Source organism: Ambystoma mexicanum, chromosome 13, assembly GCF_040938575.1.
Source record: "Ambystoma mexicanum isolate Mex_15411 chromosome 13, UKY_AmexF1_1, whole genome shotgun sequence".
In the NCBI taxonomy this organism is placed as follows: Eukaryota; Metazoa; Chordata; class Amphibia; order Caudata; family Ambystomatidae; genus Ambystoma; species Ambystoma mexicanum.
Window position 1 is genome coordinate 653,135,987 of NC_090938.1, and position 144,179 is coordinate 653,280,165.

The 144,179-nt window shown below is 48.2% G+C and overlaps 1 protein-coding gene across 1 annotated transcript; it reads right to left on the reverse strand.

The window, feature by feature from the left end:
* Positions 1-23,524: 23,524 nt before the first annotated feature.
* Positions 23,525-94,633, reverse strand: PNPO (pyridoxamine 5'-phosphate oxidase). The gene is made up of 7 exons (XM_069634638.1): positions 94,362-94,633; positions 59,135-59,259; positions 42,643-42,742; positions 40,859-40,912; positions 27,886-28,014; positions 27,208-27,278; positions 23,525-26,391 (listed from the first exon to the last, which is right to left on the reverse strand). The coding sequence occupies exons 1-7, from the start codon at positions 94,527-94,529 to the stop codon at positions 26,235-26,237; spliced, it is 804 nt and encodes a 267-aa protein (XP_069490739.1). The 5' UTR covers positions 94,530-94,633; the 3' UTR covers positions 23,525-26,234.
* Positions 94,634-144,179: the final 49,546 nt, after the last annotated feature.

A 144,179-nucleotide genomic window follows, 5' to 3' on the forward strand; every position in this document is an offset into this window, starting at 1 on the left:
CACCTTATTTGCACTTACCTTTGGCAGCTTCAAAAAGGTATACTACAAATGGGAGGAATCCTGCAAGCAGCATTTAAAACCTCCTCTTGACCGGCTCTGAGCCATACTGATCCCAGCCAGGAAGCTCTTCCTTTTTGCTTTCATGCATTTTATGAATTGTTTAGATTCAATATTAAAGGCGGGACGTTTTTGCTTTCTTCCTTTTTACCTCAGTTATTTTCAGCAAAAGTTGTTTTTACCTCTCGATTTTCAGGATTGTTCATTTTTAGTTTTTTTTTATTTATTTTTTACAGTGTACTCCATAGAAGACTTTTCGACCTTTAATGAATAAACTGAGAACGTTCCAACAGGAGTCCCAAATGCGACACAAACAATTAGGCTCAAGAGGTAGGTCACACGGAGTGCGATACCGTCACACCTCCCCTGTGCTGCTGTGGGTTTTCCAGTAGCTTCCGAACCCTGTGGCCAGTCCAGGTTTTACAATCCTCCCCAGTAAAGTGTTGTCATCTCCTTAACCAACTAACTTCTCAGTTGGGTTGAGGCAGGAGTTTCCACCTCTGCTTCCCGTCACCCTGTGAGCACGCTTGGCTAGGTTTCTTATCGATCTCTCCTGGCTCTGAATTCTCAGTAAGCACAGGTTTCCCAGTGAGCACTCCTGGTTCTGGTCCTCAGTGAGCAAGTGTTCATTTAGTTTCCTTGTTGGGCTTTAGTCCCCAAAGTCCAGACTATGGCTCCCGACTTGCCTTCATCTCCTCTCACGTACTGCCTCTCTAATGGTCTTTAGACTTTGGCCCCACTAATCTTTGGATTCAGGTTGAGAATTCTTTCCAGTTCTCTAGCACATGTACTATGGCTGCAACCCAACTCAGGCCCCAATGGTTTTACCACTTGTAACCGCACCCAATTTAGTCTTTGGCCTCGCTTTGCCACTCCTGGTCGTCTACTTGGCACCTCTGTCCCCTATCACCTCTTCTCTAACCCTCTTCTGGTTCCAACCTCTACCTGCCTTGGCATGTCCTGCTCAGTCCTCCCTCCACGTCTCTCTATCTCCCTCCTCCTGACACTACTTCAACCTCTCTCACAAGTCTGCTTCTCCTTATGTCTCTCTACCTCCTCCAACACAAACTCTTTTTTTCGCTCTACCTCCTCCATTACCACCCCCTCGACCACTCCCTTGTTCTCCTTACTCTACAGGGGATATACCAGGTCACACTACCCCTCACCTAGAGAGGGTATGGTGATACTCTACAGTCTCTCCAGGGCTGAAGTCCTTCGAGCGTCTCACAGCTTTCTTGGAACTTCCTCTGTTCTAGTTCTGCAAGGCACGTCTGCACTCCAGATTCTCCTCACCTGGTCTCAGGAAACAGAACCTCTTTTACACTGGCCGGACAAGGTGTCTGCTCTCTGAATGGGGGTCAGGTGGTTTCAGTGCAATGATTTGATTGGAAGTGAGGCTATGTAGTTAATTTTGAATCCATGTCAGCCTGCCCAGAAAGGTGGTTTGGCTAGTAGGAGGACTACATTTTCAGCAGTTAAAAGGGATTAAGCCTGGGTAATTTAAAGTCCCTGGGACCCTTTTTCCTCCCTTTTCATGGAGTTTCGAGCTGGTATTTCCAGTGAGGTGCTACAAGAAAAAGGTTTTGTTTGTGTAAGCCCTGCTGCTGAGTTTGGAGGGGGAGGTTTTCTACTATGTCGTTCTAGCTTAAATCCTGTATCCTTGAGGTGGCGGAGGTAAAGAGGTGGAAGGGATGGTCCGAATTTGGAGTCTTGGAATAGGCGATGGGCCCGGAGTGATCCTCCATTTACCGCCTCTGGGGCTGGCGTTGAGGAGCAGGTGGCTTCCCCACCCCCAGGGTTTCCTAAACCCCAGTTTAAAGTCTCTGATCCATGCCTTGGATGCTCCTTTCTTAGGGTACACATTTGAACGAATATCACCCTCCAGCCACAAGTCACCCTGCTGGACTAATCGTACTCCAATCACATTTGTCGCCCCTTCTTGTTCAGGGTTATTTGTCAGGCTATAATTTAGTCCAACAGTTTGAGGTTACCCTCCCAGGTCAAGGTCTTCTCCCAATGTCTGTTATCAAGGCTTTAACAGGCAGCCAGCGTCCTCTCCTTTTCTGGGTCTGTCACGGCCAGTGCACAAGATGTGGCCATCAGCAGCCTTTTACATCTATAAACCATCAGGTCTCATGGTCCTTCAGCTGGCTCTGCTCGCCAACACCCTCCTGCTTCCGTTCTCCCAGTCTGGGGAAACGGACCCTCCTTCGTACTGCCTGAGCCAGTTGCTTAATTCCTGGTAGGCTGGAGTGGTCAGTTGTTCCTCTGCAGTAATCTAACTGGGAGTGTGGTTTTGTAGTTCAGAAAGCCAGAGAAAGGACATAATAATACAAAATAAATACACGTAACGTGGTCGAAGTGGGCAGGAGCGGTGCTCCTCTACTTCTTTTAATAAAGGGTTACAGTTCCTATACTTTTATTTTAAAAGGAAACCGTTCCGGAATGGTTTCGTTTTAAAATAAATGTATAGGAAGAAGTTGAAACGTGCACATTCAGTGCACTGCACTGAGCATTTCCCTAAACAGAAGGAGCATGTGTTTTGGTGTGTGTATTGTGTGATGGAGGGGCGTGGTGATGGGGTTTGTGGGGAGAGGTGCAGGCCAGTAGGGAACATAGTTCCACTACTTCGTTTCGTACACTTCGACCAGTTGGCCATTTAGAATGGATGCCATGTGCGGTTAGTGTTTGTTTGCTAAGCAGCCCATTTTACTCACTGGCATTTTGATTTCTTGCAGGTAAAGAGGTTAAAGCTTGGGGAATTGCGAATTTCTGAGGCCAACCTGCTCCCCTTTTCATTTGGAATTCCAATGGGTGTTTCCAATGCGATTTTAGTGCTTGTGACAAAGTCCCCCACCCTACTCTTTGGACATCTATTGAGTAACCAAGGGGAGGGTGGAGGTGGGGGGGAGGGGATTCTGCCCAAGCTGGAAGATGATAGCCCATGGGGTGATTTATGGTGGAACTCCTGGTCATCCAGTATAATTCCGCCATCACTGTGCAGGGGACAGACATGCTGGACCAAAATGCCACCCATCCTTTAAGGACCCTGCCAAAAGCCCCAGGCCCAAGGCATGCCCTGTGTGAGAGAAACTGACAATTGCCCCAGTTTTAAGAACCCTGTGATACAACGCTGTGGTACTTAAGCTGCTCACACTGGGTCCAGATGCCAACATGGCTCCACCAAGGTGCGTGGATTGGCACTGCAGCGACCCCTGTGAGCAGACACATACATCAATGCACAAAAACAAGGATTCCAAACTGGCAGGCAGGTCCTTTAAAACCGCAGTCCAGCCTCTGCTCGGAGTCGGACCTTGAACAGGGACATCCTCTAAACCAAAGGGGGGAAACGATTACACAGTAACCAATCAACAGGCAGCATCCATAATGATACCGAGATGCAGACCCTTCCATCCAGACTGGCCCCAGCAGAGTAGTCACCAAAACATATAAAACATGCATGGAAGAGGCGGTGTTGGTGCCAAGAGGAGGTTGCAGCAGGAGTTTGGTGCAGGCTGGAGGCTCAGGAAGGAAACTGAGGCTTGGAGAGAAAGAGAGGAGGGAGCAGAAGTGTCTGGAAACGAGACAGAGAAGAGATGTCAGGAAGGGGTCGACAGAAGACCGCAGGAGCTGGCAGGAAAGAGACCTAAGGAGGTAATAAGTGGATTTACCGCAGCAACTGATGGAAGCCGAGCACCAGAATGTGGTGCTAACCAGAGCAGGATAGCCCCAGAGGGCATGCTTCACCCAAAGTAGGGGTTTGGACGGGATCCCGATAGGAGGATGTGGTGCAGCATTGAGGGGGAGCAGGTTTGGAAGATGTGATGCAGCATTGAGGGGGGAGCAGGTTCAAAGGCGGTGTAGAAGAAAGATCAGGATCTAGGGAGAGTAGGTGATCAGCATATCTCTGGAAGATTGGACAAATAGACCCAGCAGGTTCCGGCATTAAGTGGAAAGGAAATAACACTTGCTCGTAGCAGAAAGGCACAATGTCTACAAAACCTGAAAGAGGGCAGGAGGTGATAATAACCCAACACCAGGATATCAACCAAAAGGACTTGGGGGGGAGAACCCTGGAGATTGGGACCCCAATCCTTATGCATTTTATAAGAAACGGTTTATAAGTGTGAACGGTTTATTTTATTGAACATGAACATTAGGATTCCAGACACAAACTCTGGACAAAGGGAGCTGTCCCAACTAAGATTTTCACATAGTAGGGAAGGACCAGCTTGCCGACTGCTCTATGAAGAAAAGTTTGTTATTGTCATGAAACTGAACTATCTCCAAAGGTTTGATGCAGAAAGCAGGCCAACCTCAGACAATACCTGGTGAAAGAGAGTTGACTGGTGCTTTATCTTAAACATATTATATTGACATAATACTTGTCTGAAGATCACAAGGAGAAGTAATAAAGCACTCCAGAACTATACACCCTGCTTGGTGTAGTCGGTTGAACCATGTCGCGACAGGTCATGAAAGCACTTTATAAGTACAAACCCTGCTGATCAATGGAGAAAGGGTGATGTTTTTATTGTGCAGTTCCAGCTGTGTGAGAGGTGGAGGGGGTACTACTGACGCCTGAGGAAAGGATTGGAGAGCTTTTTCCTTTCTTTTCGATTGGTTGTTTGGCGTACCTCGCATCTACTTTTCTGGTGAATTTTACCTCTGGTTCCATTTAAAGCAGCAGAGTAGGTCCCTGTTGAAATTCGAGGTGTGGGGGGGGGGGGGGTTCTGTTACTTGGCTAGGCCTTGAGAAGCCCAGACTCCAGAATCCATGCACAAGGGAGCAGGCCAGACCATCAGAAGACCTGCTAGAGAACGAGGGACTCATAACTCCCTCTTACCTCCTCTGGGCAACATATCACTTAGAGGACAGTCACCCATGGTTCCCAGAGTCCCAAAGAGGTGGTGACCAATGTAAACATCATAGCTTCTAGCAGGGGCGTCATTAGGGGTTTCAAAGGATCACAGCTGTGGCCCCAATTATTTAAAACTATTTTTTTTAAAAGAAGCTCCTGGTGTAGCAGGTGCCCCTGGCCCAGTCCTCACCCATCAGGGTGAAGGCTGGAGCGGTGAGGCGCTCAGTAGGGGCTGGCGTTGTATTTTGTATGTGTGAAGTGCGTGTCAGCTGTGTGTATGTGAACGGTGAGAGAGATAAAGAGAGAGAGAGAGACAAAGTGTGTGTGTGTGAAGGAGGGAGTGACTGACCGGTGGGTGAATGAGTATGAATGTGATGGTGTGTTTTTGAATGTTCTGGGTGGGTGGGTGTGTGCCTGTGTAGAGAATGCAATGAGTGAATGTAAGAAAAGGTGTATGAGTGAGCGATTGGTGGGTGAAGGCGTATGAATGTGGTAGTGTGGGTTTGAATGTTGTGTGTGTGGGTCCTGTGTATAGAATGCAATGGCTGGCGGTAAGAAAAGGTGTGCAATTGAGTGACTGGTGGGTAAATGAGTATGAATGTGATGGTGTGCTTCTGAAAGTTCTGGGTGGGTGGGTGTGCCTTGTAGAGAATGCAATGGGTGGATGCAAGAGAAGGTGCGAGTGAGTGACTGGTGGGTGAATGAGTATAAATGTGGTATTGTGTATTTGAATGTTGTGGGTGCGGTGGGTGTGTGTGCCTGTGTGGTGAATGCAGTATGAATAAATGTGAGAGGGGGTGTATGAGCGAGTGGCCGGTGGGTGAAAGGGGATGCATGTGTGCATGTGTAAGGCCCTCGGAGACTGGGCACCACTAGAGCATTTCTGACACATCCTTTATCAACTTTGCATGTTTTAATGGTATTTGCGGGCAAAGCCAAGTTCATGTGCGTCTTTACCTGGCTAGACTGCCATTTTGGTGCAGTCAGTCTAGCCATTGCTTACTATGGCATCACATTTTTTACTCAGCATCTTTAAAAAAAAGCAAGCATGATAAGTAGTGTTACCTCGCTAGACTGATGTTTTGGTGCAGCGGCCTGTGTATTTTTTACTGTACCATGACTTCTTTTTATTAACTGAGCATCTATCATGAATGAAGCATAAGTGTTCTTATGGGACTAGACTGGCTTACATTGGAACCAGGTTTGGAGAAGTTTTCATATTGTGACATGGCATTTTAAACGGCCAATCCAACGGTAGTATGTTCTTAGATGGAGTACAGGCATATATAGGCAGAGCCAGTTTTGTACCCAGTGCCAGTAATACTATAAGTAAATAAAAAAATCTTAAAGCGAACAGGAGTATGATCTTATATGGGAATACTAGCATATGTTGGTAGAGCCAACATGGAAATGTATGGGCACAGCCAGCATGAAAATGTTTTTTATACTGGCATATATTGCAGGGACCAGCATAATGCATTGGGAAATGCCCTGTGCACTTTTGGTGACTTGCAGCTATTGTACTTTTTGTCATGATTTACCCTACACTCTACAAAACCGATTGTTAGCCATTTACCCAAATTGTTGGTCTTTTAACCACGTTTTCACAGAACGTGTGCTGTGTAATGCACTATACTCTTACGTCCGGTCCCCTTTCCTCCATACTGTATGGGCATCCCTTCCAAGGGACGGGAGACGGAACCTTTTTCACCAGAAAATATCTTCCCCTTTAAATTTAGAGGCACGGCCCAGGGAGCATGCGCTGCCCTGACTCCGCCCACCGGCGCCACACCTCAGTCCCCTTTTCCACGTCAACAGGCCAAATTCACCAGCGCTCCTGGGTTTGGATTCGGCCATGTAATTCCACGTGTGGATACTTCTTCTCTTAGTCTTTTTCGTCATTCAGGTACTCGGTCCTCAGGCGTCACGGTCCTCCCCGGTGCATGTCGACTTCTACAGGGTTCAGCAGGTGTCCATCCTGCAACAGGCTCTTTCCAACTTCAGACCCCCTTGGCCCAGACCACGGTTGGCAATCATGTTCGGCGTGTGACTCGCTGTCCTCGAAGGCGCTGAAGAACAGACTAGCCAGGTGGAGGGAGCTCTTCCAGAAGTCGCCTCCAGAGGATCTCCAGAACTTCGTGAAACATCGTCCAAGGTAGGGCCGATATTTTCCAGCAGACCCCACAAGGGAGACTCCGTCCCAGGGACTCTCCCGCGCGGGAGGGACCGGCCAGGTCCTTCCACCGGCACGTGCACCGAGGCTGCTTTAGCTACCGGGAGGGGTCCTCGGATCCTCCCGGACGCAGTGTTGCGGGACTGGAAGGTTCTTGTACTGGTACTACACGCGAGGGGCTATGCCCTTTTACCAGCGCAATGGGCGAGGGGCTACGCCCTGACACCAGCAAGACGTCCGAGGGGCTACGCCCTAACACCGGCAAGACGTCCGAGGGGCTACGCCCTAATACCAGCAAGACGTCTGAGGGGGTGCCTATACGCAGCGCTACCGACCACCGGGTTGAGGGTGTTACACCTACTGGGCCGAGACCCGAGGAACAGGGTAGGGCTCGTGATCCACACGCGGGAGTCCTGGATGAGGCCGGACCCAGCGGGCTGGGCAACACGTCGCAGGCACGTGGCAGGCAGCTCGACAAAATGGCCGCCGCGCCAGACAGAGGCACCCATCTGACGCCATTCCACGAATTCAGCGAAGAACAAGTGTCAAGGTGGGATTGGTCGCAACCAGGTACGTGGCCTACAGTTTACCCTTCATATGCGCAGGGCAGCTTTCCTGTGCGTCCATTCGGACTGGGTACGCAGCGGCTCCAGCAGTCCCCCGCTACCCTGTCGGTACCCCCTGCCACCTCTTCGGCCAACGAGGAGGTGCTCTTTGATAAATTCCTCAGCCTCATGAGGTCTCCTCAGACGGGGGTTATCATCAATGACGCGGTCAGGGAAGTTCTCCCTGCCATGCTAGCAGCACCACAGATGCCTCCATCGGGCTCCCTGACCCCGGTGCAGCCACCTCCTCCAGCTCCACAGCCAACTCCACAACCTCTGCCGCCTCCTCAGCCTCCGGCTGCGGCCTCTGTACCCCAGCCTCCAGCGCCATGTAACCCTCCTCCTCCACAAGATCCTCCGGATCCGCAGGACACATGCCATCCTCAGCCAGGGCCTTCCATAAACGTCTTGCTGGCCTGGCGGAGTACCTAGGCCTCCCTCAGCCCGAGGTCGAACAGCCGGCAGAGGGGGTTCTGGATGAAGTCCTCACAAGACGTCCCTCTGCCAACACGGGGATTCCACTGAAAACCAATGTAGTCTCCCTGACCAAGAAGGGTTGGCTCAAGCCCCACTTGGTCCAGCCAGTCAACTGACGCCTGGACGCCAAGAACAGGCAGATGGAGGGGGGACACACTCTTGCTCTCAACCCATCCTCAGCCACACTCCTCGGTAATCACCGCGGCATCACTTTACTCCAAGCCGCAGTCGTCCTCAGCGGCGCTGCTAGGAAAGGAGGAGAAGATCTTGGAGGCTTACGGCAAGAAGATCTACTCCAACGCCTCCCTGCACCTGCGTCAGACCAACATAGATGCCATACTGGCTGCCGCCAACCAACGGTTATAGCGGGAAATTGCGGTCTTCCTCCCGGAACTCCCCTCCCAATGCCAATCACGCTTCAAGGCAGGGTTAGCGGAGGCCAAGCTCGTGGCGCATGACCTCATGGAATCCACTGTGGCGCATATAGATACCTCGGGCCGAGCCATCTGCATTGCCACCGACATGAGGCGCATAGCCTGGCTCCGGGTGACGAAATTCAACCCGGACATCCAGGAGCACCTTCTAGATCTGCCGTTCGAGGAGGGGGACCTCTTCCACTCCACTACAGATGAAGAGCTGGACAAGAAGAAGAACAGCTCATAAATGGCAAAATCTTTGTCCATTCTTACAAAGACCACGCCCAAATCTTACACCCAATCTCAGCAGCGCTCAGAGAAGGGTCGTACATATGGAGGGTTCTGCTGCTTCCAGGAACGTAGATCCAGGCAGCCGGACCGCTCGCCGCCTCAGAGCAGGTGCAAACAACAAAGGGGGGGGGGGGGGGGGGGAGTAAGGGCTTTTTTCAGTCCCCCTCCTCAGCGGGAAAGAAGACATGGCACGCCACTTCAGGTCCAGTTGTCTCCAGTGGGGGGGCAGACTTGCTCTCCATGCAGATTTCTGGCACCAGAATTTCGCGGACCCTAGATCCTCTGGGTAGTATCCACGGTGTACTGCCTACCCCTCCCAGCCTCTCCTCTCTCCTCCCTCCTCCCCCCCACTCCCACAGGTTGGGACAGCAACTATTTTGGCGGAGATCCAGTCGCTCGTAGAGAGCCAGGCCGTGGAGGAAGTTCCAGCCTCCCAGCAAGGCTTTGGCTTCTGCTCCAGGATGTTCACCATTCAGAAGAAGATCCAGGCGGGCCCGAGAGTTGTGCTGGACCTTTCCACCCTCAACCTCTCCTTACCCCTGCAAAAGTTCAAGATGGTTATGCCAGCTTTTATAGCGTAGACATTGGACATGGGAGACTGGATGTGCTCCCTAGACCTGAAGGACGCGTACCTACATGTCCCGGATTTGGCAGCCCCATCGTTCTTTCCTACGGTTCAGGATCATGGGCTTCCATGTCCAATACAAGGTCCTCCCGTTTGGCCTCAACTCGGCCCCCAGAGTCTTTACCAGACTCATGAACGCAGTAGCGACCCTCCTCAGAGAGCAGGGCTTCCACATCTATCCATACCTCGACGACTGGCTTGTCAGGGCTACATCTCCGGAGGCGGTCCACCACTCCTCCCATGCCCTTATGAACAGACTGCACGGCCTGGGCTTCTCACTCAACCTCAAGAAGCCACAGCTGCTCCCTACGCAGACTGACGTTCCTGGGACTCTTTTGGGACACGTGCTCAGAGAAGGTCTTCCTGATGGTAGACAAGATCTCGGCCATCAAGTGGGCCATCTTTCACTTCCTCAGCAGAGAAGGGACCTCGGCTTGGTGGTATCAACGTCTCCTGGGTCTACTAGCGGCGGTGCTCCTAGCCGTCCCGCACACGAGACTAAGGATGAGAAGGATTCAGCTGCACTTTGCAGCCTCATGGAGTCTGGAGCAGGGCTCTCAATCCGAAAGGATCAACGTTCCTCCATCTCTCCATCCGGACCTAACTTGGTGGTCCAGGGACTGCAACCTACGGACGGGCAAGCCTTTCTGGACGCCGTCTCCACAGGCCACCATCACCACAGACTCCTTGCTCGAGGGCTGGGGAGCCACCCTGGACGATCTCTCGGTCCACGGCACCTGGACTCGACAGGAGCAGGAATATCACATCAATTGGTTGGAGCTGAACGCCATCTGGCTAGCGCTCAGAGCATTCCTACCACTTCTCAAGGGCAAGGTTGTCCTCATGCAGACAGACAACTCGACCAGCATGTACTACGTCAACAAGCAGGGAGGCACCAGATCCCCTCCTCTGTGCAGACCGGCGATCAGCACATGGGAATGGGCCTTGGAAAACGAAATTTTCCTCTTGGCAGTCCACCTCCCGGGGGAATCCAGCCTGGAAGCGGACAGGCTCAGCAGGCTGGGAGCGGACAATTACGAGAGGCAGCTAAACGACCTTGTTACTCATGAGATTTTCAACAAGTGGGGCCATCCAGAGGTGGATCTCTTTGCCACCTGGCACAACAAGAAGTGCCCCCAGTTCGCATCCTGGCAGGGTCAGGACCCCGGCTCTCTGGGCGATGCATTTCACCTCCAGTGGACCGGCATGAAGGCCTACGCCTTTCCGCCCACCCCCCTGATCCACAGGGTAATTTGCAAGATCAAGGAGTCGCACCGACGACTCCTCATTCTGATTGCCCCATGGTGGCCAGCCAGACCATGGTTTTCTGAGATCCTCAGCCTATCGTTAGAGTCTCCGATACACATCCCGACGGGCCCAGCGCACCTTCTGGCACAGCCGGGAGGCAGGATCATCCACCCCGCGCCAGGGAAACTAGCCCTCACACCGTGGTACCTGCGCAGGTAACGCTTCGGCACCTTAGCCTCTCACAGGCAAATCTGGAAATCATATAGGGCACCAGGAGCAAAGCCACCAGGGCACAGTACAAGAGCAATTTGGACCAGATTCTGCCACTGGGCAGACTCCAAGGGAATTGACCCCTGACCTGCAATTTGGACGATGTGCTCTCCTTTTCGGCGCACCTTGCTCACTCAGGCGTACAGGTCGACACCTGCCGTACATACCTCGCAAGTATGGGGGTTTACAGGAACTCGGAGGAATGCATCTTTTCCTCCTCCAACCCTATCATCAAGAAACACCAGACTGGTCTCGCCAGGCTCTACCCGCCCGTCAAGAGACCGCACCCGGTGTGGGACCTTAATATAGTCTTGGGCACCCTGGCGCACAAGCGATTCGAGCCAATGGCATCCGTGGACATTAGGCTGGTCACCATCAAGATGGCCTTACTAGTCGGTCTTACCTCAGCTCGCAGAGTCAGCGAGATTCAGGCGCTGGTCGCCTCTGAACCATATACCACCTTTCACAGGGACAAGGTAGTCATGCGGACACACCCAGCATTTCTGCCCAAGTTTCCATCTCCATTTCACTTGAACAAGGAGATAGTCCTCCCTACATTCTTTCCCGATCTCAAGGACGAAGCACAGAGAGTGCTGCACTGCCTGGATGTCAGGCGTACCCTAAAATTCTGCTTGGACAGGACCAGGGGCTTCCGCAAGTCAGACGCCCTGTGTCACTTTCCGCGGCTCTAGGCCAGGCTATCGGGCCTCTAAGGCTTCCATATACTGCTGGATGGTCTCTGCCATCAAAGAAGCGTATAAGGGCCAGCACAAGCTGCTCCCGGCCAACATGCATGCCCACGCAGTCGGGACAAAGGCAACGGCAATCGCATTCCAGCGTCATGTCCCTTGGCAAGTCATAAGCAGGGCGGCCACCTGGGCCTCTCCCTCGGCTTTCTGCAAGCATTACTGTTTGGATGCTGGCTCTAGATCTGATGCGGCTCTCGGACAGGCGGTTCTCAGGAACCTATTTGCTTAAGGAGGGTCTCCTCTCCACCATGGGGCTACATCAGTTGTAATCGCCCATACAGTATGGAGGAGAGGGGACAGGACGTAAGAGTAATTATAAGTTACTCACTGTAGTGACTAACATACTCTTAGTCCATAGTCCCCTTTCGTCCATACGTCCCACCAACCTCCCCCCTAATAATACTGGTGTCATTAGGCAATGTTAAATCTATTGTCAACGCATCAATGGGGACTGAGGCGTGGCACCGGAGGGCGGAGACAGGGTAGTGCATTTTTTTTTGGTGAAAAAGGTTCCTTCTCCCGTCCCTTGGAAGGGACACCCATACAGTATGGAGGGAAGGGGACTATGGACTAAGAGTACGTTAGTCACTACGGTGAGTAACTTATAATTTATAACCCATTATTCAAAATATTTTCTCTGGGGAGGGGGCAGAATCCCCCCCAGAGCCCCCAAAACACATTTTCATTAGTTCATGCTCAGTCGCAATTGCATACTAGTGGCAAATATTGATACCCTCCAAAAAACAAAATCACCAGCCACCGCTGGTGTCTGCTATATATTTGTGGATCTGGCACCACCCCCTTATTTCTATGCTACGTGAATCATTTGACCTTTGATTAAAAAACATGTTTATTTATTTCACTTGGAGTAATACATGCCCCTACAAGCCATAATCATCATGGACATTGCGCACACGTGGTCGCCCGGGCCAGCACGGGGTGTGGCGTGCCCTGTGCTTGGTTAAGGAGCTTGAGGCGGCCCCCACAGCATGGCTCACAGGAGGGACCCCCCAAATTGTGTGCTACGCCGTTGTTGGTCAAAGGGTAGTGTGCACCTTGAAGTCTGCCAGTGAGTACCTTCAATTTAAAATAACTGTGTGGTGCCAAAGATTTGTGTGTGCAGCAATGATATTACATTAAATGGTGGCAGCCTTTTAAGTTCTCTGGCACCCAGTATTACACTTCGATAATAAGAACAATGGGGGTTCTTGGGTATGTTGAAAGAACCTTTCCCAGGTAATATGCTCCAGCAAAGATAACATTAGGTGCACTCCCCTGTGTGCACGCAGACCAGTCTAATAGGTTTCTTCTATTGTAGTGGTAGCGGACTCAGATACATTTATAACCAGGGAATTTTGTTGATACTAAATGCTGGTCAATGATTTAATGTTCAGGCCTTTCCTGTGCAGCATTTTGCTCCTGGGTAAATAGCAGCACACGCCTCCCTAGGTCAGTGTTTTTTTGGTTTGTTTAACACAGCGACGCCACAGATAGCAAGTTTTCTGTGTCCATTGATCTATAGATGTTTCATACACTAGGTGTAGCCTGTATTACAGATTTGGTTACCCTGTTACAAGTACTGCATTATGTATGTTTTACATATAGACCCCACTTGGATGAAATGAAAGCACCTGGAAACAGGTGCTAGACGCATCTGAAAATCTGAAGGTCGCTTGCCATCACTTCCCATGATCTCACTTGGGGTTGGGTCAAATGACATCACTTCCGGTGATGTCATTAAGGGTCATGTGATGTCACTTCCATTATCCCTGGCATTTTGGTGAAATGACATCCCTGGCTTCTAGATTACGTAGTCTCCTTGGTTATATATGGCTTTAATTTAATAAGCCAATATCTCTCCATTTAGGTCTAGGACTAAGTCTCCGCTTCATGTTGTTCTTTTGCCTTCCAAGAGTTCCATTGAGATGTTTTTCCTCGATCCTCAGTGCCACCGACTGGTATTTTGGGCATTGAGAAAGGGAAGCCCCACCTCTATTTCACCCCCATTTCCTGTTCACCATCTATGCTGAAAGAAGACCCACCGATTTTGGCTCCCTGGTGTAGCACATTCTCAGGCCTCCTAAAGAATTAAAGATAGCCTCATTATTATTAGAATAGCAGCAATGAGCAACTATTGCTCTCGCTCTAGTCTTTGTTGACACCCACCTGTGCACGCTTTCAAAAACCACTCCTACACCACTCACATCCATAAAGATCTTTAGAAAAATTGCTTGCACAGTATTTCCATCATGTTTAGACCACTCCCCTTCTTTTTCTAGGAAGGCAAATAAACAGGTTACATCACTTCATGATCGTCTAGTTGGAGCGCAGTCTCCCCATCACTGCATTGCAAGCACAGATTAACATTTACTACAGGATGACCAGCGCAAGTCGCTATGCGTTAGACCCTGCACACTACCAAACTACACCTTGAGATCTGCGATACAGCCAGTGATGTACACCATTACTGCTAGGATTTCATGCAATAATCCCATTACCGCCGACTTGGTATTCAGCATTTCATCACTTGACTGGCGCGGTCTCTTCTGCGGGAGCAAAGGGCCTCGCAGAAAATCACAAGTGGGTTTACTTTCAACTTTGAAAAAATGTGGTGGGGTGTACTGACCATACCTGCTACCAAAGATGTGTGTGTGGGGTGGGGCAGGGTCAGTCTGGGACAAGAAATAGGCCCAGGCACCCAAAAAAAGTGGCCCACCCCTCGCCTCAAAAAAGTGACCCACCCCTCAAACCATCATCCGTGAATCACGTCAATTCATGACTTTACAGAAAATGCTATCCCAAAAACTCACGCCTGGATAAATTGCCCTTTGCAATAGGGTGGCCAACTTTTCAAAATGGCTTTGCAGGACACTTCACGTGCAGAGGCTCAAAAATGGTTTGTAGCACGCAAGATTGTATACAGCTCCATTTGTGCGCGTCAAGATATGGATACCTTTGTTTACATAGGACTGTTGTGATGTTTAAATGTCCTGTCCTCTCTGGGTGCAAAGGAGTCGACCATTGACTGATGACTGCATACCTAGTGCACATTATTTTATAGGCTTAGCCATTCTTGTATGTCACATGTATTTTATGCCTGGCCGTTTCAGGTCTGGTTTGGGTCTTGTTTTGCCATAATGTGTCCATGGGTGTGTAATACATGGAAGGGGGCATTAATGCCTGTGCCCTCCGTACTCGGGCCACAACACAACTCCAGGGGGAACCTGAGGCAAAATGGTGTTGCCCCAGCACCCTGATCCATCAGAGAGTGTGTGTGTTTGTGTGTGCGTGGCAGATGGGGAGTGGGCCTTATGATTTGAGTACTTAGCATAGCATACACTGTCCATATGTCGTGGGCTGTGAGCACCTGAGCACCTGAGCATTTGATGATAATACAGTCGGAAGACAGAAAACAAATTTCTCTATGCATAAAATGTTTTATCAAAATGGTTTACTGAAAGTTTAGCAGAAGTTAATAAACCGAACTACTCAATAGTGCTCCTTTTATTGCATCTAGTCGGACTGCTTGGCTAACTTTATTTTCATTGTCAGAACTTAAAACATCCAGCAATCAGTGGTCGAAGTGTATGAAAAGAAGTAGTTCTGTGGAACTATGTTCCCTACTGGCCTGCACCGCTCCCCACAAACCCCCATGATATCTGAAATTCACCCACAACCTTTGAGACTGATGCGCTGGCAGGTTCAAGTGGCTGTTGTAAATTATCTTAATGTGACGAGAATTTAGTTAAGTGACAAATGGATTTCTGCACTTAGCACATTACCTTCTGCAAGCAGAAGTATATATACCAATATTTTGTTCTCATGTGCAGCTAAGCTTATGCGGAGCGGTGCTCACAAATCATTATTGGCTATTCTCCTCAGAAATACATTGCACCGTAATTCGAAATTCCAAGCAAATAACTCTTCCCCTCCTTAAATTGGCATTTGAAACCAAACACCCGCTCTGCCAGTGCAATTTAGCCCTGGCAGCAGCAACCTCAGCCATTTCTGTGCTGATGCTCAGCTCTGCTAATGCACGTCGGTTTCAAGCCATTTCTATATTGCTACGGGACACGGAACTCTGCCAATGCACCTCATTCCTAACCATCAACAGCCACTGCCATTCCCGCACCAGGACTCAGCACAACTTTGGCGATGCTCCCCAGTCCTATTCTGCAGTAGCCTCTGCCATTTCAGACATGTGACTCACGAATAGCTCTGCAAATGCACCTCGATTCAACTTTATCAGATACATGATATTCCAGGACAGGGCGCCACACCCAGCACTGACAGTGGACATCAATCGTAACCAGAGGAAAAACTGCTCTGAACATATGTTGGGTGCAACCCCACACATAATAAACATGCCTGGGTGGACCCAGTCATAAAATAACTGTTATTTAACACAGAAAACATCTCAAATTATAACATGAAAATATGTATATTCAATGTCAAACCCAAGCTATTGCTCACCAACATACTCAGAAATGTGAAAAGGAAATGCTACATTAACTCAACATACCGTTTCAGAAAGGCGTAACCATTTCAGATTCAGAGGGTACAATAATTATGCCAATGATCGCCATCAAAGAAATAAAATCCAGTTTATTTTAATTTGTTTGTCTTTCTTCGTACATTACTTTTTTCTCTCTGTGATTTTTTACCTTGATAGGCCCATTCCAGGCTGATGCGCGTTGCCTGGCCTGCGCTAGGAGCAGCAGCAGTGATCTGCCCCGCCCACGACTCCACTGCACGTGTATTATAGTCCTTGTTACCATCACGTGCCAATGGGGCTAGAGTTCAGAGGGGTTTGAGCCCAGCAGTCACTATTCAGGGACGAGGACTCTGCTGGCTGGGAAATGTCATTCATACACGACAAGCGCAGTGCATGAATGGCACAACTCTTGGTTCACAAAAAAAGCGAAAGAAAAAACATACACCCTTCCGATTCACAATTTTCTTCTGGCTCCAAATTAGAAGTGCAGAGAGAAGGCTTGGGCAGAGAAGGCATTTGTTGTGCCCTGATGATAACACATCCGTTAGAGAGACTCCTTTATTCAGCATGCAGGACAGTTGAATGCATACAAGGCCGCCAGAGGCAAGCACCAGGCCCTGGCCCCTGTGGCCAAGCAAAGGTTCATGGGCCCCCGGGGGTCGTGGGGGGTGTTGGGGGCGGGTCAGAGCCCCCACGCGGTCCCGTAAGCCCCTCCACACAAAGGACTCACACGGGCACCAGTCCTTTCAGGTTCGGGCTTCCCGGTCGCTCTGATGCGGCCGGGAACGCCCCCTTTATTTATACACACTGCGGCGGCGTGACACGTCACGCCGCCGCGTGAGCCCGTCATCGGGCAGCGCCACACTCCTCCTTTTCTGGGAGGAACAACAGAACACAATAACATTAACTTTATTAACTAGAAAACCACACATCTACTGTAAACACTACTGCACACCCAAAGAAACCCCTTTAATGTCATCCACCCAGATCCGCTCATCCCAGTTCACTAGCCAATTGTCCCACGACATATTCGCCGAGGTAGGCGGGTTTCCCTCGCCCAGTCCTCTGGGGGTACCTCCTGCCCACCTCCGGCGCGTGACGTCCTTCCGCCGCCTCTCCCCGGACTGGGGATTCGGGCACCTCGTCACAGAGACCTCCGTCAGCAGGCATGTCTGGTGGATCCGGTTCGGGCGGGGTGTCAGTTCTTGGATCACCCAGCTTCTTGAAGAAGCTCACGTTTCGGGTGACAGCTCATCGTCCATCCGAGGCCGTCACCATGGACCCCTTCACCGCCACTACATCCAAGGGTTCCGGTTCATAGGGGAGTGATAACTTCCCGTGGGGGTGTAGATTGCGGATGAGGATCTCATCCCCTGGTTCAAGTCTCTGAGGGCGGAGACCCCGGCGCAGGTTTTCTTGTTCAATTCGGACTCGCCTTTGAGCCTCCACCCGCTCATTATCGATGACCCCCGGCTCTTTCTCCCCAACTTCCGGCAACAACCCCCGGGGGCATCTCTTGAATAACACCTCTGCCGGAGCCACTCCCGTGGCTGCATGTGGGGTGGTTCGGTACACCCGAAGGAACTGATAGAGGGCACGTTGTAAAGATTGACCCTGCCCCTGAGCAATTCGGAAGGTTTTGTTCAGGGTCCGCATCAGTCTCTCCGCATCCCCGTTCGCTCGGGGCCACAGGGGGGATATCTTCCGGTGTTGTATTCCGCAGCTCTCCAGCAACTCGGAGTATCGCTCACTTTGGAAGGGCGAACAGTTGTCGGAGCATAGGGTGTGGGGAACGCCATGGGCCGCAAATATTTTCTCCATCGCTACCACCACATGCTCAAAGGCCACTGAGTCAACGAACTCGACTTCCGGGTATCTTGAGTGTTCGACTATCACCAGGAAATGGGTGCCCACTGATGTTGAGCCAAAGTCGGCGTGGACGATCTCCCACGGCCTCGTGCCTCGGGGCATTGCCTCAATGGCAGGTTCTCGCTGCAGAGGGGAGGCCGCCTGACACCATACGCAGGCCGCCACGAAGTCATCCACCCTTCTCTCTAACTCTGGAAACCAGACTTTCGACCGGAGCCGCGCCTTGGTCTTGGCGGCGCCCTGATGTCCATGGTGGGCGAGATGGATCACATCGCTCACCTTCGATTGCGGAACAACAATCCTGTCACCCCGGAGTAGCAGCCCCGAGTCCGAGAACGACAGCTCCTCCTTCACCTTCCATAACTGCTCCAATACTGTTTTGGCTTCTTGCGTGCGCCCGGCCACCGCTTCGAGGATGGACTTCCACGACCCATTACGCATTGAGTCTTTTAGAATTCGAAAGCACTCATCCTCAGCCGCCGCAGCCTCCAACTGCTCTAGGGACATCGCATTTGGTGTTGCCGCTTCCACCACCATACGAACATGACTGTCCGCTTCTTCTCCGCAGGTGTCATACCCCTCTCCCCCGCCCACTCCCGGATGACGAGAGAGGTAGTCCGCGGCATTGTTGGCCCCTGGCCTGTACACCAGGGTAACAGAATATTCCAGGAGGGCGAGCATCCACCTCTCGATTCTCGCCGGTGGTTTCGAAGAGGAGCCCACCAGTATCGGAAGCAGTGGTTTATGGTCAGTAACCACCGTCACCGGACGTCCCAAGACGTAGAGCCGGAAGTGTCTGCAGCCCCACAGCACCGCCAAGGCCTCCCGCTCGATCTGGGAGTACCTCTGTTCAGTCTCGGTGAGGGCTTTGCTAGCATATGCCACAGGTCGAACACTCCCGTTGCGGTCCACCTGCGTCAGCACCGCTCCCAACCCGAAAGGACTTGCATCGACCACGATCTCAGATTCTAATGCAGGGTCGAAAAACGCCATAGTGTCCTCCGCTGTGAGGGCACCCTTAATGTCCTCAAAGGCGGCCTGTTCAAGGGGGCCCCACTGCCATGGTGATTCCTTCTTGGTCAGCGCCCGGAGTGGTTCAGATCTCGACGCTAAGTTCTGGATGAACCGCCCACAGTAGGTTACCATCCCCAGGAAACTCCTCACGTCGGTCACCGACTCGGGGGCTTTCGCCGCTTTGATGTCCTGGACCTTTTTCGGGTCTGGCGACACCCCCCCCTCCTTGAGTATGAAGCCGAAGAACTCAATGGAGGAGCGCATGAATTCACACTTTTCCCGGTGAAGGGTGAGGCCCAGAGATTGAAGTCGTTCCAAAGTCTTTCCCAGCCTCTTCATGTGATCCACTTCGGTTTTGGCGAACACCAAAATGTCGTCGCTAATGTTAAGGACGCCCTCCAGATCTGCTAGGGCGCCCCTGATGATATTTTGGAACACTTCAGCGGCAGACGACACTCCGAAGCTCAACCGCTTGTATCGATACAGACCCCGGTGGGTGGTGAAAGTTGTTATGTACCGGGACTCTGGATGAAGGACGACCTGGTGATAGCCGGCTCGGAGGTCCAGTTTGGAGAAAAATCGAGCCCCTTGAACATCAGCAATGATGTCATCGATCGTTGGCGTAAGATGCCGCTCCCTTCTGATCGCTTTGTTCGGGAGCCTCATGTCCACGCATATGCGAACTGAGTCAGGTTGCTTGGGCTTTCTGGCCACCACGATCGGAGACACCCACGGGGTTGGGCCTTCCACTTTCTCGATGATATCCAGGCTCACCAAATTGTCCAGCTCCTTATCTACCAGCCCCCTTAGGTGAAAGGGTACTTGGCGGTGTTTCAGTGCGATGGGCTGTACCGACTCATCGATGTGTAGTCGAATGGGTTCCCCCGTCATCTTTCCAATGCCGCTGAAGAGGGCAGCATACTTGTCCAGGAGATCATGGATATCCTCCAGGTGGACGGAGTATGCGAAGCTTACGATCCCTAATGCCTCTGCAGCCGCGCAGCTGAGCAAGGTATTGCTGCTCACCGGGGTCACGTAGAATCGAGCCTTGATGTGTGAGCCATCATGTTCCACATCCGCCACGAAGGCACCGTCTAGCGGTATCGGTTCCTGGCCCCCAAACGCAAATATGCGGGCCTTCGGTGTGGCCAGACCTGGGAGGGGTTTGAGAGAGTCAAAATGTCCTCTGGCCATCACGTTGACGGAGGCGCCAGTGTCCACGAGCACCGGGACTGGGGAGTGGTTGATCTCCACTACACATCTCGGCTGTCTCCTGCTTTTTTTCCTGAGTGTTTTTACGCTGGAGACAAAAAAGACGTTCTCTTCGTCTTCCTCAGCTCCCTCAGCCTGTGGCTCGGCCTCACCCTGCTCCACCTGGGCTACACTGGGCGGTTGGCTCTGGCGCGGAGTCCATATCCGTGCCTGACCCCTCGGCACCATCACTGGCATGGCCGCACGACATACCCTCGAGAAGTGATCGGCCAATCCACACCTCCCGCAGGTTTTTCCAACCGCAGGGCACTCTGTCATGTGAGGGAGGTCGTACCCGCACTTCTGGCACGACTCCCCCCCTCTTCCTGCCCTGTCTCGGGGTCCTCCACCTGGGCGTCTCACACCTCGGCCACCTCGCCACACAACACACACTTCCTCTGATCTCACCGACCGAGACCCTGCTTCCATCTTGCTGGCTCGGGCCTCCGCTACCTCGTGGCATCTGCCCAGCTCCAGTATGCGGGGCAGCGTGAGGCCTGGCTCTCTCAGGACTTGCCTCCTGAGCTTGCCCGAGGAGCATGCCTGGATCAGCATCGTACGCATCATGTCGTCTGCGTCTCCCCATGCACATCCGAGGGAGAGGCGGCGTAAGCGACCGTAGAAAGTGTCCAGTGTCTCCTCTTCCTTCTGCTTAGCCGAGAGCATGACGAACCTCTCATAATCCACGTTTGCAAGGGGGAGGAAGTGCGCCAGGAGTGACGCCTTGGCCGCGTCGTAAGAGTTATTAATGGGTGTAAGTGATTCAAATATTTCCTGGACTGCAGGTCCTGCCGAGTACAGCATGGTGGCAATTCTGCTGTCGTCATCCGTCACCTGTGCAGCCCTGAAATACATGTCGAGGCGACTCACCCATCTTCTCCATCGGGGCCCCATGCTCGAGGGTGGGCCCGATGCGTCGAACTCGGGAATGGGCTGCAGGGCGGCATGGGCCGCGGGTGCTCGTGCTTGGGCCATGATGGGAAGCCCTGGTTGTCCAGGTAGCAGTCCTGCAGGAGCTTGGATCACCGGAGGTAGGACAGCCTGTTGTTGAGCAGCTGCCTGGCCACGGTCGCAGGGAAGTGACGCAGCTGCAACACCACTGTCCGAATCATCAGAGTCACCCATGGGTTTGAGCGCACAGGCACCCCCCACCTATTGTCCTGAGGGCCGCAACTCAAACTCCTTCCTTTCCAGGCAGGGCACCAATGGAGGTACAACATGCAGCCAAACCTGATGATGAAGGAACCAACGAAGAAGCCACAGCGCTTTGATGATGAAGGAGACAAAGAGAAAACAGTGGATTCACCTTGCCGAAGTCCAGATAGACCTGGGAGTTCCAAAAATTGAGCCTAGGCAATGGATGGGCCTGGACAGGCCCTGTGATGTTGGTCCTTCTCCTGGCCTTCACACGACGTAAGAGTCCCAAAACTGGGTAGAAATGCACAAAACCGGCATGGGCGTGCAGGTTATATTTCCCACTTCGAGTTTTTCCAAAAATTAGGCCCGTGTTGTCTTCACGCTCCAAACCGGAGCCTTGTGAAGTTTCACGGCCTACAAGACAAAATGGCCGCCGGCCGCGTGTGCGTCCCGCGACCCGGCATGAAGCGAAGCGACGCTTCGTTCCGCTTCCATTCAAAAATTTGGTCGGAATGATTTCACCGCCGGGCCCGGGTCTCCCTCACCACTCGTCGCCACTGTTGGGGGCGGGTCAGAGCCCCCACGCAGTCCCGTAAGCCCCTCCACACAAAGGACTCACACGGGCACCAGTCCTTTCAGTTAGGGCTTCCCGGTCGCTCTGATGCGGCCGGGAACGCCCCCTTTATTTATACACACTGCGGCGGCGTGACACGTCACGCCGCCGCGTGAGCCCGTCATCGGGCAGCGCCACAGGGGGGGGCCTTGCATCAAGGATGTGGTCTCAATCACGGGAAAACCGGGGCCAGCAGGAAGAGAGCGAGAGCCTCTTACCTCGCACATCGGCTCCAGTGCCCGATTCTGGGGACGGGGAGCTGGGACGTGTCTGGCAGAGATTGCTGCTGGTCCAGGAGGAAACGCCACACACCCACACTCAATCCTGGGTGTGGCCACATATTCCCCCGCTACGCTGTGGCCAATGAGAAGTAGCGATCAGAGAGCACTTCAGCTTATCTGCTCCAACTCTTCCCTACACATGACACCTGCCAGGCCAATGAGGATGCCCCAGGCCGCGCAGGCAAGCTGTTTTTTTTCCTCTTCTTCTTCCTCTTTTCGCAAACCAGCTTTTTATTTCTTCCTCTTTTCGCAGACCCTCCCAGGTGAAATGAATGACACCGGCCCCCAGTCCCAGGGACTGATTTCGGCCTGGCCACAGGCCGATTGGCCGGTGGCCCAATCCGCCCCTGCATGGAACTTTGAAATGCAATCCCTCCCAAACTGGAGATAATGATTTGTGGCAGGTAGACCGAGAAATCTATACCGCCGTTTACTGCTGTTGCTCGAGCTGGTGGGCCACGTTTTGCGAAGGTAAGCTGCTGCAGACACAATACACCGGCTGCATATTCCCTTCATCCATCGGCTGCTGGTTGTTAAGCGAATAGGATTTAAATAGATAAGGAGTCATTCAATTTATTTCATTGGGTTCCCCAATTTTCCTACCTATTTCAACTTTATAAACTTCACAGTCACCGTTTCGCCACCCCCAATCACCTCATTATACCCCAGATGGAATATAGAAGGATGGTTGGCCATGCTGCTCAAACTAGTGAAACAACTTGGTGCTTGATTTAATAAAGATCAAGAATCCTTGTTCCTTCACTAAAGGTTAAAAAGCTTGTTCCTGCTTCAATATTATGCATCATGTAGATCTCTGGACAAAAAGATGATGCAATTTTGTAAAAATAAACATGCTCCTGAGAAAATTAGCAACAAAATTATTGTCTTGATTAGTTGGCAATAAAGGTCACAGCTCCGGTTGAACTGAATGGAAACATCTGTCTTCAAATATGGCGGACACGTTGACAAGAAGGGGAATAAGAGCTCATGATTTCTCTCTCTGACAGAAGCTGCGTTAACTTCACCTTTTGGCATGTCAAAGAATGTAGTGTGGCAAAAAAAAGACATTTTTACAAAAGTAATTAGACAGATTAACAGTTGCAAAATATTTTTTATTTCTGCAGATTCACAGCCAGAGTTTTTGATAGGCAGTGAACCCATTTTTACAATAGGAGGTGGGTGGGGGGTCCTACAAAATGGGTGGGGGAGAAATCGAGACTAACAAACACATCCACCCTTCACATTAAAAATTTCAAGGGGAAAATACATGATCACAATCGCAACAGTGATTAGCAATATGCACACATGTGGGAGAGAGCACAGACTAATGAGTGAGGATTCCTCACCAGAAGTCCTTCTTCAGAAGAGGAGCGCTAGACAGTGCAATTACTTAAACACATCCACAAAATCACAGACCCAGGAACAAAATCTGCTTCTCTAGTTAATTATAATGATCGACAGAACAGGGTAAACTGCACTCATTGGTTTACGAGAATTCGGCACATGAAGTAAACAGTGATATCCATCGTGGATTAATAGGAGAGCTACTACAGTTGCTGGAATAGAGTCGGCTTCTTTTATTGGTTAGGATAATGAAACACCCTGGATCACAGAACAGGGTCTACTATTCTCATTGTTAGGTGACGGGGACCCTAGGTTCAGATTTGTCATCAATGGTTGGGAATCAGAGAAGGATTGCTTCTGATCAGTTAAAATAGCCACCATAAAGCCAGTGAAGTTGTACTTCCGATTCACTGATGATAGGAACATACTACTTAGGGATTCATCTCCTAATTAGCAAGGATGGTAGGTACCAAGGATCCAGAGAAGGGGACCCTTTTTGAATAGCTCAACCAACGGGTTGATAACCAAACAAATGGATCTGGGGCAGGAACTCTCAGAAGAAGCATGTTGAGATGAATGACAAAGCATTGGCACGGGCACAGGACTGTCGAGAAAACTCATGTGTCTCTATAATGAGTGCAAAGCTTCATTAACGTCTACTGGGTGTGGTGGAAGTCATCCCAAGTTATAGTATCAGTCTCTCCAACTGCCTAATCAAGACACCTTACAAGCACTTAGGCAGGTGGAATGCCACCAACAACCACCGTGATAATGGCACAATCAATATATTAGGATATGGCAGAGGTTACAGAGTATTTGTGAAAACAGTTTCTCCCACAGCACCTTGCTGCCAACGAGATTGCTTTGGGTGGACTAGGAAGGCGATGGAAGTTAACACGTACAGAAAGGGGGTTTTAAACCTTCATTTGAAGATGCAAATGGAGATGGTGAGCCATTGGCACAATAGGGCAGGACAGAAATGTAAGGACTGGGGACAAGAGCAGCTTTAAAAAACGAAAGTGAGAAATATCCCCGAGGCTCAATTTAATTAGACTGTAAACGCCTAAAGCCAATAAGGCCTCAAAGCAAAGCACAATGCAGATGTAGTTAGACATCGCTCTTTGAACCAAAGCTAAGATGTTTTCAACTGCCTGAGAATCATTCCATAACCTTTGACCTTGCCAATTCAGAATCTACAAAAGATAAAACAAAGTTCTCTTTGAGGGCTAGGAACGTATGAGTCGCAACAGAAGGTTCCACATGGAGAGTGACAGAACAGGCCAAAACATTCTCACTGGATACTGCCATCCTTTAACCACCAAATACATAACCGAGTCAGAGAGAGTCTAATCTTCACCATCTGGACTGCCACAATCTTCTGGAGCCTAGACCACTTCAGAGCCTTTCACCAACAGGGACAGACAACTATCTCCCTTTAGAAGTTCCACAGCATCGGCCAGCTTGGGGGAGGAACCAATTAATCCCTAACACGTTAGAACAGAAGCACTGGAGACCAGCTGCACAACCACATGGCCCCAATGGTCTGTAAAGGCAGTGATGAGATCTAGTTAGGGTGCCAGGGCAGTGATAAAAGCAACTAAAACAGAGCAAGGCATTCATGAGATGCAGGAGGAGGATGATGATAAAAGGTTACTATGTCCTTTCCCTTCACATACGAGTCAGTGCTGGCCAAACCTCATTGCCATCTGTTGACCGTCTCATAAATAGGGTGGGCTTCCTTGCGACAACGCGTCGACTTGTGGGTCGCCACTCAATTCCAAGTGTCATAAATGGCAGCAGTTGTCGTTTCTGGTCAAATGGCCAGAGACCCATCAACATCTGGGTAGGCTTGGAGCCGAACCATGCAATTGCACCGGAAGCACAGTGTCCATCATTGCCATATTTGCTTGACTGCTAAAAACATGTGCAGGTTTGTACTTCTGCCATCCACAGCCCATCATCATTAACCAGCACTAACAAGAGCTAGATGCCTTGTCCTTGAGGATCACTTACTATGTACAATCGAGATGAAAGATGATCAAACCATTTGAGAAATCCAGTACAAGAACAATGACTCCAACTGCTCCCTTCTCCAGAGGTGGAGATCGTGCAGATGTGTGAGAAAGCGAGCAGAAAAGGAAGCCACATGTAGTGCTCAGCCTGCCAAGAATGAATGAGGGATTTTATTTTTAAATAGTTCTATGGAAGAGTTTAAGGGTGGCACAAAACAAATACAACAGCAATGGATGGACTCAACTAGTTAGGCTCACAATGGCAAATCAGACAGTCTGCAAGAGTGGCCATCAGGAAGACTGTGGTCACAATTTGAAAATACCAACAGGCATATGACTGGTATGCATAGGCTGCATCGAATTGAGGTTGGGGTGGCATGCAGCTTAGTAATGGTAGCATACCACTGAGGGTGGCAGATATGGAAGGCAGCAAGGTCTAGGAAACTCATGGAGCTAGCCGTTCGTATATCCAGCCACCCTCCCCTTGGTGAGCCAAGGGTCCCGGCGATTCACCCCCGTGCCGGAAGACGATTCGGTCATGCAAACGGTTTGTTTGCCCTTGCCAAAACTCCACCACATTTGGCTTTAGGAGGTAACCGCCCCTGCGAAGCAAAAAATGGGAGAGTTAAACACATGCTGCTGATCCAACCAATACTCGACATCTGTATCACCTGTACCAAAATGAGGTTTTGCACTTTCCCAAAGTTACAAATTTCATATCATTCTTTAATGCCGAGAAAGATCTTACAGAGCACTGCATGAACAAGACCTGTGTAACTGGCGGTACAGAAGACCCTGGACTAACAGAAACCAAGACAACGTTCGAAGTGTACGAAAAGAAGTAGTGGAACTATGTTCCCTGCTGGGAAGGCCCCACTCCCCACAAACCCCATCGCCACTCCCCTCCCAAGCGCAAGCCAAACCCACAAACACATGTGCTGTTTAAGGCAATGTTCAGTGCAAGTTTCAACTTCTTCCTACACTTTTATTTTAAAACAAAACTATTCCAGAGCGGTTTCTTTTTAAATTAAAATAAGAACAGTAAAACCTTTTTTTTAAAAAATTTAAAGTAGAGAAGCCCCCCTCCCAACCGCTCCCACCAACTTCGACCACTAAACCAAAGACTGTGTCATGACTGGTATGGCCAAAGAAGAGGGGTTGTGTAATCATAAAAGGCATATATCCTACCCCAAGAGTTTAGAGAAGGCAGAAGGAATGGACACGGGTTCAAACAAGACTAGAATTAAACCATTCCCACAATATGCACCAGCTGGGGATATGCCAAACTCTGCCCCAGATGAATGGGATCGCCCATATAAGCCACGCTTCTCATGCCCACCCCCCCACAAGAATAGGGCAACTGAATCAAAACAACTGGGGAAATTACCCAGAAACAGACCAGACTCCTGCAAACTCACCAGTACTCCGGCATGGGGACTTCTTTATCACGATACCGCTCCACCAGTTCGGCATTTATCCTTCTTAAATACTGCCAAGAACACAGAAAGGGTCATGACCACCAACTTCCACACCTCAAATCTTTACACTGTAAAAAGGTTATGATGAAAGGAAGACGCGTGTAAGAGGAGCAACACTCCCTAGGACCCGACTCCTCCATGTAAAACTGACGTGATTTACATATTCCCTGTGGCAATGTCTGGGCACCACCAGTTTACTGGCAAGTAGCAGAACACAGGAAGGTACACTTGTCTGCCATATGACCTATTGTACCACGCTGCTAAATTGAAACTGTAATTCATCTTTCAGTAGATTGCTCATGCTGTCTCCACTACATGTGATAACGACCGGGTGTGGGCTGCCTCTCCTTCCCTCCTGTCTCCCAGCCTGGCCCGCTCTGCACCTTTGTCCATTCCCCCTTTTCCCACCCTCCCATAAGCTAAAAGCAATGCTATTGGCAGCTGGAGATGAGATTTCTAACATCCACTCTTTTTCACATCTCCCATGACTCCAATTTGGTCACAAGGGACATCCCCTGAAAGGCAAAGCACAAGGAGGAGGTTTGAAAAGCATGCATTTTGGCAGGCCTCTACTGTGTATATTCTCCCCTGGACTGCTCACTGCGTTACCTCCCTCACCTCACGGTCTGGAATCACAGTGCTCTGCCGGCTGACTGCTGCTCCAACTTGACTGTCCTTGGGTCGGGAGTGGAAGTACTGCGCCGATTCCTCTGGAGAGACCCTCTTTACGGATCCTTCAATGCGCACCTAAAACAGGAACGGAAAGGGTTAACATTTCCCTTTTTCTACTGCCTGAAGCAGGGGCAAGAGTAATGTCCCACACACATCACCCTACACCAATAGAGAACCTGTAGAATGGCCCAGTAGTCCCCTTGCTGAGACAAGGGTCTGGATCCAGCAAATCAGCATTGCAAGCACCAGGAAAGGGATCTGTGGCAATTTATCCAACCACATTCTGTAAATCCTGAAAAAATACCACATGAAAATAACGCTCTACCACTCCTGCATGATATACAAGCCATAATAGCAAAATCCATTATCGAGGCTCTCACAGAAACCTTGTTCTGCTGTGCCCCAAATATCACACCAGGCAAATACATGAGGTACCACTGAACTCCCAGTGCACCCGGTCCCAAACAAAGAAGCCAAACTACAATCAGGACTACCTCAGAACTCCTGCAGTAGATAAGATCACTGAACACCTATCTGGTACCCAAGAGATCCCACCCAGAGGGTGCCGTCCGACACAGAGCAGTTTATCATGACGTTGTTGAGGTTATGTTATGTTATTTTGCATTTATATAGCGCCTTATGTACCATTGGTATGGTCTCAAGGCGCTGGTAGGTTGAACGCCCTCGGGAACCGAAGTTCAAGTCAGTAGAGAGAGGTAGAGGGAGTCAAAAGGCACGTGTGAGCACCAGATATGTGTGCAGCTGGTGTGGTATTTGTGCGATAGCTGCTTTTTAGCGGTAGGTGTGGTGGTTGAGAGATCAATGGTATGTGTTCATTATGGCAGGTTGTTATCCAGATCGATACTGGCTTAGTTAGGCCTGAGGAGAACGCCTAGGCTGGAAGGTGTAAAACCAGCAGTGTTTAGATAGGGTGATGGGAAGTGCGAGGCAGAATGATGGTATGAGAACAGCTATACCGAATGGTGTCATAGTATCGCTGTGTTCTAGACAAGTGGTGGTGTAAGGAAGAGAGTAAGCGTGGAGATGTGAATAAGGTGGTTTCTCTTAGGTGCTTGCGGTCAAGCTCGCTCCAAAGGTTCCATGTACGCCCTCCGTTCCATGTACTCAGACTGTTCTACCCATTTATGACCGTTTCAGGCGCTCAAACCGATTTGTATCAGCCATCCGCACTACGTGCTCATCAGCACTACACACTCATCCGTTCTACCTAATCATCCGCTATATATAATCGTCGGCTCTACACACTCATCCGCTCTACGCACTCATCCGCTCTACGCACTCATCCGGTAGTAAAAGGTCCCAGCACTTTTGGCTCACATAGACGACGCTGGAGATCAGGCGTCTCCCTCACAATGATCAGGCATCCCGATGTAGCTCACAGGTCTATGTAAACCAGGCAATACCAACAAACTGCAGAGGGGGAAGCTTTGAATGAATCATACCCTTAGCGCATTGCTCTCTGAAGCCTTCTATAACCTCACGTTCAGTCGGTTCACCATTTCACTACTGGAAAGGGAAAATAAACGTATAGGAATCCGTATTTGACCAACTCTTAAAGGAGCAGTCCTCCTGCATGCATCCACACACAACCACAAACATGAATAACCAGACAATTGCCAGTGGTAATGAATAATTCTGAACATGTTATCATATTGTTGCAATGCAAGGATAAGGGCGATAAAGTCATCAGATATTGTAGCAGTAGACATTCCTCCACCAAGTAAGGACTGTGGTACCATCCTCTGAAAATGGCACTGGGCTCCTGGGCTCTAATAGAGGCAAAGGAGAATCCATTACAAGTCTGGATGGTTGTCGTACACCTGGACCTACAACACAAAGAATCAACTGCAGGTGCAATACGTTGACAACTACATCAGGTTCTACAGTGCAATCCCTTGACGAGGACAAGTAATAGTAAAACATAATACCCCGCCCAGTCCAGTGACACCAATGCCATCAGGGGAGGTTGGGGAGGTCGAGGTGCTCTAGCAACCCATGTGGTTAGATTTTTGAAGCACTACTAGCCAATCCCAGGCACTAGCTGCAGGAAGCTGCTGTGTGAAGCATGCAGGTAGGTGTTTAATGAGGTTTGTTTTAGATGCCTGCTGAAAAGATGGACGTCAATGTTCTCAATATTCCCAGGCAAGGGCATTCAACAATGTGGAAGCTTAAAGGAGCGTCCACTTCATCTTTGCTGGGGACATGGTGGGGTAGCAATGAGAGGGGTTCACAGATCCGAGGTTGGGAGATGGCAAGTACCATTTAAGTGTCTAGGAGATGTTGGGCCAATGTGGTGAAAACCTCTATGCACCACGGAAAGGGCGTTGGATTCACTCGTTTTAGCAATTGGCTTACTATAAGGGTGGCATAGTCTCCCTATGAGGGTTGTGGAACTGCTGTTAGAAGGATTTAAACATGGTTTAGGAAGAGCGGCACAGGGAACACGTTCAGCGCGGCATCGATCATTGTGAGCAAATCCCCAGATGCAACCTAGATTAATATGTGTGCCGATAGCTCTTACTCCGAAATCGCATACTGAGAACAACCAAAAACGTGTGCATGACAAGTCAGATGTTAGGGTACAACAGGTCTTTTAGTAATGCCAAACATGCAAGGTGGAGACCGACAAATGTACTGCAAATTGCCTTTAAAGGATTATGGTTTAAGGACTATGACAAGTCCCTTGCCTGCATCTGGGGACAACTAGTGGGGGGATCTAAGGCTCGTCCCAAGCAAATGGATGATGGGCCTGGGGTTGGGATGTAAAGGATCCCCCGGTTACCCTTGCTTTAGCCACAGCCACTGGGGAAGAGGCAGTCACATGCCAGCTAAAGGTTCTACTGCCCCTGAAGGCAGGGTTCGAAATTGCTGGGAGCCTGGATAGGGCACAGAAGAGCCATATGGCCATATGTACTGTACACAAAGGTATAGTTGCTTCTCATTTGGAAGATATATTTTTTGCATGCTATGTTTTTGTGCCTTATTCTACAGCAGTAGCAGAAAGTGAGAAAGGTCACATCACAGAAAATTAGGTGTCAGCAGAGATAGAAATGTGTCGGTAAAGAGAGAACAACAGATGTAATGGCAGTGTTATGATGTAGCAGCAAACTTAGGTAAAGACTAAATGAGTGGTAGCAGCAAGATTGACGAACTGACAAAAAAGCAATGTAAAAGAAATAAAGGGAAAGCAAGTTAAAAAGAATGTCAAAGGTGAAGACATGTAAAAGGTGGCCAAAGACTGAGTAAACAGTGAGCAATATACAAGACAGAGAAACAAAGCAATGGAAAGAAGGTTTCGAGACGTGTGTTTTTGGGTGACGCTATAGTTTGGAAAAAAGACAAGTTCAACTATCTTTCAGGCACTCCATTTGCAAGACAAGACATTAATTGCTCCTAGATTACGAGGAGTAACTCTTGGGCAGAGGACAATCGGACACGAGGAGCAAATTCCACCTCCTGCTCCATGATTTCCAATTTCGAGCCCTGTTTAAGGACATTGCAAACATGGCACCGTTCACATGCTCTCCAGGGAAGGCTTGAGGTAAAGTGGGGGCCTGTCTCCTCAGAGATTATGTAACACTCACTGCAGATCCCAATGTGAACGTGCCTCTGCCGAGGTCCAAGACCGCTGGCTCACGTGTGGACAGACAGGAGTGAGGCATCCAACTGGGGGACTAGCTTTTACAAGCTATGTGCCAGCCTATGCCAAGATCCCTTGCACCAGGAGAGGGGGCGGGGGGAGGGGAAGCAATCACCCTCTGAACCAATCACAGGCCTGCAGTAATAACTGTACACATGTGCAGGCCATAACACTCAGAACAGCCCCAAGGAGGATTCACAAGATTATAAAAGGGATTTTCTGGAAGGGGGTGTTTGGAGAAGGAGATTTTGTCGAGAGTCTGGAGTGAGTTGGTGATCTAGAAGGGGCCAGTGGCAGAATCACCGAGTGATATAGGAGTTAGAGGAAATGGAAGAAAAGGAGGGGGCTAAGAATAGGAAGGTGCTGGCTGCGGGGGCGTCATCTGGGGAGGTGGGAAGTCAGGAGAAGGTGGTTAGTGGAAGTCACTTGGCGGATATTGAAAGACAAGAGGGCAGTAGGCAGAAAAGTGCAGGAAGGGATGAGGGGGCACGCTTAGCCATGGGTAGGGGGTGGTACTTGCGAGACTGCGATTAGACTGGGTTAAGGAATGAGCATGTGGCATGCCAGTGATTAGGAGTGGGACAAGAGGAGGAGGAGAGCAGTGGTCGAGAAGGGAGACCTCTGAACCCAAAAGGAAGAGAGGAGGTAGGCCTCTTTCAATCGCACCTATAGAAACTGGGAGAGCCAACCCCAGTTTGACCTGCCAGAAGCAGAGGAGAAGCGCCACATTATCTGCAGCTCCTTGAAGCGGCACAAAGGCACTAACTACAAGGATGACCAGAGGTGGGCGCATCACTATATCACCAGGAGACAATGCTGGATAATGTATGTGGCAAAGAAGAGTGTGCAAGGTGTGAACTGTCTAAATGGCACTTTCCCTAAAGGAAATTGTTGTGATCTGGGCAATGTTTCAAGTCATCAGGAAGAATTCTGTAAGTTCAGCCAAATTGTTTTAAACAGTTTTTTGTGTGAATTAATGTTAAATGCATATCATTTTTGCTTTTTAAATTATATTTGCATGAAATGACAGTTGCAACTTAAAAAAAACATTACATTTAAAATGTTAATTACAGCTAAACCAGAACAGTGAAACGAATATTTACAGCAAAGAACTAAACCCAAAATCTATTCCACCCTTGTTACGTATGAGACAGCAGGGGCTAAAAAAGGATGTCAAGACCACGCGGTTCATTCGTTCGTTTATTAGAACTGAAAGCTTGGGACACTTCGCACATAAAGAAAAACAGTCAGGATGGTCTTCTCAAGCTTCATATCCCATTCCCGCCTGGTGCGGGGTTCAGCCCTCGTTGGCGCTGCCCTCAAAGTCTCATGCTTTAGGCACCTTGGGCATCCCTCTGCGCCGATGCTGTAGGCTCACATGGCTCACGCTCCCAACCATCTTTTCATTTCAGGTCTCAACATTCAGGGAGGCTGCTTCACCTCACCCTCCTTGTCCTGGCTTTGCATGCCAACAAGGTTCCCTAACCCTCTTCTCGCTAGATGTGTCTAGGTGCAGGATTTCTGGGGTCCCGTCCCCTAAACTACTGCCTTTCCCAAAGATCCTGCATGGCCGGATCCGGGGTTGCAGCTGGCAGGGAGAGTCTTAGTGACTCTGCCCCTCTCCTCTCTGTACCAACCCGTTCTATACCTGTCGTTTCTCCGACCACCGTCTGGGCCTGCCCAGGACTGACCTGGCCTACAGGAACCAGCCTACTCTCACTAGCTTGGATGTCTCCACACCTCCTCTGCATAACTCTCCCCGTATGTTACTATGGGTTTCATTCAAATAACTGCCAGACTATGGGGATCCTTTTTCAGCCCATGACTCCTCTTCTCCACCTAGTCCTCTCTTTGCCAAACTTTATCCCCCCCCCCCTCTTCTGATGCGGTCGACTCACTCATCTCTGCCCAGGGTATTGCCCCCTGCATTTGCTTCTGCTGAAGCTGGTGCCACCTCTCTCACGAGTCCTGGTATTCCCTCCTTCCTTTCCACTTCGGTTGGAGTTACCTCCTTCCATTCCACTCCATGGTCTATGTGCCCCACCCTCCTCTCCTGTTATTGGCACCCCTTAGTACTCCGGCCCAGATGTTACTTTTGCCTTGCATTCCATTCTCCTTTCAAGCCACTTTGAATCTTACTTTCTGCCCCCCTCATTTCTACTTCAGTTGGTATTGGCCCCCCTCCACTCTGCTCTGCTCCAGGAGTTACCACTTCCTGCCCGGCCACACGTTTAGCTCCCACCCCCTCCTCTTACTGTCCTCTGCCGATACCTCGCCAGACTTCTTCGCTTCTGCCTCCTCTTCATCTTATTCCTTCCAGCCTGCAGCTTTCACCAAATTAGAGCCTCCTGCTCCTCCAGCCCCCTCGGGGAACAGCTTTGCAGCTGTGGCCCACAATTGTTGCAGAATTGGATTTGGTCATGGGAAAGGCCGGCACTCTGAATTTGTAGGGTCCTGGGTGTCAAAAGATTTGCCGGCCCCCTAATATGAATATGTAAAGGCATGACAGAAGGTTTTGTCACATAATTGGTCTTTGAAACTTGAGGGAAGGGAAGGCAAGTTACAGTAAAAGAAGTAACCTAACAGACAAAATAATTATGTAAATATGACAGGTAATTATCATCTATGGGGCAATATCACGAGCAGGGCTTTTTTTAATTAACATGTTTATTAAGTTTATGTACATAACAAAAGTAAAACAAAGATATTAACAGTAAGGTAATCAAATTCATCACATTTGGTAGCTCATCTTTCCACATCCTCCCTCCAAGTGGGTATCTTTCAGGAAACTCCAAAGAGACAATCATATCACATCTCTAAAAATCTACCCCATATTTGATCATACAAGTTCATCTTTTTTTCTCTGCGAAGAACAATCTTCTCAAATCTTGACACTTGTCTCAAGTCCTCCTCCCATTCCATGTATGTTGGTCTCTCAGCACATTTCCATTTTCTCAAAATGATTTTCTTTGCCGAATTTGCAGCCCTGGAAAACCAGCACCTCTGTGGGTAACTAAGCTCCTCCACCACATCGTCCTCACCCAAGATGACAGTATTATAGTCAAAATCTTCTTATAACAGTAGGACCTCATTCATCCTCATGGTAACCCTCCTCCACAATGGTCTCAATTCGTAAGATTCCCAGATCATGTGTTCAAAGGAGCCAACAGTATGCTTACATCTCCAACATGCCTCTGAATCAACCATACCTCTTGCATGAAGTCTCTGGGGTGTCCAAAAAACCCTGTTCAGAATTTTAATCTGGCGGCTTTGCTCTCCCAGATTTATAGATGTCAGTACCACATTTTTGCATTTATTTCTCCATCCGACCTCAGACATCTCTGATCCAATTATCTCTGACCATTTAGATAAAACTCTTTATTTGGTTCACGGTGTTGGCCCAGGTTCTTTTACACTTTAGACGCCATACCACCACTAGATTTGTACTCAGGTAACCAGATCTGCCAACCATTGCCTCCAACCGCACATTCATTCCGTAGTATTTTCTTCAGTTTCCTGTACTCTCCCATAGTGCAACCCCTGAGGTCTTTAACTCTTGCAAGACTTTGAAAACTGATCTACTTACCACCTTCAATAAGATCTTCCAGCCACTGCACTCCGTCCAGAAACCAGTTCAACCAAAACAGCGGCTTTCCATTCAAACTAATTCCTGGATTCAACCAGATTGGAATAAAACTATTGTCACAAATCTCTTATCTTCTTCCAAAGCTCCCTCCAGCATGATCTCAGAAATTCTGTTGGTGGAAATGATTTATATCCAGATCCATCCACCGTAGACAGAATCGCCCTGGGTGAGAGTGGAGATGAACGGCTTGATTCCGCCAATGTCCAGAAGTCAGATGAATTTTCAAGAAAAGTAACCAAATGTCTGGCCCCAAACGCCAAATGATAATTTTCAAAGTCTGGAACCCCTAGACCACCACAATCTTGAGGCAATTGCAACTTCCATAGTTTAAGGCATGGCTGTTTATTCTCCCATATAAAAGACTGAATCAGATTCTCAATTTTCTTCAGAAAAAACTTCTTAACTTATAAAGGGATCATACTAGGCACATAATTGACACGTGGTTGCTGTCATTTTAATTGCATGTACCCTTCCCCATAGACTCAGGCGAAGTTCATTCCATCGCTTCAAATCCAACTTTTGAACCACGTGAGTCAGGTTGACATCCATTATTTTAGTCACATCATTAGTCAACCAAATCCCAAGATAACGCATCTTGACAGGGCACCAATTGAAAGCAAAGTTCCGCATTTTCAAAATAGAGCATGAGCTGGAAGCTGGTAATGCCTCTGATTTAGACCAATTGATCTTGTACCCAGATATTTTGCGAAATATGTCAATTTGCTCAATTAACACAGGAATGGAATTTTCTACATTTTGAACCACTAGCAGCATATCATCCGCATATAGCCAGACCTTCTGACAGACCCCACCATATTGAATACCTTCAATTCTTTCATCTTCTCTTATTTTCACAGCCAAAAGTTCCATAGCAATAACGAACAAAATGGGCGACAATGGACAACCCTGTCTTGTCCCTCTTTCAAGTTCAAACGTGCCCGAAACCATACCATTTATTCGAACACTTGCTGTAGGCCTTGAGTATAACAGTCTTATCCATCGTATCATATATTCTCCAAACCCGAATCCTTCCAATGCATTCAAGAGATACTTCCACTCAAAACGATCGAACGCTTTTTCTGCATCCAATGACGACACCACCACATCATTCTGATGCTCCCTGCTTTCAAATAGGGTCAACAAAAGTCTCCTCATGTTATCTGATGCATGTCTTCCCTTCACAAAACCTGTCTGTCCTTGGTCTATAATATCCATCAGAGAAGCCTCAATCCTCAAGGCTAATGCTTTCGCAAAAATTTTGTTGTCAATGTTCAGTAGGCTGATTGGCCGATAACTACTCGTTTTGACAGGATTTTTTCCCTCTTTCAAGAAAACAGAGATCGATGCATGTCTTGTGGACACCGGCAGACAACCATCCTTTAGAGAAGAGCATAACATTTCCAGCATAAGAGCAAAGACCTCTTCCGGGAATAATTTGTAAAGTTCCGCTGGCAACCCATCCGGGCGCAGACATTTCCCAGAATTCAATGCATATGCAGCAGTCCTGAGATCATCCACACAATTCTTTCTCCATGGTTTCCTTACAGTTCGAAGTAATAGTCTGCAAATGACAGCCATCGACGAATTGACACACCTCATCACCATTCAAATGTACTTCAGAAGAATAGAGACCGGTGTAATACTCCTTTAAAGTGTCATTAATTTCAGCCGGGTCAAAAGTCACAACTCCACCATGTTTCTGTCATGATTCCAGCCCCTCGTGTCCCCAGCCCTCCAAGATGTCAGGCTGGAGCCAGGCCACGATCACCCACATGCCCCTCAAGGGCCTCTCCATCCCTTCAAAGACCCACTTGGAGTCAGACTTGGCGCTTGTGGCACCAGACTCACTCACTCCCATAGGATAACATTGGGGATTGGACTTGTAGTGCATTGATGGACACAAGATGGATGCCCCCACATATTTTGGTTCCCAGAACTGCATGTGCGGTCTAGTCTTTTGGGTGTGGTTCAGCCCAGAGACACCTGGGATACCCAGAGACTATTTAAGCCACACCCAGGCTGAGAAACATGCTTTGCGTTTTCTGCACCTGCAGCGTGACACTCACCGTGTTCGGATTGGTCTCCAGTAGGCCTGCATCTTTCTTCTGCGCTCAGCTCCTGCAAGAACAAGAACACCGTTAGGAACAGCCTTACCTTGCGGCGCTTCTGCTCATCATTCATCGCGCCTTCTGTTCTGCGGTGTCATTCCCATCCCGAAAAGAACAGAAAAAAGGCATTAGTAAGCATTCTGCAAATCTCCGCTTATTTTAAAATACTGTACGAGCTTCAAACGCTTACCTGAATCCCAGCCGCTCTGGGGGAACTCTGTCTCCGGAACTTCTCATCCATCTGCAAGAGGGAAAAGACACTCCAAGTTAGCGTGGAAACATCTAGAGGCGTCACATACCGCGCTTACCCACCGCATTTGTTCTTCATAACCGCATCCACGCTGAAAACGTTGCAAAACCTAAAAGACACAGAAAAAGAACTCAGTTCAATGCAAATACGAAAGGGGCGCATCGCGCTCTCACTCACCTTCAGCGCTACTCATCTCAGCAGCACGCCGCCATCCCCGGACGCCGGCCATCGTCTAAGGAAGGAAAGGAACGAAGTTAGAGAACTGTTCAAAAGACTCATTATACTTACCTGTCGGACTCTTGCCAGTGAAGTAACTAGGCAGCAACGAGCCCGCATCAATCAACGCGCCCCTGCGCTGAAAGCAGGACGGAGAGCACACTAGCCAAGAAAACAAGGTGAGCTGTGGATCAAAGGGAAGGGTTGGACCCCGGGGAAGAAGGGGTTCAAGCTCACAGAGACAATAGGGAGTTAAACTCTACCAATCCTGTGTTTCAGGCCCAGTCTCCAGTCGAATAGCCTCCAGGGAAGGGTTCGAGGTCGTAAGAGGTCAGAACAGGCTGAGTGACGTCCCCGTGGATACCAGGTGAGCGTTACAGATTCTCAATAGCATTAATTGACCTTTCATTATTCATGACTCTTAAGCGATGGGCTTGTTATGTGGCGAAGTTGAGAGATTGTAGACCACTCTGAAACTGCAGCACTCCCAACACATATTCCCAGCTGTAGTTAGAAGAAATGCTACTTGCTGCAGATCCTTATTGCACTTGGAATGCAGTTCTTTTTGCAGCAGTTTCAGGATGCCTTATGGTGTACAGCTTCGGACATACTGTCCAAACTTGCAATATGCGTTTTATTCAGAAGCAACGATTGAGGATGATTTTGACTGTCATAAGGAGTGAATCTCAAGCACATTTGTTATTTTTAAAACAGAGCGAGCTATGTAACTAAATAATGCCTCCTGCTGTGGCTGCATTTCTAAGAACAGAGACAAAGTGCCTCCCCGGAAGAATTGCTCATCCTGGGACAGGAGCAGAGCCTACTTACAAGGGGAGGTCCTGAGGCAGTGAGAGTAAGGACCCGGGAAAAGACCTCTCCAATCTCAAGGCTCGCATCCCCGCTTCCCACATGCGAATAAGTCTGGCGAGGTATCGGCAGAGGACAGTAAGAGAAGGGGGTGGGAGCTAAAGGTGTGGCCGGGCAGGAAGTGGCAACTCCTGGAGCAGAGTGGAGGGGGCCAATACCAACTGAAGTAGAAATGAGGGGGGGGGCAGAAAGTAAGATTCGAAGTGGCTTGGAAGGAGAATGGAATGCAAGGCAAAAGTACCATCTGGACCGCAGTACTAGGAGGTGCCAATAACAGGAGAGGAGGGGGGCACATAGACCGTGGAGTGGAATGGAAGGAGATAACTCCAACAGAAGTGGAAAGGAAGGAGGGAATACCAGGACTCGAGAGGTGGTACCAGCTTGAGCAGAAGCAAATGCGGGGGCAAGACCCAGGGCAGAGAGGAGGGAGGTGAATTGAGCAGAGGCCAAAAGGAGGGAGTTGGCAGCATCGGAAGAGGGGCATAAATAAAGTTTGGCAAAGAGGACTAGGTGGAGTGAGCAGTTTGTCTCTGCATCTCAGAGGGGGGCGGTGGTTGGACGGCAGCACTGCCTTGCCTAGGCAGGGAAAAGGGAAAAAAAGCTTCATGCCTTAAATAGGGTTGCCCCTCTCTTTCAACACTCCATGAGTTGGTACACACATGGCAGCTGGTGCCTGCGGGTCTCCCATGAGTGTGGGGCCATGGCAAGGATGTCCATGCCTAGGTCCGGGCCTGGGTCCCTGCTTCTGTGAATCAAATGAGAGGACTGGTGTCTGCCTAAATCTATATTAACCCCAGCAGTCATTTTGGAATTCAGCCAGATGTCTTCTCAATTATTACGTGCCGTCAGTGTGCAGAACACCCCAGTCAATGTGCCCTATGTCGTTAAGAAAAGTGTGGGACGACTGGGGTGGTTTTTCACTCAATTTCCTATTTCACATATAGTTGTCCTCGCTGTGGTAATCTCGAGCTTGCAGACTTCTCCTGTGGATCTACCCTAGTAGCTCACAGTGGTAATCTTGAGATTGCAGACTTCTACTGTGGATCTACCCTAGTAGCTCGCAGTGGTAATTGACCTTGCAGACTTCTCCTGTGGAACTACCCTAGTAGCTTGCAGTGGTAATCTCGAGCTTGCAAGACTTCCCCTATGGATCTACCCTAGTAGCTCGCAGTGGCAATCTCGAGCTTGCAGACTTCCCCAGTGGATCTACCCTAGTAGCTTGCAGTGGTAATTGAGCTTGCAGACTTCACCTGTGGATCTACCGTAGTAGCATGCAGTGGTAATCTCGAGCTTGCAGACTTCCCCAGTGGATCTACCCTAGTAGCTCACAGTGGTAATCTCGAGTTTGCAGACTTCTCCTGTGGATCTACCCTAGTAGCTCGCAGTATCTCGAGCTTGCAGACTTCTCCTGTGGATCTGCCCTAGTAGTTTGCAAGACTTCCCTTGTGGATCTACCCTAGTAGCTCGCAGTGATAATCTCAAGCTTGCAGACTACTTCCCCCATTGGATCTACCCTAGTAGCTTGCAGTGGTAAATGAGCTTGCAGACTTCTCATGCAAACTATCTTGGTAGCTCGCAGCACAAAGTGCACAGTACTCATTAAAGGATGCATCACAGACTCCTAGCTTTCTGGGGCGTGGGCCCTTGTCTAGTCGTTTTGCTGATCCAGGCAGGGGTTTCCAAAGGTCCTGCTTCATGGGAACATTTCTGGCATCGACTGGCTTGTATTGAGAGGAGCGAGGGTACCGCTCCAGCAAATTTGGTTTTCTGGGCTCCTGTTTGGAGTTGGGGCAAGCAAATAGTTGACTTTACTTTGGGCGGGGTTGTGGTCCCACCACAGTAATCAACTTTCTCAGTCGGAGGGAGCCTGTACTAGCCGGGCCATATTGGGAACAGGTTATGGTTAGTGCTATTGTGATGGACCCCTCACAAGTGACCCAGACAGAGCGAGTGCCACTGAGATCTTCCCAATTGCACCCCCGGGCTCATTTACTAGTTCAAGGAGTTATCTAGACCCGAAGGCCACTCTCCCAGCTCTCAGTAGAGCTGGGCAAGGACCTTCGCCACACCATTTAGCCAATAATACAGGTGTAAACAGCACCCTAGTAGCATGTACCATGGCTCCCAGGCGCACATCCCTCACATGCAGGGGTACCCCAAAAACAACTCACCTGTCTATGCAGGGGCTCCCAGTAGAACACCAGACTGGCGAATGGATTGGCGTCCTGTGGGAACAAACAAACAGCTCGTTAGAGAGGAAGAGCCACGTGTTGGCAATTTCTTTAAATTTCAATATTCCCACACCCCGTTGTAAATTATGGATTCATGCTTTCGGGAAACATTGCTATAGAGTAGGGGTCAGGGTCATGCAGTGCTTAATGACAATCAGGGTTTGAACAATTAAGATAATAGAACAAGTCAAACTGAGGTTTTGAATTGTGCCCCAAAAAAAAGGCCAGATTGCGTTGCTTCAATCGACATGAACCAAGCTGCTAAAATAGCCCAGAGCATTAAGCACTTGCATAGGTGATAGGTTTGAATCCAGAGAGGGCCAAGACGATGCGTACTATAATGCAAACCATTATTACAGCACTTAGAAGCATCCAGCATTGTAGAGTGTGTGTTGTGCATAATATACGTATGCATCAAAACTGTGTGCATCACCCACTGCACCGTCCACGACGGGGGCCCTGAATCCATCACAAGGGTATTCACCCACTACCAACCATCGAGAGATCTCCAATTCAGCAAGAAACGGCGCCAAACCTCAAATGGAAACAGCATGCAGTATCTTCCTTTTGCCTCACAACCATGCTCGGGAACTCCTCCGCACAAAATAAGTTCACCTGACCTAATGGTCAGGAAACCACTAAAGACAGGCTTTTCAAATAACGGCAGCATGAAACGAGCACCAAATCCTACTCCATTGTCACCAGCAAAAGGCCATCACCCAATCCTCAATGAACCATACACCTACTCACTGCAATTTCAAATCCATGGATAGCACTCCCTAAAATGATACGAAAGTCATATAAAACATACCAGAACCCACACACATATTGCGGACAGCGGCTATTAGAAAACAGACTTATTTGGGAAGTAAGGGAATTGAACAAATGCTACCGTAAATATCTAACGGGCAACCATAATCATATCAAGGGAAGGTACCAATAGGTCACTCCCAGAGGGCACCCAATGCCCCGACCCACTGCGCATACCCCTCGTCTGTTTACTCGCCTCTTCACCCAGATTAACCAACTACCTTCTAAAATTTTCTAGCGCTTAGGCAATACAAACAAATCCCAGGCCTATTAGCTACCACATCACTCTAGCTCCAACCCCTCTCACAGCCCACCTCAGCGGTTAACCCAGAGCCACAGCGCTTTAAATTAAACACAGCCCAAGTATCACCGCCAAACCCATAGAACCAGCACAGCACTCAGGATTGGGGTACTTCAGACCTGCACGCATAAACACCACGTCTCTCATTTACCTCCCACGCTACTCCACTAACATTCCCCCGTCCATATTTTCATGCAAAGCTAAACGCTGCTGGGCCCAAAAAAATGCTTCAACTGAGCTAAAAGACCACTTTACAATACATACATTACACGACTTGATACTACAACATACCCACCCCACTCTACACCAAGGCCATATCTCAATGAGAACATCCTTTGAAAACACCTAGAATTACCTAGACACAAGACTCTGGGTTCTTCCGATCTGCACCAATAAACACTACAACAGCTACCTTGCTCGCCGTTTCTGCTCTTACTAACTTTCTACCCCAATCTCCCTATACCCATCTCCTGCAGGTCGTTAAGTGCCAAAATGCCAGCTAAATCCTGCAAATGGCACAACAGGTATTACACGAGACCCAATAACAAAACACATACAGAAAAAGGACAGGCTCAGCTTCCAGCGCACGAGCCCTGCATAAAGGGAGACTCACCAGCTCTTTTCCTTTCCGGCTTTCGTGGTTGGTGAAGAATCTGAAGCCTTCGGGCCCGAATCCTTTCAGAAGCAGCATGCGGGCAGATGGCTTCCCATCGCTGAGGAACAAGACAAGGAATGCCGCATTAGAGACGCTCTCTGGCATAAGCTATCCCCAACAAGCCGGGCTCCACACTATGCCCGAGCAACTTACTTCACTATAGGTTTCAGCAAATGTCCATCTTTTGAACCACACGAGACAAACCCGATGTAAAAAATGATATGTAACTGGGGAGCGTCGGGTGATATTGGTGACAACAGTTTTCCCGTAGTGCTGCTTCTCTCACCCAGAGGTTGCATAATCCACAGCAAAGAAATGCAGCGTATACACCCCTTGCCTCAATTCTGTTCCATTTCCTCAAGCCAAAGAAGCCAAATAACTATACAAATGTGCGTTGTAACAGGGAGTGAGCAACAGAAGACTCCACAACTATTTCCGGTTCAATGTGCATTTTCAGCTTTGGGGGAATGGAGGATGGAGGGGCTAGGCTAAAGAGCTTTCCCTGCGGAAGTAAACTAAATGGGAATCTTGGCGATTAATCTACTAGTGTTGCGGAGCATAGTACTGGGTCCATCTCCCACTCTGGGGCAGGGTTAAGTCACCCTGTGTAGGTCATCAATCACTCAATGTTCCTGGGATATTTGAAGCTCTCCTGGACACGTTGCCTAACATGGTCTTCTTTGGTCAGACAGAATGCTGCATTGGTCCTCCTGGGCTTATTGCTACCTAGCAGCATCATCTGGTGCTGTAGGCTGCCTTCGACGAGGGGTCGAGGATCGAGCTGAAATCCGGGGCTCAAATTCACATGGAGCACACAATATTAGCCAATTCCCCTACCACCCTCTTTGCAATGTTAGCGGTGAGGTATACGCACTAGTTTCACAGAGCTGACTTTACCAGGCTCCCCTCGACTCGCCTGATTTTAAACACCCACCTAGCCCAATTCGGCCGCTCATTCTTCCTCCTCATTTCTCCTCCTCTGCGTCAATTCTCACCTCCTTCTCCCCCTTCCTCCTCCACCTTCTACCTCCTTCTTCCTCCTCCTCCTCCTCCTTCCCTTTTCCTCCCTCCTTTTTCGCCCCCCTTCTTCCTCCTACCTCCTCCCCTCTTCCCCCCTGTTCCTCCTCATACTTCCCCCTCCTCCCCTTTTCCCTCCCCTCCTTCCTCCTCCCCCCTTGTTCTTTATCCTGATTGTTCTCCTCCTGTTAAACTTCCTCCTCGCTTTCATTTGCCCAAATCCATTATTTCCCCCTTCCCTCTCTTCCGCCTACACTATATAACTACTGGCCACTCTTCTTCCTGGTCAGTCTTTATACTGCTTCCTGGATCATAAGTGGGGACCATGGTGTGTCGGGCCAGGGATCAAGGCTCTACGTTGGCTGAGCCCTGCTTGAACTACAACTTCTGTATAACCTGTGTGGGGCAGCAGCTCCGCAAACCAAGCCTACCAAATAGCGATCTCACAAGTTCGAGTCAGGGAGCATCCTGCTGCCATTCGCTTTACTCCAGTCTTTCGTGGGCCATGGCTGCCTGCGCAGGACTAAGATGTCCGTCTGGGGTCTCCCCCATCCTGTTGTCTTGTTTGCAGGATTCCCCCGACTCATGAGGGTAAGCCTTGCAGTATCCCTTGCGAGGTGCGTTCATGCAATCAACAGTGCTGATCATTCCTTTTCCTTCATGTTGAGGCATTTACTTGCGGTTCATGTCAAGTACTGCGATGGCAGTACTAGAATCCGACAGTGGTGTTGGCCTTCAGCTCCAGTCTGCGGTTTTCCTGAACTCACTCTGGAATGGGGGTCCCTCTACTGGGGCGCACTGGACTTATGATCTGTCCCACGACTAGGAAAATAAGGCATTGGCCAAGGTGTACTACCTCTAGGGACCAGCATTGCGAAGCATGCAGCAGTACCTGTAACCCCTCCCACGCCTAGACCCATCCTCTAGTCTCCTTTGAGTTACGTTGTCACAATGCCCAAAGGTTATGCTCAGAGGTGGTAGGGATAAGGAATCTGCTTGGAGATAAAAGATCTTTCGGAAAGAACAATACCAAGCCACTCTTCTAATGCCCATGTCAAACCATAGGTACCCGGGCTGTCTGAAGGGCTCTAGTGCACAATTATGTCAAACGCACTCTGTACCAGGACACACACACCCAAAAAGTGCAACTATCCTGGAATTTGAATCTAGTCCGAAACACCTAAAAAAAGATACATAAAAAAAAAGGTCCAATGAGACACTTGAAGTCTTTTGCCAAAAAAAAAAAAACGAATCAGAGGAAAGGTTTTCTTAGAACACTGAATAGAGGGAAGCACAAGACCCTCAGTACCAGACATGATGGCAAACGTACAGCACATATAAAAAAAAAACACTTGAAAGCAATCATCTTTGTTTCGGCACCACAGTATCGTAAAAGCAACTGGCTGTAGATCCTGCACTCAACCTGATCTGTGTGGCCATAGTCCCATTAAGGAGGCCTGGAGAGGGGGCCAGAGAGGGGCACCTGCTGCACGATGCCGACATTTGAGGAGATAAAGAGGATACCCCAGGGCCTCTCACTTATTCACACCCTTTGTGGTCATAATTGCCTAAATTTGAAGAAAGACCGATGGTTCCATGTGTCGTTACCGTCTAGTTTTTCCAACAGATTTTTAGTGATTTTTCACCACATTGCACCAGCAAAATGTGTGCAGGGTATGCACCACCTGCAGCCAGCCCCTGGTTAACCTCCAACCTTTTTTATGAACAGAGCACATTAGCTCAGGTGCTGGTGATTCGTAGATGGAAACTGCCATCAAGGACCCAGCCTGGGAGGGGGGGAGAGAGAAAGAGAGAAAGAAAGAGAGAACTGACCAGCAATTAGGAACGTAAGCACTAATAGCCAAACTGGCGAGGGGGGTTGGACAGGAGTAGCCCAACCAATCTTATCTCATGGTAAGGATAATTGATCCCATGGGTCTCCACTATAGCCCTTAAAGCCCAATTACTGGCAGTAAAGAGGTATACAAGCGTTCAGGATTAATGGAGGGTGCAGGACCATGAAGAAAAGGAGAATGTGTTAAGGCATGCAGGCAGCGAATGGAGGAGTGGAGAAAGGCAGCGCAGGGGGGGGGTGATGGTGTTGGAGGAGGGAAGAGAGGAGGAGGAAGGTATTGGAGAAGAATGGAACTGGAATGCATTGGAGGGGAGAGAGAAGAAAGGTTTTGGAGGAGAAAGGCGAAGAATGCATTGGAGGGATGAAGGAGCTCAGGAAGGTTAGATCAGAGGGAGGAGGAAATCATTGGGAGACAGCTGAAGAGAGAAGGAGGGGATATAGACCGGGTGATCCAAAAAGAAAAAGATAACGGTCATGGGACAAGCCAAGACAATCCAAGGATCTTCGGGGGTGGGGGGGTGCTGAGAAGTAGGTCGGAGTAGAACTTGCGCTTGGGTGCAGTTAGCGGATAGGAGCTAAGGACAGAGATTGGTAGAGCTACTTCAAGACCTGTGACAAGAGGAAAGCTAATAGTATAGGCAAGATTTGTTTATTTTCCACCAGGCAGTAAACAGGGGCCCACGAACCCCAGCTTACTGCATCGTTCTTGGAAGGGCTCTATAAACGTGATGGCCTGAAAATCAATCCAAGACAAACCGGAATAAAACTGTTGTTTAATAGAACTTTGGGACTCGGGCCACGGGCCTTACATCAGAATACTATTCCACCCGTAGGTTTCACTTGGACCTGCCACGCAGTTACTGAACAATTGGTTTTCCATAGCTTTTCTCCAACCCCTGTGTTATTCACAGTTAGTTCCTGGCAAGGGACAAGGAGCTTGTAACAAGCAAGCTCACTGGCCCTCACCGGGTCGTTACCAGCCCAGCAAAGCCTTTATCGGGCTGGTAGCAACCGTGTCCTAGCCACCATGGAAAGGGAGAAGGGACTCTGCGTAGTCCCTTCTCCCCGTTCGCTGGCAGCCATCTTTTAGGTTTACTTTTTTTTCTTCAATGGCTGCCATAGAAAGGGTGAAGGGACTACGTATAGTCCCTTCTCTCCGTTCTGTGGTATGCATTTTGGTTTTTCAGTTGCTAGACTACGCAGGCGTCTGAAAACGTTTTAAAAAAGACACTATTAGTACCCCAGTCATACGGGCCAGGGTACCTATAGCAATAAGCCCCTCGCTGGGCAGGGGGGCATTACTGCTTGAGGTAAGGCCTTGCTTGGGCCTGTAACTATGGGCCCCGGGGCCTTACCTGAAGTTGTAATAATGCTTGCCTCCCCTCCCCCCAGCTCGGGGCTTACTGCTCAATTCATCCTATTGTTCGTACAGCAATTGTGGAGTATAAATCCTTGGTTGATTCTTCGATCTGTGACATCTAGTAATGGCAAAAAAACATTCTTAGAATCGATGAACGTTTCCACAATCTTGGAAGGATACAAAGGGAGATTCTATTGCTACTTTTAACAGGAAAACGATTTAAGTCTCAGTCACTTTTTTTCCTCAGAAAAGATAGTATACAGAGAGAAATACATGCAACTTGCCTATCTTGTGAGCAGACATAATAGCAAATGAAAAACTCTTCTTCAAAGACTGCTTCTGCTAAACATAGCACTCCTAACTTGAATTAACACCAACTATACAGAGGGCCTCCATGGGGATTAGTTTACCCAACCCTTTAGAAGCTTGCTAACATAATACAACGTTCATGCCAAATGAAGATCACGTAGAAACGGAGAACGTTTTGATGCCCAAGGCATACATCAGGGTTTCATTAGCCCATTCTATCACTTACATTCTCCTTGATTAGCAATATTTGTAAATTATTGTAACATGGCTAATTGGTATCTAAAGAAATAAAACACCATACAGCATGACATCATGTTTCTGCTCTTCTGAAACCCCAGTGTTACACTGGAAGGATCACAGGATAACTGAGATGGAAAGGGTAACTAAATGAAGGAACACAACTTAGGCACCCTCTCCAAGGAATACAAACAGAACATAAAATGCTGTATAACCGGTTCCATGGCACACTCCTGTGCGGTGATGTGCTTCAAGGGGTCCGGGTATGGTTCACTCCCTTTTGCCCCTTTGCATGCTCAATGTCTCTACTCTGAGCTGTGTGAAATTACATGTCTCCCCTGTATAAAGTTCAAGTAAAGGCAGAGCTGGCAGCTTAATACAGTCTATTCTATGGCAGCGGGTGGGACATTGTGTCACAGTGATAGAGGGTCCATTACTTGCATTCAGTAACTATTTTGTAGTGCTCACATTTCATGTGTAAGAAGCTCTACCAATAACGTTCATTCCTTTTAATATGGGACTTACTGGATCAAGTACTCAAATTAAAAACTTTTTTTTAAAAAAATCTGGACTTGTGCATGATAAAAAGGGAGGGGTGGAGAGCTTGAAATGTTCCGATCTTTTTAGCTATGAATAAAAAAATATAGTAGGAAGGTGAGAGCAAAAGCAGAGCGGCAGGCTAAGCGGTGCCGATGTGTTGCAGCATACCACAATTCAAGGCAGATTAGGAGAGAAAGGAGATGGGTTTAGGTTTGCCACTGGTCCAGGTAGATCAAGGGAAAGAGGGAATCTACAAGGCACCGCTTCCTCTTCTTAGTAAAATAGCCCAGTAACTACAGTACCTGCCATTTGAATACCATTTCCCTACAAATGAAGGCTAGCACACATGATGAGAACTGTGAAAACGAACACGCGTGGGCTAGAAAGTAAATGCATTTATGTACACATTTCTGGTTTCAGACGGCTTAGGATTGTGCTTCGCTTCTTAAGCATCCCCGCTCATTCTCACACGATTACAACTCTGTGGGCGATACTACAATGAAAACGAACAGTACTTTGATTGCTTGATTTTATTTAGTTAAAAGCACTGATTTGAAGGGTGTAGGGGAGGACTGGTCCAAAAGACCCCTCTTGCCTACATCCCCACCCCAGGTGAGGGCCATGGCTCATCGGGCGTCCCCTCCTTACCACCAGGGCCCAGGTGGTGGATGGCTCACCTGCTGAAGACATTGCCCACACATATTGAATTTAGCTAGGCCCAGAAACCATTTTGTCTAATAAAGATGGTGTGAGCTCAGCGCACTGTAGCGCGGCCCCCACCCTCGGAGAGTTTCAGTTATCCCTGTTGCCGCAGCACCCAGACAGATCCGCTGTGAGCCCGTTCCCACGAACAAGACGGACATGAGCTAGCGTAAGATATTAACACTGTAACATTTCACCTTCCGCAGTGTATCACTGCCCCCAGCATGACCCGGCCAGCAAGGCCTGGGTGATGGAGAGAACTGTAAAATGGTCATCGGATGAAAGCAGAAAATTCCCGAATATTAATGCCAGGACTACTTGCAAAGTGTGTATTTCTCCACAAAGCTTCTTCTATTTAGGAAACCTGTAAAATATATAAACATGATAGAATGCATGCTTACATGATAATAGCAATGAAGAACCCCCCCACCACTGCAGTTGGGTGCTAACAATTAAGAAGCCTTCCAGGGGACTGTTCATTATGTGCATTCATGAGAAGCTTACACCCCGTGGACCCGCACGATAACCGAACTAATGCTGCTAGGGTACAAGGGAAGGCAAATGTAATCATACAGAGGGCTCATGTGAAGGACGCGCGCGAATACACTTGTCATGCGTATGTGTCTAAGCCCCTTATGTGCCACTACCGCCACGTACGGTGGCGAGTCATTTTCTATGTGCTCCACCAACCTCACTACTACCTCACTTACTGCAAATGTATATGCATATAACTAAATGCTGTAATTGTTAAAACATAATGTACGAATAAGGTGCTCAGACTGGCTATATTTGAGACACATTTAGCAAAGTTGAAATGTACGTTGTCGAGTGATTCAAATAAGTATTATAGAGTGTTCAAATGTTTGCGATGGTTTCACCTAAAGTCGGCAACACACGAGGAAGATACCTTTTGTGAATATGTGCAAGGCCATTCCCCCTCCCACCCTGTGAAGACTGCCAAACAAGAGAGCAGAGGCCCGCGCCGCGCTGCTCCACCTCCCCCAACCAGACTGGAGCCGCTTCAAAGATTTGTAGTCCCCTCTGCAGCACCCAAGGCCACGGCCCGCCACCTGCATTATTTACAGCACAGCAGTAAACCTCCGCCTGGATACACAAATCCAAAGGCGCCCCCTCGTAAACCCCACAACCAACCGGATCATCTTAGACTTATGGCCCTGTGTAATTAGGACACCCAATACTGTGGCAACACACAGCAGCCCATTCATAACAACTTCTAACAAGACAGAAAGACATGTACCGCCCGTCCCATGCCCTGGAACTTAGCCCCTCGACCTATGGCACCGGTCAACAGGACACTGGTAACCATGCCCTGACGAATGACCATCAGATCCCTCACAAGGTGCATTCCTCCTGTGTTGCATTAACCTGTAGAATAACCTATTGAAAGATTTACTAAAGAAGATAATATTGCAATGACTGAATGACTGCGGTGTGCATGGCATAGGGCAAATAAGTCAGGAAAAGACATTCATCTCTGACACTGGCCACAATGGCACAACAACACCGCCCGGATGAACTCAGCTGACCTGCCAGGCCCAGCCCAACCCACGAGGCTGACCAGTGACGTCCTCCAGCCAAGGCCAACCACATCGCAGCAGCACCTATAGCTAGTCATCGCCACCCAATCCCATTGAACTTGTGCCCCTTATAGTATGTAGGTTCTGATGACGTTTTTTGTAAATATATACGCCTGTCTTTGCTATTGTCAGACAGAGCGCTCTCGGAGTTTGCAGAGTTCTTTGCATGCCCTATTCTGATTGATAAACTCCCATTTAAGCTCACCCGCACTCGGTCTTGGCTTTATTCCCAGCTTGGGAGAGTCCGTCATTGTCTCTCATTGCGGGGAGGATCGTGCTGGTTGGGGACGCTTGCCTTTAAGGGCTTGGTGGGGAATATAGACTTGCGCCTTCACTAGTATCATTTGAACTAGCCAGGACTGAAAGAAGGTGATGGGGAAGAGTGACGCGACGCCCAAATGGAGGAATATGCAACAACAAGCAACATTTTCTTAAAGTAAGGTGATTTAAAACACTTGAAAGTTCTAAACAAGTGCGAAAGTAATTAGCTAATTTGTGATAGAACATCACAAATTGCAATTCAGCCCAGCTTATTTTTTGCCTTGGATGCCATACAATGCTACTGTGCACACAGCATGAGCCAGTAAACGGGACGAACAGCTTTGGCAGATGGTCATCTAGTCATCAAAATACTGTAAGGGACCTCAAACTCATTCACAACCCCCTCCATCTGTGCTGACTAAGTAGTGGGGTAATCAAGAGCAATGAGTTCTAAATGATACATCTTTCAGGAATAAGGGTAGTCCAGTGCAAAACGTTGCCAGTTTCTTCATGAATGATGGAGCCAACAGAGAGGGACCAAGGAGAAGTAGGATGCCATCGACTTGTGAAAGGTTTCTGATGATTAATGGTGCTCTTCCTTGTGCGAGTATCATTGATTACACGTTTATTGCAAATGCGCAGTCTTTGATTACTGACCTGTGTATTCCATCGAGCAGAGAGCTATCAATTTCCCATTATCATTAGTTTTGATCTAGAGGGCCTCAACTCAGAAGTTTCGTATTCTGGTCTTATCACCATTAACCCCGCACTGAGTCGGGTTATATGGAAGTTCACCAATATAGAAGCCGCTTCTGACATGGTGTGCAAGCTATAGAAGGATTGTGTTCCTAATGGGAGTAAGGTTGCACATGTTTGCAGCACTGTGGTGTGCGGCACTATCTTGGAGATTTATGAACGTTGTCTCGTATTAATCCAAGATAGCATTTTACCACGAATAACTAGCAATAAAAGGAGGGCTACTGGAAAAAATAAAAAGGGAAAAACAAGGAACTTCGACTGTTCGCACTTAAATTCACTGCAGTATGCTATATTAAGTCCAAATATGCTAAATAGTTGAAACGGCACAAGTGTGAGGTTCAATGGGGGCAACAGAGATCTAGTCTCCACTACTATGACAAATGATTCCTGTACATTCTAGAGTATTATTATTGGTAATCACTGCTTCAAACGTGATATTAATGAAGTGTTGGAGCAGGTTTGGATTGCTTACATAACTAGTACATGGAGGGCGGGACTTGAATCAGAGCGGTGAATTGGGAGTCTGGATTTACAAAAAAGCTAAAGATGATATTGAAAAGCGTATTAATTCCAGTAAATCATCCAGAGTACCTCGCCCAGATGGCCTTTGTAATATACTCATTAAGAAAGACAGTTCTTTGCAGGCAAATGTGCTCCATCAGTTATTCGTGTGTATTTCATCCTCCCAGATTATTCCACTGTCTTGGCATTATACTGTCCCGGTTCCTGTGCTACGGAAAGGTACCCCGCTGACCCAAAAGATTAACGTCTCTTAGCGATGGTAGATGCCACAGCCAAGATTTTTGCTCCGGTCCTCCTCGAGGAACTGAGCAATTGGGGTGAGAGTATGAACTTCATTACGCTGAATCAGACAATATACCAAAAAGACTGCAGTACTACAGTCAATGCTCTTGCATTAATGACAACCATACAACAGTCTTGGTAATACAGAAGAGGCCTGTTTATGGTGCTTTTATTGATTACAGTGCAGCGCTCAACACTGTTAAGATTGTGGAGCAAACTGGTTTGTTGGGGGATCCCAGCTGGTTTGCTCAAAATGATAATGATACATGATTAGACAAGAGTTTAAGTACGTTTGGAAGGCAATTGTGGGACCACCAGATGGATCAAAACTACTAAGGGAGTCAAACAAGGCTGTATATTAACTCCCACGTTATTTAATCTTTATTTACCCAACATGGGCAAAGCCCTGGGTGATCAAAAATGAATCACACCCAAAATAGGTGTGGAGGTACTACAGTGGATGGGTTACGCAGACAACATTGTTTTGCTGGACTTTAACTGCAGATGGCCTTCATATTGCCCTAAGCAATATCTATGTATATTCGGCTTACAATTCACTAAGGGTAAATCGCTCTAAAACTAAAATCATGGTATTCGATCATCGAAGTAGGAAGGTGACCAGACTGTGCTGGCGACTGTGCTAGCATATGAGTGGGGAAAATATTGAAGTTGTCCAACATTACACATATCTTGGCATCACCAGAGATACCAAACTTAGCGGTGCCGCTCATGTAGATTGATTAAAATTAAAACCGCACAACTTAGTGGTGGCATTTTTTTTTTCTCATACAGGGGCTACTCTTTGGGGATCTGGAATAAATTGTACTCCACTAAAATATTACCGGTTATAGTTTATGCGGCTGAGGCCTGGCAACGAGGATATATGCAAGATCTGTCTAAATTAGAATCAATAGTTCTGAGGAGAATGTTGAGACTACCTCCCTACACATGCTTTAAAATGGTTTATTTGGAGTGCAATATCCTTCCGACCAGAGAACGTGTTATCTTGAACTGTTTAACCTTCTACTGGAAAGTGGCCATGTTCATAAATATTCATTCATGGGCTGGTTATTTGAAGTCTTCTCCAGTAAAGTATCCTTTATGCACTCAACTGTTTTAGCACTAACAAAAAGGGAAGTAGACAAATGAAATTCAAAAGTGCAGGGTGATGTTTCTGTAATGACACTGGCTTGAGTACTATGTATGTTTAATTAAGAACTGTTTCTACTGAGCAGCGGACTGTCAATCTGGCTGCCAAAAAACTGGGTATTGGTTACTTAATTTTGGAACTGAAGTACTTCCCAAGATACATACAGCACTGTATTGGTAATCACCTGGTGTGGGATTAACCAAGACTTAAAATTTAACTCTTAAAATTCTTGAGATTATTGGAGGTTGGTCAAAAATTCCTAGGAATGATAGATTATGTCGTTTCTGTGGAAACCAGCCACTGGAATCAGTATACCATCTCCTTTTTGAATGTACTGCATTGTCTTAGCGCCTAAAAACAAGTAGAGCTGCTGGTATTGACAGGTCTATCTCAACTGAAAATCAGTGGGAGCTTTTCATCTCTGGTCAAGCGAAAGGGTGTATTCTTTATTTGACTACATTTTGGAGGAGAATCCCCTTTCTGAGTGCTTGAAAAATGATTAACAGAGTGAATGTCAAGAGTCAAACAGCCACTAGTCCATCTCTCTATAAAGCTCCTATTCATGCAAGTGGAGCTCAACTGGCCAAGGGTGTCAACTTGACCGAAATTCACACTGCCCTGGAGAGCTAAGAAACCAGATCTCTAGGTCAACCATGAACATGTGAAGGGAGCCATATCCCTCCCTGCTGGCGAGGTAGGGAATGACCACTCTGTTGTCTTGCAGGGACATCACTCCCATCAGTGGTCAATACATTTAAAAAAATTAAAAAAGGAATTTAAGGGCAAATTGGGTTTTACCAAGAGGTTGATGGGCAGGTGTATCTCGTCTATCGAGGGCATGGGAGCATTCACCATTGGAGGAAAATAAAGATTATGGTCCAAGCAAAAACAAAAAGACAAATTGACTGAGATCTAGTAGACTGAGAACCACCATGGCTTGATGATGTGAGGACAAAAGGAACATAGTAAGTGACATTTCTCTGGGACAAACACATATGACACAATCATGCCCAGGACCATGGATGAAGGCTCAGGAGAGGAGACGATATCAGAGAAGACTTCCTTTATTTGAAAGAAACCCTTCCTTGGTCTAGAAGGGAGCAAATGCTTGAAACAAGAAGGATTGAGCATAGACCTCCAGGCAAGGTAAGATAAGAATATGGTGCCTGCAACAATGCATTGCTACTGCTATATGCTTCATACAATTCTAGGTATTGGAGAACACACGGGAAAGCAGAGAACTACAGTTACTGCTGTGGTTATCTAACAAGATTAACCTGCTTTTCACATACAGTTTGCTCCCACCGTTTTTCACTAGAGCAGCACTTGACGGACATGTGATGTCAGAGTCCTGAACATCAGTCAGAGTCCTGAACGTCAGCAGAAAAGATGCAATCATCTTCTGTTAGGGCTTAAATTCTGCTCGAGAATGCACTTCAGAAAATGTGCCCCCTGCCCTCCACACCAGACATAGGCCTTTTCCTGTGACCAGTGATGTACCAGAGAATGGATCAAAGGACAAGACAACACCACATTCAAGTTTACTTGGATGGCCCAAATAATAGAGGTGAATGAAAATCCAACGAGCTCATGTTCCGCTAAGTGGCTACGACTTACAGAGATGTTCATCTCAATTAAGGGTGCAAAATAAACTGAAGTGCAGGAAGGCATTTCCTTGATCTGGGATCGGCTCGGGTTTCCCTTCTGAGGTTATGACTAAGAACAAACCCTATATCCACTGGCTCTAGTTTCCGTGGAATGCTCCTAGTCCTTCCCTATTCCCACCACCTCAGATTTTCCCACACCTTTCTTCTCTCAGCACCCAGATTCTTTTTTTTTTTTTACAACTTCGGGATCTGTTCTCCCTATTGGGCTGTAGGGTTTCCCGCACTGTCTCGTTTCCTCTGGATCTTAGTCTGTCAAATTGTTTTAGCTCCTTGGAAAGACATTCTGCTCTTCTCCTCTCAGGTTTATCAGGATGTGCATACAAGAACATGAGGCAACTTGGCATGGCAACTCCCAGGCCTCTGATGCAGGCCAGGAAATTTGGGAAGGATGCACATCTACTCTGCATAAAGCCTCCTCTCCCGAGGTCCCCGGGCTCCTAGAATCAGCAAGCAACTCCTTCTGCCCTTCTCACCATCATACCCAAGTTCTACCCATTGCTCTCAATGGATAGGCAGTGAAGACTGTGTGTGCCCGAAGCTATGGTCACCCCCCACATTTACTTCTCCTGATCTTACTTCAGTGTTTAGTCTATTTCTATTATTAATTGTTTTAGGAATTCAATTTCCTTCTCGTTTCTTACCCATCTTGCAGTGGTGGACAGCTCCCCCTTTTCCTTAAGGTCTGTGCAATCGTCTTCACCCCTTTGAGCTTGTGTCACCTCACAACAAATACACTGACATTCTCCCCACTTTTCGCTCCTGGCCCTTATCCCTCTCCCAAGCCCCCGACCTTCGCCCTTCTACTCAGTTCCTGGGGGGAGAGAAGTGAATATCTTCTGCCACTCCTCCCACTCTTTGCCTTCTACTTCAGCTCCTCCTCCCAAATCTGGGGATGTAGAACCTGCATTCCTGCTCCAGCTGTTCTTGCTACTTTCTCCAGCCTTGTATAAAATAATTTCTTCCCCAAACACCCACCCTGCTACAGGAGCTTGTCCTTCTATAGAGCTGGTGCTTTTTAGCTTCACGCTTATTGGAGGTGGGCAGGGGTTCGCTCACCCAATTGGTAAGTTCATGCTCAGTGGCAGTGTGGCTGAGTACATCCGTCTCCCTGGAGGACGTTTTTAAATAAGCCAGCCGACATCTTAGAACACATTCTTGAACGTTCCCTAAGCTGTCTCGGTAGCAGCTGTGGCTTTCCCTCACCGGCTGCTGCTGGAAGGCTTCTACCCCCTGAAATTAGTTTTGATGCTCAACTGACTTCAGTGATCAGTCCATACATTATGAACTCCTTTGGAGATAGGGGAAGGCAGTAAATACATTTTCCCTTCATTGTTCTTAAAGGGAGGTGTTCCATTGCCTTCTGTCATATGGGAAAGTGGTGCAGGTTCTCCAGGGCTTTCCTCCTTGTGGGATTGGATCTTCCCCCCAGTCTTTTTGCCTCATAAACGGTAATTGTTTTCTCCTAGTCTGCTCAGGGATGTCCTGCTGTTAAAGAGCAGGACTTTGAAAGACAGTCTTATTCTAAGTGGTTTTCCAACCAGGTCCGTACAGCTTCGCCTTAAGACAACTCTTTAAACATTGCCTCTGCTTTTAGGGGCCGGACTTGGGTTCCTATGTAGTCCCCACCCTGTCCTCCCCTCCAAATCCATTAATTCATCTGGTTCCTGTCCATCTGACCAAGCGGTAGATTCAGGGAGTCCCACTGCTTGACTTAAATTTCCAGTGGTTGACACTTCTCATATGGAGAGTGACGACGGAGCTTTCCATGCGACAGTTCCCTGCCATATGATGGGGGCTAGTGAGGGTGACCACGGGATCCTACCCTATCACCCCTGCGCCCATCATCCCCCACCTTGTCCCCAGATCTTCATCACAAAACCTAGCGTTCCCCTTTTTGTGACGCTCTTCAAGGTCCCCCCTTTTCTCAGAGTGCACTCTGCTCCTACAACACCTTCAACTGTATAGGGTAGGCATTATGAAAAGGAGGGAGAGGGAGGGGAAAGATTGGCTAAAGACGTCTTTAAAAATAAAGCAGCATTGGCAAAGTTGACAGCCTGCAAGTCTGAAGATCGGACAGAACACACATTGTTACGTTTTGCACTGTGCACTTGTGGATCCCAACTCCTTGTCACAGTGACAGCAGTGCTGGAACCAATGAGCTGGTTTAAATGAGGGAAGGAGCTAGTAGCATTGACTCAACGAAAAACCCTACAAAGAAAAACAATGCAGTGGGACCAAATGCCTTTAGATTTAGCAGTTTGCCTCCCAGGATCCAACTTTTCCAAAGGTGAACCTGCAGGGAACAAAACGCTGTGGCGGGCAGGAGCTAAAAGAAGCTCCCAAGTATCAAGCCTCACCAAGTAAGCCGTGGCTCAATTAAGTAGCAGGACACAAATTGAACTTCCACATGAGATACAAATGACATTTTGTCCATTACATATGGCCCACAATGCTTTACATGTATTCTAGAGGTCTTCTAATGAGCCATAATACACACGTTAATTATACATAGGTAATTGTATTGCACCAGTTGGCCTGAGGAGTGAAAAGTAGATCCCAGCAGCTGTTGGGAGTTAGGGGGGGGGGGGGTCAAGGCAACCAGGCTCTAGGCAACAGGCAGGAGCTAAAAAGTGGCACACAAATTCAATACCTGTATATGTTCATCAGTGCTAGCTTTCACCACTTAAAGAGAAACACTTAAAATGTGAAAAGAAAATCTGAGATTAATTCCAAAAATGCCCCAGGGGTGAAGGGAGAGGGAAGAGAAAACACAAAACAGCTACTTTCCGTTTGTGGCATGAGTCATATAAACAAACAATCAGTCTGGTGTCTGTATACAAGGCATACATTCAGGTCTCAGATATACAACAATCATTCATGGACTGAAAAACAAGCTAGTGTTCCATTGAAGATGCGCTGCCTCATAGGTTCAAGTTATAGAAAGGAACAGATTACACGGTTGACAGTGACGTGTTTAATCACAAATTGTCTGTTGTGATTAGTACAGTGTTTGCCAAAATGTGCCTATGCTGTCTTTGCCAACACGTGTTTCGACCCCTTACACCTTTTGGTCTTCCTCAAGGCATGGCCGATTCCAAAAAGCCACTTTCACAGAAAAGTGCTGGGTCGTAAAACTGATCAAAAGGATAAGGACATGTGGTATGGGCTGTTCCTGAAACGTTTGGAACAAGGTCCTATGCAATGTTAATAGGCGTAAGAAACTTTTATTATGTCTGGTTCTCACATTAACATATTCTACAAGTTACGAGTTTAGGCAACGTGATAAAAGTTTCTCAAGCCTATCAACATTGCATAGGACCTTGTTCCAAACGTTTCAGGAACAACCCATACCACATGTCCTTATCCTTTTGATCAGTTTTACGACCCAGCACTTTTCTGTGAAAGTGGCTTTTTGGAATCGGCCATGCCTTGAGGAAGACACAAAGTGGTAAGGGGTCGAAACACGTGTTGGCAAAGACGCCATAGGCAAATTTTGGCAAACACTGTACTAATCACAACTGACAATTTGTGATAAAACATGTGACTGTCAACTGTGTAATCTGTTCATTTCAATAACTTGAACCTATAAGGCAGCGCATCTTCCATGGAACACTAGCTTGTTTTTCAGTTCTAGATTAGGTTGGGGTTACATATTAGTTACATTGGTTTGCGGCAGCCTTTTTCTTTCATATCTGATTGCTGTTTGTTGTGCCCAAGCGCGAAATCACCTGGTACCCCGTACTCCCGTTTCTAATCATTCAGGGAGTACTCAGACGGTATCGGGGCAAAGGCTGTTTACAGATGGGTCGGATACAGTAGGAGTCTGCAAACAGTGTCTGTGATAGCAGACGCCCACTGCCAGCATTTGGGGCAGCATGGACATGCAGCTAGTGTCCAAGGCAGCAGAGCAGACCGCCATCATCAATAGAAACAGGGGCCCACAGCCAATGTCAATGGACTATAGCCATTCTAGGTGATGGCAGAAAACAACAGCCAATACCCGACACACTGGCCTGCAACCAGGCCACACTAGTCCACAGCAGAGGTATGAAGTAATTGTACAAGGCTTTGTAGCAACCATGAGAGGTTGGCCTTCCATGGCATCAAGGGAGGCAGGGGGCTGAAGTTGGCATCCATCGACATACCTGAGGTTTGCTGTGGCCCGCCGTTTCATTCACCAAAGACGCTCACCTGGTACAGGTGGCCAAGCACATAGCATTGGCTTCCCCAATGGCAGGGCACTGCAGAGCCTCTTCAAGCCATGACGAAAACTGCTTGATTGGGTCCAGTGACACCAGGTGCTTCTCCTCGAAGGCCTGGAGGAAGGAGGGAAGGCAAGAGCAAAATCCGTTAGAACATGGAGTACACATCTGCTAATCTCGCTCTGGGATATATTGTTCATCTGTGTGTCTAAAATCTGCAGAACTCAACCATTACCAGCTACAGAAGACCACTTTACATTAAACACCAACATCCCCATCTCCAGAATGACCAAGACCTGCAGCATCATTGCCCCAAATCTTAGCATCAGGAATACTGGCAGCGGCACCATTTCAAACTCGGATTGTCAATAGGATCTGCAGGAGAAATACCTCAATGCCACATCCAGCATGGTTTGAGGGGCTAAGGACGTATAGGGCTGTACAAGCGACATCCAATCGCCGGAGGGCATGTGAACATTTGCAGGAATGGGACTGTCACGGATGGGGGGCGGGAGTTGCCTGACAGCGTTTCCTGAACCTAAGCAGTGGACCCCATTCTATTCCTTTTAGGACCCCTGTGCTGCTAGGTTCTACAAGCACCTTTGACTGGTGTGAGTACCAACAAACTGAAACGAGGGTGGGCATCTGGCCCTTAGTCTCTGGGTTGAATTGTGACAGTTGGGGGGCATGTGTGCTAGTTCTGGAAAAGTCGCACTAAAAACGGACAGCATATTTAAATCTTGCAATTCTTCAGCCTGAAGAATTTGTGGAAGGTTTAACTGGCTCCAGACTATTCATGGGTATTCTAGACTGGTAGAACATGGACAGCATCCAAGAGAAGGGCTCGGCTATGGCTATTAGGTGATTGCCGTGATCCTCGCTCAGGAATGTTGAGTGGCGACTTCCCTGTGGAACTCCTTCCTGTCCTGGCAAAACACAGAATTGGCGTTTCCCTGAAATGGCCCTGTTCAGGAATGTACTCGCGTCAGGCTGGATGCAATATTACACATGTTCGTATGGCGTGAGTGGAACGGGAGAGGTGGCAATGTACACAGATATAGAATGGCATCTCCACACCCCAGGGTTTATGATGCTCGTGTACTTGCCTAACACGAAGGACTAGGGCCTGCCTCTGTCTTGTCCGACAGGCAACTTCAGGGAGCCAGTGTCATAAGTAGAGGGACGACCGGCCATTGTCCAGAGGACTAGCCACCAGGAAAGACCATTATATACATCTCTCATTCTTGAAATGAGAAGAGTAAAACGTATCGCTCAACATTCCTCCCACTGGCATACCTACAGCCCTGTAACCAAAGCGTCCCCCAATTCAGCCACGCGCGGACTCTCCTGGAACGGTTGGCAGAGGAGGGGCGGTTAGGATATGGTTATGCGGGTGCATGGTGTTGAACACCAGAGTACACCAACTGTATTCTTCATAACACGGTTACCATGTAGACGTCCTTATATCCATCCACGTGGCAGTCGCCGTCTAGTGACAGACACGGCAGTGTTGCTTTTACTTAGTCGGTGTCATAGGCATGCATTTAATAACCGAGTTGGAGCGTCCCAGTTTATTGAGATTCGTCACCACCAGGCTCAGAGGTAGCACGTGCCGGTAGAGCAATATTTAATTTCATATTTTTCACATGTGCCTGCCATGGCGCACTTTTAAAGATGCCACCGTGGGGAAGTCCAGTGGGGAGTCATTATCAACAAACAGCCCGGTTCTAAATTGGTTTCCTGGTTCATGAGCCAAATTAAGCACGCCCCCACCTGCGCGTTGGAGGATTCGGCTGTTACGCCATCTGCCGGGTACACAAAGATGAACTTCTGTGGAAATGTGTCCAGAGCAACTGAGGGCAGAATCTTGGCACTTGCAGATCGAACAGCTCGGACATACCCTTCCAGGACTGTGCAAGCTTAATTGCATAAATGCCCCCCCCGCTCACCGAACTATTTCCTCCAGTGTGGTGTGCGGGGTTTATGACGATTGTGGAGGAGTTACAACTCAAATACAGTATCGTGTGGAGCATTCGCCCATTTTGAAAGCAGGTAGCACAATTCCTCCTTGACTAAGAGTTTAATTTTGTAAATAAACAGCCCGATTCATGGAATTATTTGCGTGAAAAACGCAGATTTGCGTGCCTTTCTGTCCGAAAATCCCTGTTTGAAGTATGGGGATTTTCGGGCAGAAAGGGGCGCAAATCTGCGTTTTTCGCGCAAATAATTCCATGAATCAGGCAGAAAAACTTTAAAAGGAAGCGTATGCCTGAACCTGCAGGACTAGCCGAGGGGGACAGCTGTCGCTGGGACACCACTTTTCTGTTTGTGGCTTTGATTTAACAAAATGTATGCATTTCGAAAGTTGATGCAAATACACCTGCAGCCTAAACAACCTTCAACTGGCTTTGGCTTAAAGCGCTATATAAATTCAATAAACATAAACTTAACACAATGGTCACCAGCAGCAGATACCAACGTTTGTGAAAGCCAGAACTGGAAAGCGTGCCTGGTGCCGATATACGGCCATGTAAGGAGAAAGACAAAGTTCCATCAGTCAGACAGACTCAACCGTGGTCCGGTACAAAACATGGGGGCAAAATAAAAAACAAGGCAAGGAAAGAATAGTCAAGATCGCTCCGCCTTTCATTTAGTCCCTTTCCATGGGTTTTCGTCCATAGGACACAGGGGGTAGCAAATGGCCAGATTGCTTCCCCACCAGTTCCAATAGAGGCAAGTGCAAACGTTCTCCTGTTTAAGGACCAGCCAAAAGAATGTTCCCGAGTTTCAACAATCTCCAGAATCCTGGGCCCCATCGCAGCAATCCTGGTGTGGTGAGGTGGAGGAATTCATTTATGCCAAGCCCCGGGGTTTAAGTGACTTGTGCAATTCTTTCCCAAATGTCTGTTAGTCGTTGTTTTCACCTTCTTGGAAGGATCCTGTCCTACAAGTCGCACACTGCCGTGGCCCAGAGCTAGGCAAGCATTGGAAGAAGGGTAAATGATCACCAACCTTAAGCCCCAAAGTCCTCAGTCTTTGAGCGGCCCGGCTGCGTTGGTTCTTCTAGCCCTCTTCTCTGAAATGTCTGGCTGATGCCCATCTCCCCATTGTGGCTCCTCTCATCGCACATTCAACAGTTTCTCATTCCTCCAGTCTTCTCCAACACTGTGCTGTTCTTCACTGTGAGCTCCTGCTGGCTTCTCATCGCCTCACCAAGTGCGTGTACCTCCTGCCACATAACACACCAGTCCAAGAGGCATTTAGCATACCTTCCCCTGGGAGGCTGCGCGCCCGAGCTATGCTGCCTCTCCTCCAGCTTCACCCAATGCCTCTACCCCCTCCTCCTATGCCACTCACACTCTTGCACTCACTTATGCAAGCACTCCCTCTCTTTCCCCCCCCCCCTTCAGTCTCCTCCTTCTGTTAGTACACCACCCTTCCGGCGCTCTCGCCACCTCAGCTCTTTGCCTCACCCCATCCTCTGGATGGCTACGTCCCACCACCTTCTCCACATCACTACTTTATTTCCACCTCTTTGACTCGATATTGCCAACCTTTTCCTATTCCCCCCCACCCCCAAGTCACCTTCTCTTCTGCACTCCCAATTAGCTACCTCTACTCTTATCGAACCTCTGCCCCTCTCCCCTCCAACAAACTCTTTGTCAGTCCCTAGCTTCTCAAACCATTCTGCCAACTCTTGCCTCCTTTGTAGAGGCCTGGACCCTCCCATATGAATCTCCCCAAATCATCTCTCTCAGTTAAGCAATATAACTAACAAATAGGATTGGTTGATTGGAATTCACGGGCGGTGCTCTGCCTGTGTTGCAGGCTCCTCCCCTTCCTTCTGCAGCTTCAGGAACCGAGCCGATATCTGGCACCTGCACCATTTTAGATTTGGTATTCATGCAAATGCTCCAGCAACAGAGCACAGTTTATTGTGCACATGGATTGTGAACAAGGGTCTGGTGAACACTTGCTGGTCTATCTTCTCGCCTGAAGGTTCCCCACTCTGAGGCAGTTTTTCTGAGGTCTCCCTTCTGTGCTATAGTCTGCCTACATGTCCCCTACTCCCTTAAAAAGGAGCAAGATCATTGATGGTCAGATGTGACAAGTCCCTGCCAAGCACAAGGGGAAGGGTGGGCTAGATCCGGGTACTCTCCCCACGCCACCCTCGAGCCCTGCATCACTGTGGTTGTAAGACAGTTGTGACGTTATTCGTGCAATTCAGAATGATGCTCAATTGTAGCCATCCAACACTTCTCTTAAGAGCTACTTCTAGACCACTGATCTGGGAATTCGTGGGGGCCAGCCCCGCAGATGGAGGAGGGGACGAGGCCCTTAAGAGGGTGGAGGGGCCTGCGTTTACTGAAATAGAATCAGTTCTTGCATTTGTTAGAGCCATGCTGCCATTATTTTTACTCAAGGTGGGCTCAGGATAAACGTTTGGAAACCACTGCTCTAGACTGTCAGTGGTATGCTCTTGCTCCTTTGCTCAGAAACAAGTCCGGTCAGTAGTAGGCCCGAGTCTCTCACATCATGTATTCTATTGCCTGCATTCCAAGCACAAATATCTTGGAGTTCTCCGACATTGTTTTGTGAAAGGGGTGCTCGGCAGAAAAGACTGTGCAGTACATAGGGCTCCTAGCAGTTAGCTTATTTAGTGTCTGTTCTTACAAATAGTTGTCTTTATCACTCAAGGAGATGCCCGTATTAAGATCACAGTGGCAATGCCCCTATTATATGCCACAAAATGCTCACTGGACATTTTGCACTCAGCAAGCAAACAATGGCAGCATTATACAAATGGCGAATGGTGGCACCAGCGCAAAGTCGCAAGGTCTTAATTGTACGGCTCCTGGGCGAGACTAGGTTGCAACACTTCGCCATGTGTCTGGAATAGAAGGTAGAGCAGACCTGTGCATGCCAGAGCCAAGTAGTGTGTGCCTGTTATATCCGTTTTTTTATCCTATCCTGCCTCATTGCTACTTAAAGGAAGCACGGTTAATTTTCATATTAAGCACAAATACACCTTCGTACATGTGCAATTTTGCACAGTTTAGTGGATACTGTGGCATATACAGCCTGTTTATTTCAGACTGTGCATTACTCAAACACGCAAAGTGCACAAAAGTGTAACACCTCAGCCAGGGGAACCTAACACTTGCAACCTTTACAATAAAGATGTATAATCTTTCCAAAGAGGTTCCAATGCAAAATTGCATTAACAGATTTTGAATAGATGAGGTCAGAAACTAAAAGCCACGCAATGAATGCGGAATTTTGAATTGTTTACAAATGTATTATAATCCACACAATGAAAAGAATTGTGTAATGTAGTGTGTCTTGTAGTGTGTCTTGTATAGCGCCCTTCTGCCACTATTGGTGGCCTCGCGGCCCGTGGCTCTGTAGGAGTCAGGGAGTGATGGTGGAATTCATTAGTGGGACACTGGGAGAGGCAGATGCAAATCCTGTGGTGTTGATGGGGGAAGGATGGAATAAGACTTGCAAGGCAAAACCGTGCACGCCTACCCCATGCAATTTGAAGACGGGCCCCATTTCATTTAGCTCACAATGCCACTTGTTAGTCTCCTCTCGCTCTCTGATAATGCACAACATATGCCACGCAAGCACCCAACACTTATGCTTAAATACTGTAGGAGTTCACTCCACTGACCAACAACAATAGAAGGCATAATGACAAAGTAAAAAATGAAGATTACAGGAACAAAACTGGTTTAACAGAACTTTCAACACAAAACAGGAAAATAAACGATTGTACATGTTTATTGTAAAGATTGAAGTGTTCATTAGACTGCCCTGAATAAGTGCCAAAGCGTGAAACACAAGTAAGAAATGATGAGTCTATGCTTGTGGATAATTGGCATTCATACCAGGGTTAAGTGATGTATGCCTGGTTAGTAGCTTGCAACCTGACAGGTTTACCCCTACACTAGAAGGCATCAAATATTTAAATATATTGGTGGTAAAAATAAGTTGCAAGTTACTAGCCAAGCATAAAAAAAAGAAATAAAAAAGCACACTTGCCTCTTCAATTTTCCACATACACACATTAACCATTTCTTACTTGCCAAGAGTCAACTACCCCATTCCAAAGGCTGGTGGCAAGTGTAAAGATTGAGGCCTGTATCAATTATTCTCAAATGTTTCTTTTTTATTCATGTACAGTTGAACACAACTAGAAAATCATTACCAGTTTAAATTATACCTAGTTAACACAAAATTGATGGTTCAAAGAAACCCACTTAGTACATCATTCGTGTTTGGCATTATGCTCCGTTATTAAATTACCTCAAGCCACTTAGCAGATCATTGTCGGTTTCCATTATGCCCCATCAGCACATCATGGCAGATACCTAGAACACTCACGTAGCAATTAATTGCTAGTTTACAGCACACCTCCTTTGTACACAATTTTCAGTTTCCCTTAAACCCCAATAGCAGTTTTCACTTATATTCACTTACCCAATCATTGCCTAGCCTCAACTGCCTTCACCCGGCAGGTTTTACATGCAGCAAGGGTACAACCAGCACGCACACAATAGAAAAACTCTACCACCAGTTAGTGTATGCTATTGCACGCCTAGCAAATTCTTAAAACGTCCACTAGCCCTGCAGGGAGAGGTCCTTAGTTTACATCATTGACTTAAGAGAAATGCACTTGCCCCATGGCAACTAAATATTTACCTGTGCTTTCTGTAAAATGGTGCATGTTACCACAAAGTACACTTCACATTTGGTGCAATGCTGCCACCCAAAGCCCAAGCCATGTACAGTGAAAGTTTGCAGCAAATGTCAAATACAAGTTTCAAACCTCCCCATACTTGTCAGCAAGGTTGAGAACAATGCAAATGGTACTCAGCCGTCATAAAATCTACTCACCAATGCAAGCGTGCTTGTAGATTTTGTGAACCCTGTATTGGCTTGCAGAGTGCCTGGCATTGGCTGATATGAGAGGTCATCAAATGTGATATGTATCATGTCCTATGTGTCGCTTCCCTGACAGATGCTGGGACTATGGAATAGGAAGGTAATGGAGTCCATGTTATGTCAATGACCGATGCCATTGACTAGACAAGAGATGATGCTACCCCGGAAGAGAGGCACTGGAGTCCATAGTGTGGGACGTGAAGGCACTGCTGCTCTATGCAGGAGCCTGTGCTGTGGTGCAAGGAGATACTACACAAACTTGAGGGAAGAGTTCAGGAGCTCACACCTCAATCTCGCAGGTGGAGGAGAAGAGGCAACCGGACACTGCAAGAAGAAAGCGTTGGGACACGCCATGATACGGTCACAGAAAGACAAAAGGCACTCCCGCCACAAGCCAAGAAAACTCCAAAGCCATCCCATGGGGGCGTGACCAATTAAAATAGAGTGCAAACGGAAGCAAAATAACCCTGGACACTAGGGAATCCACTCCAGCACTTTACCACTGAGATATAAGGGGTGGAGACAGCCAATGAAAAGATACATGTCTAGAAACATGATCAGGGGTCCTTCAAAAGCTCGTAATAAATAGTTACCACAATAAGTCCAAAAAGGATTACACACTGGCCAAGAAGTAACGCTGTTTATTACTGCTGGGCGAGCACAAATCAAACAGAACAGTGGAACAGACTGGTTGATGAGAGCTGACAAACTGGCACACAGCGAACATGATTTTTATACTGCTAATATAATGTTCTTTGAGTTAGAAACAGTTGAACTTCAAACTTCGCTGTTCGCAAAAAGCCTACTGGTTAAATACAGCATACCCCTATAGCTAGACATACGTTAGTCAAACATGATTGAAGAAAACATGATTGCAGCAAAGAGATCGGCCCTCTCCCAGCTCACCTCCTACCCAAGTAGCGCCACATCGCTTCCCACTCCTCCCACAAAACAGTCTGCAATTGGTGAAAAATATTTGTGCCGACCTCTGGTCCTTTATTCATCTGCCATTGGTCAGCACCACAGCAGAAGGAACACAAGACACCCTGAACTAGCGGGAAGGGAGACATTCACCTGGCACCTGCAAGATAGCGACCTTCACAAACACTGTAGTGGACACTCTGAGGGCTGGTTACTTCCCAGGGACACCAGAACTTACTGTCCGATTGTTTCTTCTAGGGACACTACTCCATTCCACCTCCCAGTTCCCACACCCACCGGCCAAAGAAAAATGAAGACTGTGCGAGTGTTCCCTAGCACCCACAAGCAGCTGTGGGACTGGCTCGTCAACCTTGATTACATCAACCAGTGCCATCTCAGCGACTATGGTCTGCTGAAGACGTGCAGCGTGTATTCAGCTTCTCCCCTTCCTAAACAGTGGTGCAAGGGTTATGTGTTTGAAGCGGGCCTTCAGGGTGAATCCAAATCGGTGGCATCCCAGCTGAGTGCGTTTACCTGGGGTTTCCCCTTTCTCATACTGCATACACGTTCCTTGTGCCGATGTCATATACAAGGTATCCCTAACCCCTTATTCCCTTCCAGGACTGATTCAAAGGCTGACTAAAGCTCCCAGAGTTCTTCTCCCCCCCCCTAGAAGGTGTTCCAGCCCATCTGCTTATTCCCTCAACTGGTAGGTGCACCCCCATTTGTCTGCCACTCAATCAGCACCTTCATTACACATGTAAAAAAAGGGAGCGAGAGGTTCCAAACAAGCACAAGTCCCTTAACTCTCCCCAGCAACATCCCCTACATGTAAAGCAATTCAATCTCAGAACACAATATAGATCATGTTTTGGCACAGTGTTTGACATACCAGGCATGTAAAGAACGCTGGTGGGGGGTGATCTGTACTTCCACTCTCTATATGGCAGAGGGGAGGCACAGAGGACCCCAGCCTAGATTCTCTATTCGGTAGCTATGGTCGAGCAATCAAGGCCTAGCTTCTCAGGAGGTGATGCAGGCTGGTTCTTAAGTACAGTGTAGTCCCCAAGCCCCCACAAAGGAATGTCCACATACTGTATTGGTTAGAACACAGTCTTTATATAATCAATATTCAAGGTTATGTACACTATCATAATAACTCACTTTGTACTTAGGAAAATCAACAATGGCAAATATATACAATTCTAAAGTGGTACCACCCTTTGTATTAGATCTCCTTAAAGTGCATCAACAATACTGTAACAATGTCACACAGATCAATAGAGTGAAACCAGCAATAGAGAGAGGAGAGAAAATAAGATGGTTGAGCAATAGGCAGAATACTGGCCCCTACCACTAGACACAGTTCTGTGTGGAGATCCCCCCCACCTGGGCAACCTGTAAAATAAAGATATAGCACAAGCCCAGTCCATATATTGTTCTGCAAGTCTTATTCCCTCCTATAATGTTTTTACCCCCCCAATGTACCTGGTGGAGTCGAGTTCTTCGAAGAGGCGTCGACAGATCCTTCTTGAGCGACCCCCTTTCAAGCGGGAGTCACGGATCGTCGAGAGGCGTCGAGAAGCGTCGAGGAACTCGGCGTTCGGCGGCGGGGAATCGACGGCCCTTCTTGAATGCCTTCCCTTTCAAGCGGGAGACACGGGGCGTCGAACGTCTGACAACAAACAGGGTAGAACGACGTCGATGAGGCGGCAGCTTCGATCCAAGCGGTGCTCGTCGACGACGGAGCGTTGGCGTCCTGCAAGGCAGATGCGTGCGGGGCACCTCGACGACAATTGTTCTGGACCGCAAAGATTGTGAAGACGGGGGCCCAGCAAGGGCGTCGAGTCGTTCGAGTCTTTGTGGTCTTCGGGTGGCGGGAAACCCACCGGTAGGTTTCTCCTCGGCGCTTTGGTCGTCCTCGACTTTCTCCGGCAGGATAAAGCGGTCGATGGTGCGGACGAGGGAGTCCTTCGATTCAAATGTTCTTAGGCAAGGAGCGGACGGCTCCGGTCGTCGGCGGCACGGCGTCAAGTGGTTTCCACGGCTGGGCAACACAACTTCGACGGGCCTCCAGCGGTTACACAGACCTGCGAACCCTGGTCGACGGCAATGGACTTCGACGGCGGCGATGTCCGGGTGCTTCACTTCGATCTCCTCGGCGGTCCCGTCTCGGGTCGGCAACCTTTCGAGGGTCTGTCTTCCAGGGCGCTTCGGCGAAGATGTAGCGGTGCTCGATGATCCCTCGGAGCACGGGAAGAGGGCGCCTTACCAGGTCCTCTCTCGGGTCAGTCCTCAACGAATTCGGCAGCTTTCAGATCGGTCGAAGCAAGTGCAACAGCAAGTCTTCTTCTTCCAGCTGGGCGTCGAGGATCAGCAGTTCCAGTTACTCTTGAGTGGAGACTCAGCTTCTGAACGCTTCTGAACAATTACCAGTGGTGAGAGGTCCCCAGATATACTATTCTGCCTCTCATCCACACTGCTGGCACACACTCAGCAGCCAATCATGCAGAAGGGCATTCATGCAGTCAGTCAGCCAATCAGGCACACAGTGCATTCAGGCCACACTCCTCCCTTTCAGACACTCACAACAAGGAATGTGGATTGGGACAAGTACCCAGCCATTCAACACTACACACTGCATTCAGGCCAGTTTCGGGCAGGGCTGTCTCTGTCTTTGTCTCTCATGCCAGAAACCAGACAACCACCACAAGGAGTGTATATTGGTCACACACTCCATTCACCCAGGTCACACCCACAGGAGGTACCCACAACATACAGTCACTGGGAAGGCTCCAGTCAGTCTAGCTGGGCCTTCACAACACCACCATATATGGAACTTCCACCCAACAGCCAGTCAGGGGGAAGGGACAGAGTCAGGGCTTCCCAGGACTTTGGGAAAACAAGGTAACAGGCAATAGAAAGCAAGAGGCCACAGGGGCCATCTTGTTTCCTATCAGGAATCAACTGATCCCAATGGCAGGGCCTGGGTATCCCAAAATGGAGGACACCCAGAGCACCTGTCAAATTCAGCATGGAGCTGCCACCAGCCCATACCCTGCTCTGTGGGCCACCCACAGGTGCCCAAAAACATACACTAGGGGCACAGGGTTGCACCCCTACCCATGGGTGCCATAAGGGTATCCCATGGGTCTGTTCACCAAACCAAAAGAGAGAGCTGCACTGCCAGGAGTCCCACATGGACTCCTGGGCAGAAAACACGACAGAACACACGATAAAAAGCAGTAAAGGACAAGGATTCAGAGGCCCTGTCCCTCTGATGCATTTCCAGCATCACAGTCACCCCCCCAGACTGAGGTGGAGGGTGTCTAATCTCCCACGGGATAGACACCCTCATCCAGACGGTCAACATACCTTCTGGAAAGGCCATCTGCATTATCGTGACTCTTCCCTGGTCTGTGCTCTATGATGAAGTCTAGCCCTTGCAGGCTAATGGACCACCTGAGCAATTTCGGATTCTCACCCTTCATCTGTATAAGCCACTTGAGGGGCTTATGATCTGTTTGGACCTTGAAGGTAGACCCCGTAAGGTAGGGCCTAAAACGCCTAAGGCTCCAAACTATGCTAAAACACTCCTTCTCAACAGTAGCCCACCTAAGTTCTCTATCCTTGAGTTGCCTACTGATGAATATGATAGGATGTTCTCTCCCTTTGTCATCTAACTGGGACAAGACAGCTCCAATTCCGATGTCGCAGGCATCCGTCTGGACGATAAAGGGCCGGCTGTAGTCAGGCGCACACAACACAGGTGCCCTACACAGACTTTTTTTCAAGCCATCAAAGGCCCTCTGACAGTCTTCGGTCCAATTAACCTTCCTAGGCTGTTTGGGTGAAGTGAGAGCTGTCAGGGGTGCAGCTATGGTTCCATAGTCTGCCATGAAATTGCGATAGTACCCAGTGAGGCCCAAAAAGGCTCTGACCTGGGTTTGAGTAGTGGGAGTCTCCCAGTTCTGTACATCCTGTACTTTACTGGAGAGAGGTTGGATTTGACCCCCTCCTACCTCATGACCAAGATAGGTAACTTTCCCCTGAGCTATCTGGCACTTGGTGGCCTTGATAGTGAGGGTAGCCCTTTTCAAGGCCTGCAACACCTTATCCAGATGTGTCAAATGCTCTTCCCAGGTGGAACTGTAGACGGCAATGTCGTCTAAGTAAGCCACACAAAAGGCTTCCAGCCCACTGAGCGCATGGTTGACCAATCTCTGGAAGATGGCAGGGGCATTCTTCAACCCAAAAGGCATGACCCTAAACTGGTAGAGTCCCTCAGGTGTTGAGAAGGCCGTCTTTTCCTTGGCATGGTCCGTCAGAGCTATTTGCCAATAGCCTGAGGTAAGGTCAAAGGTGCTCACAAATTTGGCAGCACCTATGGTGTCCACGAGCTCATCAGCCCTGGGCAATGGGTGCGCGTCAGTTTTGGTGACGGCATTGACTCCTCGGTAGTCCACACAGAACCTCCAATCCTTGGTACCCGCCTGGGAACTTGCCTTGGGGACAAGGACCACTGGACTGGACCAGGGACTGGTTGAGGGTTCAATAACACCCAGATCCAACATCTTGGCGACCTCTGCCTGGATGTGGTTCTTGACGGTATCCGACATACGGTAGCACCTGCTTTTGACAGGCACACTGTCACCAGTGTCAATTTCATGCCTACACCACGGTGTAAGGCCTGGCGTCAGTGAAAACAGAGAGGCATACTGTTGGAGCAAAGCCCTGCAGGCCCTCTGTTGCTCTGTTGTCAAATCCGGAGAGAGATGTACTCCCTCCACTGAGCCATCCTGAGGGTTGCTATGCAGCAAATCAGGAAGGGGCTCACTCTCATCCTCTTCTTGCCCTGAAGCTAGCAAGAGACATGAGACTTCTGCTCGCCGGTGGAAAGGCTTGAGCCTGTTGACATGGAATACCTGAGGGGCTACCCCAGAGGCTCCCATGTCAACCAGATAATTGACTTCGCCCATCTTGGAGATGATCCTGAAGGGTCCAGTCCACTTGTCTGCCAAAGCTCTAGGCTTGGTAGGCTCCATCACAAGGATTTCCTGTCCCGGAGTCCAATCCACTTGCGAGGCTTTAAGGTCATGCCAGTACTTATTCAATTCCTGGCTGGCCTTGAGATTTGCTGTTGCCTGACCCATCATCTGTGTCATCCTCCGCCTGAGGCCTAACACATAGTCCCCCACTTGCTTGGCGGGACCTGGAGGGGTGGCTTCCAAGCCTTCTCTGATCAAGGCGAGGGGCCCCCTCACGGGATGTCCAAAGAGTAACTCAAAGGGGCTGAAACCAACACCCTCGAGGTACCTCTCTGTAAGCAAACAGCAGGCATGGCAGGAGGAGATCCCATTTCCTCCTTAGGGGTTCTTCCAATGCCCCTAGCATGCCCTTGAGAGTTTTATTAAACCTCTCAACCAGACCATTGGTCTGGGGGTGGTAAGAGGTGGAGAACTTGTAGGTTACCCCGCACTCTTTCCACATGGTTTTCATGTAACTAGACATGAAGTTGGATCCTCTGTCAGAGACAACCTCCTTGGGGAATCCAACACGGGTGAAAATGCCCAGGAGAGCCCTGGCAACCACCTTGGCAGTAACAGTCCGAAGGGGTATTGCCTCAGGGTACCTGGTGGCATGATCTACCAAGACCAGGATGAACCGATGTCCACCTGAAGTGGGAGGGTCAAGGGGACCGACGATGTCGATGCCCACCCTCTCAAATGGTGTGCCAACCACTGGCAATGGCTGCAGTGGGGCAATGACACTGCCTCCAGTCTTGCCAGACAACTGACAAGTTGGGCAGGTCCTGCAGTGGGACTCCACCTCTACTCCCATCCGTGGCCAGTAGAAATGGGCAGAGAGCCTCCGCTTAGTCTTCTTGGTCCCAAGATGACCAGCCAAGGGCACCTCATGCGCCAACTGCAGTAGGAAGGGCCTGTAAACCTGGGGTACCACCAACCTCTTGAGGGCACCAGGTTCAGGCTTAGTGGGCTCACTAACAAGGAGCTCACCCTCCCAATAAATCCGGAATGTCCTAGGCACTTCTCATTGTGCCTGGGACAGGGCCCGTTTCCTCAGTCCCTCGAGAGAGTGGCACTCTCTCTGTCCCTTACAGAAGTCTGCCCGGGAGGGTCCCCCTTCAGCTAACAAGCATTGAAGGTCGGGATGATCCTCCGGGTTGAGAACCTCTCCCACAGGAGAGTCTTCTGTCTCTTCTCCCACAGTAGTTGAGTTTGGGTTTTCCACTGGACCCAGCCCGTCCGGAGCATGGATCCCAATGGGTGCTGTCGGAACAGCAGGAAGAGAAGGTGTTCCCTCCACAGAGGTGGCCTTCTTGGTCTTCCTTCTTCTTGCCTTTGGCTCGGGTACCTGACTCACAGCCAGACCCGGTGTCACCCGTGACCTAGTGACTGCAGCAGCAGTCATGGGAAGACCATCCGAGATCAACCCCAACTCTACTAGATCATTTCCTAACAGAATGTTAGCAGGGACATTGTCCTGAACCAGGACAGGAAGCTTTGTTGTCTTGTCTCCAATCATGAGTGTGACTAAGGCTACAGGCGATAATTTGGGAGGCCCACCAGCTAACCTGGTGGTTCTCAGAGGAGCACCTACATAGTCCTCTGGCTTGAGCAGGGTCCTGTCCACCACTGTCATGCTTGCCCCAGTGTCTCTCAAACCAGTAGAAGGCTGGCCATTCAAGAGGACACTTCTCAAAAACCTACGGGTGTTCTGTGGGATAGTCGCCAGTACTTCTGCATACTGGTCCCAGGCCCCAAGGGACACTAAGGAAATCTCTACCGGAGCACCAAATGTGATCCCGGTAGAGGAGGGGAGGACAGTGGCCTCCACCTCAGACACGGGGTAAGGGTAGGTCAGGCTGACAGCCTGTACTCCAAGTGCCTTACCTTTACACTTGGAGTCACCCCTTTTGTGATCCAGAGCCCCACAGTCCCAACAAGTGCCAGGAGTGCGGGGTACAGTACTGGAACCACTGGGAGCCTGCTTTGCAGCAGGTGGACCACTACTCTTATTCCCACCCACAGATGACTTATCCCCACTAGATTTTTGGGTCTTGGGAGAGGAAGGTTTAGGTTTACCCGACTGTGACTGCTTGTGGGACTCCTCAGCTTTCTGAGAGGCCCCCTTTTCTTTGTCCTTGTCCTTCCCACTGGAGTCCTTAGGGGACACCCGGTGGGAGACCCACTTGTCAGCCCACCTAGCCAGCCTAAAGGGGTCCAAAATGTTCTGGTCAGCCACATACTGACGCAGCTCTGGTGAACAGGCTTCAGAAAAATGCTCAAAAAACAAGAGGTTGGACAATTCAACAAAAGTCTTAACCTTGTATCCATCAATCCACCCCATCATGTTCATGTGCGCAGCACTCACCCAGTCAACCCAAGACACATTCTCTCTTTTCTTAAAATCCCTGAACCTTTTAAGGTATTGGGTAGGTGTCTTGCCAAACTTGGCAATCAAAGCAGACTTCATACACTCATACTGACCCCTTTCTTCCACACTCAGCTTCAGAATACAGTCATATCCAGTTTGAGGCACTCTGCTTAACAAACACTTAGCCCAATCTCTTTTATCAACATCATGAATCGCACAAGCCATTTCAAACGCTTCAATCCATTGGAGGATATCTGAACCCTCCACAAATACACCAACCAAATCTTTCATAAACTTGGTGGCTGGGGACCTGACACTCTCACTGGTTTTAGCTGAAGTCTCCACTCTAGCTTTCTCTAGCTGGATTCTCTGACATTCAGTGTCCTGGCTCTCGAGTTCAAGATCCCTATTCTTGAGCTCCACTTGTTGAGCCAACTCCTCTTTCCTAAATTCAGCATCTATTTCCAACTTGCGGTATTCAAAGGCCAATTTCATCCTTAATAACTCAAGCTCCAAGGAATTGCTGGGGTTTGGAACAGAGGCAGCAGGAATGGCGGCATTCCCAGAAACAGATTCAGCAGAAACCCCAGGGGCAGAGTCCTCATTGGTTGCATTCCCCCCCTCATCAAGAGTTTCACCATCAGTCTGGTAGTCCACCAGGGCAGCTATCAGCTCAGCCCTAGACTTATCCACAAAGTCTAACTCCCTGGCTTCACAAGCACTCTGGAGAGCCTCCAAGCTCATCCGAGTCAATTTGCCATTTGCAATAGACTCCATTGTTTGTAATGCAGGTAATGCAGTTATCTTGTACACAACTAAACCTTAATTTAATAAAGTGCAGATATTTTGTAAGTGGCACGGTTATACACTGATTCTTAAAACCATAAGCATCCCACCGCTGCCACCAGCTGTAAAGAACGCTGGTGGGGGGTGATCTGTACTTCCGCTCTCTATATGGCAGAGGGGAGGCACAGAGGACCCCAGCCTAGATTCTCTATTCGGTAGCTATGGTCGAGCAATCAAGGCCTAGCTTCTCAGGAGGTGATGCAGGCTGGTTCTTAAGTGCAGTGTAGTCCCCAAGCCCCCACAAAGGAATGTCCACATACTGTATTGGTTAGAACACAGTCTTTATATAATCAATATTCAAGGTTATGTACACTTATCATAATAACTCACTTTGTACTTAGGAAAATACACAATGGCAAATATATACAATTCAAAAGTGGTACCACCCTTTGTATTAGATCTCCTTAAAGTGCATCAACAAACAATGTCACACAGATCAATAGAGTGAAACCAGCAATAGAGAGAGGAGAGAAAATAAGATGGTTGAGCAATAGGCAGAATACTTGCCCCTACCACTAAACACAGATCTGTGTGGAGATCCCCCCACCTGGGCAACCTGTAAAATAAAGATATAGCACAAGCCCAGTCCATATATTGTTCTGCAAGTCTTATTCCCTCCTATAATGTTTTTACCCCCCCCCCAATCTACCTGGTGGAGTCGAGTTCTTCGAAGAGGCGTCGACAGATCCTTCTTGAGCGACCCCCTTTCAAGCGGGAGTCACGGATTGTCGAGAGGCGTCGAGAAGCGTCGAGGAACTCGGCGTTCGGCGGCGGGGAATCGACGGCCCTTCTTGAATGCCTTCCCTTTCAAGCGGGAGACACGGGGCGTCGAACGTCCGTCGAGGAACTCGGCGTTCGGCGTCGGGGAATCGACGGCCCTTCTTGAATGCCTTCCCTTTCAAGCGGGAGACACGGGGCGTCGAACGTCCGACAACAAACAGGGTAGAACGGCGTCGATGAGGCGGCAGCTCCGATCCAAGCGGTGCTCGTCGACGACGGAGCGTTGGCGTCCTGCAAGGCAGAGGCGTGCGGGGCACCTCGACGACAATTGTTCTGGACCGCAAAGATTGTGAAGACGGGGGCCCAGCAAGGGCGTCGAGTCGTTCGAGTCTTTGTGGTCTTCGGGTGGCGGGAAACCCACCGGTAGGTTTCTCCTCGGCGCGTTGGTCGTCCTCGACTTTCTCCGGCAGGATAAAGCGGTCGACGGTGCGGACGAGGGAGTCCTTCGATTCAAATGTTCTTAGGCAAGGAGCGGACGGCTCCGGTCGTCGGCGGCACAGCGTCAAGTGGTTTCCACGGCTGGGCAACACAACTTCGACGGGCCTCCAGCGGTTACACAGACCTGCGAACCCTGGTCGACGGCAATGGACTTCGACGGCGGCGATGTCCGGGTGCTTCACTTCGATCTCCTCGGCGGTCCCGTCTCGGGTCGGCAGCCTTTCGAGGGTCTGTCTTCCAGGGCGCTTCGGCGAAGATGTAGCGGTGCTCGATGATCCCTCAGAGCACGGGAAGAGGGCGCCTTACCAGGTCCTCTCTCGGGTCAGTCCTCGACGAATTCGGCAGCTTTCAGATCGGTCGAAGCAAGTGCAACAGCAAGTCTTCTTCTTCCAGCTGGGCGTCGAGGATCAGCAGTTCCAGTTACTCTTGAGTGGAGCCTCAGCTTCTGAACAATTACCAGTGGTGAGAGGTCCCCAGATATACTATTCTGCCTCTCATCCACACTGCTGGCACACACTCAGCAGCCAATCATGCAGAAGGGCATTCATGCAGTCAGTCAGCCAATCAGGCACACAATGCATTCAGGCCACACTCCTCCCTTTCAGACACTCACAACAAGGAATGTGGATTGGGACAAGTACTCAGCCATTCAACACTACACACTGCATTCAGGCCAGTTTCGGGCAGGGCTGTCTCAGTCTTTGTCTCTCATGCCAGAAACCAGACAACCACCACAAGGAGTGTATATTGGTCACACACTCCATTCACCCAGGTCCCACCCACAGGAGGTACCCACAACATACAGTCACTGGGAAGGCTCCAGTCAGTCTAGCTGGGCCTTCACAACAACACCATATATGGAACTTCCACCCAACAGCCAGTCAGGGGGAAGGGACAGAGTCAGGGCTTCCCAGGACTTTGGGAAAACAAGGTAACCGGCAATAGAAAGCAAGAGGCCACAGGGGCCATCTTGTTTCCTATCAGGAATCAACTGATCCCAATGGCAGGGCCTGGGTATCCCAAAATGGAGGACACCCAGAGCACCTGTCAAATTCAGCATGGAGCTGCCACCAGCCCATACCCTGCTCTGTGGGCCACCCACAGGTGCACAAAAACATACACTAGGGGCACAGGGTTGTACCCCTACCCATGGGTGCCATAAGGGTATCCCATGGGTCTGTTCACCAAACCAAAAGAGAGCTGCACTGCCAGGAGTCCCACATGGACTCCTGGGCAGAAAACACGACAGAACACACGATAAAAAGCAGTAAAGGACAAGGATTCAGAGGCCCTGTCCCTCTGATGCATTTCCAGCATCACAAGGCAAGCCAGCAGTAAGCTTCACAGTCCAAGCTCCCAATGTGACATTCCCATTAAGCCCCCAAGTTTATAAAATTCACTAAAAATCCCAAATCAATTCCAAATTTCATTGAGAGCAAGCAGTCATTGGCAAATCATGTTTGTGCAGCTGAAGCTGGCACAACCGCTCTGCCCCATTAGAACCATAATGGGAAGCAGTGTAATGTGGTTTGGGGCCCATCACTCAAAGACAAGGCTTTCCAAGTAATTGCGACGAAAGGAGTACCTACAACCGCTTTAGGTGAATCCACAATACATGAAATGCTGAGTTGACAAAATTGCAAACTGCTTTTCCTATCCACATACACTACACTACAATCCAATCCAATAAAAAAAAAAGGTTTGAGTTCCCAACTGCCTCCTCTTTACATGTCGGATGTATGAACTGGCTGGTGGGTCCCACCTGTAAGGAAGGCATGGCATCAACAGTAAGACAGACACAAGTGACCACAGTTCAAGGGTGTTTATTGAACTTCAAAAAGGGTATGATAAACGCTTATCTAAATCTACAGATGGGAGCAAGCTGCGACCATCGAAGAATAATAACGCAGTCCTAGTGGTGCCTTGTCAAAATAAAGGGCCTATACTATAAAACATATTGCCAATCCTTACCTCTAAATACAAATAGTGTGGGGAATAAAGTTATGAAAAAAGAAAATGTGTTAAAAAATGATATGTAAGGTTTTCAGCCCGTTGGCCTCTCTTCCCTGTGTTTTCAGCACGGGATAAGGCGGTTCACTTGAGCGTAGCACAGTATCTGGCTTCTTTAGCACAAGGTTACAGTTCAATCATCAGCATCAAGGCCTTCGGAGCGCAAGTCTCCTTGCTTCTCAAAGTATTTCATGCAAAGGGCCTGATGCAACCCAATAAACAAGTTCTTTTTCTCTTCATATTTTCACAAGTATTCACATCGGATGAATCACTCTCCCCCCCGGATACCCTTCAGCCTGGCTCAGATCCTTATGCATAAGGTTCTGCACAGCCTTCACTCTGCCGGACTCGAGCCCATCTTCCACCTTTCACTTTATGACACAATATTCGTAGATTATCGCGGTTCACCCCGGGTACCCCTCAGCAAGGCTCAGATCCCTTCAACACAATTAGTCTCCTTCAGCCAGGCTCCAACCAATGTCAATTTTACAACAAGTATCAAAGACTTTCCAAAGTGAACAGGATTTGGCTTGACCCATTGCAGGACAACTTCGATTTCACAATTCTCCTTCCAACGTTTGCACCCTTTTGGTTGGATACCCAACAGAGACTTTCGAATGAGCACCCACGTGATACCGGACCACTGTCCAGGCTACCGTATTTTAACTTCAAAATTCATTCACTCATCTGCTGTTTTCATAATCTTTATACAATGTTGCCGCTTGCAACCTTGGTTTCCACACAGACCGGTCTGGTATCAGTCTGCCCAACTCACCAGCCGTGCTGACTTCACTGGTGCTGCTCTGTTGTAGGAGCCAAGGACAGAGCCACAGTGGCAAACACTCCTCTCCGCCTGGACTATCGACGCTGGAGAACTGGGTATCTCCGACACACAATGCAGGATTCTTCAGCTTTAATTCCAAGTCTTACGTTTCCTATTCTGGAAGGCTCATGAAAGATGCAGTCTTTCGGTGAAAAGGTCATGGGCACTTCCCTCCTTCAATTCTCTTTTGTCTTGTAGTTTTCCACCTTGTATTAAACTACCATCTTGGAACTGCTGCTTTCTCGGGTGTTTTGCCATGCTCAGATTGTGCTTTCGTGCCCCGCCTTTGATCCGTGTGGGGAACTGTGATTGAAGTCCAGTGTGTGTATGTAATACGTGCTCCAGTATAAACTGATTGTTGTATATTGCAAAATCTAGCTTGGAATGGGATTTAAAATAACTGCCAACCCATTCCTCAGAATGTAATTGGTAGAGTTATGTTTTAATAACCACACAAAGCAGTGGTATTTTAGATAAAAACGTGATCTAGACAAAGCCTTATACTTTTCAATGTTAGCATGCTGTCAAGTTGAATGAGGCTTTCTTGGTTGCGATACCTTGTCAGAACATTTTCAATTCCTGGTAGTGATGATAATGAAACAAATAAATAAGATACAGCGTAGCAGATGGTGTAGCAAATAAATGCCATCATACTAGAATTCATACAATCAGCTTTGTTATAGACTCAGTACACTGAAAGCATCAGACTGAGGGGGGATAAAATAGTCCTGGTAACACAGACAATTGGCCCACATTCACGAATCACAGTCAGGGCAGTGCCTAAAGAATACTGAGCGCAGGGCGAAACAGCAGAATATGCTCCCCCACCCAATGTTGCCCCAATACTGCTACCCCGCACTGGACTCACTTTACAATTTAAATAAGATTTAATTGGCTTAGTGAAAAGTAATAAGACAAAGTAGAAAATATTATAAACATGAATTCATTTTCATTACTCTAGGTTTAGGTTCATTGGAATGTTTAGATATTGCTGCAGCAAAAACGTTTACTGCTGCTGTGTAATCTGTTTTCCACCAATTGTGCTCTCAATCAAAGTGTTGCAAGAGCCAATAGCTCTCTTCAGCTAGTAAACACACTGCTCATTCGCTCCAGGAAGAAGGATGGAAGAGAGGGATAACGATAGATGGCGGGGAATAACAGGGCAGTTCCATGGTATATTGAATTAGGTTAGGTTACAGCTTGGCACCATAAAGTGCCTTTAAGTTATTTCAAAGTGTTACAGATGAAGCAAAGCAAGGTAGGTAGGTAGGCTATAAGGTGAAGCAGTCATGTTGCCATATGATCTGGGTACCAAGACACATGATAGCAATGTCTGCCAAATGCTGCGAGTGCACAGGTATCATTAACTGGCAAAACCCAGCATATGGCGAGAGTACTCGTGTGCAGGATGCCAATCTCTCAAAATTGGCATGATTGCTTAGGCATATGATGCGAACAGCTGCCTAACGATATGAGTACCTAAACATATCATTCTAACATTTGGCAAATGGTTGCATGCTGGATGGATAGCTCCTGTGCAATGTACTTGTCAGGAAATGGGACAATGCCTTGCGACAAAGGTTTGAAATGCCGAGCCAGTTGGACCAGTCACACCTCTGGAGGTACTACATGGGAGTATCGCGAGTGGATAACGAGAATACTGATTATTATTACAGCACTCGCAAGTGGTCTGTCTACAGGGATCGAAATTAAGGTTGGATACACAGGAGCTAAATGCAGCTGACCAGGAGCTCCCACTGGAGAACAAGGAGCTAGTACATTACATTGCATGCAATGTAACTTCCACATAAAATGCAAACCTATCATTTTGGCCATTATGTATGACCCCTTATGCTTTAAATGGTGTAAAGATGTCACCTCGTGTTATTTATAGAGCCAAAAGCAGAGTAACATTCATAGAGGGGGGGAGGGGTGTTCGTGTTCAGCAACAGTTGTTCTGGGGGCTCAAAAGTAGTTCCTGGTAGCTGTTGGTGTCAAACACCAAGCGCTTCTAGCAGGAGCTAAATAGCTCCCAACTCCCCTCAATCTTAAACCCTGGTCTACACGAAGCTCTAAATAAATAAATAAATAAATAAATAAATAAAATCACCGAAAATGTTAGTATATGATGCAAGCATAAGACCAATTTATTCAAATACCAAGTAAATTGAACGAGTTACTCTTGTCTAAAGTCAAAAGCTGGCAATGTGTGCCACTACCTTGCTGTGTGAGGACAATACCTGTATATGAGAGTATGTGAACTTATTCTGGCAAAACCCATCAAGTGGCTGGAACTTGGACATGGGATTTTAACAATATGCCAATCTTGAGGGTACATGGGCACGTGATCTCTATTGTCTACAGTCGCGAAAAAGAAAACAGACAAGCCAATAATGATGGTTTTATTGATGCTTGTTTTCTACCTTTGCACATATACATTTTTTTACAATAAAGCTCATCTGGACACATACCATACAAAAAGATTTGCGGGATCTGAGCTGGCTTAATACGCCCTGAACAGAGCAGTTTAGCCTTTGACTGCAACAGGAGGAGGTGGTAGATGTAAGTGAGCAAGACAGGTGTCTTGTCTCTATGTGTTGCAGCTATTATTCATCGACAATATACAAAGTATGCGCTCTGATCTTCCAGGAGAGAGGGTTAACAGGCCGTCCCAGATGTCTCCCTCCTCCCCACCCCCCCAGTTCCCCATCTGTACCCTGGCCCGTTGCCAGTTTGCCTGCCCCTGATCACAGTTTCACGCCTTTTCCCAACTAACTGTTGAGTAGCACACATTTTGCAGGAGAAATGTTTGGCAGGTGCAGCTTTTTTTTATATATAGGGTGGGTAACTAGCTAAAGCTGCTCAGTACACTAAGTCATTAGTGAGGCCCGCACTAGTCATAAAACTGTCTCAGGCCAGCCAGCCAACCTCAGGCATTGCCATAAGACACAGTCGAAGCATGGTAGCTTTCAGATATGGACCATGGAATGGCACTACAGCAAGACGATGTCTGCCGGAGCACTGCTCCATCTTGTTACGGGCCAAATAATCCTAGTGATGGCCTTAACTGGGCTATGGGGTAGGCATAGCAGCCCTCTGTAGGTACCAGGGCAGACCGAGGTCACCTTTCGCTTCCTGGACTTTTCACTCTCCTTTCCCCTTTTCATCAAGTTTCCTCCCGTCTCTTTTCCCTGGGTGTTCCTTTCCCATTGTTCTCTCTATTCTGCGGTCGCTCGCTGTTCTTCCTTCTGCTTGGTCTGGTTTACTGTTTCTTCTCTTTTCCTCTGTCTTTGGGAGCACCCCCTCTTGCCTCCTCCTTTGCTTGGACCTTGTTGCTGCATGTAGGTTGGTGCTGGTTATTCTTCACCGAGCAGTCGTGGGTAAGCGGGCAGTCGTTGAGTGCCATTTGCCCCCCCTTTTTTTGTCCTGAGGTGACTGGATGGCAGAGGCACTACCATTCCTTGGAGTGCTGATGTGGGAGATCCTCTATTCTCAGTCTTGTCCACCCGGTCCTCCTTTTCTGGTGTTCTCTGTGTTAATACCTTCTTTGTCTTCTCTTTCTTCTCTGTCTTCTCTTTCTTGTGCTTTCTCTTCGTCTCTCCAGGCATGCGTTTTATCCTGGTCTTTCCTGTAGCAGACCCTCATTTGTCCCCTCTCTTGAGCTGAGCTTCCTGGATGGATCTCCCTTCCTGGAGGTTTTTCTGTGGCAAGTCCTTAACACTCCGTACATTCCCCCATATTCTTCTGACCCGGCATTCCCAGTACGTGTGCTCTCTACAGCAGTGCTTTCCTCCTGGTCTCCCCACGTCATGCGTCCATTTATTCACTTTTAATGCTGGGTTCATTTTTTTTCTCCCCGTTTCCCAAAGTAACCTGGTGCTTGGAGGAGGCATGGGTTGCTGTAACCACTGGGCAGTCACATGGGCCCTTATCTGGGCTACTCTGGGACACACCTTATAATGAGGTATGGTACCCCCCCTACCCCCATGTCCCTATCTCAGGTCCTCGTGCAGAGTCCCTTCACCGGGGAGGATGCAGAATGTGCCCTACCAGCATTGTTAGCTCTCCTGCAGCCAACATCCCGTGTCTTCCTCACCTCTGCTTTCTGGTGTTCTACTCGTTACCTTTCCGTGGGCCGATCTCTTCCCACTAGACTGGGCAGACTGACATGCCTCTTCTCGGCCGGCGTATGAACTTTCCTCAGAGAGGGCAGATTGCCCATGTCTCCCTCAACTTCCCGCTCACTGGTGTGCGGCATACAGCAGTCTTCCGTCAACAAGCTTATTGTCCTTTCTGCAGTGGCACGCCCAAAGCGCCAGTCACTCCTGGGCAGACTGCCCTCTCCCGTGTGGGCGGAGTGCAATTCCGTAGCTGCGGCCAAGATTGGCAGGCTGAACACACCACGGACGGCCCTCTGTCTTACAGACGGGGTGCCCCACCTTCTGTCCTGTGCCCGACGATCAGCGTCCTAAACTTGGCGGGTTGCCCTTCTCATCATAGGCGGATTGCCCTTCCCCAGTTCCTGTGCACACACGGCCGTTACCCATCGATGCCAGTTGTTATGGCCTTAGCTTGCCATGGCGTAGGCTCCATAGGCGCTGGGGCAGAGCACCCCACAAAGGAAACACAGCCAAACTCACTGTACTACCTTCTTTATTCCCCTCTCCATGCTTCTGGTCCTGGGCTCTAGTAACCCCTCCTCGTCCTCCCTCAACCCCATGCCCAGTCCTTTCTTTCCAAGGGTGACCAGATTTAAAAAGTAAAAAAAAAAAAAAGAAGAGGGACAGAGCAAGTAACATAAAAGTAGGACTAACTCTTGAAAGTAGCTGTCAAAGCACTACATTTCAGTAGTCTTTGGAGGAGAAGGGGGGTTAAGTGGTACTGTTCAAAGAAACAAAGATTATAATTGTTGTGTATGGGTCTAGTGGTTAACTTGAGAGAGTGTCATGACGCTTAAAAAGGGGCTCTCCTGGCACGCACAAGTTAGTGCAGCAGAGCCCCAGGAAGCGGCAACTCGTGTCTGTGTCATTCTTGTCGGGGTCCTTGCCCCGTGGTCGCTGCTTATCCTGACGGCCTTGCCTGGGTGCTCCCAGTGCCGAGGCTGCTGTTGCTGGGGTGCCCCCCAGCCTGGTGACAACTATCTCGGTGATCAGGGCGGCGCAGGGTGATCCCCGCCAGCATTCCACTACGTGACCGCAGTGTGGTTGTGCGTCATAGGGTGATTCCGACACCCATCTGTGGCCCGCCCCGGTGACCGGAGGCGGGCCACCACATTGGCGACGAGGGCGGTCTAGTCCCCACGCACCGTGATGTGTGTGGGTGGCTAGAAGCCCGTGGAGCGGTCCTCCCTGGGGCGTCGACCGTGGTGGACTGTGCTGACCTTTGCTGCGCAGCTGGTGGCCCAGGGACCTTGCGCTGAACACAGGTAGGGGTTGCCTGGTGCCAGCGAGTGCGGCTGGGGTGCTGAAGGCTGTTTTCGGTGTGGCATCTGCACGTGGCTGAGGTGGCTGCCATGCCGCGTGGTCCGGCTGGAACTAAAGAAAGGGGCGGAGCCTGTCCTCCGTCGGCCCTCCTGGGAGTGGGCTTGTGGGAACAAGCGGCTCCCCATTAGGACCCGGGCTGCCTGGTGATAGTAGAGTGGGCATTTCAAGGAAAATATAACACGTTTCCTCTACTTTCGAAGCAACGTCGACCACGTGGCGAGTGGGCCTGCACTGGATGCTGAGCGCCTGTGCTGGTCTCTTCCAGCCCGTCAACGAAGTGGGCCATCATCGGCGGCAGAGGCCGCGAAACAATAGAACTGCCGGCTGTGGCGGGATATGCCCCCAGATCCCAAAACAAAGGAGAGGGGGCGGGGCCAACACTCTGTTGGGCTCCAGCTGGTAGGGGAGCAGCTGGGGACTGCCCGGGAAGGGGCAGCCTCATCCAGACCCGGGCCGCGTGGTGAGATCGAACTTTGGTCACTTTTGTCCGGGCCGGAGGTACGCCCAGAGAAAGGGGGCGGGCCCCCCAAAGAAGCATGCCCCTCCGCTGACAAAGGAAGGGGTGTGACCAGTAGGCCCAGGCTGCAGTGGTGAATGAAAGCAGCCAGCGGAGCCTGCAGAGATGGGGTGCGGGAGTGGCCCAGAAACACAGAGACAAAGACTAAAGCCTATTTCAAGAGGCAGGGACGCACTTGTGAAGCAGGGGTGGCCGGCAGTTCCAAGGATCGGTGTGCCCAATACGGCAGGCAGCAAAACAGTATGTGGCCCTCCTGACATCTCTGCCACTACCAGTGTCCCCGAAGGGTAGCAGCTCCGGTAGGAGTGCTGTGCGCCTTTCAAAAGACTTCTGCAGTGGTCAGGTCACCAGAGGCCCACTGACCGTGAATACAACCTAAAACCCACCAGCAGTAGTTAGATCCTGCGCCACGCACAGTGTTCATGTCGGATGAGAAAAACGAAGGGGTGTATCAACAAGGAGGGCAGCTGGCGCCATTACATAATTTCTATGTCATGGGTGCCCCTGCCAGTCTGGGGCCCCGGTGGACAGCCTGGGTAGAAAATCTGGAGCTGTACTTTGAGGCGGTGGAGATCAAGGACAGAGCAAAACGCCCAACCCTCATGTACTCCGGACTGGCAGTCCAGAGGCTGTTTAGGACCCTGCAGCCCGCTGACCGGACTGGCAGTCCAGAGGCTGTTTAGGACCCTACAGCCCGCTGACCAGTCCTATGGCGCAGCCATCACAGCCCTGAACGAGTATTTCAGACCCATGGTCAACAGGGACTCCGAAAGATTCAGGATGAGGAGCGCGAGACAGGAGGAGGGGAGAGTCTCGACGCATTCCATGGAAAACTGCGGGGCATTGCGCTGTCCTGTGCGCTGGGCAATTTCGAGGATGATGAGATCAGGGCGCAGATCATCTACGGCTGCAGCTCTTCAAAGCTGCGCAAACAAGTCCTGAGGGACCCAGCGCTAACCCTCGAACGCATATTAGCACTTGGCCGTGCCCAGGAGCTGACAGAGGTACAGGCATCCGCCATGGACTCCTCCAGGCAACACCTCTAGCTGGAGGCCCTCATGCAACGGATCAAACTGGAGGAGGTGTCAGCCGTCGGCAAGTGGCAAGGAGGGAGACCAACAAGGAAAGGGGATTGGCCAAGGAGAGACCCTGGTGCCACCATATGCCATCAGTGCGGGTGGGATCTTCCACATCTGTGGGAGGTGCAGGAAGGTGGATCATTTGGCACGGGTGTGCCCCGCCCGACGCCCGCCTGCATGGTGGGGACATCGGGCGGGAGTGAGTCGAAGGGGAGCGGGGGGGAATCCGTGCGGCGCAGGGTGATCCCCGCCAGCATTCCACTGCGTGACCGCAGTGCGGTCGTGTGTCGTCGGGTGATCCCGACACCATCTGTGGCCCGCCCCGGTGACAGGAGGAGGGCCACCACAATAATGAATCACAAACTAACACTATCTTAAGTTGTAAAATGCAGCATTTTTTTTTTTTTAACTTCAGTTCAATATATTCTATCAAACTATTGTTACATTAATTCCAAAAAATGAACTCTCCACTCCATACCAATGGATTATAGACCAAGATCAATGTTCTCAAAAGAAATAAAAAATACAAAAGAAATCAAGGTAAGATCAAAAACAGATCATAACAGAAGAAAATAGGCACAGAAAAAGCACAGCCTCAACAAGTTCATGAGATCGTATTTGTAGTTCAGTTTGAAACTAACTGTAACGATGCGTACAGAAAATTAATTAAGTCACAGGAGAGTTATGTTATGGCCTGCTACAACATGCTCCCACCAGTCATCAGGCATATAAAGTTGAGGTTTAAATTCACTTAAGTGAAGTTCACGCAAGTTCGTCAGCATCGGGCATGCGGTAACTAGATGTTTTAAGGACTCAATTTCATATGATTTACAGAATCGACAAGTGTTGGTTGTTGTCTCTTTGTTCTTACGTAGCCAAAGCATTTTGTTGGTGTTTAAAGCATACAATCTGAGTCTAAGGAACTGTGACCTGTGGTGACGAGATGGACAGTCGTAAGATATTTGGGTTGCAGATGTAGTTTCACCAAACCTCTGATGGTCGGCAGAGAGGAGTGCTAGGCGATTATTATAAGTTGTTATCCAGTCCCATGCAGCTAGCTTCTTTTTGGCATATTGGGGACGACAAAGTAGCTCTTCTTCAGATATGCCAGCATCTTCCATAATTGCATGTAATTTGAATTTCCATGGTAATATTAAGGAAGAGTCATGACCATCTTCATCATTCTGAAAGATTTTATATGCAAGAATGGAGGAACCAAGCAGCATTTTGCGTAAAGTGGATAATGATTTCCAAAATTGTCATGTAGATTGAATTTAGGGCTAGTTCATATCTCAGAGCTGACATTGAAATACAATTAGGAAGGCCTAGCACACGCCTCCAAAACATGCCTTCTAATTTTTGCCACAGGTTATGGTCGACATTCCAGGCTGATTCGCCACCGAAGGTAAGAGTTGGAATTACCTTCTGAAGGTAGAACATTATTACAGGAGTTGTTGAAAATTTCCCGTAGTCCTTGTTGATTTTTGCACCTTGGATACTCAGATTTTTTGTTTTGGTTACCAGGTCGCTAATCCAGGCGGCTTCACAGATTGAGTCGTTTACCATTACGCCAAAGTAGCGAATTGACTTGACAACAGTTAGGGCCTTTTTTTTAATGAACCATCTGTAGCTCTTATCCTTCTTTGACATGAATCGGCCAATACTCATGATCTTAGTTTATTCAGTATTTAGCAGCAGTTCATTAGCAGTTAGGAACTCATGTAAACGAAGAATCAGGTGTTGTAATGTCGTCTGCGTAGACCAAGTATTTAACAAAGCATCCATTCAGCTTTGGTGGGAAGCAATGGACAGAATCTAGCCACTTTGGCAAATCAGCAAGAAAAAGTTTGAACAAGCCTGCTGCTAGTGGGCATCCTTGTTTGACCCCTTTAAATGTTCTTATTGATTCTGTAAGATCTGCCTGTGAGTTCACTCTTATTTGGATTGAAGTATTAGAGTGCAGGGCGATTATAGGGTCTAGCAACATTTCTGGGCATTGCCAAGATTGTAGTTTGGCCCATAATTTGGTGCGATTAACAGCATCAAAGGCTTGGCGGAGATCAACAAACGCAAAAAAAAAAAAAAATGTCCTTGGCCTCCAGTGCTGACAATTTTAAGGTTGATAGAATTGTGAGGTTTACATCAACGCCCACTTGGTTCGTGAAGCCCGTTTGGCGACAATCGACTATACCCGCAGAGAGCGCCCAATTCACCAGACGTTGTCGCAGGATGGAGCCAAAGATTTTCCCAATTGTATCAAGGAGGGCGATCGGGCGATAGTTCGCTGGATCAGCCTGACAGTCCTTGTATATTGGCACCACAATTGCTTTTGACCAGGAGGATGGAAGTTTCTTGCTGTTTGTGATCTGAAAAAATAGCCCTTTGATAAATTTGGCCCACAAAACGTTGTTCTTTTTAAGCATAAGATTTGAAATTTGGTCCGGACAAGCGGCTTGCGAGTTCTTTAGTTTGGAGATCAAGCTCTTCGCAGGAAGGTGTTATGTCCCAAGTGGCAGATGTCACTATAGTTTGCTTCGGGGCTTCACACTCCGGCTCTTCATAAATGGCGGTAAAATAATCTCGCCATTTATTACTTCGGATTTCATTAGAAATTGATGGAATAGATTTAGAAGAGCCCTTGTTCAGGATTGCCCAAATTTCACGTGTTCTTGGTGACAAGGAGTTTCAGCATTGCTTCTGCTCGACTTTGGTCAATTGCAATTAAATGCGATCTTAGCCAGTTGCGATAGACCTTGCTTAACTTTCTTTGCCTTCGCACAAGAATTGCCGAGTTCTCTTTTAATTTGACGTAGGTCCTTCCTTAATGATTTTTTTGCTAAAGCTATTTCAGCGCTGTAAAAATGTTTTGGAGAAGACCCAAACGTTCTTGAATTAAAGATTTTCATAGTGTAGTCACTCAGCAAAGGGGCGTATTCTACGGTATGTAGCGCTTTTAAACTCTGGCTTAGAGATGCAATTGCTTTGCCGTTTGTGACCAACCTGTTACCTCCGGCATTTATTTGTAATTGAAAAGGATATTTTTCTGATGTACAGGAACGAGCTTCTAGCCAAACAAGCCATAGCAGATCATGGTCACTGTGTAACATCGGCTGCACATTAAGAGAAATAGCTTTGTCGAAAAGGTCCATCGAAGCCCAGATATAATCTAGGGTATTTGAACTGCTCATACTGTGGCAAGTCGGATTAGGTGGATAGTCACCATTAATAGATCCATTCATCATTTGACAATTGCGTTGGAGGAGTTCGCGAAACCAAATTGGACCTCTACAAATGACTTCACTAATCAGGAAGCCGAGCATTTGTCTTTGTGGCAGGATCATATCTAAACCAACTACAATTAAGATCGCCACATATTAGCACAGAGACGTTGCGATATGCTTGAAAAGTTTCATCGATTTCTGTCAATACTGCATCAATGAAAGATGAAGCTGAAATCATCGCAGGATTCCAGTATCCATTGATTATCAGCAGGTTTGAAGTGTTGTTAGACAGTGATAGTTTAACCAATGTACTTTGAACAAATGGATTAGGATTGGAAGAAGCTACTAATGACCACCAGTTCTGTATTTTTAGAAGGGTTATCAGGCCAGAAAAGGGGCGACCTTTGGTGTTTTTACCGGCTGGATTTATCAGAATGGTGAATCCATCACAAGACGGTGGGTCGCGTAACCAAGTTTCCTGTAAGCAGATCATAAACACATTCTCCAGAGGTTCTTGAAAGGTGTTGAAAAGATGCTTAAATCCACACGTGTTCCACGAGAGTAGAATTAATTCCTGCTGAGCGGAATTGACTCATGGTTACTTTCTGGGGCCTTTAAGGAATCTTTGCTCATTTGTGGCCTTTCCTTCCAATGCTTGATGCATTGTGGCGTTGCGAATGTCTGATGAGGGCGTTAGAGTTGACGCAAGGCAGATCGTTGATCGATCTTGCGAAGCTCTTCATTATCATGGTTCGCCTTGAAGGATAAAGGGGATCTCGTAAGAGCGGGTTCAACAGTAAGATCAAAGCCATAGAGCAAGAGATCCTCATTTGCCTGTAATAGCAAGTTTTTCACAGCTGCAGATGGTATATGGAGAAGAACTTGGTCGGATGCTAATTCCGTTATGTATTCCACAATCTTGATATCATCTGAGGAGATTGCTCGTAGTGGTGGGATACATGCGAAAAGTTTCAGAATATTTGCTCGATTCAGATTGACTTTGTTGCCGTCCGAGTGAATATTTTGAAGACGGAGTTTCCACCGGCAAGATGATTTTGAGGAGCTTCAGGGTACAGAGGCTCGAAGAGGTTGCAGCGAGCTAGATTTCAACTGATTCAAAGTTTGTTTAGGGTTTAACTTTGAGCTTAAAATTTGTTGAGGAGCCTTCCCGATGGTAGCAGTGGGCTTACTTGCATTGGACCCAGAATACATCTTTCTCGGGATTCCAGTGGAAACTGATTTTTCCATCACTAGGGGCTCAATTAGGGTAACCCCAGAGGCCACACCAGAGACTTCATTAGTATCGTCAAGGACGACCGAATAGGTCGATAGATTGCATAAATCGATAGAGTCAGGCGTGACATTGTTGGTGGTAATATCACTTGATTCCACTCGCCGGCGTTTGACAGAAATCTTTGCAGGCTCCGGTAGATCTCCTGTATCTCTCAATGGACAGTTTAAGGCAGTAGAAACTGCATGGATTGGATTGACTTTCCGATCAAAAAGCTTGTCTTTTTAGGGGTTGTGATGTTTATTATACATTTTTTCACATGTTGTTGTACTTGTTTTGGTGGAAAACTTTTTTTCTTAGGTTGCTTTGCTTGTTTTACAGATGCTCTTTGAAGCTTGATTTCAAGGCTCGATGTAATAGTTTTTGCAGGGCCTTTCAATATGTCAAAGGAGTTCCCTGAAGAGGCAGCATGATCGGATGTTTGGACTTGAGCTGGGATCTCAGTTGTTGTGGAGTTGATGGTTTGAGCCACAGTGAATTCTGTGATCATGGTAGAGTCTGGACCTCCATGGCCGACTGCTAAATTGCTCGCCATGGGGCCAGACTGGACCGTGTTTTTGGCAGGCACGGCTGGAGCCTCTGGTCCATGTAGATGTTGAGATCCAAGCAGTATGTCATGTTTATTGGAGGTTTCCAATGGAAAAGAATTAGCATTCTTTCGCATCCATTTCACTGATTCAAGCAAACCATCCATCAGGGAGTCGTTTTGGCAGTGGTGACGAGCTGCCAAATCGCTCAACCTGTATTGCCATCTCACTGAATTTTTGGCGTTAGACTCCATTTGGACTTGCAAAAAGCCTGTAAATTGCTCAAGTTTGTCAATTTTTGTTGTTAGGTTGAGAAGAGCAGCTCCTTGGTCACTTATTATCCCTGTCAGTGATTCAAGGAGTTTTGAAAATGGAGCTAGGGCAACAGCTGAGGCGGTAAGGACATTGTTATGAATTTGCGTAAGGGCTTCGATGGAAATGCCCAATGATTGTGGGATGAAATCATGAGACGCCGAAGAACACACTGAACTTTCAAGGATGCATTGCGGATTTAAGGAACTGAGATTTCCAGCATGGATTGGCTCATGAGTGACATTTCTGGGATGAGCCAAAGAGGCTTGAGGGGTACTTGCGTTCATCAAAGAGTTCCCACCCATGGAGGGAGTTGAGGAGGTACCCCTTGCTTTTAGCTCAGCAACCCGTTGCAAGCGGCTAGCATGAGCAATCGCGCTCCGCTCAAGGTGAGTGTGAGGTAATTGAGAGTCCTGGACAAGAGAATGAACTGCACAGGAGGGAGGAACCTCCAAAGATGGTTCATTTAAGTTCAACGTAGAGGGTCGACCATGCTCCGGCGCTTGGCAAGCTAAAGTACTGTCATTGCCAAATTCAAAGTCATCGGACGCAGAGTCTGAAGAAGCTCGACCAGCTATCTTCATCACAATAGGATTAATTGAGGAGCTTGGAAGAGTAGAGACGGACGAGGAGCATTGAACAGATTCAAGGGGCCTCGATACATTTTTACTTGCAGGTGATGAGATCTGAGTTGAAGACAGGATTCCAGAGACAGTAGCAAAAGTCGTATTTAGTGCAGAAGGGAAGAGCACTCCCGTCCAAAGGTTTTGACAGAAGACAGCTTGGAGATTTCATCTGCTGCAAAATGGCCCTATCAAAGGGAGGGCAATTTGTAACGGAAATTAGCATAGGAGACAGAGGAGCCGCCAAATGTTGTTTAAAACTCAATGAAGAGGCCAGTTGAATATTCAGCACAAAGTTCGAAATCTTCAGGAGTTCCTCGTCGCTGATCGAGTGAGGCAGAGTTCTTTTATCAGAAGACAAAGGAATGTTTTGAATAGGATCATTTGGTTTGACAGTATCAGGCGCTGTAGAGGCAAAAGAGGCCAACTCAGAGGAGAGGAGATGGCAGAACTAATGGGGGAAGAGGGCTGTGTCAGCGCCACAATGTCAGATGAAGGACAGGGAATGTGCGTGGAGTGGGTAGGGGGGGGGGGATCGTCCAAGGTTTGTTGCTGATGGATGGCCTGGATGTCTAACAGGAAAACCAAGGGCACAATAGAAGCACTGGCCGGAACAGCATTTGCGGCGCCACAGGTGATAACATCAGTTTCCACAGCGTGCGTTCTAGAGGACTGTTCATGAGTAGCGACTCGATTAGGGTCGATATTAGTATGCAAAGAAGAAATGGCTTGGACTGCAGAAACAGCAGGACATGTGAATAAAGATGAAGTTGGGGGTGCAGATACTTGACACTGTGCGTCAGGTTGCAACGCTGATGAAGTCTGTAGCGTAGCGGCACCCAAAGTCAATATTGGAACATTAGCGGAATGTAAAGCCAATAGAGCCCGTCCAGTGGCTTTGCTTACATTGTCCCCGGCGGCTGCCTTCATTGTAGACCAGGGATTTGGCAGACGTCGCAGCTGTGCAGACTTTTTCCGCGTCTGAGGTCCCTCTGCAGATAGAGTCATTTCGCACGAATCCGGGCAGAAAAGTAGAACAGAAAGAAGTCAAGGCGAATGCAACGGGCTGAGAGCAGGCTGGGACCCTGGCTCCTTAGCTTCGCCAAACAGCGGCTCAACAGCGCTGTAGTAAACACACTGTAGAATCACAAAGCACAGCCCTTTCCGACGCGCAGGGCTTCTGTACGAGATTGTGCATTCTTGCAGTTTCCAATGGGAACATCATCTTGAGAAAGTGGGACGGACCCCCAAATACCGGAATAGCCCTGAAAAATCGGGACATCTGGTCAGTGGTCACCCTATCCTTTCCCTCCTTTAAGGGCGTCTTGCTTTAAGGACGACTGTCCTTATTCACTTCACAACAATACCCTGAAATCAATTTGCTTTACTTAACATGCCCAAGTGACATGGTCTCACTACTGGGCTTTCATTTAACCAACAAATGCATTCTGGGGCATGAAGTCAAGGTTTATCCGACATGAAACACATTCAACATGAGCCTATTAGTACAAATAAAGTGGTGGCCCATAGTTATAGAAATATTGATTCAACTTGCCAGACTACTAAATCCATTTGGTTGGGTGCCTCCCCCATGGGCGTAATTTTAGGGGGGCAGGGTGGTGTTTGGAAAGAAGGAAAGATACATACTAAACAATACAAGATGTCCTAGGCATGAACACTGACACGGAAGTGCCGACTATTCATGGCCCCCCCAACTTTCATGGCACAGCGTTTTGTCCCCATTCATTTGGCTGGGGCACCTTTTCTTCAGATGTCATGACCCCCCAACTGTTTCAGCAAATGTACTCCACTGGCCTCCCCATCCGGTCACCGGCACAGGGTGTGATTAAAGACAAGAAAACAGAAAACATATCAGAACTCGGTGGACTCTCCTCTCAGTCCTTGGCTCACCTCCCTTCAATTACTTTGCTTCTCAGTCATTCGTCTATGCTCTCATGGCCCGCCCACCCAGCACGCTGGGAGCTGTAGTACACCTCACCTGCAGATCCCCGCAATAGGTCTGCCTCATTGACCCCAAGTCCATGCCTGCAGCTGCGGCTGGGCTCCAGTGGTCGCGGCTGGGTAACAGGTAACGTTCAGGTGCCACCGCTAAGCCCCGCCCTCGCGCCGCGAAACCTTGAAGGACTGCAAACGCAGCACCGAGCATTGCCAGACGTCAACTCGTGCTGCATAGCGTCAAGACGCGCGGGGAGACGTCATCACGCACCAACAGCTTTGTCGCCATGGTAATGGACAGAGCAGGGTATTCTAAATTTCTGGAATTGTACGCTGCTCTTTATCTGCTCCTTTTACGGTCTGCGCGTGCCTCATATGCCAACAGCCGTTGGAGAACGTTGTAAACATTGGAATTCATGTGAAAAAGGAAAGATACATACTAAACAATACAAGATGTCCTAGGCATGAACACTGACACGGAAGTGCCGACTATTCCCATATTTAGTGGGCTTCACACATATCTGCAATTGGGAGCTCCTTGAGCTCTTACGTTTATTGTAGTATAGGAGCAGCTCGAGCTGGAACACTGTTGGGCAGAATCCATTTGGTGTAGAAGATGTAAAAGTAATATATCCACTGCAGCAGGCTAGCGAAGGCGTAATTCTCTTATTACTTACCGGTAATCTGCATTACTCCTCGTCCTACTCTTCCTCGTCATAGTGTTTACCTCATAAGGAGGCCACTGCCTCCGACACAGGACATTCTTTTATTTCTTTGTATCCCTATAACCCCCTCCCCCATAGCCATGGCACTCAATTGCATAAAGAGTAGGACTAGGAGTAATGAAGATTACCGGTAAGTAATCAGAGCATTACCTCCACGTCCACTCTTCCTCCTCCCAGTACTTACCTCATGTTGTATACCAAAACAGCAACGGGCATAGCTCTCAACCCACACGCTTTTGGCGGGTGTCACCCGCTTTGTAAACAGCTGACTCACCCGCCAAGCCTTCAGTACCCCCATTCGTTTCAATGGGCCTCTCACCCGCCAAAAATAAAATCGGGTGTTTTCACCCGCCTTTGTGACACAAATGGTTGAGAGCTATGAACGGGGAAAAGGGTCCCAATGAGACACAGAGCCAAAAACAATGCAGAAAAACACACACCTTTAAGAACTCCAATTTCACATGCCCACAGACAAAACTCCAACCCCCGAAGGAACCAACCCCTGAGTGGGAGACATTCAACCTATAGTGGTTGATGAAAATGTTTTCATCAGCCCAGGTGGTAGCCCTACAAATCTCCTGCATAGAAACCCCCTGTGTATCGGCCCAGGAGGCCGCCAAACCCCTGGTGGACCGCCCCTGAATGTGCGCAGGCACTGGCAGACCAGAAGCCACATGGGCCATGGAGACCACAACCCGGATCCATCGGCTAACGGACACCACCGATGCCTCATGCCCAGCACCAGCCGGGCCAAAAGTAATCAGAAGACCATCGGAGTGGCTGAAAGTGGCAGTCCTAGCCAAATACTCCAACACCGCCCGCCGAACATCAATGTTGTATCAAGCCACCTCCTGTGGCGTTTGCCATAGCTCTCAACTCACACGCTTTTGGCGGGTGTCACCCGCCTTGTAAAGGGCTGACTCACCCGCCAAGCCTCCTGCACGCCCATTCATTCCAATGGGCGTCTCACCCGCCAAAAACAAAATCGGGTGGTTTCACCCGCCTTTGCAACACAAATAGTTGAGAGCTATGCGTTTGCGGATCCTGAAAAAAGAAAAAGGCAGGAAGAACCAGATCCTGAGAGGTGTGAAACCGATAAATAAACATAGGTAGAAACTTCGGATCACACCTCAGCACCACCGAGTCCGGCAGCACCCTCAGGAAAGGGGGGGGACATAACAGAGCCCCAATCTCCCCAAGTCTACAGGCAGAAGTGATGGCAACAAGAAAGGCAGTCTTTAGTGTCCAATGTTTTATATCAGTCTCGGAATTGGGCTCAAAGGGAGGCCCATGAAGGAACCGCAAGACAAGAGGGAGAACCCAAGGGGGAAGCCCTTTATAAGTACAAGAATGGGAAGAAGAAACAACCCTGGAGCAACTTCCCCACCAACACCTCCCCATCGAAGTGACCATCAGAGTCCACCAAAAGGAATTTAATGGAGGCACACTGAGAGCGAAGCGTGGAAACTGAGTGACATGGCTATGGGGGAGGAGTTATAGGGATAAAAAGAAATAAAAGAAGGTCCTGTGTCGGAGGCAGGGGCCTCCTCATGAGGTAATTACTGTGACGAGGAAGAGTGTACGTGGAGGTAATACCTCTCAACTCACACGCTTTGGCAGGCGTCACCCTCCACTGTGTTAGGCAGCTCTCTCACCCGCCAACCTCCCTACACGCTCATGGGAATTAATGGGCTTTCACCCGCCCAATGCAAAATCGGGTGTTTTCACCCGCCCAAGGGCCATGAATGCTCTGATTACTTACCGGTAATCTTCATTACTCCTAGTCCTACTCTTCCTTGTCACAGTACTTACCTCATGAGGCCCCTGCCTCTGACACAGGACCTTCTTCTATTTCTTTAAATCCCTATAACTCCTCCCCCACATCCACGTCACTCAGTTTCATATTACCAAGCTGGAGCATGGGACCTTCCACGCAGGGATGGTGAGGAGGGTCGTCAGTACTGTGACGAGGAAGAGTAGGACTAGGAGTAATGAAGATTACCAGGAAGTAATCAGAGCATTACCTCCACATCCACTCTTCCTCGTCCCAGTACTTACCTCATGAGGTATACCAATGCAGCAACGGGGAAAAGGTCCCAATGAGACACAGAGCCAAAAACAGTGCAGTAAAACACACCCACAATAACTCTTAATTCACATCCCCACAGACAAAACTCCAACCACGAAGGAACCAACCCCCGAGTGGGAGAAACTCAACCCATAGCAGTTGATGAAAATGCCTAGACCAGTCAAGGTGGCAGCCATACAAATCTCTTGCAGAGAAAACCCTCCTTGCATCGGCCCAGGAAGCCGTCAAACCCCTGGCGGACCGTCCCTGATCGTGCGCAGGCACAGGCAGGCCAGAAGCCACATAGGCCCTGGAGATCACAACCCGGAACCACCGGAAAATGGAAACCACAGATGCGTTATGCCCAGCCCCAGCCAGACCACAAGCAATCAGAAGACTATCAGATTAGTGGAAAAAAGCAAACCTAGCCAAATACTCCAACACATCCCGCCGGACATAATGTTAAGCCAAGCCACCTCCTCAGGCATTCTCAGATCATGAAAGAAGTAAGGAAGAACCAGATCCTGAGAGGTGGGAAAACCGAGATACAACTTAAGGGAGGAACTTCGGACCACACCTCAGCACCACCGAGTCTGGCAGCACCCTCAGGAAAGGAGGGTGACATAAGAGAGCCCCAATCTCCCTGAGCCTACGGGCAGAAGCGAGGGCAATAAGAAAAGCAGATTTCAGTGTAAGAGGTTTGATATCAATCTCAGAAAAGGGCTCAAAAGGAGGCCCTTGAAGGAACCGTAATACAAGAGGGAGATCCCAAGGGGGAAGCCCTTTATCAGCTCAAGGACGGGAAGAAGAAAAACCCTGGAGCAACTTCCCCACCAACACCTCCCCATCCAAGTGACCATGAGAGTCCCCCAAAAGGAATTTCATGGAGGCCCACTGAGAGCGAAGCCTGGAAAAAAACTGCCAGGCCCCTGTCAAAACCCGTCCTGGAGGAATCGAAGGATAGCACAGAAGCCAGAACGCAGGGGAGGGATCCCAGACCACCCATACCAGTCTCGGAAATGGCCCCAATGCCTGCCGAACACCTGCAGAGTGGAGAGTCAAAGAGCATCCATTATGGACTCAACTACAGGATCTGAGAACCCCTGAGATATCAACCTAGACTGAACAATAGCCACACTGCCCATTGCATCCGGTGGACTTCCAACTGCAGATCCCCTTGAAGGGGACACGGCCACCTCGGAACCAGCCAAGGTTCCTAGGACCGAAGCTCCAACAGAGAGGGGAGCCAACTCCGGCGGGACCAGAACTGAGCTAACAACAACACAGTCACCCTGGACACTCTGATGCGCCAAACCACCCGGGGCAGAAGGGGAATAGGCGGAAAGGCATAAAGGAAAACCACTGTACAGAGAGGGCGTCCATCCCCCAATCCCCTCGGCCTGAAACTGAGAGCAGAAGAGGGGAACTTCTGCTGAGGCCGGGGATGCAAACAGGTCTAGAACTGGGGACCCTAATCTGACACAGGTCACCGCAAAGACCTGGGCCAACAGGACCAGTTCCGCAGAGGAGTGAAAACCGGCGTCTGAGAAGATCCGCTCGAACATTGTCCACCCCTCTGATACGTGAGGCCACCAGAGACACCAGATGAGATTCCTCCCAGGTGCCTATCAGCGCTGCCAGAGCATTCAAGGAGCGACCGGAACCCCTTTTGCAGTTGATATATGCCAAGGCCGTCGTATTGTGCGATCGGACCAAAACCGCCGACCGTCCAGCAACTCCTCGAAATACACCAGAGCTTGGACAATGGCACAACTCTTGCCAATTGGATGATTGCCGGCTCTCCCCAGATCTCACAACCCTTGAGCTGAGAGGACCCCCAATGTAGACCCCCCCAAACCATTCTGCTGGCGTCGGTAGTAAGAGAGGCCACAGGAGGAAGGACCATGCACACCTCAGCCTGTAGACCTGAAACCCCCCGCCACCATAGCAGGGAGACTCGCAGCGCTGGGGACACTGAAAACAAAACTACGAAAGCCGAGACGTCGGGAGCCAGTGGGAGAGAGTATAAGACACCAGGGGAAGTAACTGAAGACGGGCTCAAGGAACTGGAAAACACGCAAGACGCCACGTGCCCCGTAACTTCAGCAACATGCAAGCCGAGACATTATGCCTTCTGAGAACCCAGCCCAGAACAGCAAGCAAGCGCCCCCCCTGCACAACATCCAGAGTACGTTCCATAAAGCCCCCACGTAGAAGCGTTCCCTCCAGACAAGCAGTGCAGGGCCTTGAGACCCATAAGCAGGTGACACATCCTAGAAGGCATAGGGACCAGGAACAGCCGCAAGTAGAAAACTTGACCCTGAACAGGGAGAGGAACGGGCAAGACGGTAACCCACAACAACCATTCGGAGAGAACGGATCCCATGGCCAACTACTTGGACCATGAGCTGGGTACCAAAGTCCTAACCATGCAAACCTGGACAGGAGGAGACAGGAACGGCAACTGATACCCCCCTCCGGAAGGAGCCCATTACCCAGGAAGCCGAACCCCACCGGTCCCATACAACTCCGAGAAGATAGAGACGAGGAGCCAGGGAAAAACCGCCAGTCACTGCACTGTCACCAGAGGAAAATCACAGGACATTGAAGCAGGCCTGCGCCACAATATAACAGCATGCTTGTCAGCCCACAAAAAGATCCGACCTATCAAAAGGAAGATACAGGACAGCCCAGAAGTCCAGCAGACCATGGCCCCCTCAGCCGACAGAGGAGCCACCAGGCTGGCGTCAAAAGGGCAGAGTACTGTCACAAAGCGGGGCAAAGCAATCCATCCCGGATAGCAGACATCAAAGGCAACCCCCTACCTGGGTTATGCCTATACTGGAAAACCCACTGAAGTAACATCCCCCTCCACCGGCACCAGGGGCTCTGAGAACCCCTCTAAGCACAGACATGTGCCACCATGTGCCCTACCACTTCCCACAAGTCTCAGAGGAGGCGTGAAAGCAACACGTCGGCACCGGAGGACCTAGGCCCTAAAAGAAGAGACACTGGGAACCCCCAGCATGGCCGTTACTTCCATGATGCATTTTCCATAATTCCATGCCGGACAAAGAAAAAGAAAATCAACTCCTTTGACCTTCCCTCGCGCAGTTTAGAGGAAGAGGACAGGACAAGGAGTTTGCGTCCATAGCTAGCACAGACCCAAACACACCACTAACTCGCCACATGACTGAGAGGTGGCTTGAGCCCTGTATCCAGTAGCTGGTAGCTCCATGCTCTAAATGGTTCCAATGCGTCGGCCTAGGAAGGATGAAGGGCCGAGTCAGCACTGCTGAGACTCGAACCCGAAGTGTAGACTATGCCAGGCTGGTACCCTTCCGTCCGCTTGCAGACGTGTCCAAATCTGTGCCGTTTTCACAAGCAGCACGCAAAGAATGCAGTCAACATCCAGTGCATCCTGGGCTGTGTGTGTCTGAGGAGCGGGTGATATGTGACATGCCTGTGACAGTACAGAGCCCCCGCACTTTCAAAGCCTCTCTGCCACTGTCACCCCACGACAAGAAGCAGAGAGGCCTCACAACAAAAAGGGAAGGCTAGCCCATACTGCCAAGTGCTTGCCATCATTTCCAATAAAGATGTTGTCATGCCACGGGACTCGAGACAGGTTTCAAAAAATCCGCGATTCACCAAGAGTCTCGCCAAACCTAATGTAAGACGGAAATGTAGCAAAAGAATCCTGCATTTCCGACCTGATTCATGCAGAAGGGCTTGGAAGTTACCTTGGCAACGGTGGAAGCCGTTGTCAAGGGGAGGGAGTCGGCGTTCAGGAAGCAAACACTAGTCACATGACTTCCTCTTCTTAAACTCCGCCCTGTCCTAAGTTCAGTGCTTCTGATTGAGCTCTTTTTGGTTTACTGCTTCGATTTGTGCCTTGTTGTGATTCTGCTTACGTTTTCTCGGACCTGCATTTTGGATTTCCCTACTCTCTCTTGGTACCTGGAACTTCTGGTTTTTTCGACTTACGGCACTCGTCCCTGGACTCGCTACTTGTCTGCTCCCTGGTTCTGTCGCCGCCCGCTTGTGTTTTTGATTCGGACTGGATTTTGGCTTGCTGTTCTTGACCCCCTTGTTTTTGACGCCTTTACGGATTTTGGATTTTCCGTGTTTGAGTTCCTTTCTGTACACTCACTTTTGTGACTTCCACATACTCTTTGTAACGATAACTTTCTCAACCTCGCTTCCTTGCGGGCTTGGAGTGGTTCAGCCGCTGCTGCACCGCGGAATAGTATCAGCCTCCGCTGCATCGTGGGATTAGGAGTTCTCAGCCTCAGCTGCACCGTGGGATTCTGCCAGCCTCCGCTGCTACGTGGGAGTGTTGTGTTTCCCATTCTTGCCACCCCGTAGGATTCCTTGAAGACCTAGACCCGGACTCAGCCTCATCTGCACCGTGGGAGAAATCTAGTGGAACTATTGTGGTACGGTAACTTGTGCTTCATTCTTATTTCTTTTTTGTTTCGGGAAGTGGGTCACCCCAATCCATACGGGTTAGATAGGAACTTTTCTCTCACGTTTGGCTATCCAATGGATATTCTTATCTACTCATACTGCTTATCTAACATAGGGGTTAGGCTATTGGTTGTATAATTGATCCCTCAGTTTATTCTGTTCTCACGCAGTGGTTTCTGTTACAGGAAATTTCCACGACTCCTGACTAGAGTTCTTATAGTTCTGGGTCTTGCCACTAACCTCACAGGTTAGTGTAATAGATATCTTGCTCGTAATATTTGCTATAGTATTCACGTTATTAATTAATGTATCTTTCTTCACAGCCACGAGGTCTCCAAGGATTCCAGTCTTTCGATTAATCAATCTTTCTGGATGTTCCTTTGTACATTCAGAGAGGTATATTGATAGAAAGAATTCTTCCTCTACACTACGGGGTCAAGTTTGTGAGGAAGAATTCTGACAAAATCAGAAGCCTCATAAATGGAATCTAACGAGACCCTGGCTAATTTGTTTCAGTTAGTGGCAGATTTGCGCACTGACATGGCTAATGCACATGCCACGACCCAACAACAGATCTTGGAAATACAAACGGCCATGCATCCCCCCTCCCTTCCGGTTCATCCACCTCCATCCACTTCGGGTGTAGGTGCTGCAGCCGCACAGGCCGAGGCAGGGCCGGTTTACGTCACCTCACAGTTTCCGCTAGCTCCTCCTGAGCGGTTTCATGGGGATCCTAAACACTTCAGGACATTTCTGAATCAATGCCGGTTACACTACTTATGTCGCCCAGGATCTTTCCCTGATTCCGCAACTAAAGCAGCCTTCCTGTTATCCCACCTTGGGGGTACTGCTGCAGCATGGGCTAACCCTTTATTGGAAGAGGGTAGTCCTCTACTGTTTGACTGTGATGCATTAATTGCAGCCATGGGTAAGGTTTTCGATACACGGTACAAGGCCCAGGTTATGGAGTTGGAGTTGTTAAGTTTACAACAGGGGGATTCAACTCTTCTGGCTTATTTGGCCAAGTTTAATCAACTGGCTGCTGAGACAGGGTGGCCAGATGATAAGAAGGCCTTGCTTTTTTACAAAGGGTTATCCGATTCATTGAAAGATACTCTTGCTTTGGTACCAGTCGTCCCAAACACATTTCCAGGATTGTTGGAACTGGTTCTACAGATCGATGCCCGCAAGGCCGCTAGAAAGGGTGAAAAAAGGGGGTTACCTCCTCCAGAATCAATTAACCCCATTCCAACTGCAGGAGGACCCGAGCCCATGCAAATTGGAGCGGCCACACGGGGACCCCTATCTCCAGAAGAGAGGGAAAATAGACGAAAGAACCATTTATGTTTCTATTGTGGTGCTTCCGATCATCTACTGAAAGAGTGTACTAAGAAACCCATGAAGAAATAGGGAAACTTGAAAGCTCGACAATAAGAGGAGTCTGTTTGTCGAGCCCTTCTATGTTAATGGACTCCAACTTGGTAACGCCCTTCACTATCACAGTTATGTTCCTGTTTCCCCCTGGGAAATTGGTTCCAGCTACTGCGGTCCTTGATTCAGGTGCCACTGGAAACTATATTGATTCGCTATATGCCAAAGAGCTAGCCTTACCTATTCTTGCAAAGGACAAACCAGTGGCTGTTAATGCTGTTGATGGTTCTTCCTTGTTGTCTGGTATGGTTACCCATCAAACCATTGACCTGGTTATGGAAACTGGTCAGGGGCATACTGAGACCATTGGATTCAATGTCATTTCAGCCCCACAGCTCAAGTTAATCTTAGGGATTCCCTGGCTTAGAACACACAATCCAACCATTGATTGGTTCACGAACAATATTGAATTCTTGTCTGAACACTGTGAAAACCAGTGTTGGCAGTCAAAATCTCCAGTAGATAATCCATGACGTCCATTGCTGGAGGTTACTTCCACCATCGGAGCAGTGCTCACAGGGGAACTACCTAAAGAGTATGCTGAATTCCAAGACGTATTTGATGAAGGAAGTGCCATGGTTTTACCACCTCATAGACCCTATGACTGCCCCATAGATCTTATTCCCGGATCCAAGATACCCTCCGGGAGGGTTTATTCATTGACACACAAGGAGGACCAAGTGCTCAAAGAATACATTGATCAGTCTCTTAAATCTCGGTTTATTTGTCCTTCTCGGTCTCCCGCGGCTTCTCCCCTATTTTTTGTTCCTAAGAAGGAAGGGGATCTGCGTCCATGTATCGACTACAGGGCTCTGAATCTAATCACTATTAGGAATCAATATCCTATTCCTCTAATCTCTGTCTTGTTGGATCAGCTGGGTTCTTCAGCTATCTTTACCAAATTAGATCTACGAGGGGCCTACAATTTGGTTAGAATTCGTAGTGGGGATGAATGGAAGACTGCATTCAAAACTAAATATGGCCTTTTTGAATACAGAGTTATGCCATTCGGACTTTGTAATGCCCCTGCTACCTTCCAGTACTTCATAAATGATGTCTTTCATGATATGATCGATCAATTCCTTGTTATCTACTTGGATGACATTTTGATTTACTCAGCTAATTATGATATTCATGTACAACATGTCACCCAGGTCTTACAACGGCTTCGAGAGAACCGTCTGTATGCTAAATTAGAGAAGTGTATCTTCCATGCCACTGAAGTGGAATTTCTCGGGTATGATATCACGTCCAAGGGAATTCAAATGAGTCAGTCTAAAGTCAAAGCAGTGTTAGATTGGCCAATACCTAAATCCCTTAAAGCTCTCCAATCCTTTTTGGGATTTGCAAACTTCTATAGAAGATTCATTAGGGACTTTTCTACAGTGGCGGCTCCTTTAACTGCTCTCACAAGCAGTAAAAAGTCGTTTATATGGGGAGAGGATTGTACTAATGCTTTTGTTAATCTCAAGACGGCGTTTACAACCGCTCCCATTCTTCAACATCCAGATCCTTCCCTTCCTTTTGTTGTTGAAGCTGATGCTTCTGACATACCTCTGGGTGCGACCCTGTCTCAAGAATGCCCAGATACTCATGGGTTGCACCCGGTCGCTTTTCATTCCCGAAAATTAACATCTTATGAAAGCAACTATACCATAACAGAAAAGGAGTTGTTGGCCATCAGGGATGCGTTTATGACCTGGCGACATCATTTATTAGGTTCAGCAGTACCAGTCCAGGTATTCACAGATCACAAGAACTTACTAGCCCTACAATCGATTAAATGTTCCACGGCTCGACATGCAAGGTGGCATGAATTCTTTTCGATGTTTAACTTTACCATAACATACAGACCTGGGTCCTTACACACCAAAGCTGATGCATTATTACGTATGCATGGTGTTCCTTCTGTGAACCGACCCGAGAAGCAGTTGCTTCTACCCCATCAGGTGGTATGTGCTTGTACTTTAAAACCCACTCTTCGTTCTGAACTACTGGTTTGGGTGCAGAAAAGTCCAGACGAGGTTAAACGATTGAGTCTTGATATCATCAGGGGTCTTCCGTATGTCAAAGGTTTGTTATACTTGCCAGACGAGACTACCCGAAAGAAAGCGGTTAGTTGGTGCCATGATTCTAAGGTGGCAGCACATCCTGGTACTAAGAAAACCATGGATCTATTACATCGGTGGTGTTGGTGGCCATCCATGGGCAAAGATGTTACTGAATACATCGCTCGTTGTTATGTTTGCGCCCAGTGTAAAAGTACCCATGCTAAACCAGTAGGTTTACTTCAATCCATGCCCATACCAGACCAGCCTTGGTATATGATATCTATGGACTTCGTGGTTGAACTGCCTTCGGTGTCCGGTTTCGATACTATTTGGGTCGTCATCGACTATTTTACCAAGTTGGCCTTGTTCGTACCTTGTCATGGGATACCTACTGCTCCGGTGTTGGCGGAGTTGTTTCTAAAGAATGTCTTCCGTTTCTTTGGGCTTCCCTCAATTATCATCTCGGATAGGGGTTCACAATTCACCTCTCATTTTTGGAAATCCTTGACTACCTCTTTTGGTATTGATGACAGATACTCTAGCTCATATCATCCCCAGACAGATGGGCAAACGGAACGTTTGAATTCCACCATGGAGCAATACCTAAGATGTCTGACCCATCAATATCTGGACGACTGGCTCTCATTCCTTACTATGGCAGAATTTGCATATAATAATTCTCTGCACTCCTCTACTCAGTCCTCGCCCTTTTTTGCCTTATTTGGACGTCATCCTAGGTCTTTGCCGATGTCCCCTGTTTGTCCTTCTAATCATCCCACAGCAGCCTCTTGTGTGGAGAATTTGGTGTCGATCCGTAGTCAGGTTAAACGACATTTGGAACTGGCTCAGGAACGCACCAAACACTATGCTGATGCTCATCGTTCTCCAGCCCCTAGCTATTCTGTGGGTGGGAAGGTGTGGTTATCTACGAAGAATCTGCACTTGCCAGGGAGAAGGGTCCTCTTGCCTCGTTATGTGGGTCCTTATTTGGTCACTGCATTAATAAATCCAGTGACAGTGTGTCTGCGCCTTCCTTTGAAGTGGCGGATACATCCGGTATTCCATGTGTCCCTTCTGAAACCTTTCTACCCAAACACCACCCTGCCTTCACGTCCGCTACCTCTACAGATACAGGGTGAGGAAGAATATGAGGTTCACAAGATCCTCTCTACTAAAGTTTCCAAGGGTGTTCGATGGTATTTTGTTGATTGGAAGGGCTATGGGCCAGAAGACCGTACTTGGGAACCCGTGGATAATATCCATGCCCCACGCTTGATTGCCGACTTCTGGGCTTCCCGGAGAGGGGGTCTACCTTTTGGGGAGGGCACTGTCACGCCACGGGACTCGAGACGGGTTTCAAAAAATCCACGATTCACCAAGAGTCTCGCCAAACCTAATGTAAGACGGAAATGTAGCAAAAGAATCCTGCATTTCCGACCTGATTCATGCAGAAGGGCTTGGAAGTTACCTTGGCAACGGTGGAAGCCATTGTCAAGGGGAGGGAGTCGGCGTTCAGGAAGCAAACACTAGTCACATGACTTCCTCTTCTTAAACTCCGCCCTGTCCTAAGTTCAGTGCTTCTGATTGAGCTCTTTTTGGTTTACTGCTTCGATTTGTGCCTTGTTGTGAGTCTGCTTACGTTTTCTCGGACCTGCATTTTGGATTTCCCTAGTCTGTCTTGGTACCTGGAACTTCTGGTTTTTTCGACTTACGGCACTCGTCCCTGGACTCGCTACTTGTCTGCTCCCTGGTTCTGTCGCCGCCCGCTTGTGTTTTTGATTCGGACTGGATTTTGGCTTGCTGTTCTTGACCCCCTTGTTTTTGACGCCTTTACGGATTTTGGATTTTCCGTGTTTGAGTTCCTTTCTGTACACTCACTTTTGTGACTTCCACATACTCTTTGTAACGATAACTTTCTCAACCTCGCTTCCTTGCGGGCTTGGAGTGGTTCAGCCGCTGCTGCACCGCGGAATAGTATCAGCCTCCGCTGCATCATGGGATTAGGAGTTCTCAGCCTCAGCTGCACCGTGGGATTCTGCCAGCCTCCGCTGCTACGTGGGAGTGTTGTGTTTCCCATTCTTGCCACCCCGTAGGATTCCTTGAAGACCTAGACCCGGACTCAGCCTCAGCTGCACCGTGGGAGAAATTTAGTGGAACTATTGTGGTACGGTAACTTGTGCTTCATTCTTATTTCCTTTTTGTTTCGGGAAGTGGGTCACCCCAATCCATACGGGTTAGATAGGAACTTTTCTCTCACGTTTGGCTATCCAATGGATATTCTTATCTACTCAGACTGCTTATCTAACATAGGGGTTAGGCTATTGGTTGTATCATTGATCCCTCAGTTTATTCTGTTCTCACGCAGTGGTTTCTGTTACAGGAAATTTCCACGACTCCTGACTAGAGTTCTTATAGTTCTGGGTCTTGCCACTAACCTCACAGGTTAGTGTAATAGATATCTTGCTCGTAATTTTTGCTATAGTATTCACGTTATTAATTAATGTATCTTTCTTCACAGCCACGAGGTCTCCAAGGATTCCAGTCTTTCGATTAATCAATCTTTCTGGATGTTCCTTTGTACATTCAGAGAGGTATATTGATAGAAAGAATTCTTCCTCTACACTACGGGGTCAAGTTTGTGAGGAAGAATTCTGACAGATGTGTACACAAAGCACGAGGAAAACGGCCTGTCGGAGGAGTCAAGATGGCCATACCAGCAGGATAGGGGAAAAATATCAAGCACAGTCCTCCCCTCTCCTTACCTTCCCCCAGAGAATGCAGCTAACATCCGGTGCATCCTGGGTTGTGTGTGTCTGAGGAGCGGGTAGTATGTGACATGCCTGCGACAGAACAGAGCCCCCGCACTCTCAAAGACTCTCTGCCACTGTTACCCCACGACAAGAAGCAAAGAGGCCTCCCAACAAAAGGGAAGGCTAGCCCATACTGCCAAGTGCTTGCCATCATTTCCAATAAAGATGTGTACACAGAGCACGAGGAAACGGCCTGTCGAATCAAGATGGCCAAAACAGGAGGAGAGGGGAAAAAAATCAAGCCCAGTCCTCCCCTCTCCTTACCTTCCCCTGGGCCGTGTAGGACCCGGGACACAATGCTCACGCTGCGGTCTGGAGCCCAGCAAAGAATCGAGCGAGGCAATCCGGCTCAACTGTGACCCCAAGCCCCGCAGGGGACCCAGGAGCAGCGCCGCACCTGAGGGAGCCGAGGGCCCGGCCACACAGCCCCCACACCCCAGGGGGCCAGCAATCGGTGCTCCCCGGTGCCCCGCACCGGGAAAAAAAAGTCCAACCAGCCGGAGGCAGTAAAAATTAAACTGAGTGACGTGGATGTGGGGGAGGAGTTATAGGGATTTAAAGAAATAGAAGAAGGTCCTGTGTTGGAGGCAGGGGCCTCATGAGGTAAGTACTGGGACGAGGAAGAGTGGACGCAGAGATAAAGGTTTAGATCTATGTGTAATCAGGGCTAGATTGAGCTTCCAAGGAAGGTGTTGTGCAATCATGCAGTGTGCAAACACATTAATTAAGCAATATTACCCGAGCAGTGTGGGCATTACCGGGTCAGGTAACGCGTGGGGGCAGTTAGAAGACCGAGCGAAGCAAGGCCATTAGCGATAGCCTGGGGCATTACCTGACCCAGTAATGCCATCCCCCCCTGAAAGGGTAATATTGCTTTTAGTACCCCTGTACATTGTACCAGGGTACTACCTGTGTTTTTTTTAATGTTGAGAAACAATATGTTTGACGTTTCTCAACTTTAAAAAAACTACAAAATAAGATGGCTGCCATGGATCGGGGGGAAGGGAACTACTCGTAGTCCCTTTCCACAGCAGCTGTTTGCTCTGGGAACACTACTGTTCCCAGCGCTGGCGAGTGACAGCAGCGCAAGGTAAGTGGGGCAGGAGCATGAGGGTAAATATGTAGAAAAGGGGGATAGATGTGCAGGGGAGCACTTACTTGATTATCTGGCTGGGCAGAGATGGTGGCCTCCAGCTCTGAAGAGGCTCGAAGCTTTACCATGTGCTAAAGCCCCGTTCTGACCCGTCTCATTGGCTGGGAGTCAGAAAGTCATGCCCCCAGAACGCCCTTTTTCAAATCAAGTTTAATCGAGTTGACTTCACGGGCTACTTCAGAAAGGATGATTCTTTAATGCATTGTTAAGACTTTGACAATACCTTCATCTAAACCCAAATTTAATGGGCTATATTTGTTTTATTCGTTCAACACTTCTCACCATAGATTTTTATGATTTTCGATTGTTTGGAAATGGGGATAAGAGTTAACGCCTCACTACCCCGCTGTGATTGAGCGATAGATGAGAATTGATACCTCATAAATTGAATCTAAAGGTATGTTGAGCTCTTTATGGATAACTATTTCGATTAATTAAGATAACAGAGATGGTTGTGTTTTATCAATAGCCTTGTGCTCTGTTAATTATGTTAATACAGGCCAATAGGATTGTTGTGATCTGAGCCTACATTCATGGAGGGCCTATGAATATGGAAAACTATAGGTGGATCTCACTGAATATCTGGGGAGAGACTTGGTTTGAATTTTGTAATTGGCGTCTGATTCTATATGTAGAGTAGGTGGCACTCATGGTGATTATTTTCATTTGCAAATTAACAAGGGGGTGACCTGGTTGCGAGAGCCTTACCCAGATTCTTTAGCTCATATATATCCAAAACATATCAGTTTGGGGCAGTCCAACACCAAAATGCTAGGCAATTTCCCTCTGAACAAGAGTACCAACAGCACGCCCAGACACGTGTTTCGATCTGGTTGGACCTCATCAGTAAGGTCGAGCTGTGCCTCTCTAAGAATAGTGAGCAAGGGGTCCACGTCTGGATTCCCCTAGTAACTTAGTGTCATGAAGCAACCCTGGCGGTTGTGGCCCTGTTGGAGAATGGGTTGTAATTCTCGTTGGAAGCTACACTCTACAAGCACTCCCAACGTAATCAGGAGATGCAGTCTAGTCCTCAACAAAGATGGCCACCAACGCACTACGGCATTGCTATAACTACACGCCGTGCTTTCCACTCTGTGCATCATATCTCGCTTCCTTGGTAGCCCGCAGCTGCACCTCTCACAGTTATTTGCCCTTCGGATTTTGTGCTTTCCTGGAAATCCTTACCCCCTAGGTTCATCCTTTTTTTCCCCCTTGTGCTATCGCCTTTACTGTTCTCCTTTCGTCCTTCCGACTATTGGTTTCATCCGAGTCTCGTTCTCGGCTGGTACTCGCTCTCTGCAGGTACGTCTGATCTGTCTTCACCGGATTTGCCGCTTGCGCTGTTTTCTCGTTTCTATCGTGACGGACTGTGTCTATCTCCCAGTCCGTTACATTAATCACCTTTTCTGTGCTTCTGCACTGTCTAAAGCCACCCTGGCATTCTTGACTTTGCTGTTACCTTTGTTTCCTGGTCTTTGTTTACTACTTACCTGTTTGCCGGAGACAATTTACCTCTCTACCATAATACCATCCGCCTTCCTCTGTTCCCACGTCGAAGTGCAGCACCGCCTACAGCAGTCTTGCTTACTTTCCATTCTTGGGTGGTATTGCGAACTCCAGCATTGTACTCCAGCCTCACTGACACCTGAAGAGCTCCATCTTCCGAATTCCATCGGGGACAATATTCCTGCAGGGGTTTTTGTGCAAGAGTTTTTTCCCTGCACTTGAGGCCAGCTCCCTGGGGTCCCTTTTGGTCAGGAATCCTCATCCTTCCAAGGTGGCCTCCGGTGGAGCCCGTCCTTACCTACACGAAAAGAAGGTTAAGAACAAAAAGGGTAAAGCAGACAAGAAGACCCAGAGAAGAGAATCAACCGAGACCCAGACCAACTCCTTGGAGGAGAGAGGTGAGGAGGGATCATGGGAGGGCTCACCCGATTCAGCCAGGGCCGACACTTAGGGTGAAACCCAAAGCTACTTAAATTATGCAAATTAACAAGGGGGGGTCCTCAGAGTCTCTCTGCCAGACATTAGTCCTGGTTGCGAGAGCCTTACCCAGATTCTTTAGCTCACTATTTTTCACAGAGGAGAAATATCCAAAACATATCAGTCTTTGTCCTGCCCGGGGGCAGTCCAGCACCGAAATGCTAGGCAATTCTTCTCTGAACAAGAGTACCAACAGCAACCCCAGACACATGTTTCGGTCTGGTGGGACCTCATCAGTAGGGTGGAGCTGTGCTGGTGTCAAACAGGGCACAATCTCAGGTTTCCAACATATAGGAGTTAGGGGGCGGGATCTCCTACAGAGGCATGCAGCTGCTCCTCTACAATTTCGATCAGGTTGGGCTATTCAATAGGTGCAGGTTCCTGTTTGCTCTAGCACCTCATAGGGTCCATGCCACTTTGAGACAAGTTTATTTTCAGAGGTAAGTAAGAGGACTAATACCTACTGTCCTACTGAAAAAGATCTTAAATTCACCTTCTTGTCATAGGCGGACTTCTGTTGGGCTTGAGCTTTCTCCATGTGGGTGTGGACTTGACTCTGGTCGAGTTTCATGTTCTCTCGCAATCGAGTAGCTGTCTGTGAGAGGGAAATAGGTGCCTCTTCTCTTTCTTCCCAGGTCTACCGGAGCATGTCTAAGACATCTCCTGGTTCTCTACCGTAGAGTAACTCAAAAGAGGAGAATCCGGTGGATGCCTGAGGGGTCTTTCTTACTGCAACTAGGGGCCACAGGATCATACGACCCCAGTCCTTCACATCCTCATCTACCAATGTTCTCAAAATCTTTTTAGTTTTGTTAAATCTCTCCACCAATCTGTCCATTTGGGGGTGGTAAACTGAGGTTCTTAAGGTGGTAATGTGTAGTACTTCTTTAACTTCACCTATAAGCTTACTCATGAAATTGGGTCCCTGATCTGTTAGAATTTCCTTGGGGAAACCAATCCTAGAAAAGAATGGCAGCAGGTATTTTAAAATTTGCTGGGTTGTGTTTTTCCACATGAAGAAGGCTTCTGGTTACCGATTAGCGTAATCAACGATTACGGGAACATATTTATAACCTAGTATAGAGGTTTCCAATGGTACAATGATATCCATCCCAATTTGGGAGAAAGGGATTTCTATTATCGATAATGGGTTAATAGAGCTGGGTAAGGGAATATGTGAGCTGGTTTTTTGGCATATCTCACATGTCTGAATTAAGTTCTTTATGTCAACATGAATTCCCAGCCAATAGAATTTCCCACTAATGTGAGCTTGGGTTTTAGATTGTCCAAATGCCCCCCTGTCAAATGAGAGTGTGCAATCTCTAGCACGATCTTGCGATGGGTTTTGGGTATTAATAACTGAATTTTACTTAGGACTTCCCTTAGGTTTCCCTTCTATATAGTAATCCGTGTTTCAGGAAGGAAAAGGGGCTGCCCTTTTCCTGTCCATCTCCCTCAGGAATTACTTGTAAGAAAGCCTCTGCGAGTACTGGATAATTTAGCTGGGCAAAGGCTAGATTGGGAAGGATAGTAGGTTTCTCTTCTCTTTTTGCCTCAATGATACATGTCTCATCGCCTCTCCAAAGCCAAAGCTACCTCTCTAAGTTTCCTCTGGTTCACTTTCTTCCTCAAAACAGGGAAATAGAGCCTTCTCAAGAATTCCCTGTGCAATTTTGCATATTTAAAACAGATTTTCGCGATAGTTCTGTAGGAGAACCTTTATGTCTCCCCGAAAGGCTGGATCTATAACACCTGCTAGGACATGTATACCAAACTTCCAGGCCAGGCCAGATTTTGGGGCCAATCTTATATAACAACCCACAGGGGGTGTTAGAACTAAGTCTGTGGAAATCATCCCTCTTTTCCCGGGAGGCATAGTGGCTTCTTTGCTGCTACAAATATCAAAGTCTATGGATTCTTTTGTGGCAGTAGAGGGGTCTGAGGCTCTGTGACTACGTTTCTGGAATTTCATCGTCTCCCAATTTGTCTCAATTGAGTCATATCCCACTCCTGACACCTTATGTAAGGGTGGCATGGTATCACATGTATGACACTGACACAAAAGATACAATTTGTAAAAGCTTTATTAAAGATTCTGGGTTTAGAAAAACTCCTACTTTGCCCTATTACTAGCATGGGAGTAGTCTCAACCATCAAACGATATACAAAACAGTCGTAGTAGAGTCCGTCAAATCAAAATGGCCTATGATAACAAAACATAATGCCTGCCCTATCTTCCTGTACAAAAAGTGTATAAAGGAGATATGTACGTAAAGGAAAATCAGTGTTCAAACAAATAATAAATGTGGCTGAATCAGCTCTCCTACCGACGTCAAACAGCATGGAGTAAGCCGGTCCCCATATGCAGGATGCAGACTCTGGCTCAGGTTTTTACCGCAAAAACTGTTGAAAACATGGATCAAAGCTCACCTGGCTTTTCACGTTTAAGTCTCTCTTTTCAGCCTTTCAAATCACATTCAACAAAAAGTTCATGCCAGTCCCCCTCTGTCAGTCTCAGACCTCTTCAAAACAAAAGTTCACGTTGATCCCCCTCTATCAGGCTCCAACCTCAAAAGTTCACATTGGTCCCCCTCTGTCGGGCTCAGAGCTTTCACAACAAAAGTTCAAAATATTTGCCGGGAGCTCCCTTCCCCAAACGTATTACACTTTAGGTCTCCATCAGTTGGGCTCAGACCGTTTTCAGATGTTGAAGACTTTTGAATGTGCGTTTCTCTAAAGACCTTCGCAGGACCACTTTGACTCAAAGTTCAATGTTCAGCTTTTTACTCTCCCTTTCTCTTTGGGTAAATTTCAATCACTTTGCTTTCACAGTTCTTTCACTTTATCGATACAAACAATTCACCTTTCGCAGAGACATTTGAGTGGGCTACTTCCTTTTGCCGGACCACTCTGTTACTCGGTATCACTGGTTTAACAGCTGTTTTTACTTCAAAGTTCATTCACAGGTCTGCTTTTCTTTGCGTCTCATCCACACATGTGCAGCCTTCATTTGCTATGTAATGGTGCAACTTCAATCTTTCCTTAACACACACTGGTCTCTCCGGTCACTTGCCAACACACGCACTGTATGCATTTCTTTCTTCTCTTTGCAGTTTTCCAATCCACGAGTCATCATTAGTACCACAGGCTTGGCCTCGCCTCCTCAACTCTGCCATTCACCCGGGAGGGTCACAGGCGAACTTGAAACACAATACATCCTTCTGCTTCAGGATTTGGCCTTCTCCACATATCTTTTGCGGCCTTTTGGAGGCAACGACCTCCGGTAGGGAACTCCTGGGGTTCTGAACCCACTGCTCTTGTCCCTTGGTCCATCGCTCTGCTCCAGTAGGTTCGTCTTCACCCCAGAAGTTCTGCTCCTACTCATGTTACACCTTTCTCAGAGTGTATCTCTATGCTCTGCGTTTTATCCGTATGAGGAGAGCTAATTGGTATCAGGTGTATGTACTTAAAGTCAAGTGCCTGACTTTGCCTGACCCGATTAGCGGGACATGTCCAGTGCAATATATAAGAGTTTTTCTTGTAACTCTCAGTTGCCCTCTTCCTCGGCCCAGTGTTTGTGTAGAAAAGCGGGTGGGAGAGTTGGGACCTCGGACAATCCTAAAAAATAGGATGGGGCAGGTGTACAGAAAAGGGTGCAATACTGCGTCTCACATCGGCTGCCTCACTCCCACTCCCCAAAGACCCCTCATCCAGGTGATCCTTTCGCACTGGTCCGCCCCCAGGGTCTGGATCCAAAGGCGATGGCCGTGCCCTGGACACCTGAGCGAGAGATTTCTGGGGACTAGCAGGCGAGACACCCTTTGGTATCTCAAAACATATTTTATAAAAAAAGAAGAAGAACATTGGGGACTTCAAGTCCCATAACGCCAAAGGTACTGGGAGAAGGAAGAGAGGCTCAGAGGCACACAACTGCGATATGCAGTCTAGTGTTCCTGGCAATCTACACCTGAGTGGGAATTTTGATTATTTAAATCCCCCTCAGGTGAGTAGTAGTAGTAGTAGTAGAAGTTATCAGCGGCTGTGTATGCAGCAGGGGCATAGAAATGAGGACACCGCGGGACCACTGGTGCTGATAGAGTCGTAAGAAGGAGAAGCCCGAACTGCAGAGGTTGCACAGCAGGAAGCACTGCTGTTGCAGACTACCCCATGGGAAAGAAGAGCTCTCTGCACCTTGTGCTGGGCTCCAGTGGCTGGCGAGAACCGGGGGATGAGAGGAGCAATGTGGGCTCCTGTTGGGAAAGGTGTGAGTCACAGAACTACGACCGAAGCTGTCAGAAGCTCTGAATCCAACGAGCAAAAAAGAAGTGGCAGCAGCGGGATACGCAGACACACAGGGAGAGAACAGTGAGTTGGCCTTTGACAGGTGACCCTGGGGCACTCTGTGGTAAGCCGCTGGCTGCTTATAAATCATTTGAATACCAAACTATGAAAGAAAGTGTTTTTGGCCCAATACTCATGTTGAGAGGAAACAAGAGCAGAACTTTTATAACCATCACTATCCAAGTAAAGAGAGTATGATATTTAAGAAATGCTGTAACTACCATTGCCCAGGAAAGAGGGGGCAGTACTGAACCCAAAGTCTAAGCACCATTGGCAAAGTAAAGAGGGGGCAATATTAAAACAAAACTGTAACCAGCATTATCAAAGTAAAGAGAAGGCAATATTTGAGCCAGATAACAACCAGCATTGCCTAAGCCAAGGAAAGGTCATTGGAGGTAAAAGGGAGACTTGAATAAAAGACATTACCAACAATTACCGGTGTTATAGTGGAAACGAAAAAAAGGTGGCAAGAAAGTGGCCCGCCTTGGAGAGGGAGTCAAGGGGGAAAGGAACACAACCTGCATTGCATGTGGCCAATCAATCAGTGGAACAGACAGCATCAATGGGTAATGTATCCTTGTGGAAGAAGCTGTGAATTGTACTGTTGTTGAAAGTCAAATACTTTACTGATGTTTGAAGTAAACCACACTGCAGAGTACTTGTAGAAGTGTTAGGAGATTTATCCTGGCAGGCAAGTACACCATGAAAGGGATTGTTAGTGGCAGTCCTGGTAGGTCAGTGAACCAGGTAGAAGACATTGAAGAACTGGATTGTGGTCAAAGGTTGCAGTGAAGAGAAAGTGCAAAGGCCACAAATGTGTTTAATGAACTGTGGTAAAACCATCCTGACAGACACATTGTTGCTTATAAAGAAGAAGTGTGTAGTAGTTATCTTTCTCAGAGAAGAGAAGACATATTGAAATACTCACTGGAAGAGTGAAGACAAAGAATTGTGGCTTAACAAACACAAGCCTGTGGGAACTTTATGTGGAAGAGTATTGAACTTTGTTTAATTATAAGACAGTCCCAACACCAAGTGAAACCCTGCAGGAGTGAAGGAGCCTTGTGTTGGAAGCAGAACTTGGCTATTGGGAGGAACCTTTTTTGTGTTACCGTTTTCAGTAGAACCTGATTATTGGAATGAACTTTATGCATTGGAACTTTTATTTGAAAATTCTACCTTAATCCTGGGGGAGGGGATCCGCCCCGGGTTACAAGAGTATTTGGTTCTAATTATTATTTTGTTGAGTCATAATAAATACCTAAATGTTTTTGTTATATGTATAAGTGTGAGAGACAGATACCTTTTTATATTAGAGTGGTTTCTTTTAGTCTTGTAATTGTAATTGGTTATTTAGTTTCATAGGCAGGGAAACCGACATTAGGTTAGGGAAAGCGTGGCGTTTATCACACCCTTATAAGTTAATAAACTGGCTTCTTGTGAAAAACCTCTATCAAGTTGTCTACCTTGCATTTCTGACCTCTCACATATGGTGTCAGGTGTGGGATTGGAAACAAGTGAAACAAATTGGGGAACCCTTAAATTTGAGAAATCTAGCAAATGAGCCTCTGGTCCTACCATTGCTACTGAGCAGCCTATAGGAGTTGATATTTATAGTAGCAGAGGGGAATTAATCCAATCTGGAGACAGAGCATTGATATCCACAGATTTAATTCTTATTCCTCCTACTGGCACCTATATCAGACCTGCCTCTAAGTCAGGTGTAGCCTAGTGCTATGGCTTAGATGTCTTGGTGAGGGCGACTGATTCTGACTATAGTGGAGATATCAAAATATTGATACCAAATAAAAAGAAAGCATATCAAGTCAAGGCGGGGGAAAGAATAGTCGTCACACCTGGTCGCATGCTTGCGCTCAGCTACGGTACGCTTTCCCTTTCCATTTCAGCGTTGTTTCCCATCACTACACCGTTTAGCTGCACCATTCTGGAGGCGTTGGCATGGCCTCCCCGATCAGGGTTAAAGCCGGCATAGATGCGCGGCACGGCACTTCTATTTAAGCTTTCTCACCTTCCTTTCCTTGTGACTCCTGATTCCTGTTCTTGTCCTTGCTTCGTTCCACGGACTCTGATTGCCTCTTGATTTGGATCCTGTTGTACCCGCTATTTACACGACTCGGACTGCTTAAGGACTGCCTTGCCTCACGATTTCATCTTTAGTGTACACATCTGTTGACGACCTCAGCCTGTATAGGACTTCCGTATTGTTTCCGCATAACGCTCCCTTCTTTGCCGCCTGCTGACACACACCAGATTTCGTCCTTCCTAAATTCCGGACTCTGCTGCTTCATTCTTTCTGTATCCTCCTGGCATCGGGTATGCAACCAGTTCCTGTTGTTTGTGTCTTATTATGGTTGTTGCCTGAACATTGAGGACCGCAATGAATCCCAACTGTTTCCTCCTTCTAACTGCTTTGGCGCCCCACATTCTGCCATTGACTTTTTGGTACTCCATATTAATCCTCCTCCTTCAGTCTCCATTGCTATGCAACGGCCTCCTTTACAAGACTCTGACACTCCTGCTGCAGTGCACTCCTGGACGCTCTCCTGTGGTGCACCATCCCCGATCTAGTGCGCTCCTCGTGCCGTCCAGGTATCATTTCCCACACTAACCACCCGTTTGTTATTTTATCCTACCATTGTTTCCCTTGGCTGTCTTCCTTGACTCATAACTCTCATTCTGAAGGGGTAAGAACCAACCTTTCTACCATACCAATGCTTAAATCCTATGTCCTCACAGTCAAAGTAATCTGTTGATATCATTTATTGTAGGGCCCATTGTTAGCTGTCTACTCAGGGTATAGCATACAGGAAGATTGGGTGATACTTTTGTTGTGTCTTTTCTATTCGCTAACGGTGTGTTTTTCCCTTGCAGCATTGCGGTTAGCGGTGTGCGTGTTCCCCGCTCTTTAGTTTGACCGGTTCCTCTGTCTGTTCCGCTCAGCAGAGGGACATGTCATAGTAAAGAGTTCCCTCAAGTTGAGGAAGCCTGGTCAGGACGGACCTTGGCTTTGAAGACCACGGGTTGTCATCCTTGTCATCAGACCCACTACTGTCCCAGGATCTTACTCAACGCCCCGGTCTGTTGGGTGAGTTACAATAGCTCAAGGAATATTGGAGAAGGCTCTGTTCCCAAAACCTTGAGGAATTAATAACAGAGACCAGACTTAGAGAAGAACCCAGGGTTTTGGCAAAGCAGATATAGAACCTCCTGTGGAGCTCATAATGAAACCGAATGTTGATGAAGAAGAGATGTTCCCTGTCTTCGCCTTTGCTCAAAGAAATGACCCCTTGTTAGCAGAACCTTTCATTCAGGGTTTGCTCACCTCGACCTTGCCTTTGCTCAAAGAAATGACCCCTTGTTAGCAGATCCTTTAATTCAGGGTTTTGGCAAAGCAGACATAGAATCTCCCGTGGAGCTCATAATGAAACCCAATGTTGATGAAGAAGAAGAGATTTTCCCTGGCCTCGCCTTTGCTCAAAGAAATGACCCCTTGTTATCAGAACCTTTTACTCTGTTTGCCTGACGTCCAAAGAGAGATGAGACTACAGCTCTAGCATTGTATAGATTTGAGGAAGCATTTTAACAATACGAGAGGTGAGAGGGCGCTAGAGGGCCGACCAAAATGGCGGCTCCCCTGTTAGCTCCCGAAAGTCTCCACATAAATCCTGTCTCATAGCCGTCCCCCTGATGACAAAACAGCCTGCTTCATGAACAGAAGGGCCAAGAAGAATAGCTACATGTCTCAATGCTCAAATTCACTGCGATGAGCCCTCCAGAGCCTGTGATCCCTCGAGGGTGCCTGACCGCGCCGAGGCCCAACAAACCTCTGCTTCCTGCGCGGCCAGCCGACTGCAGTACGCAAGATCAGCTAGAAACCACGCCCGCACAAAGTAAGACTGCGGCGGTGCCAGAGAAACTATCAGTGCCTTCAAAACCCTACAAGCACCGGAGGGGGTGGCGGCGCGGTGGACACGGCCTGCGACTCCGGTGCGGCGGGGGAGGCACTTGGGGATGCCGCCAATCCAGCAGGCCGTCGAAGGACCAGTGGAAGAACAAGGGCAGAGCAGCAGTGTCCCCGACAACGCGATCCAGAGGAAAGCAGGGCCATCTGACACTGGTTCGAGCGCCTGAGGGTTCGGGCGCACACTTCCTGGGAGGTGAAAGGGTCCGGAACACCCAGTAAATCCTCTCGTGTGCGGGGGCGGCGCTCAATTCCTCCGACGCCCCCCCGCTGCCAGGCCGAGGCCAACAACACCCCCAACCAAGCGCCCCCCCCCCGCCTCTGATTGTCAGCGGCGGCCTCTGAGAAGGCCCTCGCCACCATCCGGCCCACAAGAATTCAGAACGGGCCCCACGGGGAAAGGAGGCGCGGGTGGCCGAAAGGTGCTCCCGCTGTGGTTCTGGCAGCTGGTGGCAAAAGCAGACACTCTGGGTACAGCTCCACGCCCAACAGACAGAGCCCCAGCAAAGACAAGCACGACAAGAGAAACATCACGATCCTGCAAAAACTGGATCATCCAGCACCGTCAACATATTGTGGGATATGCCCACCATCTAACCCCACGGCCCACCACAGAGCGTAGCATCTCCAACTTCGGAAAACTGCGGGCTGGGGGTGCCACTTTCCGACCACTGTGGCGAGAGCACCCAAAAAGCTCTCTGAGGATACCCTTGAACACCCACAGCGACTCCAAAAACGAAGAGAACAGGTGGAGGCTGAGCCCCTAATACCTACCCGCTCCCACTCCACCAACACATGCTATAAAGAAAAACCTGGACAGGCGGCAAACTATTATCCACCAGCGCATTTACAGAGGCACCATCAATTGGTAAATACTGGGCGCCTCCCTACAGAACCAGACACACACCACTAAGCAGCTGGACCCTACACAGTGGTGCCAAATCAACTGGACATTCTCCAAGCGTCCTACCGCCTACCCACTCTGAGCCACCAGTCATCCTGTGCCAACACTAGAGACACCAGAACTGAACCCAGCCCCGAACGCACTGCTAGAGGTTACATCGCTGACCCAACGCGACCTACTTAATGGGAAAGGTGGATAAATCCCAGCGCAAGCTCACCTTCGAACCCAGTGCAGTAAACAAAACACCTAAGCCCACCAGCAGACCAGGATCACCCACACAAGAAGAAACTCAAGAAGACAGACAAGAGAATACACCCTCCCAATCACTAGACATTAAAGAAATCCTTCTCGACCTAAAAGCGGGGTTTGGACGACTCAATTGCAAGATGGATACACTATCCTCTAAAGTAGATCAGCTGCAACATCGTCTTGATAAACACACAGACAGACTTGACATAGTTGAGCAAAGGGTCTCCGACTTAGACGACACTACATCATCATTACAAGGTGTCAACCCTAGAAGGCCAAATGAAAACAACCATAGCGAAAAACGAAGATTTAGAAGGGTGCTCCAGAAGAAACAATATACGTCTGGTCGGGATAAGTGAACGCCAAACGCAGCTGAGGATGGAAGACTATGTCAAAAAAATGTGTATAGAACTGTTTGGCGTCGATGCACTGTCCAAACTGTTTGTTGTGAAGAGGGCGCACAGGATCCCATCCACTCGTCCGGTCCCGGGGGCACCCCCATGTCCCATTATAGCTAAACTCCTCAACTATAAAGACCGGGACACCATCCTGCGATTTGCCAGGGACAAAGGAGAACTCCGGTTTGTAGGAGATTGCATTCAATATACCCAGACTTCTCGCCGGCCGTCTAGGCACAGCAGAGGACCTTTGCGGGGGTTAAGCACCACCTCCAGGTCAACCAGATACCATATTCGATGCTGTTCCCCACCAAATTACGGATCCAACATGGCGGAAAGGTTCAATTCTTTGAAACACCAAAGGAGGCGAACTCTTTCCTCGATCGAGCCGGCTGCAAGCCCCCCAATAACCGCAACCCTAGGCCACCACAAAGAGACCGAGCTGGGAGGATCCCACCTTGAAATTGCAAACAGGCACGCACTGGAGAATATCGATGCTCAACAACTCCATCAGGGACTCAAACTCCTGTTTAAGAATGGAGTCTGACACTCTGGGAGGCCACTAGCGCCCCAGGCGCAGCAATGTTAACTCTTACACCATTTGGGAGGGATATGCACCTTGGGCCAGTTGGGGGTTGTCTGTGCAAGGGAGGGAATTTACAAATCACTTGGGATACGTGTCCCTGGGCCATTGGCACCCGCTGCCCCACCACCTAAATCGCTCTGGCTATATCACTATGCTATACCAGCTAAAAGCCAGTGAAAACGGTCATTGTACCACCCTAACACTCCAGGCACAGTGCACGCACATCTTCGCCAAACACTCTATTGCCTAAAACCTACACATGGTAAATTCAAGGTAATCACCTGGAACATTAGGGGAGGAAACCTCCCAGGGACGACACGGAAACTTCTTCAATACCTCAGGAGACACAAAGCCGATGTGGCCCTACTGCAAGAAACACATCTTCTCGCCGGCTCAGAGTCCCGGTGGGCCCGAGAATGGGGATACCATAGGTACTTCTTGTCGTACTCCTCGTATGCCAGGGGTGTCGCCCTCCTCATCGACAAGAAAGCCAACTTCAGCTTAATAAAATCCGAAAAAGACGAGGAGGGCAGAACACTGCTAGCCAGGGGGATCCTGGCAGGAAAAGAGGTAATCTTTGTAAATTCCTATGGCCCCAATTTAGATGGAGCCCACAACTTTAACTGGGTCCTGTCTACACTCGAGGGCTCGGGCTCTGCTTCAATCATCTGGGGGGGGTGACATGAACACGCCAATTGACCCCATGAGAGACAAATCACGCAACACCTCCACCCGCCCATCCAAAGCAAACCTACAGATTCAGGAAATGTGCAGAGTGTACGATCTGGTCGACATATGGCGCCACAATAACTGGGATGCGAGGGAGTATACCTTCGACTCAGCTGTACATGGCACAAACTCAAGGATCGACTACCTCCTAGTTTCGTCACAGAGCCCACTTCAATGGGGACAGTGTAAAATTCTCCCCAGGACTTTTTCCGACCATTCCATGGTAACTTTAGAAGGCGAGCTCCCCACAACTAGACCAAATACACCCCACTGGAGATTCAAACCAGGCTCACTAACAGATTTGGAGTTTGCAGATGAAGTAAGGGAAGAAATCAAAGCCTTCCTGGTGGCCAACCGTGGCTCTGTCCCCTCTGCAGGGACACTCTGGGAAACTTTAAAATGCTTCATAAGAGGCGTATGCATGGCAAAGGAGAACGGATCCTAAAACTGATCAGGCGAGAACTCAGCACAAGCGAGGCCTAATTGTAAGCCCTAGAACTCGAATGCTTCAACGCCGATAACCCTAGGAGTCAAGCAGAACTCCAAGAGGAACTCCTAAAATTCGGCACCCTAGCGGAACGAGAGCTGAAATTCCTGGGCTGCAGACACCAAGTCCGTCAGTATGGAGAGGGCCAGAGACCAGGAGCCCTGCTGGCATGTCTGATAGCTGCTGACAGGAAACCCCCCCAGGTTGAGAGAGTATGCATTGCCCAAGGCACACTGGTACACACGGAAGACAAAATCATTAAGACATTCCACTCTTTCTATCAAGAACTATATAGCTCTAGACACACCAGTGGTCCCGAAGCCCTACATGGTTACCTCAATGACACCGAACTCTACTGGGTGGAGGGAGAACTTCAAGAACCTCTCAATTAACCTATCTCCCTAGAGGAGATTCAACAGGCCATCCAAAGCTTACCCAACACTAAAGCCCCCCGGCCCAGATGGCCTCACTGGTAAATTCTATAAATCACACACAGACATAGTTGCCCCGCTGCTCCTGCTCATGTACGAAGAGGCGCTGGAAAACGGGATTCTACCGCAAACCCTTTGCGAAGCCAATGTCATCTTAATGCACAAATCGGGCAAACCACCCGAAGACTCCTACAGGCCAATTTCACTAATTAATATGGACAACAAGATTCAAGGCAAAATCCTAACAACAAGATTAATCCCAACCATGCCAGGCCTAGTAGTGGGAGACCAGGCAGGCTTAATTCCCGGGCGAAACACAACATTCGGCATCAGAAGAATGTTTGGTGTGATGGAAGCACTTGACCCCTCACAACAAGCAATTGCGGTGCTACTCGACGCGGAGGAGGCCTTCGACTCTGTCGAGTGGCCTTATCTCTTTGCAGTCCTGACACAGATGGGATTGGGGAACTACTTCATTAAACTAATCTCGCTCCTATACAATCAACCCAGATCATCCATCATCCTCGGTAACACGAAATCCATGCTCATAAACCTGCAGCGGGGAACCAGATAGGGTTGTCCACTCTGTCTTAATATTTGTCTTAATCATGGAACCCCTGGCGTCGGGACTTCGCTCCCGTCAACTACAAAGAGGCCTCACTCTCGGTCCACATAAACTAATAATCTCCCTTCACGCCGATGATGTTGTCCTTTTCATTCGAAACCCGACCACAAACCTAAACCCCATCATGTGCAAAGTCATCAAATTTGGCAGGGTATCAGGCCTGAGGATTAATCAGTCAAAATCAATAATATTCCCCCTAACACCAGACACCCCAAAATGTGCAGACGACTATGGGTTTGCATGGGAAGACGCCCATGTTCGGTACCTAGGGATCATAATGTCCTGCAGCCATCAAGACGTCTTCAAAGACAATTACGAGAGAGCGCTGAGATCCCTCCAAGCACAAGTAGATAGATGGAAAACACTCCCGTTAACACTATGGGGCAGGGTCTCGCTGATTAAGATGGTGGTCCTCCCTAAACTGCTGTATCTCTTTGCTAACATACCTCTGCTACTACCTCAGACCTTCCTGAAGAAAATTAGAAGCCTGATTCTCGAACTTATATGGGCAGATAAACCAGCGAGGGTAGCATACACAACACTCATACTGCCAACACAACAAGGCGGCTTGGCACTCCCAGATCTGGAGAGATATTATTGGGCGGCCCAGGCACAGTTCCTAATCTACTGGCACACAATCCACTTTATTAGACAGCACGTGCAAGTGGAACGAGCACTGGCATCCCCCAACTTACTTAGGGTAGTGATCCTAGGCCAACTTCCAGTGTCCCCAACCACGATGAACGTGGTCCTCACCACGTATGCAATCTGGAAAAAACTAGCACAGAAATATGGCATCTGCACCAGATTTCCCCCTCTGCTGCCGATTAAGTTCATACTGGGAATCCCGCTGACTGCAGAGAAGGTCTTCCACCAATGGGCAGACAAACTGGAACTGCGGACCATGGGCGACCTCTTCATAGACGAATCATTTATCACACCTCAGGCTGCCAGGGAAAAGGGAAGTGAGACATCCCTCGATACATTTGTGTACTTCAGACTATGGTACACCCTGCAAGCAGTCTTTCCAACCTTCCCACAACAACCTCCCACCTGCCAGCTGTTGTACAATACAATCCAGGCCCAAGGAGAGGGCAAACTGATCTCAATGATATGGAAATCCTTGCTGACGGACACAACACTGCAAAACACTTGCCCAAAGGCGAGATGGGAAAAATCACTTTCAACAAGATTCTCAGACGACGACTGGTCGTATATCCTCCAACAAACGCAAAAAATAGCGCTGAATAAACGGCTCAAACAGATGCATTTCAATTTCCTCCACCATACGTACTACACACCAGCCAAAAAAAGCAGACAACAACCCGATCAGGAGGCTCTCTGTGAAAGATGCAGTGCACCAGAAGCACATTTCCTTCACTTGGCATGGGTCTGCCCCGCAGTATCACATTTTTGGTCACAGGTCCTGCAGACAACAGCAGCAATCTACGGAGAAGAGCCCACACCTGTCCCGGCAGTGGCCTCACTTGGTCTGACGAGGCACCTCTACTCGGGAGTGAGAAGACTTGCAGGTACTCTTTTGACACTGGCACGTAGGAGAGTGGCCATAAAATGGATGGGGGAGGGGAGCCGCCCCCACCCTGGCAAACTGGTCGAAAGATGTCATGTACTGTGTAGAAACAGAATACATCAGAACATTACCTCTGCATGCATGTCCCCCTGACATCTGGGGACCATATATCCTTTACCTTCTTTCTTTATCTGACAATAATACCTCCCCAACGCAAGCTCAAAGCCCTTCCGGAGTGTCCTAGTTAGACGCTTCAACTAAGGCCCCATCCCAATGGGAGTACACACACAACAGCATTATTTCCTTTGGTTGTAACCGCTATGTGGCGGGGGAGGGGGACACCAGAGACGCAAATGTTGTTACACCCACTTGGGTGTTGTAATGTTGTTACCTGTTGAAAACCAAAAAAAATGTTTTAAAAAAAAACAATACGAGAGTTGCTGGGAGAGCACATATAAACAGGACCAGTGTAAAACGGAATCATATTCCAAGCCATCTCTTCGCCATTGTAGACTTTATGACATATCTACCATTCCTTGTAAAATACTGTTACGACCTTGAAAATATTTGTTCATAGTTGTTTAATGTATATGTGTTTAATGCTTTGTTGCAGGAGTGTTTACTGATCGTCTTAAGAACACGGTATTGGAAATACAATTTTACCAGGTACATGCCGTTTAAATACCAGGACAATGAAATTGAGAAAGAACTGTTGGGAAAGTAAACTAAAATAAAGTTAAATATATCAACGGGAATTACATAAAAGAAATACCAAGTCGAAGCAAAAGTAAAACAAACAGCAAAACAGTAGTCCTGAACCAGGTCAAAGACTACGACAACTATTAGTAATCAAACGGCAGACTAATTACCTGGTGCATGGAAAATAGAAACAGGACGAGACTCCTTTACAAAAGTGGCGGCCTAATTAATTTGCAAAATGGTGAACATTCTACACCGTTTGGATTAATACCCAATGTATTATGTTTGTGATTATTAAACATATATTTCTTTGATCTTTCTTTTATCAGAACAATTTGGCAGACTTTCAAACCATTCCAGTAGAGTCTCCTAGATCAACGACTTCCTGTTAGTTACTATGGTAACTTTTCCAGGCTTCCCTTCCTACACCACACTTGCAAGGTGTAAGGTACGCAAATATAAAGTACGCCCCGGAGCCCCCCCCCATAGTGAGTCCAATCAGTTCGAAATGCTGGCATATTTTTTTTTAACCAAATTATTTAATCCTGTGTTTTTTTTCTGAATTGCTTTGTCCCCACTTTTCTTTTACTGCAATTATCACTCATCCTCCCCAACTATGCCACTGCACATTTATGACTTTAAGAAGGCCATGCTATAGAAGAGATTGGTCAACATATTACACTACAATAGTGCAAATATGCTAACGTCTCAATTTGTGTATCCGGGTTGAGAAAATGTGGCTTCTTCTAGTCATGTCATGTTCTTACTTCACAAAATGACCTCTTCAAGTTAACTTTCCACTCTCTTGTTCCCCCTCAGTGGTCTCTATTGTATTATCGCATATTATTGCACTGTCTCCTTCTCTTTGGGTCCCCCCACCCCACTAACTGCGATTATTGTTGTCACAGTACTCTGTGCTCACTGTACCTGTCCTCCTCTTGTGTCTTCCCCTTTGCGTGTCCCTAGTGGGTGATCCCCCACCACCCCTCCGTCTTGGGCTGGTCTCTCTCTCTATATATATATTCTTCCCTCTGGCCTGAAACACTCTGCTGGGCACACATGTACCTACTGATAGCAAACAATGCACACTCTGGGGGTAATTTGAAAGAGCGCAATATTGAAATGAAAGTGTAAAATTGATTTCACTTTCATTTTCCATTCCATATCCTTTTGCAGTCATCCTGTGGCCTAGAGGGGCAGCAAAGAAGAGATAGCATCCCAGCTATGCTTTCCTCCTCCATCTCAGGAGAGCACCTAATTGTACACCTGAGAGATTTTCATGCAGGTGTAACACAAATGGATACACCTCAAATACGCCTTATGAATATGCCCCCTGCCTTTTTTTCAGTTCTTTTCTGCTGTTTTCATCCAACTTCTGCCTTTCCCTATTCAACGGATGTTCTTATCTCGTCAGACATCCCCCTCTCCAATCCTCTCAACAGTCCTCTCTCTTGGATGGACCAGTTTCTTCTTTCCTCTCACCTGTCGCTCTCTGTCCCCCAACTCTCTGTCCCTTAAAACTCTGGACCTTACACATAAAGCCAGGGCCAACCTTGCACCAGCCTACCTCACCAACCAACTTACACCTCACACTTCTTCAAGACCACTTAGAGCAGCACAAGCTAACACTATGTCCATACCGAGATTTAAACTTCATAACTCGGGTGGTGCTAGCTTCCCTGTACAAGCCTCTAAATTATGGAACACAATACCTGCGCTTTTGCGAGCAGAACCTTCATTTAACCTATTTAAACATAACACAAAGTGTTGGCTTCACAACATGGACTCTATGACACCCTAACCGCCTGATCCCAGCATGATCGACTGTCACTGGCACACTTTTGTAATTAATGTACTTATACTAGACTATGTATATATGCATTTGCATGACTAAGTACCCACCTGTAACTGCAATGTAACGTAACCCTTATTGACTGCTTTCAATTGCAACTGTAACCAGATCTAACTTATGCGCCCGTATGCCCCTGGGCCTGGCTGCGCTTTATAAATAAATAAATACAAATACAAATACAAGTAAAGCCGATCCCAGCACTGCTACCCACCTTCTCAGTCATCCAGCCCAAGAAGCATGTATCAATGGAGGCTTTTGCCGCAATTTTCTCTCCTCCATCTACTCCTGAGGCTGACTCACACTCTAACAAAGCCCTCTCCAACCTGCATCTCTCAATCTCGAACACTCTTGATATCCTTGCCCCTGTCATGAGGATCCACCTGAAGCCCACATCCAAGTGCAACTCTTGGTATGATTCCGACCTCACCACCCTTAAATGCAGGTGTAGGGTGGCTGAGAGAAAGTGGAGGGCATCAGGCTCATCCTCCGACAAACTGGCCTGTCGCCTGATCCAAATGTATTATAGACTCTCTGTCTTGTCCAAGAAGAGAGCTTACATCCAAGTCTGCGTCTCTGCGGCCTCTAACAACTCGGCTGAACTTTTCAAAATCTGCAAGGAGCTGGTCAATCCTGCTGCAGTCTCCACTTCTCCTGTTGCCTCCCAGGCCCTTTGCACAGCAATGGCTTCTCACTTCATCACTAAAACTCAGGACATCCTGTCTACTCTCTCCTCTTCCTCTCCCTCTACCACTCCCAGCCCCTCTCTGGCTGTCTCTCCTCCTCTTTTTTCTTCATTCCCTGTGTTCACTCCCGACAATGTTTCTAGACAAGTCCGATCTATGAAAGTCTCGTCAAAACAGGTGTAACCATGCTCCTTCCGAACCATCAAGGACCACATCAACACCATCGCTCTCGCCTTGGCCATCTTCTGCAATCACTCTTTTGCTACGACAACACTACCCAATCCTGAGGCAGGTAGGCAGAGAGATCGCATGTGCTAACAGGGTCTGGAGCGGAGCGTCCTCCCTCTCAGTGAGACTTCATCACCTGGGGTTCCAATCCTCTGTCTCCTCATCGGGATACCTCTCTTCTTAAGGGGGACACATCCTTGCCATTCATAAGTTGCAAACTTCCCCCAGCCGAATGACAGACAGCAAGCATGGGAGGCAAAGAGCAGAAAATCCAGACAGTAGTGGAAAAACCCAGCTCGTCTCTCGTACGTCCTTGTACGCTCGTTCCCAGCACCCCTTATCAATGCACCTGCACATCTCCGACTACCCTCTCGGCTCGTCCTTGAGCCAACAATACAACAACTATCCTCCATAGTGAGCTCATCTGCTTCATAATACAATATTGCAAATGTTGCAGAACTCATGTCTGCCTTCTAACTGAGCTCACAGAAACGTAGACTTTCATTGCGGTTTGGAAATGAATGTCCAAAATGGCCACGCACCGCCGGCATGTTGTTTAGCTCATTTTCCACACGCACTACAACTACACGATCTCTATCACTTCTTTCCTGGGCAAACTCCTGGAAAAGGAGTACATCTCTCAGCTACTCTCCATACTGAATCTGTTGTTTGTCTCCATGACCACCAGTCTGGCTTTAGAGCAGCCAGAAGAATAGAAACTGCTCTCCTGAACATCTGTGAAACTTGCTCTCTAATCTCGATGCTAACCTTCCTTCTGTCCTCATTCTCCTTGATCTACCCTCTGCTTTCGATACAGTCAACCACGACATCCTGATCAATCATCTGTGCGGCCACTTGGGCATCAAGGGTCAGGCCTCTCTGATCAACCCTCCCAGGTCCAACTTGGGTCCTTTCTCTCTACCACCTCTATCTCTACATGTGGTGTTCCCAGGGCTCTAACCTCTCACCCTGGCTCTTCGACTATTACTTGGCATCTCTGGCCCACCTCATCTCTACCTTCTGTTCTAACTTTCAGCTTTATACGGATGACACTCAGCTTTCCTTCAGGCTCCTCTCAGCCTCCTCTGCTCTTTAACCCATACCTGACTGTCTATCTGTGATTCAGGAATGGTGTTCCTCCAACGATATCTGCCTTAATACGAGTAAGATCTTTCTCATTGGGACACTTGCTCCCGCTTTCCCTCTTTCACTCTGGCTGCCCACTCTGGGTCCTCTACCCTCACCTTCCTGTGAGGTGAAGAACCTTCGACTTCAACCTCTCCTTCTCTCCTCACATCTCTGACATCTCTAAGAAGTTATACTACCACCTGCACCTCCTCAAAGGTATTCATCCTTTTCTCACTTTCGCACTGAAGCTCACTGTCTCCAGAGCCTGGTTCTCTCTGGGTTGGACTACTGCAACAGCCTCTTTCTAAATCTGCCTGCCTCTACTCTTCGCCCTTTGCAACTAATCCAGAACAGGACTGTGAGACTTGTCTTTGGCCTCAAGCCCAGGGATCGTATCTCTCCAGCCCTGACATCTCTCCACTGGCTGCAAGGATCAAGTTCAAGACCCCCTGCATCGTCCACAAGGCTTTCTGGGGCCAGAGACCACACTACATCCAACTCTCTCTTACTAAGCATCTTCCTTCTCGAGCCCTCCGCTCATCCACCACCAACTCTCTGAGGGTCAGATGCTTCTCCAGGCAGAGAATGGGGGGTAGATATCTGTCCTCATCTGGGGCCTCCCTCTGGAACAGCCTCCCTGCCTCTCTCAAACTTGAGCAGGACCACCTAAGGTTCCTGAAGCAACTCAAGACCTTCCTCTTTGCTTCCTCTCTATCTCTCCCCTGCTGATGCTCCTGTCTGCTGTGCTAAATGGTTACCTGGTCACCCACTGAACCTCATGGGTACCTGGCTCATGCATGACCAGTAGCCCCTTGCACTGCCGCCGGTACTCCTACCCACTTAGGCACTGTATCTGCAACCCTACAGCCCCCTGCCTCCATGCATTTACTTGAGCCACCACCCTGGCAGCACTTACCGTGTTTTTGCCACTGCACTCCCCCCCCCCCCTCCATCCACCTGGCACTTCTCTTCCCTCCCCTCGCACTTGCACAATCTGAATGACACAAGGCCTAGAAACACTTGTGTATAGGCGCGTTATAAATTACATATCATATCAGAGGATGAAGGCAGTAAAAAGACTGTACCATTTTGTTTTCTAAAATCTGGGTTGTTATATAGAGGAGATGTGGGTCCAACAGGGACACAGCTGTCACAAATTGTAGTACCTAAAAGCCACAAAAATATAGTCCTGGAAATTGCTCATTCTCATTTGACAGGAGGCCATTTAGGAACTGCAAAAACTCAGGCACAAATTGTGAATATATTCTATTGGCCTGGAATGTATGCTCACATTATTGTGTTAATACATGTGCTTTATGTGCAAACTCTTGGCCGGAGTCAAGGAAATTCTTCACATTCAAACTTTATATACATCCATTTATCATCCCCAAAGGGATGTATTAGTATAGAGATATTTTTTTTTTAAACTTGTTTATTTATACCAAAATAACACATTGAAAGTCAAGTCAAAGAAAACATAAAGTAATGAAGAAAGCATATACAAAATACAACACTGCCGCCGGTACTCCTACCCACTTAGGCACTGTATCTGCAACCCTACAGCCCCCTGCCTCCATGCATTTACTTGAGCCACCACCCTGGCAGCACTTACCGTGTTTTTGCCACTGCACTCCCCCCCCCTCCATCCACCTGGCACTTCTCTTCCCTCCCCCTCGCACTTGCACAATCTGAATGACACAAGGCCTAGTAAGATTGTTTGTTTTGTCCTCCCTCTGTCTATCTTTCCTTGTCTTGTCGTGCCTAGAAACACTTGTGTATAGGCGCGTTATAAATTACATATCATATCAGAGGATGAAGGCAGTAAAAAGACTGTACCATTTTGTTTTCTAAAATCTGGGTTGTTATATAGAGGAGATGTGGGTCCAACAGGGACACAGCTGTCACAAATTGTAGTACCTAAAAGCCACAAAAATATAGTCCTGGAAATTGCTCATTCTCATTTGACAGGAGGCCATTTAGGAACTGCAAAAACTCAGGCACAAATTGTGAATATATTCTATTGGCCTGGAATGTATGCTCACATTATTGTGTTAATACATGTGCTTTATGTGAGAAAACAAGTACTCAAATTCCTTTTCCAGTTCCCTTACACCCCTTGCCTATTATAGATATTCCCTTTTCACAGATAGGAATGGATATAGTAGGCCCTTTAGAAATCTCAAAATGAGGGAACCAATATATACTGGTAATTTTAGAGTACGCAACATGTTACCCCAAGACTTTTCCTTTAAGAAATAACATCTCACAACTGATATTGAAACATTTACTCCCTTTCTTTTTGAGAGTTGGATTTCCCAAAGAAATTTTGACGGATCAAGGATCCTTATTTATGAGCAAACTCTTGGCCGGAGTCAAGGAAATTCTTCACATTCAAACTTTATATACATCCATTTATCATCCCCAAAGGGATGTATTAGTATAGAGATATTTTTTTTTTAAACTTGTTTATTTATACCAAAATAACACATTGAAAGTCAAGTCAAAGAAAACATAAAGTAATGAAGAAAGCATATACAAAATATAACAAAAAAAAACATAAGATTTACATACAGCCAAGTTAAACCCTACATAATTAAATGGAGCCAATGAAAGAAGAAAGAAAATTAATATACATTAAGAAATCTTCTCCAAATTTTTTCTAAATTGCCCAATCGTTTCTCCCTTTTGAATATTACCTCCTCCATATTAGCAAGATAATGCATTTGAGAAATCCAGTCGGATGAAAGTGGTAGAACTTGTGATTTCCAGTTACGAAGAATCATCTTTTTTCCCAACTAAAGCACCTCTGAACAAGAACTTTTTCTGGGAGATTGAGAGGTTATCTAACAAATCACTACTGCCTAAGATCATTGTTTTAAAATAGAGATTTAATCAGACAATAAAGCACAGCTTAAAGAAATTAGTAGAGGTGGATTGGAAGAATTGGGACATTATGAAACCTTGGGCCCTGTTTGCCATTAGAAAGACTCCTCAGTCTTCAACAGGAGTTTCTCCCTTTGAACTCTTATATGGAAAAGAATGAAGAGATGTATTAGAGATGTTGGGTGAAACATGGTAAGAGGGAGCGAGGGCAACCATAGCATTGTCCCAGGCAGCTCAAAGGCTGAAAGAATATATGGCACCCATGCAAAATATTGATCAAACTAATATGGAATGAACTCAAGAACATCAAAAGGAATACTAGAGGAGGAGCCGCCAGGGGGCGCCGAGATGAGCTGACGGATCTCGGCAGGTCTCTATCCCGCGGTGCATATTTTTAACTTCTGAGCCCCACCAGCACAGTGGGAGTTGACTCCAGACCCCCTCTGAGGCTTTCTTGTGGTGTGGAGCCACGGGGGAGTGCGGTTCCGAGGTCCGTGGGTGCCGGAACCCCTGAGAGCACCCCTATCCCTGCGGGAAGCAGTGGCAGCTGGGTGGCTTTGCCCGTCGCAGAAGACGTGTGGTGGCCTGCTGACTGGAGGTGGGGGAGGGGTGGTGACCGACCCCACGCGCGCGCCCCAGGAGGAATTCTGGCAGTGGGGCCTCGAGAGCGGGGTGGCCGCGACCTGGTTTGTAGGGCCTGACCTGCGGTGGCTGTCGGCTAGAGGGCCCGGTATGGAGAGCCATGGAGCGGGACAATTTTGAAGGTACTTCGCACAGTCTGCGGCCACGATCAGCAAGAATGGGAGGAAGGCCTCGTCTCCTGGCAGGTCTCGAGGTGAGCTGAAGGAAGGTGGTGTGGGAGTGCGGTGGCCCCACCGGACTTTGGATTTTCTAATAATCATCTCACGGGCCAGATGGGGGAAGGCAAACGAGTGGCTGTCCTCGAGGCCACACTGCTGGTGCGGGTGCTGAAGGGGACGTGGCAGGAGCATCCCCCCAACCTCAGGGGTTTGGGGACCCTTTATGCTGGGTAGGTGGGCGGTGTAGTGCCCTCCTGCAATAGTGGAGAGGGGGGGCCCTTGTCAGCTTGGTGAAAGGTGCTGGAGGTGTAACAGTGATATCCGCCTTGTGTGCCATTCCTCTGGGAGATGCGCCTTCGGCTGGCATTACTGGTTGCCATTCGCGGCTGATCTTGCTTGGGTAGAGGTGGTCCAGCTCTGAAGGAAGAGGTTTCACTGGCACCGAGACTGTTGGGGGGCAGCACGGCTGTGAGGGTCCGGTGAGCTGCGGAAGAGAGTGGTGGTACGGAATCAGTCTGTGGGTACCAACCTGTTCTTTGGATGGACTGGGCACAGGCCCTGCAGAGGTTTTGGTGGGTTCCTGAACTTCTGGAGACCAGGAACATCATGCAAGCATCCAGCCCACCGGAGGCATTGGATTCTCAATCAATCAGTCGCAATATGGCAGCCCTTCTGGAGGAGATTCGGGGCTTCAGGGCAGACATAAGCAAGCGGCTTGACTCCCTGGATAAGAAGATGGATTCAGTGGAAGATCGGGTCCAAGCCCTTGAAGCAAATCAAACCTCTGCTGACCTATTTGAAACTCAGTTTGACATGGAGCTAGCTGTATTGGAACGGAGAGAAGAGAAGGTCACCCTTAAATTGGATGACCTTGAAAACAGGGAGCGTCACTCGAACCTGACGTTTCTTTGAAATTCCTGAGCAGGATGGGGAGACAATGTCGGACATTGTGAGAGTGGTCAAGGTTATCATTAGAAAAGTATTTGACAGAGAAAATACCAGTGAGCCTACAGTCGACAGAACCCATAGAGCTGGAGGGCGCCCGGGAGGTCCTAGATCTGTTCTTGTGAAATTTCATTATTTTACGAAGAAAACCAAGATTCTTGAGCTGGCGCGCAGGAAAGGCCCTATCGACTGGGAAGGTGCTAAAATATTGATCTTTCAAGATCTCTCTGTGCTCACTCTGGCGCGTCGAAGACTCTGTGGACCCCTTACAAGCTGGCTGCAATCCAAGGGAGTACGTTATAGATGGGGCCACCCGTTCTCGCTCTCTTTCGAGGTGGATGGGTATAAGTATTCCCTAGTTGCGGAGTCTGATATTCAGAGTGACTAGAGAACTTATGGGAGACCCCTCCACGAAGCAGGTTAGGGATGGAGGGAGTAAGGAAAAAGGAGAGCAAGGTGCGCCCTCGGAAGGCATGGGGCGACGGCGTGTCCGAGGTCACAGGAAGTTCAGAAACGTGGCGCCACCGTCTCCGGAACAATCGTCAACTCAAAATGGATGAAGGGGATTTGAGTTGGTTTGATAAGTGTGTGCTTTAGGACTCTGGAGTTAGGTGGGGGAATGTGCAGAGTTGACTACTGTTGCATGTGGCTCTGGATTTAGGGTTTTCGGTTGCACTGGGAGGGGAGGATGAATAGGTCTGCGTGATTTTACAGGTCCTTATAATGGGGGGGCTCGGAAACATGTTATATGCTGTTGTGATTCGCCTGGGTGGAGGCGACGCTTGGTGGCCTGGAGGTGCGGCGGTTGGATGTCGCAGTCCTTCCAGGCGCTCAAGAAAGGGATGGGTGGGCGGGGGCTGTGGGTTTGGACTGTTGGGGAGGGATTGGGGGAAGGATGGGTGAAGAGGTTGTGTTTTTTGGTTGTTGGGGAGGGTTCATTAAGGTTGTGGGGTGGGTTGGGGTACGGAAGATTCTCTGGGCTTTTCCTGGTTTTCCTATGTGTGCAGAGGCTGCGGGTTGGGGCTATCATAATAGGCCCCCCTGTGGAGTTGGTGAGGTCTTTTGGCTTTCCTTATGGGTGATTTGAGTCAAAGTTTGTCGGTCGGGACCCTGAATGTTCGTGGATTAAACTCCCCCACCAAGAGGTCTATGGTGATTAGGGAATTTGCAAGTCTTAAACTTCACTTGCTTTTTGTACAAGAGTCGCACTGGATTAGGTGAAGGGAACCCCCACTTAGATCCAAGGCTGTCCAGCATACTTTCTGTTCCTCATATTCGGCGAAGAAGCTGGGTGTTGCCCTCCTTATTTCCCCACATGCTGGCTTCTCCCTCAAGGCTGTCAGGTGTGACCCAGAAGGGCGATTTCTTATGGTCAAGGGGGAGGTGGGAGGTCGATTGGACACATTGGTGGGCGTGTATGCTCCAAATGAGGGACAAGACGTCTTCTGGGAAGGGATGGGGGAAAAATTAGAGGGTTTGCGGAAGGCATGCTTATTGTAGGTGGGGATTTCAATATGGTACTATTCCCAGATAGAGACAGGAAATCCCCAAACCCCTGCCCTGACTTACGGTCCCAGGCGAGACTCTCAGACTCTGTCCGTCGCACCAACGGGGATCTCGGCCTGGAGGAAGCTCATCCCTCTAAGCTCGACCGTGAAGCCCTTTTCACTTTCTTCTCCAGGGTGCATCAGACGTTCTCCAGGATTGATTGTGTCCTGGTGGACTCCATGATCAGGGACTGTGTCTCTGACTTTGGAGTGGAGACGATTCCTTGGTCTGATCATGATCTGGTTAGAGTTTAGCTGGGGGTGCCCCCCCTCGGCCCGGCGAGGTCCCGATGGATTTGTAATGATTCCTTGTTGCAGGATAAGGAGTTGAGGCAGTCGCTGCTTCGTGCTATGAAGGAATTCTTCACTCTCAATGATACTGGAGAAGTGGAGGTGAGGGGATTTGGATGCATTCAAGGCCACGATCAGAGGTCATCTGATGGAAATGGGCTCTAGGAAGAAGAGGGAAAGGAATAGGGAAGAGTTGAAGCTGAGAGAGAAAATTGCAGCTATCCAACCGGGAGGGAAGCTGAAATCACAGTTGTGCCCTGGTAAGTGGGAGGAGCTTCAGAGCCTTAGGGCAAAATTGTCTGCTCTTTTGGTGGGACAGACGGAAAGAAAGTTGGCCCTTTTAAAGCAGCGATACATGGAGAGGGGGGAGAAGGCGGATAAGATTCTGGCTTGGAGGCTGAGGGAGCTCCGTAATAGTAGAAGGGTAAGCTTCATCGCAGACCGAGAGGGGTGAAAAGTTCTGCGAGATGACCTGATCATGCAGCAATTTAGGCTTTATTATGCGGGTTTATATACCTCAGAGTTTTCAGGAGCCGGAGCAGATGTAGACCGGTTCTTGGAATACCTTCCTATCCCTCGCTTAACCCGAGAAAACTCGAACCTTCTCGAACGCCCAATTTCACCTCAGGATATATCTGAGGCTGTGTCTTCTATGAGGAGCGGTACCCACCAGGGGAGGATGGCTTTTCGGTCTGCTTCTACAAAATGTTCTGTCCCACGTTAGCGCCTTTCCTGGCGAAGGTGTATAATTCGGCTTTAGAAACAGGGTCCCTCCCGGGTTCCATGATGTCTGCTCTTATTGTGGTTCTCCCGAAGGAAGGGAAAGATCCCACATCTTGCCATTCCCATAGGCCAATTTTGCTCCTTAACGTTGATGTTAAAATTATAGCCAAAATCTTGGCGAATAGACTGTCTAAATTTCTTCCCTCCCTGGTTCACGGAGACCAAGTGGGTTTCATCCCCGACCGTCAAGGGTCTGATAATGTGAGGAAAACGTTGGGCCTTCTGCATGAGGTGTCCAGGCGGGATTCGGAGGCCTATCTCCTCTCCCTAGATTCGGAAAAGGCCTTCGATCGTGTCGAGTGGCCTTATCTGGGGAAGGTGCTTCGGAGAATGGGTTTGGGGGACAGGTTTTGTGGGTGGGTCACGGCCCTGTACAACAGTCCCTCTGCAAAGGTACTGGTGAACGGTTGTACCTCGGCGGGCTTTGCGCTTTCCAGAGCACTCGTCAGGGGTGCCCTCTTTCCCCCATGTTGTATGCTTTGGCGATGGAACCTTTTGCCATCACGGTTAGGGCAGACAATGGAATCTCTGGGGTGCAGTCTGGTGACTACGAGTTCAAGTTGTCCTTATTTGCGGATGATATTTTAGCATATCTGACTAATTTGCAGGAGTCCCTTTCGCATTTGTTAGGCCTAATCAAGCGTTTTGGGGTATTCTCTGGGCTGAAGGTCAACGTTTCCAAGTCGTGCTTTATGCCAATGGGTAGGTTGGACCGGGAGATTGGAGGTAGGACTGAGATGCTGGGTATGAGGGTTGAGAGGGAGGCATCTCGATATCTTGGCACTAATATTCCCATATTCCCAGAGATTTGGGGAGATTGTTTGAGTTAAATTCCCCCCCCCTTCCAGGTTAAGATCTTTAGCGATCTGGCAAAATGGGCCCCCCTTACTCTCTCCTGGTTTGGGCGTATGGTCACTGTCAGGAATAATGTTCTCCCTAGGCTTCTCTATCTCTTTTCGGCCCTTCCCTGCATTGTTCCGGATTCTTTTTTTGAGTCATTGCAATCTCGAATGTTCCATTTAATTTGGGATGGGAAGAGGGCGAGAGTGGAGTATTCCACCTTGGCCCTCGCCAAGTCTTATGGGGGGTTTGGTCATCCGGACTTCAAATTGTATTATAAAGCAGCCCAGCTGCATGCGATGTTAGAACACCTGAGGGACGATTTCAGAACGTATTGGACCTATGTGGAGGATGTGCATGTACACCCGAAAAAAGTTAGGGACCTACTTTGGGCTCCACCAAAGGCCATCCCAGGGGCTGCCAGGACACATCCAACCCTGGCGGCCTTGTGGGCGTCCTGGAAGCCTAATATAGATAACAAGCTTCTATCTTCCTGGCCCTCTCCCCTGTCCTCTCTATGGGGACCCCCGATCAATATGGGATGTAGATGATTTCGAGGGACGCAGTCGTGGTCGGATCAGGGGGTGGAAAGGGCTGCACAATTCTTTCCTCAGGGTGCTTTTGTCGACTATGACCAGTTGTTGGAGGTTCTTGGTGGCAAAACGCTGTCGGTCTTTGAATATTTGCGACTTAAGGGAATCCTCACTCAGCCCGCTTGGCTCTCGGATTTCACCCGATCCCTGACCACCTTTGAAATAATCTTTGTCGAAGCCAGGTCCAGGAAGGGGGCCCTGTCCAAGATATACCACGTTCTGGTCACGGCTGATGTGGAGGGTAGACAGTCGTTTAAGCGCATTTGCAAAGAGAGTTTGGGCCTTAGCCTCGATGATCGTGCATGGCAGTCAGTCTTTAAGTCTATTTTCTCTGGGGGGTTGTATACGGCAGCCATGGAGCATAATTTCAAAATTCTCCATTCTTGGCATCGCTCCCCCGTCTCACTCTCTAGAATGTTTGCCAAGGTGTCTCCAATGTGCCAGAGGGGGTGCTCTTCCCGTGGTACCTGGTTCCACATGTGGTGGGGGTGTCTGGTAATTCAAGTCTATTGGTCAGAAGTGCTTAGCTGGATAAAGGCATAATGGGAAAGTGCCCGTCCCTACACCCCCTGGAGGTCCTTATGGGTTCGCCCCTTCCTGGTGATGAGTCTCTATCCTTTCCAAGGGTGACGGGGGCTATGTTGAGAGCGGGGCGATTGGCGTTGGCCCAGAAATGGAGGGGTGGCGCTGCCCCTATGAAGGCGGAGTGGCTTAATAAATTACTAGCTATTTTTACATATGAGAAACTGTCGGCCTTTACAAATGACACTATGCCTTCTTTCCTACAGGATTGGACTGTTGTCCTGATAAGTATGGACTGTGATGCCTTGAAGTAGTGAATGTCTGGGGGGAGGGTTACTCTGCTTGAGACTCAGGGAGGGGAGCCAGTTAATGGTTCTATTGTCATGTTCTGTTATGTAATCTGGGACCTCACTGACTTTGATGCTCTTTCGATAAGCATTTTTGTGTGTTTAGTCCTAATGATTAGCCTTGTGTGCCTATTGTTCTCTGAAGCCGGGTTTGCCTATGGGGGAGGGGAGTTCGGAGGGGGGGGGGGATTTGGTTTATTCTTGTTGTTTCTTTTTGGTTTATGCCGAGTGGTTCCCGGCAATAACATTGTTTGCTGAAAACTTTAATAAAAACAAAGTGGGGAAAAAAAAGGAATACTATAACAAAAAGGCAGTAATTAGCTGTTTTTCTGTAGGTCAAAATGTACTGGTTTTACTCCAGTCTTCTGAAAACAAAATGCTTTTCCGGTGGCATGGCCCTAAAGAAGTCCTAGAACAGGTGGGACCTTTCAACTATAAAGTGTCTAAACCAGACAGAAAAATCTAAACACATATTTATCACATCAATTTACTTAAAGAATTGAAAGAGGATCCTATTAAAAAAAACTTCAGTGATGTTGACCAGCTTGTTGACTGAAGAGGATGATACCAATACATGAATTTTTCCTGACGTACCCCAAAATCAAAAACAAGACTGGATAGATCTCCTACAACTGTTCCCTGATGTATTTAGAGCTGAACCAGGTAAATTTAAAGGGTATATCATTATATTCGTACTCCTCCGTGGAAGTTTATCCATAAAACAACATACGGAATCCCTAAATGTAGAAAGGAGATTATTCAAGAAGAATTAGAGGTGATGATAAGAGCGGACATTATTAAAGGTATCCGCATAAAGATTTGAATGAAAATAAAAACGAGACTGAAAATGCCCCAACAATTATTTGAATGTTTCTACTTTTTAGCAAATTAATAGATGGGGAGTGGGTTAAGGGGATATATTAGAGTAGGAGGAATGTTGGGGGGAGGAGGTTGCGTGCCTCACCCGCATTTCAAGTTGAACATTTGAAAAATACAATTTGACAATTTCTGCCTCTGTATTTTCTATTCAATCTTTTCATGGACAACCATTATTGAACCCTCTCAAAGCCAGTGGTCTTCCCCTATTATACCAGTTGCCTAGCCTGATAACCGATGGAGATTTTGTATTGACTTTAGAAAGGTGAATGAAGTATCTCAGTTTTATAGCTATCACCTGCCTAGGATAAATGATCTCATTGATAGGCTGGAGGATGCAGTATATCTTTCAACTATTGACTTAACGAAGGGATATTAGAAAGTACTGGTTAATCCTGTAGATAAACCCAAGACAGCCTTTTTTTCTTCAATAGGCTTATTTCAATTTAAGGTTCTACCCTTTGGGTTGCATGGGCCCAAGCTACATTTCAAAGACTAATGGACCAAGTTATTAGACCATACGCTTTATTCTGTGGTGCATGTATTGATGACATTATCATTCATGGTAAGACCTGGCCAGAACATATGTCACATCTATATAAGGTTACTTGGGCTTTAAGGAAAATTAGACTTAAGGCCAACCTGAAGAAATGTCAATTACTACATTTGCCGTAAAATATTTAGGTTTCTTTGTGGGAAATGGATTAGTTAAACCCCAGACTGAAAAAGTGAGGGCAGTTGAAGAAACCCCAGCCCCCAAGACCAAAAAGGAACTATGGGCCTTTTTTGGCCTACTGAGTTATTACAGACAATTCATCCCTAAATTTGCTGCCATCACTTCCCTTCTCACAGACAAACTTAAAAATGCAGCACCTCAAAATCTTAAATCGCGCCCTGAAGATCAAACATGTTTTGATAAATTAAGATGTATCTTATGTAGTGAATCTGTTTTGAAGGTGGCAGACTTCAAAAGGTCGTTAATCTTACAACCAGATACATCACAAACTGGTCGGGGTGTTATCATTATAAGTCCATGATGGCATAGAAAACCCTGCTCTTTACATTAGTAGGAAATTGTTTCCTCAAGAAAATAATTATGCCACATGTGAGAAACCTGAAGGCATCCCCCTAGCTAGTCCCCAGGGATCTGTCATCCAGGTGGCCAGGACACAGCAATCGCTATTGGATCCAGTTCCTGTGGGTGGACCAGTGAGGGAGGATCACGGGGAGCGGGAGACCGACGGGTGAGATGCGCTAGCCCCCTTCCTTCAACACCTTTTCCCCATCCTCTTCTGTAGGACATTCAAAAACACTGCCCCCCTTTTTCCAACATGAACACTTTCGCACAACACGGAAGACAACGGACTAACACCAGAGCCGTTTACCTGACATGTCCCAATACAAGGGTCAGTCAGAGTCAGGCAATTGATCAGAATCACACACACCCGACAGCCCTTTCCCTTCCCCACAGGGATTAAAGGTGGAGCCAGAGAGCACAGTATGAGCGTGTCAGAGAGCCCGGCAGACAGCACAACAGTCGGCTAACCAGGCGCGGCAGTTCAAGAGACGGAGAAAGGAAGCAGGAATCAAGAGGGTGGGGAGGAGAAAAGCATCCTTGCCCTTTTCATCCCAGACCCGTAGACCCTTTGTGGAAGAGAGGCTCAGACCGCGAACAATAGCTCAAGTGTATTGCAGCAGATGTTAATGGTACACGGGGCAAGCCTACGCTGATAAGCAGGAGTGAGGGAAGCTCCCAAGACCGTCATACCGGCCTTGACTCCAGTGAAGAGAAAAACCAAGCGGTTCATCACAACCGGTGAGTCGAAGGGGAAGCCGATAAGAACAGGGCTGTGGTGAAAGAAAGTTGCAAAGTGGCAAGTTTGAAACAAGTTTAAAGAACTGTAAAAGGTGTTAAGGGGATACCAGCTGCAGAGGAAACCAGCACCAGGTGGGTGCTAACTCGAGAGACTCTGGTCGATCCCCATCCGAGTAAGAATACAAATACCAGAAGGCCGTAGGAGAGCCGGCAAAACAAGTCAAATTGGTCATACAGGAGGTGAAGCAAAATCCCCATACAATCGAAAGACTTTGATCTACAAACAGTAAAGAAAAGCAAGGGAAGTGAATCCCGCATTTTGAAAGTAAAACATTTACAAGTATTGAAACAGCAAGAGTGAACCCGGTGGAGGGATGCCAGAGAAGAGGGGCAAAGTCTAAAGTCCAAAGAAACAGTGTCTTGACAAAAGTGAACCCGGTAGAGGGATGTCCACTACAAACTGTTTAAAAAGACATTACGATTAGCGGACTGCAGAAGGTACGAACTAAACAAAAGCCATAGTGAACCCGGAAGAGGGAGGCTGAAAGATTTGAGAAGGGTCAGCGCCCAGAAGAGGGAGACCCAGGGGTGAAGAATCCTCATCCTAAATGAAACCAAACGACTAACTATTCTTTGTTGAAGGAACATTAATTTTGTTATTTGAATACATCAGGTCCTCAAAGGCAAGAGACTTTCAAGTGAAACAAGACATGGCCATCGACGGCCCTGGTAGCTGAAAACAGAACTGTTGTCTTGTGCTGGGGAAGCTCGAGAGAGTACTGTGCTCCAGGATACCACCTTAGCCCGTGCTTAAAACGTGGGGAAGGGAGACCCAAGATACAGCATCCTGACATATTATTTGTGAACACTTTTCTTCTCTTGAAAACCATCCCACTCCCTTTTTGGTATTAGTTGTAAAGTTTGGCAATAGGTTTCTAAGTATAGGCCCTTCTTGTTTGACACTACGCCACTAGGACTGCCTTTTTTTTCATTTGATGGTCGAGGCTTGCTCCCATCTTAGATTTAGGTTTTGGATAAGGCGTTTTTCTAACCTTCATACACTTTAATAAACACCCTTGAACTGCGATCACTTGTGTCTGTCTTTACTGTTAACACTGTGAGCATGAGTTCCTTACATGTGGTGTCAGGCGTGGGATGTGGCTCAATTTAAACAAATTGGGGGACCCTACAATTTCAGAAACATAGTCAGAGAGTCTCTAACCATTCCATCGCCACCAAAGAATCAATAGGGTTTGATATCTGTAGACGTAGGGAAGCTATTATCCCCCCTGGGAAAAGAAGAATGATTCCTACAGACTTGGTTTTGATAACCCCTCCAGGGTGTTACGATTAGCCCCAAAATCTGGCTCAGCATGGAAGTGCGGGATGGATGTCTTATAGAATCATGGCAAAGTCCCTTTTGAAGTACGTCGGGGAGACCAAATTGCGCAGGGAATTTTGGAAAGAGTTCTGTTCCCTCAATTCAAAGAAAGTGAGCCTGCTAAAACAGAAAGGGGTAACTTAGGCTTTGGTGAAGCCGATAAATCTCTTAACATCGAAGAAAGGAAAGGAGAAGAACCCACCATCTATCCCAACCAAGCCTTTGCCCAGCGAAATGATCCAGCTCTCGCTAAAGCTTTTTTGCAAGGAATTCCAGAAGAAAAAGGCATAGAGAAGGGAAGTCCCCTTTTCTTCTTAAAACTAGGTTTACTTTACAGAAGAGAAACCTCCCCAGAAGGTTTTGGAAAAATCCAACAGGTAATAACCAAAAGCCACCGGAACGTCATGCTAGAGATAGCATATTCCCATCTCACAAGAGGGCATTTGGGACAAGTTAAAACCCAGGTGCATATTTGTGGAAATTTTGCTGGCCAGGTATCCACGCCGATACAAAAACTTTCATACAAACTTGTGAAATATGTCAAAACACCAGCCCGCACAATCCAATACCTGCCCCTCTGAACCCGCTGCCGATCATAGAAGTCCCTTTTTCAAGAATTGGTATCGACATAATAGGACCTCTAGAAACATCTAAATTGGGTAACAAGTATGTCCTGGTGATCGTGGATTATGC

Bases quoted from the DNA above. Each gene is read 5' to 3' on its own strand.
- PNPO (XM_069634638.1), bottom strand. From the start codon at position 94,529: ATGCTCGGTGCTGCGTTTGCAGTCCTTCAAGGTTTCGCGGCGCGAGGG. The intron at 59,260-94,361 runs GTGAGGTGTACT...TCCTTCCTCCAG, and splicing joins CCTATTGCGGGGATCTGCAG to GCCTTCGAGGAGAAGCACCT. The intron at 26,392-27,207 runs GTGAGTTTGCAG...TTTGCTTCGCAG, and splicing joins GTCCCCATGCCGGAGTACTG to GGGCGGTTACCTCCTAAAGC.